A 144,179-nucleotide genomic window follows, 5' to 3' on the forward strand; every position below is an offset into this window, starting at 1 on the left:
GTTGGATCCTGGTGATAATATCCGTGTTTTGTTGAGAGGACTTCTGTACATTTCCGTAGCTGATACTTGGATTCATATCTCTTCCTAGAAATCCAAAGAGTGTTGTCTCAGTGCTTCTGCTTTGGTGTGTGCTAGTTGACATTTTTGGTGACGTCAAACTCCTTTCATTGTATTTGCCTTTTGTAGAGTTCTTTGTAAGTAGCGTACTCCAATCTCTTTGGCTTTGTTACATGTTCTTTTCCTGTTCTTGCAAGGAATACAGCCTACAGCTATTCTTCATGACACTGGAACTTTTTATGACCGGGTTTTGCACATTTCCCGCAGAAAGCTTCCCTATCCCTATCTAATGACAGTGATCTGACCCGCGGAGTCGCCTATAGACTATTATTTAACATTCTTTTTCCTTTCGGGCCTGTTTTGAATTGTATTTTGACTTCTTGTTAAAATTCCCTTTTGTTAATGTGGTCACTGAGATTTATTTCTGATAGTTCTTCTAGAAAGTCTTGATTTGATAGTGTTGTTGGAATCCTGCGTCCTGCCAGTAGTAACTTGCTTTTCTGGGTTCTTCGCATCGGATGTCCTTTAAGCTTGCTGTTTCTTCTATAATCTTCCTCTTCTCTGTCTGCTTGTGTCTCAGTTTGAAGAATTACTGTGTTTGCTGTGTTCCTTATTGCTTTAACTTTTATTATGTCAGCTCTAGGGTTTACTGCTTTAATTAGGGTTTCCCTTATGGCTTTATCACCCTCGTTGCTCCCTAATTTAATAAAGAGGAGAGTTGCATGTTATTTGTTTGTAATTCAACTTGTTCTTCAATCCTGGATTTTGACTTCGTGACAGGACCACCTGCCGTGACAGGAGTGGAAGTCAGTGGTGTTGGCATCGCTTCAATGGCTCCCTCATGCCGCAGGAGGGTTTCTCCCTTTCTCCCCCTGCCAGCTGCTCAGTCCCTCTGAGGACTGTCACTTCATTTGTGACCAGGAAGGCCATATATCGGTGAGAGTCCCAGGGGCTGGAAGTGAGGAACAATAAACTACGTTCCATCAAAACTTCAGTGCCACCATGAATCACCTCCTTCCGCCCACGACGGTGTAAAGAGGTAGCCTTTACTAAGCTTAATCTCGACGCAATTTCTACGCCGCATCATTGCATCCTTAGTAGAAGGTTATGAGAGTTACAGTAAATCAGCAGTAGTTCGTCGGTTACAGACTACGAGATCACAGAAGAGCTTTCGTTTGGCAACTGCACCGTGTTACTCTGTTGGAGTTAAGCCACCATGGTGCCTATAGCCTTTAACCTCGACGCAATTTCTGGATCGCATCCTTAGTAGAAGGGTACGAGGGTGACAATAAATGGGCATTAGTACGTCGGATACAAACTACAAGACTCCCAACAGAGCCTTAATGTGGTGACCGCAACCGTATAACTCTCTAGGAGTCACGCCGCCACGGAGCCTCTAGTACTTAATCTAGACGCAATTTCTGTGTCGCATCCTTAATAGAAGCGTGCGAGGGATACCGTAAATGGGCAGTAGTGCGTCGGCTACAAACTAAAAGATTCCCAGGAGAATTTTCGTGTGGCGACCGTAGCCCTGTTACTCCGTGGGAGTAAACCCGCCCTGGAGCCTATAGTATTTCATCTCGACGCAATTTCAGCGTCACATTCTAAGTAGAATGGTGCCAGGGTTACAGTAAATGGACAGTAGCGCTTCGGATACAAACTACAAGACTCCCAGTACAGCTTTCATGTGGCAACCGTTACCATGTTACTCTGTAGGAGTAAACCAGCCCTGCAGCCTACAGCATTTAATCTCGACGCAATTTTTGTGTCGCATCATTGGTAGAAGGGTGCGAGGTTTACGGTAAATAGGTAGTAATGCGTAGGATAGAAACTACAAGTCTCCCAGGAAAGCTTTCATGTAGAGGCCGCAGCGGTGTTACTCTGTAGGATAAAATCCGCCCTGGAGCCTATAGTATTTAATCTCAACGCAATTTCTGTGTCGCATCATTAGTAGAAGGGTGCGAGGTTTACAGTAAATAGGCAGTATTGCGTCGGATACAAACTACAAGACTCCCAGAAGAGCTTTCATGTGGAGGCCACAGCGGTGTTACTCTGTAGGAGTAATTCCGCTCTGGAGCCCATAGTATTTAATCTCGACGCAATTTCTGTGTCGCATCATTAGTAGAAGGGTGCGAGGTTTACAGTAAATAGGCAGTATTGCGTCGGACACAAAGTACAAGACTCCGAGGAGAGCTTTCATGTGAAGGCCGCAGAAGTGTTACTCTCTAGGACAGAACCCGCCCTGGAGCCTACAGCATTTAATCTCGACGCAATTTCAGTGTCGCATCCTTAGCCTCTTCAGTCCCGACATACACATATGTGCACATCAGGTCCTTGTAGTGTCATCCTGCCAAATGACGTTTTCCTGAATTGAGACCAGATATGCACGACTGTGCACATTATGCGGTTTCTGTTTCTGCCGCTAGGTCGTGCGCAAGTCAGTTTTGGCGGGTTTTCTTGCATCCTGAAACTTCCGATCTGAAGGATGGCGTCATATGCGACACGCCAGAAAGGTAAATTCAGTTTCAATAATCCTTTTTGAATTGTATTACTGTTTCTATCGTGTCTTACTCCAAACAAGACATCAAGAAAGTGATATGTGTATGCAATGAAACCGATAGTTTCGTAGTTTTACGAACATCGACTGTTGAATTTTAAGTACACATTTGTGTACATCCGGTCTTAGCTCACAGAATCTAGTGGTACTAACGCTAAGACTGATGTCATTGTGAAATCGTAATTTAAAACGTAATCTAAATTAAAGTCGAAAGTTTAGCTACTAATACTCTAGGAGTGCTCGTAAGTTATTGTGGTTGTTGTGGTTTAATGGAACCGGCACGGTAGCTCAGCGTGTTCGGTCAGAGGGTTAGTCGCCCTCTGTAACAAAAAACTGTGTTAATAGATCAACGATGAACCTGAATGGCTGTCATAGGACGTCCGCCCCGAACAAATGGAACGAACAATAAAGAACAAAATGAGATAAAAATAAGAAAAAAAATGGGTAGCGTGTTGGATTCGGAACACATAGATTCTGGGTTCCAATCCTGGTGAAAACTCAAAAGTTTTTAATTTTGTTGTTAGGTTCAGTTTCATTTCTTTTATTCCATTACATCAACAGCTACTTTATTTCATTTTCGCTTCTGAGCTCTAATAGACGATGAAATTATAAAACTGCTCGAGACGAGTGACTTGAGTTCCTTCAGACGAAGTTGATCCTGTTGATGAACCTCCAACTCCACCTGAACGAATTGGTGTGCTTGAAGTTGAAGGATGCAATGTGGATGTTACTCCTGAGGCACCTGCATCAGTTTCATCTCCTCACTGTCGTCCCCTAAGATGGAGGCAATCTAAGTAAGCAATACATTTGTGTAGTTTTGTGTGTCATCTGACACGATTTAGATCAGTATTTTTCAGTGGTACTATTTGTTTGCAGGATGTGTAATCGACAGCCTTCTGACGACAAATTTGAAGAACAGACTGATGGTGAACTGAGAAACACTTCACAGTTTTTCTTCGAGTACTTCGATAAAAATTTCTGGAAAAATGTTGCAGGACAAACTAATTTATATCATTGCCAAAAGAACTCAGAAAGTCTGGATACAAATACTGATGAAATTTTGTCCCTTGTCGGAATTGAGATATTGATGGGTACATTGAAATTGCCCCAGGCAAGACTTTACTGGAATATGCAACTGGATATTCCACTTGTATCATCAATCATGACAAGAGATAGATACTACAAATTACGAAATAATCTGCATTTTGTAAATAATTTGGAAGATCATGACGTAAATGACAAACTTTGGAAGGTTAGACCTTTAATTGATGCTTTTAGAAATAAATGTATTAGTTTACCCTGGTCTCAACACCTTTCTGTGGATGAACAGACGATTCCATTCACGGGGAGGTGAAAGATGCGAACATATGTACCCTCCAAACCTAATCCACTTGGCCTCAAAAATTTTATTTTAGCGTCATCAGATGAACTTGTCCTTGATTTTGATATATACACTGGCAAAGGAACAATTCCTGACAGCGATCAAAAGGCGCATGGCCTGGGAGCGGGTATACTCAAACTACTGACTAGAACTATACCCAATGATTACAATCATGTAATTTACAGTGACAGATTTTTCACCAGTTCAAAATCTGTTCAGCTTTTACTAGACAGGAATATATTTCAGACAGGACCTGTGGTGGCCAGTAGAATAAAAGAAGTAGCTAATAAGTTCAAGAGAGATCAGGAGCTGCAGCGGGGGCAATGGGATGAGTACGTAAGGGAGGACCAGGAAATTTGTGCCCTCAAATGGAACGACAATAAATCCGTCACTTTGTTAATCTCGCGCATAGGGAGCGAACCAGAGGGTACCTGCAAACGATGGTGCACTACAGAAAAAAGCAAAGGTTAGTGTCAAACAACCAGCCATCATCAAAAGCTATAATCGCAATATGGGTGGCATTGATCTTTGTGATAGATACATGGCATACTATAAGTCAAACATCAGAACAAAAAAGTGGACTGTCAGAATATTCAACCACTTCACTGATTCAGCCATAAATAATTCATGGCTTATGTGCGAAAGGTATTGTCAAAAAGAAGGGATACCGAAACAAAATTGGATGTATCTCATAAACTTCAGAATTCACTTGTCCCACGACTTGGTAAAGTCTTCAAAAATTGTAGACTCACTGGAACTGTCGAAAGAAATTTCTCCGAGTGTGACACAGGAGTATGTCAGCAGTTCTGATGAAGATGAGCAGCATCAGCCCACAAAACGAAGACGAATTGTACCAAAGCCAACTAGAGGAAGCAAATGTGACAGGGTTGACCACCTTTCTGAATATATTGAGAGTAGTTTTGCCTCAAGGTGTCGGTTACCAGGTTGCAAGTCAACTTCCTGCATAATGTGTAAAAAGTAAAAAGTTTTTTCGTGCGTATCAGAAAACAATTGTTTGGCTAAATTCCATAAACATGAGAAGTAATGTGTTCATAAAATGTAATGTGTGCATAATAATGAGAAGTAATGTGTGCATTTTTCATTGATAGTAAAATTATGAAAATACTATGAGATCGGCATTTTTTTCTCTGTTGAGGCCCAATGTACACACTTGTGTACATTCAATTACTCAAACATTATATAAAATAAAATTTCAAAATTAGTTTTTTTGTGTTACTTTGACATCATATGCACCAAAAAAAGCAATGGAACATTTTTCCATTCTTTGTTTATCTTCTGGACAGAAGAGGTTAGTAGAAGGGTGCCAGGTTTCACTAAACAGGCAATAGTGCGTCGTATACAAACTACAAGGCTCCCAGGAGGGCTTTCATGTGGAGGTCGCAGACGAGTTACTCTCTAGGATAAAACTCGACCTGGAGCCTTAAGTATTTAATCTCGACGCAATTTCCGTGTTGCATTATTAGTAGAAGGGTGCGAGGTTTACAGTAAATAGGAAGTAGTGCGTCGGAAACAAACTACAAGCCTCCCAGGAGAGCTTCCATGTGGAGGCCGGAGCCGAGTTACTCAGTGCGTCGTAAACTAACTACAAGCCTCCCAGGAGAGCTTCCATGTGGAGGCCAGAGCCGAGTTACTCTCTAGGATAAAAACCCGCCCTGCAGCCTATGGTATTTAGTCTCGACGCAATTTCTGTGTCCCATCGTAAGTAGAAGGGTGCGAGGTTTACAGTCAATAGACAGTAGTGCCTGGGATACAAACTACAAGAGTCCCAGGAGAACTATCATGTTGAGCCGCAGCAGAGTTATTCTATAGGATAAATGTCGTCCTGGATCTTTAAGTATTTAATCTTGACTAAATTTCTGTGTCGCATCAATAGTAGAAGTTTGCGAGGTTTACAGTAAATAGACAGTAGTTCGTCGGATACAGACTACAAGACTCCCAGGAAAGCTTTTATGTGGGGGCCGCAGCCCAGTTACTCTCTAGGACAAAAAAACACCCTGGAGCCGACAGTATTTAATCTCGACGCAAATATGGTGTCCCATCCTAAGAAGAAGCGTGTGAGGTTTACAGTAAAAAGGAAGTAGTGGGTCGGATACAAACTACAAGACACCCAGGGATCTTTCATGTGGATGCCGCAGACGTGTTACTCTGTAGGAGTAATTCCGCTCTGGAGCCTATAGTATTTAATCTCGACACAATTTCTGTGTCGCATCCTTAGTAGAAGGGCGCGAGGTTTACAGTAAATAGGCAGTAGTGCGTGGGATACAAACTACAAGAGTCCCAGGAGATCCTTCGTGTGGAGGACGCAGCCAAGTTACTCTCTAGGATAAAACTCGTCCTGGAGCCTGTTTAATCTCGACGCAATTTCTGAGTCCCATCGTAAGTAGAAGGGTGCGAGGTTTACAGTAAGTAGACAGTAGTGCGTCGGATACAAATTACAGGACTCCCAGGAGAGCTCTCATGTTGAGGCCGCAGCCGAGTTACTCTCTAGGATAAAAGTCGCCCTGTATCCTTAAGTATTTAATCGCGCCGCAGTTTCTGTGTCGCCTCAACAGTAGATGTGTGCGAGGTTTACAGTAAATAGACAGTATTGCGTCGGATACAAACTACAAGACTCGCAGGAGAGCTTTCATGTGGAGGCCACAGCCCAGTTCCTCTCTAGAAAAAACCCGCCCTGGAGCCTATAGTATTAAATCTCGATGCAGTTTCTGTGTCCTATCCTAAGTAGAATGGTGCGAGGTTTACAGTAAATAGGCAATAGTGCGTCGGATACGAACTACAAGAGTCCCTGGAGAGCTATCATGTTGAGCCGCAGCAGAGTTACTCTATAGGATAAATGTCGTCCTGGATCTTTAAGTACTTAATCTTGACTAAATTTCTGTGTCGCATCAATAGTAGAATTTTGCGAGGTTTACAGTAAATAGACAGTAGTGCGTCGGATACAAGCTACAACGCTCCCAGGAGAGCTTTCATGTGGAGGCCACAGCCCAGTTACTTCCTAGGAAAAACCCGCCCTGAAGCCGATTGTATTTAATCTCAACGCAATATCTGTGTCGCAACCTAAATTAAAGGGGTGCGAGGGTACAGTCAATGGGCAGTAGTGCATCGAATACAAACTACAAGTCTCACAGGTGAGCCTTCTTGTGGAGGCCGCAGCCGAGTTACCCTCTAGGATTAAACCTGCCCTGGAGCCTATAATATTTAGCCTCGACACAATTTCGGTGTCCCATACTAATTAGAAGGGTGAGACGTTTACAGTAAATAGGCAATAGTGCGTCGGATAGAAACCACAAGACTCGCAGGAGAGCCTTCTTGTGGAGGCCGCAGCCGAGTTACTCTCTAGGATAAAACCCGCCCTGGAGCCTATAATATTTAACCTCGACATAATTTCGGTGTCCCATCCTAAGTAGAAGGGTGAGAGGTTTACAGTAAATAGGCAATAGTGCGTCGGATACAAATTACAAGACTCACAAGACAGCTTTAATGTGGAAGCCGCAGGTGTGTTACTCTGTAGGATTAATTCCGCTCTGTCACCTATAGTATTTAATCTCGACGCAATATCTGTGCCGCATCCCTAGTAGAAGGCTGCAAGGTCTACAGTTAATAGTCAGTAATGCGTCGAATTCAAAGAACAAGACTCCCAGGAGAGCTTTCATGTGGAGGCCACTATAGGCTCCACAGCAGAATTCCTCCTAGAGAGTAACACGTCTGCGTCATCCCAATGAAAACTCCCTGGGAGTCTCGTAGTTTGTATCCGACGCACAACTCCCCATTTACTGTAACCCTCGCACCCTTGTACTTAGGTCTGCGTAACACGAATACGGCCTCCACATAAAAGCTTTCCTGGGAGTCTTGTAGTTTGTATGTGACGCACTACTGCCTATTTACTGTAAGCCTCGCAACCTTCTACTTAGGATGAGACACAGATATTGCGTCAAGTTTTAACACTATATACTTCAGGGCGGTTTTTCTCCTAGAGAGTAACTCGGCTGCGGCTCCTCATGATAGCTCCCCTGGGAGTCTTGTTCTTTGAATTCGACGCATTACTGCCTATTTTCTGTAGACCTCGCAGCCTTTTACTAGCGATGCGGCACAGAAATTGCGTCGATATTAATTCTCTAAAATAAAAGTCGCCCAGAATCCTTAAGCATATAATCGCGACGCAATTTCTGTGTCGCATCAATAGTAAAAGTGTGCGAGGTTTACAGTAAATAGCAGTATGTCAGATACAAACTACAAGACTCCCAGGAAACCTTTTATGTGGAGGCCGTATTCGTGTTATGCAGACCTAAGTAAAAGGGTGCGAGGGTTACAGTAAATGAGGAGTTGTACGTCGGATACAAACTACGAGACTCCCAGGGAGTTTTCATTGGGATGAAGCAGACGTGTTACTCTCTAGGAGGAATTCTGCTGTGGAGCCTATAGTGGCCACCACATGAGAGCTCTCCTGGGACTCTTGTAGTTTGTATCCCACGTGCTACTGCATATTTACTGTAAACCTCGCACTCTTTGACTTACGATGGGGCACAGAAATTGCGTCGAGATTAGGTACTATAGGGTCCAGGGCGGGTTTATCCTAGAGAGTAACTCGGCTGCAGACTCCGAGAACAGCTTTCATGTGGAGGCCACAGCCCTGTTCCTCTCTAGGAAAAACCCGCCCTGGAGCCGATAGTATTTCGTCTCGACGCAATTTCTGTGTCCAGCCCTAAGTAAGAGGGTGCGAGGGTTACAGTTAATGGGCAGTAGTGCGTCGGATACAAACTACAAGATATCCAGGGAGGTTTCAATTGGATGCTGCAGCCATGATACTCTGTAGGAGTAATTCCACTCTGCAGCGTATAGTATTTAATCTCAACGCAATTTCTGTGCCGAATCCTTAGGTTTGCAGTAAATAGGCAGTTGTAAGTTGGATACAAACCACAAAAATCGGAGGAGACCCTTCTTGTGGAGGCTGCAGAGGAGTTACTCTCTAGGATAAAACCCGCGCTGGACCCTTTGGTATCTAATCTCGGCGCAATATCTGTGTCCCATCGTATTTAGAAGGGTGGGAAGTTTACAGTAAATAGCCAGTAGTGTGTAGGATACAACCTACAACTCCTATGAGAGCTTTCATGTTTAGGCAACAGGCGAGTTACTCTCTAGGATAAAACCCACTCTGGAGCCTATAGTATTTAATCTCCACGCAATTTCTTTGTCCCATCCTAAGTAGAAACGTGCGAGGTTTGCGGTAAATGGGCAGTAGTGGGTCGGATACAAACTACAAAACCCCCAGGAGAGCTTTCAAGTGGAAGCTGCAGCCGTGTTACTCCTTAGGAGTAATTCCGCTATGGACCCTACAGTTGTTAATCACGACGCAATTTCTGTGCCGCATGCTTAGTAGAAGGGTGCGAGGTTTACAATAAAGAGGCAGTAGTGCGTCGGATACAAACTACTAGACTCCCAGAAGAACTTTCATGTGGAGGCCTCAGCCGAGTTAATCTATAGGATAAAAGTCGCCCTGGACCCTTAAGTATTTAATCTCGACGCAAATTCTGTGTCCCAACATAAGTAAAAGGGAGCAAGGGTTACAGTAAATAGGCAGTAGTTCGTCGAATACAAACTACAAGACTACCAGGGAACTTTAATGTGGATGCCGCAGACGTAATACTCGGTTAGATTAATTCAGCTCTGGAGCCTATACTATTTTATCTCGACGTAATTTCTGTGTACCACCGTTTGTAGAAGGGTTTGAGGTTTACTGTAAATAGGCAGTTGTGCGTCGGATTCAAACTACAAGACTTCCAGGAGAGCTTTCATGTGAGGCAGCAGACGAGTTACTCTCTAGCATAAAAGTCGCCCTGGATCCTTATGTATTTAATCTCAACGCAATTTCGGTGTCGCTTCAAAAGTAGAAGTGAGCGAGGTTTACAGTAAATGGGCAATAGTGCGTCGGATACAAACTACAAGAATCCCAGGAGAACTTTCATGTGGGGGCCGCAGTCGAGTTTCTCTCTAGGGTAAAACCCGAACTGGAGCCAGTAGTACATAATCCCGACGCAATTTCGTTGTCGCATCATTTGTAGAAGGGTGCGAGGTTTACAGTAAATAGGCAGTAATGCGTCGGATGTAATCTACAAGACTCCCAGGGTCCTTTCATGTGACTGCCGCAGACGTGCTGCTCTGTAGAAGTAATTCCGCTCTGGAGCCTATAGTATTTAATCTCGACGCAATTTCAGTGTCGCATCATTACTAGTAGCGTGTAAAGTATATAGTAAATAGGCAGTAGTGCGTCGGAAACAAACTACAAGCCTCCCAGGAGAGCTTCCATGTGGAGGCCAGAGCCGAGTTACTCTCTAGGATAAAAACCCGCCCTGCAGCCTATGGTATTTAGTCTCGACGCAATGTCTGTGTCCCATCGTAAGTAGAAGGGTGCGAGGTTTACAGTCAATAGACAGTAGTGCGTGGGATACAAACTACAAGAGTCCCAGGAGAGCTATCATGTTGAGCCGCAGCAGAGTTACTCTATAGGATAAATGTCGTCCTGGATCTTTAAGTATTTAATCTTGACTAAATTTCTGTGTCGCATCAATAGTAGAAGTTTGCGAGGTTTACAGTTAATAGACAGTATTGCGTCGGATACAAACTACAAGACTCGCAGGAGAGCTTTCATGTGGAGGCCACAGACCTGTTCCTCTCTAGAAAAAACCCGCCCTGGAGCCTATAGTATTAAATCTCGACGCAGTTTCTGTGTCCTATCCTAAGAAGAATGGTGCGAGGTTTACAGTAAATAGGCAGTATTACGTCGGATACAAACTACAAGAGTCCCAGGAGAGCTATCATGTTGAGCCGCAGCAGAGTTACTCTATAGGATAAATGTCGTCCTGGATCTTTAAGTATTTAATCTTGACTAAATTTCTGTGTCGCATCAATAGTAGAATTTTGCGAGGTTTACAGTAAATAGACAGTAGTGCGTCGGATACAAGCTACAAGGCTCCCAGGAGAGCTTTCATGTGGAGGCCACAGCCTAGTTACTTCCTAGGAAAAACCCGCCCTGAAGCCGATTGTATTTAATCTCAACGCAATAGGAATGTGTGAAATCAAATTATGTGATGTAGGAATTGTGCAAAAGAAATGTGTGAAAAACTAAATAAGTTAAGCACACCAGACAGTAATAAACTACAAAATAATAGTCATTGACTATGGACTAAAGTAAAAAATAGACTATCGATAAAAATAAGTCATTAGTTCTGAAATGGACAGTTTATAAAGAACAAAAGTAAAGCATAATAAACACTAAAACTATAAGCCACTTATTTTCTCCTCATAAAAATAAAAAAATAACTAGCTATATTTTACTTATTTTCTCCTTATGAAAACAAAGAATAAAAAATTATCTTGTTGGATGTTTTCCATTTTTTTAAACATTTGTACCATTTGTTAGGATAATATCTCAATACTTGTGCATGTATAGTTCTTTGTCAAAGCAATTCTTGGAGATAATTCTTATTTGTTACTGTAACAATGATGAAATGAGTGTCTAGAAACAAAAACATTTTACTTGTACATGATATTTAGAAAATGTGTTAGGAATTGATTTTACTTAATTACAACATTTATAAAAAAATATTTCTAAGAAAATCGATGTGAAAGACTCCTCACTTTCGATAACAAAATTCTCAAAAAACATACTTCAAACTTAAATAAAGAAAGAAAATAATTAAGAATTAATAATATATAATAATATAAAAATATTCTTCTCTTGTCAATATAAACATATTTTTGAGAATAATGTGGAAGAATATAAAAATATAAATTAGTAATACAAACCAGCATAGAACCAGAATAACGTGGCTGAACAGTAGGCAACAAAATTTAGATAAAGGAATAATTTTTGACTGGCTTGGACAACGATTCAATCATTGCCTAACTTCAGTGCAAAAATTAAGTTCAAGGGTGGTGATATGTAAGGTGTCACGCAAATCCAACACCTTCCATGAAAACCCTGACATGATAAGCAAATCCAGTAGTCTGTCACATAGCTTCGAATTAATCGTGACATTAAATTAACCAAAGTAATACGAGTAACGAGTGAGCAAATGAAGTACCACAGACTAACACAAGAATGCCTAAATGCATGTCATACCTTCCCACCGTGAGGCAGACGCATTTCCGAGGGGAGAAACGAAAACAGAAGCCAAGAGCAGAACCGTGTTAAGCTAGAAGGCCCTACGATAAGGGACGGACACCCACGTCGCCAGCTAACCGCTAGGACAACCTCCCAGCCCATGTTAAAAGCTAGAGCCCTCCAGAAGAACAGTGTAGATCTTACGATAAAACAAAAGGAGTCACACCAGCCGCAAGTTTTAGCGTGAGACTTTTCCGCGTCTCCGTTACGTTGCAAACGTTAAAAACATTGCCCCACCTAAAAAGTAACCGCCAGGACTACCCCCCAGCCCATGTTAAAAGATAGAGCCCTCCAGAAGAACAGTATAGATCTTATGATAACACTAAAACGGCCACACTAGCTACAAGTTTTAGCGTGAGACTTTTTCGCGTCTCTGTTACGTTGCAAACTTTAAAAACATTGCCCCACCACGAAAAGTATAACGTTTCTCATTGGATAGACAGAATTTTTGTAGGTGGAGCTTAAGGTTAACATTGAGACCCTGATTGGTCAGATGAAAACACAGCCTGATAGTTTTTCTTTTCTTTAAACCAGCTTCGGTAAATTGTAGTAAGGAGAAGTTAGAAAAGAGTTGCTTCCGAGACGGCGAGATGCATGGAGCTGCGCTGGCCGCCGCCCCCTGACGAACACCGGCAAGGTGAGCGCATAGGACTTCACTTAGAACTGCAGAAGTCTCATCTATTACATCCCCTTTTTACGTAATACTAGTGTCGATCGTCAATTGATGCTCATGGTATTCACATTTGCTACATAAGTTAAAATCTGAAACGCGATGATTTTTCTATTATACAATTATTGAGAAGCCACATCATCCACTGTAATTTACGACAAGTTAGATAAGTAATTAACGATAATTGAGGGTCACTGTAGACCATTTTGATAGTTTTCTCTTTTGTGAAACTTAATTTAAACCTAGATTATAGATGAGATATGGCATAGGTCATTCTTCGATCCATTGTAGAACTTGGAAACCCATTCAGGGAATATTCGTTCACTTTTTTGTTGAACGCAGTTGGTTTTTATCATCCTGTATTAAAACATTTCCTTTTATCAATAGTGCAATTTATAAACAATGTTTTGAGAGTAGAGTAAAATTTCCAGTGGTAAACTTAACTGCTTTTCGACGTTATTTTACCAGCTAACTAAAAATCGGAAAGCCTTGTACCGCTTCCACTAAATTTAGTTAGCATTAAGATTCTTTTACAGGTTGTGCAGTGGAGCTGACGCTGAAATCATTAAGTATTAGGTTATATCATCGCAAGTCTCACTGAACTCTTCTGAACTCTACATGTCATGTGTGGTCTGAAGTCTCCTTACCAGCAACAGGTCCCATGTTCAAACTAGTCAATTTCCTAAAAAACACGCTCAGAGCGTCGATGCGCGAAAGTCGTAGGGAGACACGACTTAGAACAAACAGAGTCTGGCGGATACAATCTACAAGACTGCCAGGAGAGCATACATGTAGAGGCCGCGCCGTGTTTCTTTGTAGGAGTTAACTCGCCCTCGAGCCTATAGTATTCAATATCGACGCAATTTCTATGTCGCACCCTTAGTGGAAAGGAGCGAGGTTTAAAGTAAATGGGCCGTACTCCGGCGGATACAAACTACAAGGCTCCCAGGAGAACTTTCTTGTGGAGGCCGCAGACCTGTTACTCTCTAGGATAAAACACGACCTGAAGCCTACAGTATATAATCTCGACGAAGATTCTGTGTCGCATCCTTAGTAGAAGGGTAAATGGGCGGTAGTGAGTCGGATAGAAACTGCAAGACTCCCAGTACAGCTTTCATGTAGCGACCGTAGCCGTGTTACTCTGTAGGAGTAAACCCTGCCTGAAGCCTACAGTATTTAATCTCGACGCAATTTCTGTGTCTCATCCTTAGTGTGCGAGGGTTACAGTAAATGGGCAGCAGTGCGTCAGATACAAACTACAAGGCTCCCAGGAGAGCTTTCATGTGGAAGCCGCAGCCGTGTTACTCTGTAGGTGTAATCCCGCACTGCAGCCTATAGTATTTAATCTTGATGCAATTTCTGTAACACATCATAAGTAGAAGACTGTGAGGGTTACAGTAAATGGGCAGTACTGCGTCGTATTGTTGAGTTTGAAACAGCTATGCCACTTACTAAAAATACGTAAATTACGCACTACTCCATTACACCCTCAGTGCAACGGACGCACAGAAAGAGTCCATCGGACAATTGGCAAGATGCTTAGTTATTATATTAACGAACAACATTCTAATTGGGATACGTATTTACCAATAATCGTGTCGGTATACAACGCCAAAACGCATGAAGCAACTGGCATGTCACCTTATGAAGTGGTCTATGGCAGAAAAATGACATCCCCTTTTGATGTAATCAGGCAGAAAAACGGAAAAGTCGGAGATACAGTAAGAGATTTCAGTCGAATGATGAAGGATGTATGGAAAAAGGTTCAAAAATCTAATACAAAGGCTTTGGAACGACAGGAAAGATTAGGTAATGCCCAAGCTAAAAATCCAAATTACAAAATCGGTCAGTGGGTGATGCTGTCTATCCCATATATTGCGAAAGGAAAAACGAAGAAATTTGTAACAAACTACAGAGGTCCTTATCAAATTATTGAGATCACGTCACCAGTCCACGTTAAACTGCAACTGCCCACCCGAAATATTATTGTCCATGCAAGTCGTTTAAAACCTTTTAAGGGCGCTCCAGATGTAAGTCCTTCAACAATAGTGTCTGCTTTTCCAAAGGGTGGAGGTAGTACCCAAAAAGGAAAAAGAGTGGTCACGCCAGCACAACATACAGACATGGCACCATACAATCTTCGACCAAGGGTGTGAATGTCCTAGTTGACTCATAGTTGACTGTGGATAGTATACAAATCTAAATAATTAATAAATGATAATGGTTTATTATTTAGGAAAACCAAAGTTGAACGTAGAAGCGTGTTGATCTTGTAGTTAACTCCTTCTTTTTCTTGTTTTTGTTTTTACTAGGATCGTAGGTCCATAACCACGTTGTTTGCTCTTTTCAGAAAACGCCATGCAAAGCATTTCCTTCACAAAACCTATACTAACTCAATGGCTCCCTTAACAGTTCCATTCTGAAGTCATTAGATATGTTCATAAACTCACAGCAAGGCAAAATTGATGCCAATGTTGTGATGCAACATGTCTTAAAATTAAAAAGTGAACACAAAACTGAAATTATAATGCTAGGAGCGGGTATATCTGGAACCTTTGTGTTGGTGTTTCTGCTTTGTACAGTTTTCTTTTATTTAAGACGAAAAAATTAGCCAAATAATAATATACCACTTCATCAAATCCCCATTAATTGGATACCACACTCTTAACTGGTGTACTTCAGTGGTTACTTGTGAGCATTAGTGTATTAATTTTGTTTATTGTACTTCACTCTTTACTAAACGGTCTTATGTTAAAGTAAACAATACTGTAGAATAGATATTCTTGCATTAATATAGGGTAGATTAAACAGGTGTTGCTATGTAACTTTCTAAGTGAATAATCTATTTTTGTTTATTCATTGTCATCAAGATTTGTTACACTTCTTATATGTGTGAACTATGTGATTCATGAGCATACGGTGCTTTTGTAAGGTGATAAAGTATTTTCAACATACTTAATGTGAAGCGTGTGTAATCTTCTAAGTGGAGAGTTTTCATTGCTTCTGTTAGTGCTTTTGCCATGTGAAGAGTGGAGGAATGTTGAGTGGTAAATTCGAGGGCGAATTTCTCTGAAGGGTGGAGGAATGGTGAGTGGTACTTAAGTAAATAAATTAGTCAAATCAAAGTGAAGTAGAAATTAGAATATAAATGAAACACTTGGTTTAGTTTAGAGAGTTACATACTGGCGAACGGCGGGCAGAACAGCAGAGCAGAAGAGACAATGACCGTGAAGTCAGCAAGTTCCACATAAGCAGGCACTGTCAATTCAGCCGTCAGGCCATCGCCCGACCGGCTCACATGTTTCTCAGTTGTCGCATGTAAGCAAAGGCCCTCGCCTACATTCCAAGAGCCAATGACCGACATTAAGAAGATTCTTCGAGAAGCTTCTCAACGTGACAGAAGAGGCAATGACCGTGAAGTCGTTCACCTCCAGTAAACTGAAGTGAATAAATACGCGAGACGCAGTGGGCCCGACAGACGGAGACGAGAGACGAAGAAGACGAAGGAAGAAGAGAAGAGTAGCAGTAGTTTCCAGTCGGTTTCGGTGCTGAAGACCGTCATGCAAGAAGAGACTACATCATGCACAGACGCACCAAGACCGCCGCTGTAATGGAATAGCAAGCAGCAGCCTCGGCGCCAGAAGACAGAAGTTAAAAGGTGTTTGAAGTCTGATTTTTATGTACCCGGGTGACCCGTGAGGATGGGAAGGAGACGGCCTCACATCAGCAGTCGCCTTTGAGCTGGGATGAAGATCTGTCAGTCGAAGACTGGCAAGCGGGAGACCATTGTTCGCGTCCGGGACACTGGCCTTCCCCCACTGTGCCGCTCCACTGGCCAACGCACAACACACGCGGCCACTTAGAGAACACAGCTGCTGCTCTCCGAGCCAGTACAATCCAGTAAGAAAACCGTAGTACGAAACTTGCAATAAAAGTTATCTTATGTAAATATGCTGTTTCATTCTACCTCATAGCCGAGCCAAGGAAGAACCCACCCTGCCCACAGGTTGTTAAGAGAGAAAAATTAATTAATTTAGAATTTTCACACTGACATAATGCTTTAGAAACAAATGCCCTTTGCAGAAATGCTCATCCTGACAATTGACTAGTATCAAAAGAGAAAACCCAGTTACATTTAGTATCAAAAGTGTTACAGGATACAAATTACAAGACTACAAGTACAACTTTCATGTGAAGACCATAGCCGTGCTACTGTGTAGAAGTAAGACCCGCCCTGGAGCCTATAGTATATAATCTAGACACAATTTCTGTGTCCATTCCAAATAGAAGGGTGCGATGACTACAGGAAATGGGCAGTAGTGCGTCGGATACAAACTGCAAGACTCCCAGGAGAGCTTTCGTGTGGAGGCCGCAGCCGTGTTACTCTGTAGGTGTAATCGCACCCTGAAGCCTATAGCATTCAATCTTGACGCAATTTCTGTGTCCATTCCAAATAGAAGGGTGCGCGGGTTACAGTAACTGGGCAGTAGTGCGTCGGATACAAACTACAAGACTCCCAGGAGAGCTTTCATGTGGAAGCCGCAGACAAGTTACTCTCTAGGATAAAACACGCCCAGGAGCCTATAGTATTTAATCACGACGCAACTTCAGTGTCGCATCCTAAGTAGAAACGCGCGAGGGTTATAGTAAATGGGCAGCAGTGCGTCGGATACAAACTACAAGACATCCAGGAGAACTTTCATTTGGAGGCCACGGACGTGTTACTCTCTAGGATAAAACCCGCTCTGGAGCCTGTAGTATTTAGTCTCGACGCAATTTCTGTGTCGCATCCTTAGTAGAATGGTGCAAGGTTTTCAGTAAATGGGCAGCAGTACGTCGGATACAAACTACAAGACTCCCAGTTCTAACAACCCTACCACTACAAAGATCAAATTTTAATATAGATTGTGGTGTTGCTCACTCTGCTAAACACTGAACTTTCGGGCACCAACAATGTTATTATTTGGCAGGTGTCATTAGGGCACAGTTAATAAAGGCATTTCATGTAATAATAATTAAACTAGGCACTCATCTTTTCGTGTTTCCCACGCTGGTCTCGTTGTAAAGTCATGGCTCAATCGTCGAAAGTCTAGGTTGTAATGATTCCAAGTTAGGATGCAAAGAGGCCTAGGTTTTATTCTGCTATATGCAAAAGTTTTATTGATCTGTTTCACAAACCATTCTTGAGGATTAAACCTTAGAAAGTTAGCACAATAGTGATTTAAAAAAATCAGCACTCCAAATTTAAGATATATTTCCTTTTTATAGCTTTTGTCACAATATCGCTTAACACACAAAACATCACATCACAATACCAAACATAATTGAAAACATTTATAAGCTGTCTACAATAAGCGTCTTTCCTACATCACGTCCAACACTTGACTTTTTCAAGGTCCGACTCTCACTAAAACACTAATAAGACCTTACACGCCCAAAAATCAGACTTATAACTACATCAAAGATCATAGTGACAAAAGAAAGAATATACATAGGAATAATACCATTACAGTATAAACATACCGATGTATCAAAGTACCCCTACATTAATGAAAAAGCACCGAATGTTGTCTCAGAAATATGTTAACTACTTTACAGAAACACAGTAGAATATTGCTGGTATCGAGAGGTTCAGGTGACCTGCAGTAAAGGTTACGTAATTCAAGTACGATTACACAGTACAGCTGTAATGTGGCGACCGTAGCGTTCTTACTCTGTAGGAGTTAACCCGCCCTAAAGCCTATAGTATTTAATCTCGACGCATATTTCAGAGTCCCATCCTAAGTAGAATGGTGCGTCAGATACAAACTACAAGACTCCCACGAGAGCTTTCATGTGGACACCGCAGCCGTGTTACTCTGTAGGAGTAATCCCACCCTGCAGCCTATACTACTTAACCCCGAAGCAATTTCTCTTTCGCATCATAAGTAGAAGGTTGCGAGGGTTACGGTAAATGGGCAGTAGTGCGTCGGATACAAACTACAAGACTCCCAGGACAGCTTTCATGTTGGGGCTGCAGACGTGTTACTCTCTAGGATAAAACCTGCTCTGGAGCCTGTAGTAATTAATCTCGACGCAATTTCAGTGTCGCATCCTAAGTAGAGTTGTGCGAAGATTACAGTAAATGGATAGTAGTGCGTCGGATAAAAACTACAAGACTTCCAGTACAGCTTTCATGTGGCGACCGTAGCAGTGTTACTCTGTAGCAGAAAACCCGTCCTGGAGATTACAGTATTTAATCTCGACCCAATTTCTGTGACGCAGCATTAGTAGAAGGGTGCATAGGTTATAGTAAATGGGTTTTAGTTGGTCGGATACAAATTTCAAGACCCCCAGTACAGCTTTGATGTTGCGACAGTAGCCGTGTTACTCTGTAGGAGTAAACGCGCAGTGGAGCCTATAGTATTTCATCTCGACGCAATTTCCGTGTCGCATCCTAAGTAGAAGGGTGCGAGGGTTACAGTAAATGGGCAGTAGTCCGGCGGATACAAACTACAAGACTCACAGGAGAGCTTTTATGTGGAGCCCGCAGACAAGTCACTCTCTAGGATAAAACCCACCCTGAAGCCTATGGTGTTTACACTCGATACAATTCCTGTGTCGCATCCAAAGTAGATATGTGCGAAGAATACAGTAAATCGATAGTACTGCGTCGGATACAAACTACAAAACTCCCAGTACAGCTTACATGTGGCGACCGTAGTCGTGTTACTCTGTAGGAGTTAACCCGCCCTGGAAATTATAGTATTCAATCTCGACGCAATTTCTGTGTGGTATCCTAAGTAGCAGGGGGCGAGGTGTACAGTAAATGGGCAGTACTGCGTCTGATATGTACTACAACACTCCCAGTACAGCTTTCATATGCCGACCGTAGCTGTGTTACTCTGTTGGAGTAAACCCGCCCTGGAGCCTATAGTGTTCAATCTCGACGCAATTTCTGTGTCGCATCATAAGTAAAAGGGTGCGAGGGTTACAGTAAATGGGCAGTAGTGCGTCGAATAGAAATTACAAGACTCCCAGTACAGCTTTCATGTTGCGAACGTTGCTGTGTTACTCTGTAAGCGTAAACCCGTCCTGGAGCCTATAGTATTTAGTCTTGACGTAATTTCTCTATCGCATTGAAAGTAGAAAGGTGCAAGGGTTAGATTAAATGGGCAGTAGTGCGTCAGATAGAAACTACAAGACTCCCTGTACAGCTTTAATGTGGCGACCTTAGCCTTTTTACTCAGTAGGAGAAAACCCAGACTGGAGCCTATAGTATTTAATGTCGACGCAATTTCTTTGTCGCATCCTTAGTAGAAGGGTGCGAGGAATACAGTAAATTGGCGTTAGTGCGTCGAATGCAATCTACAAGAATCCCAGTACAGCTTCCATGTGGCGAACGTAGCTGTGTTACTCTGTAAGAGTAAACCCGCCCTGGAGCCTATAGTATTTAATCTTGACTAAATTTCTGTGTTGCATCCTTAGTAGAGGGGTGCGAGGGTTTTAGTAAAAGGGCAGTGGTGCGTCGGATACCAACTACAAGACCCCCAGGAGAGGTTTCATGCGCTGACTAGATCTGTGTTATTCGCTTGGCGAAATGGCAAAATGGAGCCTTTAGTAATGAATCGCGAAACATTTTCTCAGTCGCATCCTTACTAGGATGGAGCAAGGGTTACAATAAATGGACAGTGGTTCCACGGATACAAACTAAAGGACTGCCAGGAGAGATTTCATGTTGTGACTACAGCCATGTTAGTCTCTTGGATGAAAGTCGGCAATGACCCAGTAGTATTCTATCGCGACGCAATTTGTGTGTACATCTGATAGAAACTACAAGATGACCATTAGAGTTTCCCCGTGGTGACCGCAGCCCGTTAGTATCTTGGAGAAAAGGTGGCATGGAGCCTGTAGTATTCAATCCCAACGCAATATCTGTGTCGCATACTTATTTTGGCGATGCAAAGGTAACAGTTAATGGTGAGTGGTGCGTCGGATACAAATTGTGGGTCTCCCAGGAGAGCTTTCTTGTGGCGACCACAGCCGTGTTACTCTCTAGGAGAACAGCTGCATGGAGACTGTAGTATTTAACCTCGACGCAATTTCTGTGCCTCATCGTGAATAGGATGGTGCAACGTTTACAGTAAATGGTCTGTGGTGCGTCAGATACAATCTACAAAACTCCCATAGACCTTTTATGTGGAGACCTCAGCCGTGTTAGTCTCTAGGTGAAAAGCCACCATGGAGTCTGTAGTATTTAAGCTCGACGCAGTTTCTGTGTCACATCCATACTAAGACGGTGCAAGGATTACAGTAGATGGTCAGTCGTGTGTCGGATATGAACTACAAGACTCCCAGGAGAGCTTTCATATGGCTACCGCAGAAGTGCTAGTCTGTTGGATGAAAGCCGCCATGGAAGCTGTAGTATTTAATCTCGACGCAATTTCTGTGACGTCACCCTACTAGGGTGCGAGGGTTACAGTGAGAGGTCATTGGTACGATGGATACAAACTACAATTCTTCCAGGAGAGGTTTCATGTGGCAACACAGCCGTGTTAGTCTCTTGGAGAAATGTCGGCATGAAGACAGTACTCCCAGAAGAAATTTCATGTGGCGACCAAAGCAGGATTAGGCTCTTGGATAAAAACCGCCATGGAGGCTGTACTAATTAATCTCGACGCTATTTCTGTGTCTCATCCTTACTAGGATGGTGCGAGGGTTACAGTAAATACTCAGTGGTACGTCAGATATAAACTACAATTCTTCCAGGAGAGGTTTCATGTTGCAACACAGCCGTGTTAGTCTCTTGGAGAAATGTCGGCATGAAGACTGTAGTATTCAATCACACTCAATTTCTGTGTCTCATATTTACTAGGTCAGTAAATTCTCAGTGGAGCATCGGTCATTAACTACAAGAAGCCCAGGAGTGGTTTCATGTGGTGACCGCAGCCCAGTTCGTCTCTCATATAAAAGTCGGCATGGAGCCTGTAGTATTCATTCGCGACGAAATTTCTGTGTCGCATTCTTACTAGGATTCTGCTGCAGTAAATGGGCAGTGCTGCGTCGGATTCAAAGTAAAGGACTGTCAGGAGAAGTATCATGTGGCGACCGCAGATGTGTTAGTCTCTTGGAGAAAAGTCCCCATGGTGCCTTTAGTATTGATTCGCGACACAAGTTCTGTGTTTCATCCTTAGTAGGACAGTATGCATGTTACAGTAAATGGGCAGTGGTGCGACAGATACAAACTACAGGACTGCCAGGAGAGGTTTCATGTGGAGGCCGCAGCCACGTTAGTCTCTCGGAGTAAAGTCGGCATGGAGCCTATAGTATTCAATCGCGACGCAATTTCAGTGTCGCAGTCTTACTTGGACAGTGCGACAGTTACAGTAAAAGGTCATTGCTGCGTCGGATACATGCTACAGGCCTCTCAGGTGAGATTTCAAGTGGCGACCGCATCCGTGTTAGTCTATTGGCGAAAAGTCAGCATCGAGTTTGTAGTATTCAAACTGGACGCAATTTCTGTGCCGCATGCTTACTAGGCTAGTGAGACGGTTACAGTAAGTGGGCAATGATGCTTCGGATGCGCATTACAGCACTCCCAGGACTGGTTTCATTTAGCGACTGTATCCGTGTTAGTCTATTGAAGAAAAATCGTCATGGAGGCTGTAGTATTCATTCGCGACGGAGATTCTGTGTTGCATCCTTACTAGGACGGTATTAGTGTTACAGTGAATTGACAGTGGAACTTCGGGTACCAACTACAAAACGCCCAGGAGAGGTTTCATGTTGTTAACACAGATATGTTAGTCTCTTGGAGACAAGACGGCATGCAGCCGGTAGTATTCAATGGCGATAAAATTTCTGTGTCGCGTTCATACAAGGACGGTGTGACGGTTACAGTAAATGATCCCTAGTGCGTCGGATACATGCTACAAGATTCCCATGGAGGTTTAATGCGGCGACCACAGCCGTGTTAGCTTCTTGGAGAAAAGTCGACATGCAGCCTGTAGTATAAAACCATGGCGTGTTTTCTATGTCGCTACAAAAGACGAGACTTACAGCATTGCTTTTATGTGGCAACCGCAGCCGTGTCACTCTCAATGAGAAAAGCCACCATGCAGCCTGTACTATTTAATCTCGACGCAATTACTGTGTCGCATCTTTACAAGGACGGTGCAAGGGTTACAGTGAATGGGAAGTTGTGCGTCGGATATAGACTACAAGACTCCCAGGAAAGGTTTCATGTGGCGACCGCAGCTATGTTAGTTTCTATGAGAAAAGTCAGCACAGAGCCTGTTGTACTCAAACATGTTGCACTCTGTGTTCCATTCTTACTATGATAGTGTGAGCGTTACAGTAAACGGTCAGTGGTGTGTCGGATAAGAACTACGGGACGCCCTGGATAAGTTTTATGTGGCAACCACAGCTGTGTTATTATCTTGGTGGAATGTCGGCATACAGCCTGTAGTATTCAATCGCGACGCAGTTTATGTGTGCATCTGATAGAAACTACTAGACGCCCATTAGAAGTTTCATGTGGTGACCGCAGCCCTGTTAGTATCTTGGAGAAATTGCAGCGTGGAGCCTGTAGTATTCAATCGTGAAGCAAATTCTGCGCTGCATCCTTACTATGACGCAGCGAGGTTTACAATAAATGGACAGTGATGTGTCGGATACAAATTACAGTCGTCCCACGGTAGGTTTCATGTTGCGATCGCAGCCCTGTTAGTCTCTTGCAGAAATGTCGGCATTGAACCTGTAGTATTCAGTCACGCCGCAATTTCCGTATCACATTCTTACTACGACGGTGCGAGGTTTACAGTATATGGGCAGTGGTGCATCGGATACAAACTAGAGGACTCGCTGGAGAGGTTTCATTTGGCGACCGATGCTGTGTTATACTCTTGGAGAAAAGTCGGCAACGAGTCTGAAGAATTCAATCTCAAGTAATTTTTTGTGTCGCATCCCTACTAGGACGGTCAAAGGGTTACAGTAAATGGGCAGTGGTGCGTCGAATACAAACTACGGGACGCCCTGGAGAGGTTTCATTTGGCGACCACAGTCTTGTTAGTCTCTTGGAGAAAATTAGGCATGGAGCCTTTAGTATTCAATCGCGAGGCAATTTCTGTATCTCATCCTTACTAGACATGTGCGAGGTTTACTGTATATGGGCAGTGGTACATCACATACAATCAGTCAGCCTGCAAGGCGAGCTTCCATGTGGCCATCGCAGCTGTGTTAGTCTCTTGGAGATAAGTCGCAATGGATACTGTAGTAATCAATCACGGCGCAGTTTCAGTGCCTCATCCTTAATAGGACGGTGGGAGTGTTACAATAAATGAGCAGTGGTGCATCAGATACATAGTACATGACTCCGAGGCGTGGCTTTATGTGCCGACCGCAGTCATGTTAGTCTCTTAGAGAAAAGTTGGCATCGAGCCTCTAGTATAGTAGCGCAACGCAGTTTCTGTGTAGTATCCTTACTAGGACGGAGCGACGGTTACACTAAATGGGCAGTGGTGTATCGGATACAAACTGAAGGATTCCCATTAGATGTTTGATGTGGTGACCGCACCCGTATTAGTCTCTTGGAGAAAAGTTGGCAAGCAGCCTGTAATATACTATTGAAATGGAATTTCTGTGTTTCATTATTATTAGGATGGTGCTACTGTTACTAAATGATCAGTGGTGCGTCGGATACGAACTACAGGTCTCCCAGGAGTGCTTTCAAGTGACGACGCCACCATGTTAGTCTCCTGGAGAAAAGTACGCATGAAGCCTGTAGTATTCAATCGCGTTGCAGTTTGTGTGCCACATTGTTACTAGGACGGTGCGAGTGTAAATGGGCAGTGGTGCATCTGATACATAGTACAAGACTCCCAGGAGAGGCTTCATGTGGCGATCACAGCCATGTTAGTCTCTTGGAGAAAAGTTGGCATACAGTCTGTAGTAAACAATCGCGACGCAATTTCTGTATCAGATCCTTATTAGGACGGTGCGACGGTTACAGTATATGGGCAATGGTGCTTCAGATACAAGCCAATAGAATCCCTGGAGGGGTTAATTTGGTGACAGCTGTTGTGGGTTGGCAGGAGAGCCAACACGGGTTTACTAGAGGAAGCCGAAAGGCACGCGTTTTAGCTCACACAGGCTGGCGTGGGGTCTGGAACAGGACAAGGAAATTAGGATTTAGAAAAACGGACGTAGCTGGTCGAATACTTATCTTTAATCCATAACTGGTGAACGTCGCTCTTGACGGTACATTATTCATAATATCAATAGTAACTGGTAATGGCGCCTTGCTACGTCGTAGCAAATGACGTAGCTGAAGGCTATGCTAACTATCGTCTCGGCAAATGAGAGCGTATTTTGTCAGTGAACCATCGCTAGCAAAGTCGGTTGTACAACTGCGGCGAGTGCTAGGAAGTCTCTCTAGACCTTCCGTGTGGCGGCGCTCGGTCTGCAATCACTGATAGTGGCGACACGCGGGTCCGACGTATACTAACGGACCGCGGCCGATTTGAAGGCTACCACCCAGCAAGTGTGGTGTCTGGTGGTGACACCACAACAGCATCCGTGTTAGTCACTTGGACAGATGTCGGCATGGAGTCTGTAGTATTCAGTCGCAACGCTATTTCTGTACTTCATCCTTACTAGGATAGTGCGAGGGTTACAGTATACGGGCAGTGGTGCATCAGATGCTAACTACAAGACGCCCATCAAAGGTTTCATGTGGTGACCGCAGCCCTGTTAGTCTCTTGGAGAAAAGTCGGCATGGAGCCTTTAGTATTGTAGAGGACAAGGGTTACTTTCAGAAAATATGGTGCGGAATTGTGATTTAGTGTGCTTCAGTGCGCGATGCGCCAGCCTCACGGCAGATGGCGGACGAAGACTGGCCGGCGCGTTATGCAGGTGACACAGTTTTGCAACGAGTGCCGGTATGTGTGTACGCGCGCGGCAGCCGTCAGAACGCAGCATTAGCAGAATTACGCAGGCGCGGGTCGCGTGTGGCTCGGTTGTGGTTCCCAACTCGTCGAGAACCTTCTAATAAACACGCCGCCGTGTAACCGGCGGATTCAGCAGCAGTCTGCACTATTTAAGGGCATCAGAGGTGAGCGTCGGCATTCGGTTCGACCGATTGGGCGTCCGGTCGCTGTCATGTCGTCGTCATCAGTGACGCTGTCCCTGAGGACTGGCCGAAGGAGGACACTGCCCGCTGCTGCACCGGCTACTCCCGGCGTCGTCTCGCGCCGCTGCGTCTGCAGGGGGTGAGCTGCGCCGGGCCTCGTGCTGCCAACGTCCTGCCGCCTGCAACAGCCGCTGACCGAGCATGGCGTCGCGTTCCCCAGGCTGCGTACACCTGCACGTCTCCACCACGACACGAGCGGAGGGGCTGAGATACCGGAAAATGTATTGGAAGAACCAACAAAAAAGAGAAACATTGCTAAAAACAACCACCTTCTTCTACCCAGCCACGCCCTACAACGCCGACCACGTCACCCGCTCCTGTCATCCTATTACAGTATTCAATCGAGATGCTGTTTCTGTGCTGCATCCTTACTAGCACGGTGCGAGGGTTACAGTAAATTGGCAGTGGTGCATGGGATACGTAGTACACGACACCCAGGAGACTTTTCATGTGGCGACCGTAGCCGTGTTCATCTCTTGGAGAAAAGTTGGCATGAAGCCTGTAGTATACTATCGCAACGCTATTTCTGTGTTGTATCCATACTAGGATGGTGTGACAGTTACATTAATGGGCAATGGTTCATTGGATACAAACTACAGGGCTCCCTGGAGATTATTCATGTGGCAACCGGAGCCGTGTTAGGCTCTTGGAGAAAAGTTGTCATGGAGCTTGTAGTGTCCAATCGCGACGCAATTTCTGTATCTCATCTTATTAGGACGGTGTGAGGCTTACAGTATATGTGAAATGGTGCATCAGATACAAACCACAAGACCCCCAGGAGTCTTTTGGGGACGGCACCTGTGTTAGTTACTTGGAGAAATGTCAGCATGGAGCCTGTAGTATTCAATCGCAAAGCATTTTCTGTGTGGTATCCTTACTAGGACGGTTCGAGGGCTACAGTAAATGTGCGGTGGTGCATTGGATACAAACAACAGCACTCGCAGGTGAGGTTTCATTTGGCGACGGCACCCGTGTTAGTCTTTTGGAGAAATGTCGTCACGGAGCATGTAGTATTCAAGCGCGACGCAATTTCTGTGCCGCATCCTTACTAGGCCGGTGCGAAGATTACAGTAAATGGTCAGTGTAGCATCGGATACAAATAACAGGACTCCCAGGAGATGTTGCATGTGCCTACCGCAACCGTGTTAGTCGCTTGTTGTTGTCAGCATGTTGTTGTTGTGGTCTTCAGTCCTGAGACTGGATTGATGCAGCTATCCATGCTACCCTATCCTGTGCAAGTTTCTTCATTTCCCAGTACCTACTGCAACTTACATCCTTCTGAATCTGCTTAGTGTATTCATCTTTTGGTCTCCCTCTATGGCTTTCACCCTCCACGCTGCCCTCCAATGCTAAATTTGTGATCCCTTGATGCCTCAGAACATGTCCTACCAACCAGCTTCTTCTCGACAAGTTGCGCCACATACTCCTCTTCTATATTCTATTGAATACCTCCTCTTTAGTTATGTGATCTACTCATCTAATCTTCAGCATTCTTCTGTAGCAACACATTTCGAATGCTTCTATTCTCTTCCTGTCCAAACTAGTTATCGTAAATGTTTCACTTCGATACATGGCTACACTCCATACAAATACTTTCAGAAACGACTTCCTGACACTTAAATCTATACTCGATGTTAACAAATTTCTCTTCTTCAGAAACGCTTTCCTTGCCATTGCCAGTCTACATTTTATATCCGCTCTGCACCGACCGTCATCAGTTATTTTACTCCCCAAATAGCAAAACTCCTTTACTACTTTAAGTGTCTCATTTCCTAATCTAATTCCCTCAGCATCACCTGACTTAGTTCGACTACATTCCATTATCCTCGTTTTGCTTTTGTTGATGTTCATCTTATATCCTCCTTTCAAGATACTGTCCATTCCGTTCAACTGCTCTTCCAAGTCCTTTGCTGCCTCTCACAGAATTACAATTTCATCGGTGAACCTCAAAGTTTTTATTTCTTCTCCATGGATTTTAATACCTACTCCGAATTTTTTCTTTTGTTTCCTTTACTTCTTACTCAATATACAGATTGAATAACATCGGGGAGAGGCTAGAACCCTGTCTCACTTCCTTCCCAACCACTGCTTCCCTTTCATGCCCCTCGACTCTTATAACTGCCATCTGGTTTCTGTACAAATTGTAAATAGCCTTTCGCTCCCTGTATTTTACCCCTCCTACCCTTAAAATTTGAAAGGGAGTATTTTAATCAACATAGTCAAAAGCTTTCTCTAAGTCTACAAATGCTAGAAACGTACGTTTGCCTTTCCTCAATCTTTCTTATAAGATAAGTCGTAAGGTCAGTACTACCTCACAGGTTCGAATACTTCTACGGAATCCAAACTGATCTTCGCCGAGGTCGGCTTCTACCAGTTTTTCCATTCGTCTGTAAAGAATTTGTGTTAGTATTTTGCAGCTGTGACTTATTAAATTGATAGTTCGGCAATTTTCACACCTGTCAACACCTGCTTTCTTTGGGATTGGAATTATTATATTCTTCTTGAAGTCTGAGGGTATTTCGCCTGTCTCATACATCTTGCTCACAAGATGGTAGAGTTTTGTCAGGACTGGCTCTCCCAAGGCCGTCAGTAGTTCTAATGGAATGTTGTCTGCTCACGGGGCATTGTTTTGACTCAGGTCTTTCAGTGCTCTGTCAAACTCTTCATGCAGTATCGTATCTCCCATTTCATCAGCATGGAGCTTGTAGTATTCAATCGCAACGCAATTTCTGTATCGCATCCTTACTAGGTTGGTGCAAGCGTTACAGTAAATGGTCAGTGGAGTGTCGGATACAAAGTATAGGACTTTGAGGAGCGGTTTCATGTGGCGACTGCAGCCATGTTAGTCTCTAGGATATAAGTCGACATGGGGCCTGTAGTATTCAATCACGACGCAATTTCTGTTTCGCATCCTTACTAGGACGGTGCAAGTGTTACATTAAATGGTCAGTGAAGCGTAGAATACAAACTACAGGACTCACAGGAGAAGTTTCATGTGGCGACCGCAGCCGTGTTAGTCTCTTGAAGAAATGTCTGTATGGAGCCTGTAGCATTCAATCGCGACGCAGTTTCTGTGCCGCATCCTTACTAGGACGGAGCGGGGGTTACAATAAACTGGCAGTGGTGCGTCGGATACATAGTACAAGACTCCCATGGAAGGCTTCATGTGGCGATCCCAGCCGTGTTAGTCTCTTGGAGAAAAGTTTGCATGGAGCCTGTAGTATACTATCACAACGCAACTTCTGTGCCACACCTTACTACGATGGTGCGAGAGTTACAGTAAATGTGCAGTGGTGCATCGAATACATAGTACAAGACTCGCAGGAGAGGCCTTATGTGGTGACCTCAGCCGTGTTTTTCTCTTGGGGAATAGTTGGCGTGGAGCCTGTTGTATATTATTGCAATGCAATATCTGTGTTGCATCCTTACTGTACACGTGTTCAGCATTTTACAAGAACTGATCACATTAATAAATGAAATAAAGTACACACACACTGTATAAATCTTTAGCATTTTTACAAGCATTAGGAAAGGAATGGGATTGATAGCATCATTGTTGTTCACTTTGGGTTCACGTAGCTGCACTAAAAGTCCATATCTTGCTACAGAAGCACAACACTAAGTAAGACAATCTGAAGTTCCCTTCCATGAAGTATTTATCAGTGTAGCCAAGACAATGAAATGCTTATTAATATTGGATGTTATCATATGGGCAGTACATTAGGTACACCAAACAGTAGAATGATAATGACATTCCTTCAGTCAGAGTGGTGGACAGCTTGATGTCAACACCACATTATTGTAGAATCCATACTCTTACATCAACGTAGAATTAGTGCAAAAACCAAATAGAATGCTCCATTATCATGAGGATGGACAGGACATACGGATATCGCAGCTATTGGTGTTAATTAGGGCAGAAGGTGAAGGATACATTAAGTCTTATGCTGGTCATAATTCGGAACTACACTAGTGTATCATCTGATTTGAATAATTAATTATTGGCACTCATTTGCCAGTTACATAGCATGTATGTAGTATGTATGGAGTATTACAAAACATCTCATTACAATAATTATTGGCATAGCAGTTATGGAGTATTACAAAACATTATTCATAAGTTATCTCATTTCAATAATTATTAACACTCATTGGCCAGTTACAAAGCATTTATTATTCATAAGTCATCTCATTTCAGTAATTATTGGCACTCATTGACCAGTTACAAACCATTTATGTAGTAATACAAAACATTATTCACTATTATTCAGAAGTCATTATTCAAGACAGGAGTTATTGCGTGTAGCAACAAGCTGCTAGAGACTATATTTGATATCATGCAAGTGACATAAGACATATTTATAATGTAAGACAATGGAACTAGTACTCAAGGTGTTTAGTCCAATAATACATAGACATAATGGAGTTAAAACATCAGAAAAAATTGCATTATATTTAGGACTAGAAATATATCTTAAACTGCTAGCACTATTTAATTGTATACTGGTAATAGTTGTGACTAGTATTAATTATTTTATGCTAGCAATGCATTGCGTTCGGATCAATAGTCAATTGCTGGGGCATGAAAATATTTGCTTTTGACTTATTGCTGGAAATAAGGATTATGAACGTCATTTGTCATCAGTCAGCTGTAGCAAGGTTATGAAACAAGTAGAGTATATGTGATCACATTCATGAATGACAGAGACAACTGGGTAAAAAATAAATAAATGCAAGTACTAGAACAGGTTTAATAACTAAGTGCTTGTAGCAATATAACATAACGACATATTTCAGAAATCATGTTAGTATCATGAAAAGCGTCTCCTGGAAAAAATACAAAGTAGATTATTGAGCTGAAAGAAGAAATGTATTCATATTATGCTGAAAAGCAGTAAACTTCGAATTAACAGGTAATGAAACGTGTACTTAATATGTATGTACTCTAGCTGTCTTTCCGAAAACATTCAGTCATTATACTATGCGACATATGGCATACTGTCAAAAAGAACTGCAACAAATACTTAAATAATTGCATAGCATCTCTTAACTAATAGAAAATATATAAACTTCATCATTATCATCATCTGCAAAGAAAAACTTCAGTAGTTATATTACCATATTCTTCATATAACCATTCATCATCATTTATTATCATCTGTAAAAAATAGACAATTCATTATTCACATTACCATTTTCTTTATACAACTATTCATTATCATTCATTATTTCATATATTATAGAGTTTTTTACTTCTAGCATGTTTCGTCACTAAAATTAACATGTGTAGTTTTGTTTGACTTCCTGTCACAATCGCCTCGTATTCTGAAAGAAAAATAATTAGTCAAGACTGCTATCATACGGTGTGTATAGTATATCCTTGATAATGCTTGTTAATTCCGATCCATTTACTTTCCATGACAAAGTATTGCATCTCCTTTCTTTCATTCTGATGGTAAAATTTCCATTTCATAGTAAACCATTGTGGTTGTTTAATTTCTTTCTTTTACACGGTATTGATTTCAAAAAATGATGAATATGGATTAATATCTTGCATTTAAATCAGATACCTATTAAATGAAAACTTCTTTCTAGTGACATGAGTAAGCACACTGCATAGCATGACAGAAAACGTATTAGGTCAAAACCACAGACGATTTTCAAGTGCAAAAATGTACACACAATATCATAATGTAGTAGCAAAAAGCTGTAAAAGAGTCAAGACATTGGGATATCATAAGGCAAAATGTCAAAGTCATCTGGTGTTTGTTATATCTTAAAGGTTTCATAGTACATACAGAGAAAGTTCTACTTTCGATAGGAAAACCATAATACATACATTAGAAAAAATGGAAAATGTGCACAGTCTGATATATAACGGCAAGAAAAGCCACCTGCTAACCTTACCTTGCCGGGCACTTGCCAAGAAAAAATATAATCCTCATCAATAAGTGGTCATAAAATGTTTATTCAATAAAGGTTTTAATTTTGGAAATATGGCGATTGCCCTTGGTTCTTCTCGTTCTCAAAGTTTCGACATGTACTATATTGGGGTGAGGAATGCTGCGAATTATATATGGACCAGCGTATAGAAGCTCAAATTTACTGTATCTACTCTTTCCTCTGTTGGATAAATCCTATGTGAAATTCACGGCGTGTACAAACCTGTTTTTGCTGTCTTCTGCGACGCCTGCAGCACGTCTGATGTTGTTGAGCGCAATGTCAATTATTTCATGATGTCGACTAGATGTAGGAAAGGATACTAATTCTTTAATTTTGTTGGGTGGTTCATCATTTTTCAATATAACAGTCAGACATAGCATAGTAGATTCATTTGGTATGGAGTTAATTACATCCAGGAATGAGAGTATGTGTGTGTCCCAATCAATATGTCTTTTATGGCAGTATATTCCACATAGTTTACCGGTTTCTTTCATCAATCGTTCAAAAGGGTTAGAAGAAGCGTGATACCTGGATATATAGATCGGAGAAATGTTTCTAGCTCGTAACATACGTGTCCATATCGCAGAACGAAATTGTGGTCCATTGTCGGAAACTACTTTCGATCCTTGTCCTACATGAAATAGAAAATGTTTTACAAATGCATTCGAAGTAGATTTAACAGTAGCTTTGCGTAACAGACTGAAGGTAACAAATTTCTAAGTGAGTTCAACAGCGACTATGATGTAACAAAAACCTCTGTTAGATCTGGGAATCGATCCAAAAATGAGTACAGCGGCCATATGTCTCAATTTAAAGGGTACAATGGGATGTAACGGAGGAATATGTGAAGTCGTGTCTGATTTAGCTCTCTGGCAGATTGTACATGACGCTGAAAGTCGTCGAATACGTTTCTCCATGTTGGCAAAGTAACAGTTCTGTCTCAGTATAAGAACTCATTTTCTGTATCCATAATGTGCGTAACATAAATGAGTATGCCAAATTAATTTGTTACCAAGCTAGTCAGGAAATCACCAAAAGAGAGAAATACTTCGTACTTTCTGCAGTTCGGATGGAGCTGAATTTGCAAAAATCCCGATTTTAAATCTAAAATGGTATTAATAGCAGTACCATCAAATTTCTGTAGAGGTTCTTCTAGTGTTTGTAGGCGATCTGTTTCATTAATAATAATGTCGTTGACATGACGCGAATCAAGTACGAGGCGAAGTGAGCCATCCTTTTTCTTAACAATATGGAGCGGATTTATGTAAGGACTAACTGCCGGTTCAATAATGCCTTGGTCAAGCATAGCTAGGAATTCTTTCTTCGTTTGTTCTCTGTGAATATATGGAATGGAATATGGTTTGGCCTTAAATGTGTCATGCTGTTTAATTTGAAATTCATACATAAAACCGGACATAGTACCAGCGATAATGTCAAAAACTGGAGCTTGCTGTAAAAGAATATTGCGTAGTTGAGTACGTTCGTCATCTGCATCTCCACTGCTCTGCTTTACTTCCTCAGAAGTCATTTGCATAACGTCATAGTCGGCTTCGCCTGGTGCAGCTGTGTACACACGTATCTCTGAAGAATGTGGAACGACAGTCTTTGTTACACTGCTGATAAATCGTGCTGAAATTCGAATGCCAGTTGTACCTTTTCATCCTTTAACATTAAATAGGAATTTTGAAAGTGAATAATTGCGTCGTGTTGCACCAAAACAATTCGTATCTAAAATAACGTCTGTTGTCAATAAGGGAACAATCCAAAAATTTGAGTGGAATGTATGACCTGCAATACAAAACGATAAGTGTGTCTTTAATTTTACATCTACTACTTTATCAGATACTGCTCCTTTTACTTTAGTTTTGCCTAATGGTAGCGTAGGATAGGTATTTTCTTTCTTACATTCGTTGAAAGTTTCTTCATTTATAACTGACATAGGTGATCCACAATCGATTACTGCTGAAAATGTGGATGATCCAATCTTTACTTCAATAACAGGGTGGGAATTTTTTTTTTTTTTGTATAACTGGTTTTTCATGTAAAAGTGTGTCTCGGATGTCGTCAAAAGTAATAACATTTTGGTGAACAAGATTCTGTGTATCAAAAGTATTGCTTACGTTGCTGGAAGATGCAACCTGTGCTGTATCTAGTCCTATTCTTTCTGACGTGCTGTTGTTTGCAGGAGGGTGCTGTGGCACTTCGACTGTTTGTACTGTTCTGTTATTTCGTCCTGACGCATTAGGTTGTGGAAGATATCGACTGTCTGTTTCATCCATGATAATCTGTTGTTGTGGATGATTCTGCTGCTGATAAGACCTACTGTTATTAAACGTGCGATGAAAACTGTGCTCAATACTTTTACGTATGTCATGATATTCATTACTATACGACGCCATAGGAGTTGAAATAATGTGTCTTCAGTACGTAGTATTTCCTTGTTGCTGTGGTTAGGTACGCTAATCGGCTGGTTTTGTTGTTGTGGGGGAAACCCTCTATTGATGCCAAAATATGTTTGCTGTTGCTGATAATTATGACGATACTGATGACTAAAATTTTGTCACTTATTAAAATTATGCTGGTAGTTCTTGTTATTTCAGGAGTGTCTAATGAAAATTGTCACTTTCAGGTAAAACTTGTCATATCAGGTTTTCTTTACTCATTTCTAATCCTAGATAAATCGACAGTTGAAGAGTTGTTCTGATAGATATAAAGGACAGTAATAGAGTAGGCAGCAGTGCAGGAAACTAAAGAAGAAATAGCACCCATACGGCTCAGGGCCCTGTGCACGCTGTGGCACATATTCATCGAAGTGTAATGAATCCCCTGAGGTCAAAATCTGCAAATAAATTTTAGTTTCTGCGTTACAGGCCAAGCCGGTGGAAATGCAAAAGTAAATTGTTGTATCCAGCCCAAAGGGTGAATCTGTGTTCTGTCATTCTTAAATACCTTAAATTTCCTAACGGATAGAAAGCGCTTGTAATCAAAATTATCGCCTCTGAATGTCTGAGCAGGTTCAGAATTGTATGAGAATCTATTTGTCCGTGTCTGTTCGGAATCTACGTCACGCACTCTCTGTAAGTTACCTAAGTTATATTGGCTGTGTGAGTGTGACAAATGTTCAGAATGTGGCGTATGCTGTGACGCAGTAGAGGCTGAAACATTTTTCATTTCTGTCACTTCTTGCTGTAAAGATGACAATTTTCTTCGTACTGTATTATTGGATGTACCTATCTCACTGATTGCCTGTTGTATGTTTTGGAATTCGGGTCATTTTTAGTGTCACAGGCATCGATTTGTTTCTGCATTTTACGTGTGGTTATATTTCATTTCTTAACGTCTGATTTAATGGTTTCGGGATCCTGTATTAATTCCAACTGTTCACGCCTGTTGGTCACTGTCTGAAAGTCTACTGTGTATTTATTTTCCAAAGTCTGAATATTAGTGTCTGTTTTTGTTTTTAGATCGGAGATTTCACCATGCAGTTCCGTGTTCAACTGTTTGATAGTATTAATTTCGTCTGATACTGTAGCAATGTTGGTGTCTACGTATGTTTTTGATTTTGTAAACAACTTACGCTTGTCTTCCTGTCTCTGTGTAGTAATTGTTTCCGTGACTTGTTTCTTTACTTTGTTCTGTTCCTGTATGAATTTACGGTAACGCGTTTCACGGTTTTGTAGGTGGTGATTAAAACGTTCATCAATTTGGCTGTTCTGTTGTTCAAATTTCTTGTCGACTTTCGCATCCAGAGTGCGTTAAAGTTCTGCTGACATTAATTTAAACTCGTCGTGTAACTGTGTAGCGTTTTCTGAACATTGTTTAGCAACTGCACTAATTTCATCTCTAAGTAATTTTGTTGTGGCTGAGTGTGTATTACGTAATTCTTGGGCAACGGATCTAATTTCTTCAGCACTATTCCTAGCACAAGCCTTAATTTCCTTCCGTAATTGTTCTTTAGTAACATGAGATTGCACGGCGACGGTTGTAATCTGTTCATTAATCTGTTTAAAGTTCTCATTAATTTGCTTGGTCGACCTGTCGTGTTTTTCACTAAGTTGTTGCTCGATTCATTAAGGTTGTTGTGTTTTTCATTCAACTGTTTAAGATTTCCATTAAGTTGTTTGTTCGATTCATTAAGTTGTTTATAATTGAATACCTGCCAGCAAAAACGTTGCAACTCTCAAAATGCAAATTGTACAGGAGGCGCGAAAAACCATTACCTATGCAACAGGTTTACGAACGGCAGAAATAGCATTCACAATCACTTGAAATGAGTCCATTGTTGATTAATGTCTACACGTTGTGGCAGTACGTGACCTGAAAAGCAAGATATTACAGATTTTCGTTCGGCATCCATACAAAAACGTTGTAACTCTAACTAGAGTAGCACACTTTTGTGAGTTATAACGTTTATTCCACTGATATTATTTAACCTCTAACAGTGTTTATTGGTTTTGTTCTGATTAGGCGTAAATACAATTTGCACTATACAATGTCGGAACTTGCGGGTGTTTGACTGAAGGTGGAAATATTGTTACAAAAGAATGGTTTGTAGTGATAAACGTTCACATTTTCATTTCACAAGAATATAACGAAACAGAATCGATACTGCACACGCAGTTTAAACGAAACAGTATTAATAGTTCCCACTGTGTAACACGATTATTCATGGCACACAAGACGTATTGTTGCAATCGTACGTTTTGCGTGACCGACCATTACACTGTCACTTTACTTTATCCTTAGGTTCTCATAAACTCTCGGTATTTCTCATGACTGCATCTACACATGTCTAGCAGATTAACTTTCTTTTCCACAGAAACAGGCAATGGCTCACCATAAAGTCTAGGTAGGCCATTCAAGCTAAACACCACCGGCGGAACTGTAATACTATTTTTACCCCTGGAGCGTTTTACTAAGTTTGCTGAATAACAAGGCTGAAAGTAGTTATGGCTCTTGCGGCTCTGAAGTACTGTTGGGGAGTATGATGATATCTTCATCCAAACATAATCCGTTATTTTGCACTTTGGATCTTTGCGGACGTGCTTTTCTATACCGCATAAATCAATAAAATCGTCCTGCTCCATGTAACGAACCAAAAACGAGTTGTTTGGTTGTGCAGTAGCTATGACCAGAACCCACCAAATGGTTCATACACAGAGTAGTTCTTCTTATGTTAATGTGAAATCCCTGTCACAAGGCAAAAAGCTGTGTCCTGTGATAAGAACATTTTGCTTCACAGAGGTGAAATACTTCATTTTCAGGAGATATTGATACAAAGCAATATTTTTCCAGTTACTGTTCTTTCCTGTACATCGATCTGAACACACCCCTAAAGTTCTTTCTTCACACGGGTTTAGTACTGAAAATGTAGATGTTACGTACTTCAGAAGGCACGAAGTAATTTCGGCTGATCCCCGCTTAGCAACAGTTTGAGGCCATACACACATCCACATCTTATTGTCACCAACGTTATGTATTGCCTGACTGTAGGTTGATAGCTGACGTTGATAGAAAACCGCACAATGGTTTAGGGTAGGACAATACAGCACCTGTTGAAGGACTGAGTATATTACAACATTGATTTCGTTTGCTATAGCTTCTGCTGTATTCTTCTCCAGCATTGAATAGGCTGCTTCCGCATGTCAATGGTGCAGTTCGCTTTCTTCGTCGATTTTCTTTCTCTCTGTTTCATTTTTACTGTTAACTAACTGCAGGAACAGTCTGTCACAATACCCACATGAATCCGAACTTGGTACTCCAAAGCGAAAATTATATTGTCCCCTGAAAATATTTCTGTGAGGTCTTTCACTGCACTGTACTGTCGGATTATCTTCTTTAAAGAATCGGCAAAGCTTAGAAATATTCAAATCGGATCTCAGGGAGAGCTTTTCATTCTTTTGTCTTGAGTAGTGGCTTTCAAGCTGTCCTGCAGCGTATTTGGACGATTCAAATGCCTACCCCTTCTGTCTTCTAACGGCACGCCACATTTCATCTTCCCTTGGAGCATTTGTACACGTCTAGCTGTAATCCTATGTACCATGTAAGACGTATGCATTGCCGGCGATGGGCGAGGCATGGCAGAGTCTCTGACCAGAGAGTAGTATGTAGTTAGTTGTTGCTTGTCGCTAGTGGGCATTAGTCTTCAGTCCGTGCTAGTAAGCAGTTGTCTGCAGTAGTCTTGAGTAGTCTGCAGTAGTCGACAGCAGTCGGCGCGTGCTTGCGCGTGTCCGCAGTCTGCTCTGGTCGGGACTTTGGAGGATGAGTGTTATTGTAGAAGGTAAAGAAGCAGACTTGCGCATATCTAGTAATGTATATTAACTGTCATTCATTTCTTTTTTTAAAAAAAATGCCTCAATAATAGTTTTTATAATATAAAGTAATTTTTTAAAGAAAAGCATTCATTTCAATTTAAAGAATATTTCCAATGCATGATCATTCCTTCCAAAATCAGAATAAAATTATACGCCAGCATTGCACGAAGCTGTGCCGAAAAATTTCTACATAAGAGCAGATATATTCGCAGTTTTTATTGAGGTAACAATTTTTCCTTTTTTTTATTCAGAATACAGGTCCGGGGCGCAGCGCTGCTGTCGTCATAAAATTTACCAGGTTACTGAATTTTTTTATTATTTCCGGATTTAGGAATTGAATTTTGTGGTTACATTAAGTGTGAATGCATATCTGCACGGAGACTATAAATAGGAGCCAACTTTGTTCAGAGGTTACATTAAAAATCAATTTTGTTCAGAGGTTACAATAATTTTAAAAAAATCATTTAATTATTATTTTTGTGCGGAGGTTACACTTGGTTCACGGTTTCTTATTCATTTAAAATTTCTGTGGTGAGGTTACACTTGGCGACATCCGGCCAGGATCGTATTTCTTTGTGAATCTTCTGATAAGTAGTCATATATCTGCTCTTATTTACTTAAATGTAGTTTGCATCTGGCGCAACGCATTTACTAATTTGTCACTCTTTCTTTCACAGATCATCGGCAATTTGTTGGTCTTTGTTGTAATTGTGTTTGTTGCATTTTGCATTGTCCTTGTTTCATATGTGCTTATTTCTGATTTGTGAAAAAATGCAGCGAAAAACTGTTAACAGTACATCGCGATGTGCAATGAATGAAGTAGCCGATTCGAATAATTTGACCGATCATACTAGCGACAGTTTGTGTAGTAATTATAATGCTCCATTTACAGACAATCAGTGCGTACTGATCACCAGTAATCATTTTGATGCAAATGATGAGCAAACAAATTCAATTGTGTCCTCTGTTAATTTAAAGACAATTGATGACGCGGGACGTTCTGTTACAATGAACGCTGCCCAGTTCGACACGCCAGATTTGCAAAATTTACGTAGCGAACAGATAATTGTTTCTAACGAAAACGAACAGTATACTCAAAGTAGGACAGATTTATTTGATTCTGAGGTAGTGACTAACAGTGCACATCCGATTGGGAAACCTTTTCGAGAATCACAGGATGACCAAATGGTTACACAAAACGTGACAATTGCAGGTACGCCATCAAACAGCACAGAAAATAGAGTAGGTAATATTGGCTTGGATCAAATTATGGTAGTATTCCTACAGTTTAAAAAGGAACACAACGACAATTTCAAACGACTTAATGAATCGTACAAACAACTTAATGAAAGTTTCGACAACCATTTCAAACAACTCAATGAAAAATATGACAGGTCGATCAAACAATTTAATGAAAGTTTCAAACAGTCGAATAAAAAACACGACAACCTTAACGAACAGAACAAACAACTTAGTGAACAGATTACAGCTGTTACCGTGCAACGTCATGATACTAAAGAACAATTACGTGACGAAATTAAGGCTTGTGCTAGTAACAGTAGTGAAGAAATTAGATCTGTTGCACAATAATTACGTAATTGACATGCAGGCACAACAGAATCACTTAGAGATGAAATTAGTGCAGTCGCTGAACAATGTTCTGAAAATGCGACACAGATACGCGACGAGTTTAATTTAAAGTCACCAGAACTTTCACGCACTCTGGATACGGAGGTCGATAAGAAATTTGAACAACAGATCAGCCAAATTGACGAACGTATTAACGTGACAGAAATGAAAAATGTTTCAGTCACTAACACGTCACAGCATACGCCACATTCCGAAATTTTACACACTCACACAACCAGTATAACTTAAGTAATTTACAGAGACCACGTCACTTAGAATACGAAGTGACACAGAAAAACAGATTTTTATGCAATCCTGAACCTGTTCACACATTCAGAGACGATAACGTTGATTACGAGCAACTTTTATCCGTAAACAAATCTAAGGTATTTAATAATGACAGAACACAGAGTCACGCTTTGGACTGGATACGACAATTTGCTTTTGTATTTTCATCAGCATTGCCTATAATGCAGAAACTAGAATTGGATTTGATACAACAACTTGCTTTTGATTTTTCATCGGCATTGCCTGTAACGCAGAAGTTAAAATTTATTTGTAGCGCGTAATTGACCTCAGGCTTTAATGAATATGTACCATAGCGTGCACAGGGCCCCGAGCCGTAGTAGTGCTATTTCATCTTTAGTTTTCTGCACTGCTGCTTTCTCTTCTACTATCCTTTATATCTATTAAAACAGCAACTTTCGATCTATCTAGGATTAAGAAACATGTAAAGAAAACCTGATACGACAAGTTTTTACCGAAAGTGACAATTTTATCATTATACGTTCCCGAAATGACAAGAACTACCAGCGTAATTTTAATATCAGAGAAAATTTTAATCATCAGTATGTGTAAAATTATCAGCAACAGCGAACGCATTTTGGTAACAATAGAGGTTTTTTACCGCAACAGCATGAAAGCCAACCGGTTAGGATACCTAACCAACAATGTAATGTACAAGGTCAACCAAGCTTTAATGTTTCGCCGCCTACACATATAGCGTCAGCTCCAACAAATAGTAACGCACAGCAACAAGGAAATAACTACGTACAGAAAACACACTATTTCAATTCCTATCGCAATGCACCGTATAGAAATGACTATTATGACAGACGTAAATGTAATGAGCACAATTTTCAGCGTACGTTTAATAACAGTCGGTTTTACCAGCAGCAGAATGAACCACAATAACAGATTATCATGAATGAACCAGACAGTAGATATCATCCCGAACGTAATACGTCAGGAAGAAATAACAGAACTGTACAAATAGTTGAAATGCCACAGCATCCTCCCGAAAATAATAGCGCGTCAGATTGAATTTGACTAAATACAGTACAGGTTGCATCTTCCAGTAACGGAAGCAATACTTTTGACACGCAGAATCTTGTTCGCGAGAATGTTATTTGAAACATGCTCTGTTGAATGCACCACTTTTATCACATCCAGATATTACTAGAAATTTTTCCATTGCCACCGACAGTTCTAACACCGCTTTAGGAGTATATATTTTTCAGGAAATTGAAGAATATGGCACTACAGTAATTAAAAACATTGCCTTTGCGAGTCGCATTCTGTCACCTTCTGAACGCAATTATTCTGTTACAGAACTTGAAACATTATGTGTTGTATGGGCATTTACGAGATTTTGGCATTTCCTTTATGGAAGACATACCACCGTTTACACAGACCATAGAGCTATACAGTTTTTACTTTCGGCTAAATTTACACACGACAGATTAAGTAGATGGAAACTTTATTTACAAGAACTTAATTTTACAATTGTTCACATTCCCGGTACACAAAATATTGTAGCAGACACACTATCCCGTTCTCTTAGCAACAATCAGCAAGACATCGCAAACAACTTCTGCAAAGCCAATTTCAGCGTCATGTACAGTCAACAAGTTTCATTTGAAAATTTCATTTCGTCGTCATTACAAGAGATAGCACAAGAGCAGAGTAAAGACAACGTGTGGAAAGAAATTAAACACCTTTGGCAAGATAGGAATAATGTTACCATTAGAAACCATTACACTGTACGCAATGACATTCTGTTTCGCCGCTCTCACCCTGACAGCAACAATTGGTTATTATGCATTCCTGATGAACTTGTTAACAAATTAATCTGGTATACTCATTAAAGTTACGCACATTACGGAGCCAGAAAATGTTTTCTTATACTGAGACAGAACTGTTATTTTACCAACATGGAGAAACGTGTTCGACGAGTTTTAGCGTCATGTAAAATCTGCCAGCAAGCTAAATCTCACACGACTTCACATGTTCCTCCATTACATCCCATTGTACCTGTTAAATTGAGACACATGGCCGCTGTAGACATTTTTGGTCCGATTCCCAGAACTAATAGAGGTTTTTGCTACATCTTTGTCGCTGTTGAACTCACTTCAAAATTTGTTACCTTCACTCCGTTACGCAAAGCTACTGCTAAAACTGTTTCGTAAGCATTTGTAAAACATTTTCTATTTCATGTAGGGCATGTACTGAAAGTAATTTCCGACAATGGATCACAGTTTCGATCTGCTATATGGACACGTATTTTACGAGCTAGAAACATTTCTCCGATCTATATATCCAGGTATCATGCTTCTTCGAACCCTTGTGAACGATTAATGAAAGAAATTGGTAAACTGTGTAGAATATACTGCCATCAAAAACATATTGATTGGGACACACACATACTCTCATTCCAGGGTGTAATTAATTCCATACCAAATGAATCTACTATGCTATCTCCGTCTGTTATACTGAAAAATGTTGCACCACCTAACAAAATTAAAGAATTAGTATTCTTTCCTACATCGCGTCGACTACGCCACCATTAAATAATTGACATTGCGCTGAACAACATCAAACGTGCCGCAGAGCGCCGGAGAAGACAGCAAAACCAGGTTTGTACACGCCGTGACTTTCACATTGGACAGAAGATATTAATACGTACTCACTATTTATCCAACAGAGGAAAGAGTAGATGCAGTAAATTTGAGCTTCCATACGCAGGTCCATATCGAATTCGCAGCATTCCTCACCCCAATGTAGTACACGTCGAAACTTTGAGAACCAGAAAAAGCAAGGGCAATCACCATGTCTCCAACATCAAACCCTTTATTGAATGAACATACTTTATGATTTATCAGACTGTAATGCCATTTCCTAATTTTTTTTATGACCACTTATGCAATTATATTTATGTGACTACTTACTGATGATTATTGTATTTTTTCTTGGCAAGTCCCTGGCGAGGTAAGGTTAGCAGGTCGCTCTTCTTGTCGTTACACATCAGACTGTGCACATTTTCCATTTTTCATGTATGTATGATTGTTTCCTGTTTTGTTTGTATGCACTATGAAATATTTAAGATATAACAAACACCAGTTGACTTTAACATTTTGCCTTATGATATCTCAACATCGTGACTACTTTACTTTTTTTTTTTTTTTGCTGCTACATTGTGATACACTGTGTACATTTTTGCCTCTGAACACTGTCTATGTTTTTGACATATTACGTTTTCTGTCATGCTATGCTGTATGCTCAAATATATCACTAGAAACTAGCTTTTATTTAATGGGTATATGATTTAAATGCAAGACATTAATCATTGTTCATCATTTTCAGAAAGCAATAACGTGTCAAAGAAATAAATTAAACAAACCACAGTGGATTACTATGAAATGGTAATTTCCCCTTCGGAATGAACGGAAGAAGATGCAATACCTCGTCACGAATAGTAAATGGATCAGAATTAACAAACATTAACATGAATATAGTATACACATCGTACATATATCTTTAATACACATTTCATTACCTGTTAATTCGACGTTCACTACTTTTCAGCATAATACGCGTTTCTTCTTTCAGTTTAATAATCCATTTTGTATTTTGCAGGAGAAATTATTCATGAAATTAATGTGCTATAAGCAGTTGGTCATTACCGTTGAATTTTTTTCACATTAGTGTGTCATTTATGAATGTGATCACATATACTTTACTTGTTTCATAACCTTGCTACAGCTGACTCATGACGAATGACGTTACACATCTTCATTTACAGCAATAACTCAAATACAAATATTTTTATGCCCCAGTAATTAATTATCGATCCCAACGCAATGCAATGCTAGCACAAAAAAACATGTATTACCAGTCCCAAATAATGCTACCAGTTTAAGAGAGTTCTGAGTAATACTGAATAATGTTTTCTAGTCACAGACCTTGAATAATAGTTACAGTATGTTACATTTTCGATATGTCCTATGTCACTTGAATGATGAGTTCTGCGTAATGCTTTCTAACCACAGACCTGGAGTAATATTTACAGTGTGTTACATTTTAAATATGTCCTATGTCACTATCATTCATGATCAGTTGTGAGTAATACTGAATGATGCTTTGTAATAATGCATAAATGCTATGCCAATAATTTCTGTAAATAATATTTTTGTTATACTCTATAAATCCTATGCCAATAATTGACTCTCAGTTTGAATGATAACTTCTGAATAATACTGAATAAGGTTTTATAAAAATATAAGAATACCTTGTAACTGGCCAATGAGTGCCAATAATTATTTTAAATATGTCGTATGTCACTTGAATGATGAAAAATGTTTTGTATTATTCAATACTTGCTACATGTTTAGTAACTGGCCAAAGAGTGCCAATAATTGTTTTAAATATGTCGTATGCCACTTGAATGATGAAAAATGTTTTGTATTATTCAATGCTTGCTATATGTTTTGTAACTGGCCAATGAGTGCCAATGATTACTATAACTAAGTGAATTATGTTAATACTATGCCATTCATTAGCTCCTGTTTTGAATTATGACTTCTGATGGTTTGTAACTGGCCAATGAGTGCTAATGATTACTATAACTAAGTGAATTATGTTAGTACTATGCCATTCATTAGCTACTGTTTTGAATGATGACTTCTGATGGTTTGTAACTGGTCAGTGAGTGCCAATGTTCTCTGTAAACAGATTACTTATGAACATTATTCTGTAAAACTTTATACATGGTACAGAAATGTTCAGTAACTGGGCAATGAGTGCCACCAATTACTCAAATCAGTTGTTAGACCAGTGTAATTCTCAATGAAGACTAGTATGTGACTTAATGTCCTTCACCTTCTGACCTAATTACCAGAAATTACTGCAATATCCGTTTGTCTTGTCTATCCTCATGATCATGGAGCACTATATTTGGTTTTTGCACTAATTCTGTGTTGGTGTACCTTACAAGAACGTGGTGTTGACACGACATGCTGTCCACCACCTTGAGCGATGGAGATGTTATTATGGTCCCACTGTTTGGTGTACCTAATGTTCTACCAAAATGATAACATGGAATATTACTACGACATTTCAGTGTCTTGGCTACACTGATTAATACTTCAAGGAAAAGAACTTCAGATTGTCTCACTTGGTGTTGTGCTTCTGTAGAGATATGGACTCTCAGTGCAGCTGCGTGCAACCTAAAGTGCTACAACCATGATGCAATCCTTCCCTTTCCTATCCTAGTTCTTGTAAAATAGTAAAAAAAGTATATCAGTGTGTGTGCACCTTTGTCATTTTGTTAGCATGATTTGTATTCATTGCCTATACATTTGTGATTTCCTGATATGTTCAATACTACAGTGCGTGTGCACTTTATGTCATTTGTTAATATGATTTGTACTCATTCCGTGTACATTTTGTGATTTGCTGATATGGCTCTGAGCACTATGGAACTTAACTTCTAAGGTCATCAGTCCCCTAGAACTTAGAACTACTCAAACCTAACTAACCTAAGGACTTCACACATATCCATGCCCGAGGCAGGATTCGAACCTGCGACCGTAGTGGCCACGCGGTTCCAGACTGTAGCGCCTTTAACCGCTTGGCCACACCGGCCGGCTTGCTGTTATGTTCTGAACTACAGTGCGTGTGCACTTTTGTCATTTGTTAATATGGTTTGTACTCGTTGTGAATACATTTTGTCATTGCTTGATATGTTCTGTACTCAGTGCATGTGCACTATATTTTATTTCATGTTCTGCACTTATATATATGTATATATTCTGTCATTGTAAATTTAGTTAATTAAGAAAAATTTGTTGCTCATGGCAAGTCCAATTGACTCACCATCGCTAGGAAATTTTTGATCCCGCCCCCCCCCCAGTGGAGGGTTATGTAAGACGTATGCGTTGCCGGCGATGGGCGATGCATGGCAGAGTCTCTGACCAGAGAGTAGTATGTAGTTAGTTGTTGCTTGTCGCTAGTGGGCATTAGTCTTCAGTCTGTGCTAGTAAGCAGTTGTCTGCAGTAGTCTTGAGTAGTCTGCAGTAGTCGACAGCAGTCGGCGCGTGCTTGCGCGTGTCCGCAGTCTGCTCTGGTCGGGACTTTGGAGGATGAGTGTTATTGTAGAAGGTAAAGAAGCAGACTTGCGCATATCTAGTAATGTATATTAACTGTCATTCATTTCTTTTTTTAAAAAAAATGCCTCAATAATAATTTTTATAATATAAAGTAATTTTTTAAAGAAAAGCATTCATTTCAATTTAAAGAATATTTCCAATGCATGATCATTCCTTCCAAGAATCAGAAAAAAAATATACGCCAGCATTACACGAAGCTGTGCCGAAAAATTTCTACATAAGAGCAGATATATTCGCAGTTTTTATTGAGGTAAGAATTTTTCCTGTTTTTTTATTCAGAATACAGGGCCGAGGCGCAGGGCTGCTGTCGTCATAATATTTACCAGGTTACTGAATTTTTTTATTATTTCCGGATTTAGGAATTGAATTTTATGGTTACATTAAATGTGAATGCATTTCTGCACGGAGACTATAAATAGGAGCCAATTTTGTTCAGAGGTTACATTAAAAATCAATTTTGTTCAGAGGTTACAATATTTAAAATTCATTTAATTATTATTTTTGTGGGGAGTTAACACTTGGTTCTTATTATAAATAAAATTTCTGTGGGGAGGTTACAACCATGCACCACGTTTTTTGACATACCTGAATTTTTTCTGCTCCTCATCTTCAAAAATACTTGAATGTGCAGTGTCTGCGCGAAATGGTCTCCTCAGTCTCCCTATCTGTGATGTCTACTATTTCAATGCCCGACGAAGCCAAAAGTCTGGTTTGTACATTATAGTCTAAAGCGTAGAATTCTTGAAACAGCTCTGTGTTGTCCTCTATTTTTAGTGTTTTACACCGGTATCGACATTTGCAGGTAGCAATCTATAAAGGGAGCACGACGTAATGATAAGTATAGTTGACCACTTTAACGCCAAAGGTAAAGTCTATGACTTTGCATTACAATATAATGTTTGCGAATAAGGTATGGAATCTTCCATTTCACAGTTATATTGTGTTGGATTGACATACAACGTTTATGCATCCAGCTGTTCAGCAGGTACTGGTTTGCTATTGTGGGCCAAATATGGTTGCCCCGAATTCCGTTTGTGTTTCTTCACAATCCTCTTTCATTCACTATACTTAATTTTCCGTTTCCGGCCCCTTTTTATATCTTCGCACATGCTCTGACTTAACGTCACACAACGTTCCTGCTCCATGTTTACAACGTTTCTGCATCCGAGCGCCTCGCGACGAATGGGAAACAAACGAAAAATGGCGCTTAATGTACATGTTTGCCAACATTACTTCATACACGCCTTACTCTTGGCACATACAACGTTTATACGTGACAAACCTTAGAAAAGTGAGGGTTACAACGTTTTTGCCGGAAGGTATTCAATCGTTGTCTTGTTTTTCATTCATTCTACAGTTTGAGATTTTCATTAAGTTGTAGCAATACTGCCATAACTTAATCATTCCAAAATTGGCGACTCTATTCTCTGTGCTGTGTGATGGTGTATCTGCATTTGTCACGTTTTGCATAACCATTTGGTCATTGTCTGATTCTTGAAAAGGTTTGCTAATTGGATGTGCACTGTTGGTCATTACATCGGAATCAAATAAATCTGACGTATTTTGAGTACATTGTTCATCTTCGTCAGAAGCATTTATATGTTCACTGTGTAAATTTTGCAAATCAGGTGTACCAAACTGGGTAGCGTTCATTGTAGCGGAACGAGCCCCGTCATCAATTATCGTTAAATTTACTGTGGACATAATTGCATTTGTTTGCTCATCATTTAGATTAGAATCATTACTGGTGGTCGACACGCACTGATTACCTGTGATTGGAGGATTAGCAGTATGACTCTGAGTGTCGCTAGTGTTATCAGTCAAATTATTCAAGTCGGCTTTTCGCTCATTACGCATCGCGATGTACTGTTAGCAGTTTTTCGCGGCATTTTCACAGCTCAAAGGTAGGCACAAAATCAGACAAAGCACAGCAGAAATGGAACAAATACAACAACAACAAAGAGCAATAAATTGCCTATGATCTGTGAAAGAAGGAGTGAAAAATTAGTAAATGCGTTGCGCCAGATGCAAACTACATTTAACATTAGGTAAATAAGAGCAGATATATAGCTAACTACTTCACAGAAATTCACAAAAAATTACTATCCTGGCCGGCTGTCGGCAAGTGTAACCTCTCAACAGTTTAATTCCGTAACCTCGGAATAAAACTGGGTGACTAACCTCTCAATAGAATTGTGACTCATACACAACCTTTCAATAATTAACTGACGGTGAATCTAAACTGGTAAATCTCGACGTCATCAATGCTGCGCCATGGCCCTGAAAAGTCATTCTGAATAAACTGAAAATTCTTACCTCAATTATGTCGCCGGATAACGCGTATATATCTGCTCCTATACGAAATTTTTCTGTCACAGCCCAGTGCAATGCTGGCCGCTAGATTTGTCATGTATTAAAAGGAACAACTGATTTTTCTTTACGATAATCCGGATGACCATGGATAGGAGAAATTAGTAAATTTTTAAATTCTGATGAATGATTGTCAAAAGTTAATTTTATAAGAAAGATTATTATTAAAAGATTCTTTTTAAAAACATTTACATGGGGCTTGATATAGCAATAGTACAAAATCAGTTGTTACAAAGCACCTATGCGCGCAGCTATAAATAGTAATTTACTACATCGCTCAGGCACCGCCATCGCTCTCCGTGACCGGAACTGCAACTCCATACGAGATAGAACTGCTCTCTGTGAGCTGTACAACTGGACAACTGCTCTCTAAGAGCGACCTGACCCAACCGCCCGACTGCGAGCTGCTACTACTGCTGCTGCTGCCGACACTGCTCTCTGGTGTGAGATTCTATTGTAGCCTACATATCGCAGGCAGCGCGTGAGCATTCCACCCAAGTTACATCTGCTCGAGTGCGCCAGCAATAAATTCCTTAGTCATGGACCTCTTACATGCGTAAGGTAATTTTACACGCTAAGAAGGATATCCGATGAAGTTGAAACTGTGACGAAAGCTTTCTAAAAATGTAAAATTCGCATTGTGCCAACTCATACTCGTATTAGTCGCCATGTAACAACGTATCACGCTTGCATGTTACCCTTCTTATACTATATTATTTTATAACGTTAATTGAATTCCCTTTCAGTATTTGACGGGACGTAATAGAAATTACAAGAGGAAACACTGTCTTTACGTTCTGCAATTGTTTCAGTGTGTCACGTGTCAGGTTCCTTGCTGAACCTCAGGAGACATGCGACGGCGGCATCGCCAAATGAAAGATCTATGCGACGGGCAGTAAACATTACATGATTCAAAGCTATGGCGTTTAAAATACCGAAGGTTGCCTTCAGTGCAGATTTTGGGCAAATATTAAATAGTATGTCTAAATTACTGGATATTTCTGTCGGAATTTTCTCGTTGTCTCATTTACGGGTGATGTTAAGTTACTTTGTAAAAGAAGTAGTACTCGCTTTGATGTTCATTACTAAACTCTTTTCATTAACTCGGAGCTTGCAGTCTCTTTCACACAAGGTGGAAGAAGTTTAATATTAACTTCCACGTTCCGTGTCTGCCTTTTACTCGTAGACTAGAGTGCAGATTCCTTCATTTGTTTCCCCTGAGACCTCAGGTAAAATAGGGACCAGCAGTCAAACAGAATACTGATGACAGAACTAAAGAGAACTTCTGCAGCAATTCCCGTAGGAACTGTAACTTTTAACTCGCCACCTGTGACAATTCAACTGTTGTAGAACTCCCACAGAGCACAGAGAATAAACAGTGCTACCAAAATGAACTGGTCGCTAATGCTTGGAATATTAAATCACACCTTATAAAGCACCAATCGCTCATTGTTGTAAATACAGCCCAGTTCGTTCTCGTCGCATCGGTTTTTCAGGTGTCGGACTTCGTTGTAGCTATAGTGCGAGTCAGATTAAACACTATAGCATCCGCTTGCTTAAAGCAAATTCGTACGAAGGCTGGGATTCGAGTCCGGGTCTGCTGCTCACTAGCCAGATGCGCCAACCACTACGCCACCCTGGCACTGTGGCTGTCCACGCCTCCTTCCTCAAACCAAATTCCCATTCACGCCTCACCCCACAAAAACTCGAACAGCGCTTCAGATGCCCCTGCGAGATTTTCCATTCTTCTGGAATTCGTGCCAGTATTTTGTACCATGACTTATTAAACTGATGTTTCGGTAATACGCACACACACACACACACACACACACATACACACACACACACACACACACACACACACACACACACACACACACACACACACACAAATACGCACACACACATACGCTTGTCAGCACGTGTGTTATTTAGAATACAAATTATTCTTCAAGTCTGGGGATTTTTTGCCAGATACATATTTGCATAGCAGGTAAATAATTTTTAAAGGTTTACATCTTGATTTCAGCGCTCAGAATTTTGTTCTGCGATTACAATTTCGGCATGAAACCATTTTAATCGTCTCTGTTTATACACTCCTGGAAATTGAAATAAGAACACCGTGAATTCACTGTCCCAGGAAGGGGAAACTTTATTGACACATTCCTTGGGTCAGATACATCACATGATCACACTGACAGACCCACAGGCGCATAGACACAGGCAACAGAGCATGCACAATGTCGGCACTAGTACAGTGTATATCCACCTTTCGCAGCAATGCAGGCTGCTATTCTCCCATGGAGACGATCGTAGAGATGCTGGATGTAGTCCTGTGGAACGGCTTGCCATGCCATTTCCACCTGGCGCCTCAGTTGGACCAGCGTTCGTGCTGGACGTGCAGACCGCGTGCGACGACGCTTCATCCAGTCCCAAACATGCTCAATGGGGGACAGATCTGGAGATCTTGCTGGCCAGGATAGTTGACTTACACCTTCTAGAGCACGTTGGGTGGCACGGGATACATGCGGACGTGCATTGTCCTGTTGGAACAGCAAGTTCCCTTGCCGGTCTAGGAATGGTAGAACGATGGGTTCGATGACGGTTTGGATGTACCGTGCACTATTCAGTGTCCCCTCGACGATCACCAGTGGTGTACGGCCAGTGTAGGAGATCGCTCCCCACACCATGACGCCGGGTGTTGGCCCTGTGTGCCTCGGTCGTATGCAGTCCTGATTGTGGCGCTCACCTGCACGGCGCCAAACACGCATACGACCATCATTGGCACCAAGGCAGAAGCGACTCTCATCGCTGAAGACGACACGTCTCCATTCGTCCCTCCATTCACGCCTGCCGCGACACCACTGGAGGCGGGCTGCACGATGTTGGGGCGTGAGCGGAAGACGGCCTAAAGGTGTGCGGGACCGTAGCCCAGCTTCATGGAGACGGTTGCGAATGGTCCTCGCCGCTACCCCAGGAGCAACAGTGTCCCTAATTTGCTGGGAAGTGGCAGTGCGGTTCCCTACGGCACTGCGTAGGATCCTACGGCCTTGGCACGCATCCGTGCGTCGCTGCGGTCCGGTCCCAGGTCGACGGGCACGTGCACCTTCCGCCGACCACTGGCGACAACATCGATGTACTGTGGAGACCTCACGCCCCACGTGTTGAGCAATTCGGCGGTACGTCCACCCGGCCTCCCGCATGCCCACTATACGCCCTCGCTCAAAGTCCGTCAACTGCACATACGGCTCACGTCCACGCTGTCGCGGCATGCTACCAGTGTTAAAGACTGCGATGGAGCTCCGTATGCCACGGCAAACTGGCTGACACTGACGGCGGCGGTGCACAAATGCTGCGCAGCTAGCGCCATTCGACGGCCAACACCGCGGTTCCTGGTGTGTCCGCTGTGCCGTGCGTGTGATCATTGCTTGTACAGCCCTCTCGCAGTGTCCGGAGCAAGTATGGTGGGTCTGACACACCGGTGTCAATGTGTTCTTTTTTCCATTTCCAGGAGTGTACATCAAAATCTTGTAAGTACGGCATATGAATGCCAAAAACTATAAAATTGGTTGCACCTACAGTTAATCCCATTGTAAATTGTCCTCATTACGTTGCATGATGTTTAGTAGATGCCTAAAGATGGCTTGATCCGAAAGCTGCAATCGAAAAATAAAATTTTAACAGCTGAAAGTAAGATGAGAGCCATCAAAATATTTATATAAGCTGTGGACCCCTACTACAAGAAAACAGGTAGAATAGTATTGTCATGGTTGACTCTTGTAACAATGTCAATCATTTTGAGGGAATGTCGCCCACTCCACAGGGCAGAAGGGTTTGTATCGATTTAGGTCTTTCAGAACTTTGTGAAATTCTTCTCGCAGTGTCATGTCTCCCACCATATGATCTTCATTTACTTCCTCTCGTCCCAGGAATAAATTCAAATAGCTCCATTCCCCCAGTCCGACCAAAGTTTTCCCTAGCTTTTCCCTGGTCATCAGGAGAATGCTGAAAGTGGAAATCCCTTTCCAAACATTACTAACTGAGTTTCCCCCTGCCCAATGCTTACTTTGATACTTGGCTGAAAAAGACAAAATTCTAGGCTGAATAAGAAAAAATTCTACAGCAGCCCGCACTGCTCTCACGAGTTGGGAGAAAAGAAAAAGTTGTATGATATAACGTCCAAGTTTGTTTACCTTGTAAATACTGCATTTACTAAAATGGCAGACTCGAAGAAACAGGAGTTCATATATATCAGATATTATTTTCACTGATATTCTTTTGTTATTTCTACAGTATCGAAGACAAATGGTATTCAGACGAATCGTTAAATATATTCCGCAAAAGAACTTAACAACAAACAGGAGTCAAAAGGCCAGTGGAACTGTATCAAGCAATGAAACTGTATGAGAGTGTTGTGTACATAGTTCCGCGTAGTCAGCGCGTATACAACTTTCCCACTAGAGCGCGCCCCGCTAAGCACAACAGCGCAGGCGCAGCGCTCGTCCGTCTCCGCACTACGAGATGGCACTGTCTTAGACACGGACCAAATTCTGCTTCCGCGGATCCGCGTATTAATATGTAACGCAGCTAATGAGATTGCTGCTAACGTAGAACCTTTTCTCCTCGCGGATCACACTCGCGCAGTGATACCTGAACGCGCAAGGTATTATAACGAGTGTACAGACCTCCGATTAGTCAGTCTGCATTTGTCTGCGTTAGTCTGCATTTGTCTGTACCAGCCTATAGTCAAGTTTCAGTCTGCGCCTAATAAGATCATTATATTCCTGTACATAGCCATGAAGATAAATGTATAGACACTTTGTGAAGTATCGGAGATATGTGAGAATAAGATTAACGTACCAAGACCAAAGGAACTTCAGATTGCCAATTGTAAATAGCATCCAGAATCAAGTTAAGTAATTTCTATGCTTTTTATTATTTTAATAAATGTGTGTGAAAATTAATCAAGTTCTGTTTAAAGTTGGTTACCGTCAATCTGCTACTCTAAGCGTGCAAGTGGCATTTCTATCGTCTGACCTAACGGCATAAGATAAACACACCACTATAAGACCACAAGACATGTTGCTGACACTCGCCTACTTCGCTAGAGCGACAAGTCAAATAATCTGATGGTGTGTGTACCGAAGGTCTTACAGTACGCACACCACAGAGAGAATGATAGGCATTTCTAATAAAAGTTTTGTATATGGAAGATATCGAAGGGAGCAAGGAAAGGGAAGCAGGCTGAAAGTGTGCCATGCAGAGAAAAAAAGAAGCTTAGCGAAAGTACTGCGTAGGGAGAGAAAATCCTGTCATAATCATCTCATTAACAGTTATAACGTTACTGTAAATGTTTGGCACAATACACTGAGGTCACAAAAGTAACGGGACAGCGATACGCACATACACAGATGGCGGTAGCATAGCTGGCTGGACACTGCATTTGCGGAGCTGCCATTTGTACTCGGGTGATTCAGGTGAAAAGGTGTCCGACGTGATTATGACCGCACGACGGTAATTAACAGACTCTGAGCGCGAAATGACGGTGGGTCTTAGACGCATAGGACGTTCCATTCAGGAAAGAGAGATTTCAATATTCCGAGATCCATAGTATCAAGACTATGCTGAGAATACCAAATTTCAAGCATTACGTCTCACCACGGACATCGCAGCGGCTGACGGCCTTCGCTAAACGACAGAGAGCAGCTGCGTTTGGGTAGAGTTGTCAGTGCTAACAGTCAAGCAACACTACCTCAAGTAACCATAGAAACCAAGACGACCGACGCGAGTGCCTTTGCTGACAGCACGGCATCGCCTGCAGCGCCTCTCCTCGCCTCGTGAGGACACTGAGAGACTGGAAAACCGTGGCCTCGTCGGATAAGTCGCCAAATCAGTTTGTAAGAGCTGAAGGAAACCTTCGAGAGTGGTGCATTGTTGATTCTAATTGTTTTTTTCATAAAATACACCTCCTAACCGTGCAAGAAAATTACCACATACAGAAAACCAAAGTAGAGGGGAAAATCCTGTTGAATGACCAAGTACACATGCCAAGAAATTCATTATTTACATTAACAGATAAAATAATAGAATATTAATATAAATTCCCGCGCCCCGGGTTCCCGGGTTCGATTCCAGGCGGGGTCAGGGATTTTCTCTGCCTCGTGATGACTGGGTGTTGTGTGATGTCCTTAGGTTAGTTAGGTTTAGGTAGTTCAAAGTTCTAGGGGACTGATGACCATGGATGTTAAGTCCCATAGTGCTCAGAGCCATTAATACACTCCTGGAAATTGAAATAAGAACACCGTGAATTCATCGTCCCAGGAAGGGGAAACTTTATTGACACATTCCTGGGGTCAGATACATCACATGATCACACTGACAGAATCACAGGCACATAGACACAGGCAACAGAGCATGCACAATGTCGGCACTAGTACAGTGTATATCCACCTTTCGCAGCAATGCAGGCTGCTATTCTCCCATGGAGACGATCGTAGAGATGCTGGATGTAGTCCTGTGGAACGGCTTGCCATGCCATTTCCACCTGGCGCCTCAGTTGGACCAGCGTTCGTGCTGGACGTGCAGACCGCGTGAGACGACGCTTCATCCAGTCCCAAACATGCTCAATGGGGGACAGTTCCGGAGATCTTGCTGGCCAGGATAGTTGACTTACACCTTCTAGAGCACGTTAGGTGGCACGGGATACATGCGGACGTGCATTGTCCTGTTGGAACAGCAAGTTCCCTTGCCGGTCTAGGAATGGTAGAACGATGGGTTCGATGACGGTTTGGATGTACCGTGCACTATTCAGTGTCCCCTCGACCATCACCAGTGGTGTATGGCCAGTGTAGGAGATCGCTCCCCACACCATGACGCCGGGTGTTGGCCCTGTGTGCCTCGGTCGTATGCAGTCCTGATTGTGGCGCTCACCTGCACGGCGCCAAACACGCATACGACCATCATTAGCACCAAGGCAGAAGCGACTCTCATCGCTGAAGACGACACGTCTCCATTCGTCCCTCCATTCACGCCTGTCGCGACACCACTGGAGGCGGGCTGCACGATGTTGGGGCGTGAGCGGAAGACGGCCTAACGGTGTGCGGGACCGTAGCCCAGCTTCATGGAGACGGTTGCGAATGGTCCTCGCCGATACCCCAGGAGCAACAGTGTCCCTAATTTGCTGGGAAGTGGCGGTGCGGTTCCCTACGGCACTGCGTAGGACCCTACGGTCTTGGCGTGCATCCGTGCGTCGCTGCGGCCTCCCGCATGCCCACTATACGCCCTCGCTCAAAGTGCGTCAACTGCACGTACGGTTCACGTCCACGCTGTCGCGGCATGCTACCAGTGTTAAAGACTGCGATGGAGCTCCGTATGCCACGGCAAACACTGACGGCGGCGGTGCACAAATGCTGCGCAGCTAGCGCCATTCGACGGCCAACACCGCGGTTCCTGGTGTGTCCGCTGTGCCGTGCGTGTGATCATTGCTTGTACAGCCCTCTCGCAGTGTCCGGAGCAAGTATGGTGGGTCTGACACACCGGTGTCAATGTGTTCTTTCTTCCATTTCCGGGAGTGTATAATAATACTGTCCAATGTAATAATACTAGAACCCAATATCTTTACACGCACTCATCCATGAACCCCATCCACAGAATATTGAAACGAAAAGTCAAATCATCTGTCATAAAAATTTTCAACCACTCGCTAACAGCTAGTACACCCACCCCCCTCCCGCCACCCCATCCCCCCCTCCCAAAAAAAAAAACTCGTCGTCTCTATCCGCCTCTCTTTCTCACTCATACACACGCGGTATAAACATCATAAATAGAAGTTAGTCTCGAACATATACTTCGTTTGGTTGGCAACAAATAGGTAAACATGCCAAAGAAGATGAAATACGTAACGGAGTCGCAATATTTACTTTGTGTAAAACAGTGTATGACGAAATAGTTGTATGGAGTGACAAAAGAACAATAGTCCACAACAAAAAAGGGTGAGAAACATGGCGAACAGTGTGTGGAAGGCGAGAACGCAAAGATGTGATTATATGGCAGTGATAAAAATGGTAGTGTGACCTCCAGACCAGATGTGAGAAAACGCAGATCAGCAAGTCGTAATTAATTAATTTTTTACAAAAAAAATCGCGAAGTGAAGTGTTTAATAACCTAAAACTAACAAAACTGTATCGTTATATATCTTACTGATGATGCCTTAGAACAGGAGAAGGTGGAAAGCGTATGGGATAAATAAAGTAATTAGCAGCAGGAAAAGGCAGTTTTATTTACAAAACAAGTATTTACACGGAGATGTGTTGACAGTCTGTATGGTTACATCGTAAATTAAACATAGTATAGGGAAATAGCGGTTTGTTGCTTTAATTTTGTACATCAGTATATATACTCATAGGAGATACTTGATGACATTGGTTTCTTGTAGTGTTTGTATAAGGTTGGAGAGATATGCGTTGAGAAATTTTCCCATTGTCTTTCTCTGTGAGTGACTGTGTTTTGACTAAGAGCCATATCGGAATTCCGGTCTTCCTGTTTACTGCTTAGTATCGTGCTTCTTGGGGCTTTCTTAAGGCTCCTCTGAGCATTTTTGCGCGAATGATCCACTGCCAATTAAAACTTCGTCCTTTGGAACTCGTGCACTGTGGGTCCTTTGCCAACGTATGTGCCAGTTTATCGAAGTCGTGTGAGATACAACTGCTTCTGCACCATTTTTCCGTGGTTCCTCTAAAGGCTACCAAACGATCGGTAACACTAGACTGCGTTTCTTAAAATTTTCGTCACATTATCTCTCGTAGCTCTGTGTTGCAGAATCGATTTTGTTTTCCTGATTCTGAAAATTACTTTCACTCTTTTGTATAACATCACAATTTTTCCTTAAATAACAGCCGGCCGGTGTGGCCGTGCGGTTAAAGGAGCTTCAGTTTGGAACCGCATGACCGCTACGGTCGCAGGTTCGAATCCTGCCTCGGGCATGGATGTGTGTGATGTCCTTAGGTTAGTTAGGTTTAAGTAGTTCTGAGTTCTAGGGGACTGATGACCACTGATGTTAAGTCCCATAGTGCTCAGAGCCATTTGAACCTTAAATAACACCTCATATTTCAAAGATTTAAGTAGTCGGAGCACAAATATTGAAAATTACTCACTCTATTTTTGTATAATTATAGTTTTATTTTTTGGTAATAGACGCATACTACATGAATCACAAACAGTTGTCTCAGAACATCATGACTAGTGTTGCATTTAATATTCAAAATTTCTCATTTTTTATTTCCTTGCAGAATTTTCTGCTTTGCTAACCCTCATCAGCAGCCATCACATTTTCATCCCGTCTTCACCGCTACCTCCGATCCGTCTCCTTAATGTCCCGTATTTTCAGGGAAGTAGTCAACACGTGAGAATACGAAATGGCCTTTTACACTCATGCTGCCAGCCCAATTCTCGCAACTTGCCAACACGATTTTGACAAAGTTCTTGTAATTTTGGATGCTTTTTGTTCCATAAAAAGTTTTCGCACGGAGGCCTGATGATACTTCATGTACCGTACTCTTTTCTCTAACATTCAAAGTCTTTGTGGATTTGAGAGCCAAGAAACAACACAGATTTCAGCTTCTTGACTAATGGAGGGAAATTACATTGAGAAGTACTGAAAATGGGCTTTGTAATGTGGAAGAAATCTTGCAAAGTACTTCATCAATCGCAATGCCGGACCCGGTGGTGAAGCACTTGCCTGGAGATGGAGAGGACGGGCTCGATTCGGTCGGACCACAGAAGTATTCAGTCTTCGGCTCTCAAGGAAGTAACGAGTCGCAGGAACGTGACGCGATTCGTATTCCACTTTTAACTGTAGATCCTCTGTCACAAGTTGGATAACGCAGGTAGTTTACGTACACGCAAGTCGCCGAAGTCGAATAGAAAGATTTGTATCCGCCCACTAAACTATACAAAATTAAGGCCGTTGTACCCCATGTATGAATACCAGCTTGATGTGCAGCGCTGGAAGCATTATTTCTGGTAGTCCAAAAGAGATTCATGCAAGTTATTTTTAGTGCCAGGCACAGATGTCTCTCATTTGGCAAAACATAGTATTCCAATTCTTCCTCTTTGACCGACTACCCCATTCTCCTAAAATTCAGGACACTTTTGTGTATCCAGACAGCTTTCCTAAAATTTGTACGGCTGAAAGTAAAACAAACTTTATTACGTTATGAAAATACTGCACTAGCAACAATTTTGAAATCAAAATATTTTTTGATCGAACAATCCACGGGTGTACTGCCGGTTGATAGCGTCCAACGGGCACAATACTACTGTGATCAGGCACGTCGACATCGTCAGGCGATAACATGCAGAATGATGAAATTATTGTTACTACGGAATGATTTTTTTTGTATTACTTCATGTACATCACTTGCAAATTAGATATTTCCTGTTGACAGTAACAATTTTATTTTGAAAGACGAAGACAACAAAAGAAATTATCTTCTCCATACAAGGTACCACAGGCATAAATGTCTTGAATGAAAGCGACGTTTTTTCACTTAAACTGTTGTATTTATTAGGAAGTCACCTTAGTTGTTGTGGTCGAGCGGTTCTAGGCGCTTCAGTCCGGAATCTCACGGCTGCTGCGTCGCAGGTTCGAATCCTGCCTCGGACATGGATGTGTTTGAAGTCCTTAGGTTAGTTAGGTTTAAGTATTCCTAAGTCTAGGGCACGGAAGACCTCAGATGTTAAGTCCCATAGTGCTCAGAGCCATTTGAACGAAGTCATCTTAGTTCCAAAAAATAGTTTCGGATTAAGAAGCCGTTTCCAAAAAATGGTGAAATGGCTCTAAGCACTATGGGATTAACATCTGAGGTCATCAGTCCCCTAGACTTGGAACTACTTAAACCTAAATAACCTAAGGACATCAGACACATCCATGCCCGAGGCAGGATTCGACCCTGCGGCCGTAGCAGCAGCGCGGTTCCGGACTGAAGCGCCTAGAACCGCTCAGTAACAGCGCCATTTTTAAGAGACTGTCTTAGAAGAAGGTGTCAGTCATTTGAAAATAACAGCCCATTCGCTCCCTGTATACATTTTCTGATGGTTTTACAAATTACAGTGTTTGTTATCGATTGAAAAGTAGCCGGCGCGCTTAAGACACATCTTTTCCGTCTGAAGCGCCCTGACTACGTGTCAATCTATTACGAACAGTGCGACTTGTAAAAACATCACGCGTGGTAGAACATTCTGTAGCTAAGAAGTGATATTAATGCATACGTAGTCCAAGAGGACAAATGTCAACTCCTTGGGTGAAACAACGGATATCTCCGTCATTGGGAATGGAAGGGGGATCAGTCATTATAGCAAGTTGAATGCTGAGCATTAAAATTGGCGTCCTTTGATGGGCGTATGCAACGAACGCCACATTGGTGCACTACGGGCTTCGACGTGGGAATGATTAGAACTTCACTAGACCGCATAAAGTGCAACGGGCGATCAAAAAGTTTCTGTTCGAAGATCGTACAGTCCGGAAACGGAACGCTAATGAAACAAAATTGCCGTGAGCACTGAGGCAGATATCTCATCGACGCACCAGGTTGCAGATCCCAATTTGATGAAACGCCGTGTCCCGCTGCGTGAAGAAGTCTGCAGCTCCCTGCTGCACATCCTCGTACTGCAGGAACCGTCGTCCCTTCAGATCGTTTTCTGAGGCACCGGCGACGTGATAATCGCACGGGCAGAAATTATGACTGTAGGGCGACCGCTCGAGTGTCTCCCGTTTCGAGTTGGCGTAACTTCTGCGTTACGACATTTGCGATAGGGGGACGTGCGTTATCACGAAGCACCAGCACGCGTCTAGGGTTTTGACAGACGTGCTGCCGCATACACATTCTTCAATCTCCGATGGATGTCTACTGGTGTTTGTCCTTCAGCAGCACATTAGTCCTGTCTCGACGCATTTGGCAATAATGGCGCCACAATTCACGTTTCCGCATTTGCGTCGGGAAGGCACGAATGCCACACTAGTCCCTCGCCTACAGGCCGGTGCCTATACACCCGCATCGCAGCCGCGCAGCAGCAACGCCCTGAAACTGAGACGTTTGGTTGCCCATTGAGCATAGGAGTGACACCATCTACATTCTATACATCAGAACTGATTTCACAACGAGTTGCTCATTCATTAATCGCATGTGTATGCTGGGCGTTTGTAAGACGATCATGTTATGTCTGGTATAAGAAAGAGAAACATCTACGAGCCTGTGACGTAATTCTACTGCGGCAGCATCATTGACCATCGAGACTGCAGTTTATCATTCCGTGATACTGATGATAGCGTTGGTCACGATCCATTGGCTGCCATGCAGGTATGCAGTCACGATTCTTGAGGGCCACACAGGAAACCGTGTAAGATCTAAATGGTCCCCGTAACAGCTGCCCCAGACGACAGTGATATTGCATTTTTCGACTGTGCAGGCTCGTACAATTAGTGAAATTTCATTACTTTCTGTCCCTCATGGCACTGGATATTTCATGACCAGCAGTGTGCAGCAAAGAGGTTGTAGGTTTGGGCTCTGCATATGAAAGATCTGGTTTTGCATGAGCAGGGTGGCGCTGCCTTTGCACGTAGAAGGCACTGGTTTCGCATGAGGAGGGTTTTGGCTTTACATGAGGGAGGCTCTGGCTTTTCATGAGGAGGGCTCGAGTTTGGCATCAGGAAAGGACTGGTTTTGCATGAGGAGAATTTTAGATTTGCACGAGAAGAGTGCTGGATTCACATAGGGAGGGGACACTGGCTTTGCGCGAGTAGAGCACTGGCTTTGTACGAGGAGGGTTCTGGATTCACTCGAGGAGAGCACTCACTTTGCATCACGATGAGTAGGACTCTGGCTTTGCACAAGGAGGATTTTGGCTTTGCCTGAGGAGAATTGTGGCTTTACATGAAGAGGTCTCGGGCTTTGGCATGAAGAGAGCCCTGGCTTTGCACGAGGATGGTCTCTAGCTCTGCTTGAGGAGAGCGCTGCCTTTGCTTAAGGAGGGCGCTGTCTTTTCATGAGGGGGCCAATAGTTTAGCATTGGAGACACTGCCAGTGTTTTCACAGACTCCGATTAAACAGCCGTTTATTGGCAAAGCAAGCACTGGAGCTAATTACCTTCACATTTCGTTCGTTTGTAAATAAGAGAAGAGTAGCTGAGTAAAAGAAAACGAGCTGAGGGTATATGAGACTACAGTAGTCTTACATTTCTGGCACAGTTCTTTATTTTTTATAAATTTATCGAATATACTCATAACTGAGGTCTGTGACTGTAAATTAACTTACTCCATGAAACACGACCATCCGCCATTTTTAGTGCTTTATTCCGAAATATGCATTTTGGGTTTTCACTTATCTTCAGTATTGCTGGAATACAGTCGTGTATTAACATTAGGTTTGTTTCTCTGCAGCTGCTGTGTGTAGATTACCAATTCATTTAGTTACGATATTTTCAGGGGTGTTGCAGTTTAGTAGCTGTACTCTTACGTAATTTATAAGATTTCGCTTTCTGCTACATTTTTTTCCTCTGTATTATAGGATTAAATGTATGTATAGTATATAATATTGTTTCTTGACTATACTACTGCCATTTCTGTGCTATGCAACAATTATTGATCCATTAGTCCAATTAAATATCGAAACTGTACTTTTTAGGTAATATAGCCTTATATCAAAGGTATATTATATTCCTTTTGTGTCATTTTTGTTAATTTACTTCTCATAATGTCAATGCTTCACTGGTTAAATAATGATTGGAAATCTCTTCAAATAGGCTAACTGCCAATTTCTTAGTTCTCACGTCATTAGTCAAGAATGTTAGTGTTTATCTTTGTACCAATGAGTATTCAATTACATGCCTGACTTCAGAAGTAGTTTCTGGATAAAGACGAGAATGGTTACTTGACATCGAGTGTTTTTATTCAGAAATAAAAGAAGAAAAAAGACGCCTACGTCTGCTCCCATGACCAAGGCTGCATTGTGTTAGTACATCAATGACTCTAAAAGATGTGTTATGAATAAAATAGTGAAACGAGAAGCTACAAGTTATAGAACAGAAGTAAGTGCATCTAACTACATCAGTTATAAATGTCCAATACAGGAAACATAGTAGCTGCAGCAATAGTTATTTGCTATGTCTTTATCTATGTATATCCTTTCAAGGCACTATACAGTGTATGGCACAGCCTGTTCGGTAAAAAAAAAAAAAAAAAAAATTGCACAAGATGGTTGCAGCGCTCACAATGTAGTAGCATTAATGATATGGATATGTATTAAATCCACTGAAGATAGGTGAAAACGGCGAATGTCGTAGCACAAATAAAGCTACACTATGTGATCAAAAGTATCCGGAAACCTAGCTCAAAATGAGTTACAAATTCGTGGCACCCTCCATCGGTAATGCTGGAATTCAATATTGTGTTGACCCATCCTTAGCCTTTATGACAGCTTCCACTCTCGCAGGCATACGTTCAATCAGGTGCTCGAAGGTTCTTCACGGAGTTCTGCACTAAGGAGTGGTATCGATGCCAGTCGGTGAGTCCTGGTACGAAGTCGGCGTTCCGAAACATCCCAAAGCTGTTCTTAAGGATTCAGGTCAGGACTCTGTGCAGGTCAGTCCTTTACAGGGATGTTATTTTCGTGTAACCACTCCTACACGGACCGTGCATTATGAACTGGTGCTCGATCGGGTTGAAAGATGTAATCACCATCCCCGAATTGCTCTTTAACAGTGGGGAGCAAGAAGGTGCTTTAAACATCAGTGTAGGCCTGTGCTGTGATAGTACCACGGAAAACAACAAGAGGTGCAAGCTCCCTCCATGAAAAACACGACCACACCATCGACTCCGAATTTTACTGTTGGCACTACATATGCTGGCAGACGACGTTCATTGGGCATTCGCCATACCCACAATCTGCCAACAGATCGGCATATTGTGTACCGTGATTCGTCACTCCACACAACGTTTTTCCACTGTTCAGTCGTCCAATGTTTACGCTCCTTACACTGAGCGAGGCGTCGTTTGGAATTTACCAGTATGATGGGGGACTTACGAGCAGCCGCTCGACCGTGAAATCCAAGTTTTCTCACTTCCCGCCTAACTCTCATAGTACTTGCAGTGGATCCTGATGCAAATTGGAATTCCCGTGTGATGGTCTGGATAGATGTCTGCCTATTACACATTACGACCCTCTTCAACCATCGCCGGTTTCTGTCAGTCAACAGACGAAGTCGGCCTGTACGCTTTTGGGTTGCATATGTCGCTTCACGTTTCCACTTAGCTATCATCGGAAACAGTGGACCTAGGGATGTTTAGGAGTGCGGAAATCTCGCGTTCAGACGTATAGCACAAGCGACACCCGATCATCTGACCACGTTCGACGTTCGTGAATTCCGCGAAGCGCCCCATTCTCCTCTCTCACCATGTCTAATGACTACTGAGGTCGCCAATATGGAGTACCTGGCAGTAGGTGGCAGCACAATGCACCTTATATGAAAAACGTATGTTTTTGGGGGTGTCCAGATACTTTTGATCACATGGTGTATATGCAAAGTGGCTGCCTGCTGTACTTTTTCAAGTAGCTTCCTATGTATGTATCTCTTGTGCAAACAATTGGCAGTAGCTCATATTTTCTCGTGGTACAGATCAAAACCACCAGACAATGGTAATAAGATGCATTCACATACATTTATTTGACTGTTACCCTCCCAAGATTCGTACAGATAACAGTGAGTATCTACACTCAGATGGCTATGTGTCCCACCTGCCTCATGCATCTCCCCCTCCTCCCCGCTCTAACCATTTCCTCTTCCTCTTGCTCTGTCCATCTTCTCCTCTATTCATCTAATCTGTTTGCAACCATACTCATCGGCACAAGTGGATGATGCAATACTGCTTAGTAAACCAGGCTTATACTTATCCCACAACATGTGTGTCATACAGGGCACGCTACACATCAGGGGCTTGAAAATCGTTTATTTGCCCCTGACATACTGGGAGTCGTGGAAAGAAGGTCACTGAAGCAAGCTGGTAATGATCGAATACAGCACACCTGTCAAGCAGAGCAGTCTGTATTTTGGAGCCTGGGAAATGTGTCTTGCTGTTATCATATAGGCTGTGTTGCAAAGCAGGTAGGTTTGGCTGCGCAGTACTGTTCCCACACAACATGCTTGTCGTGCAGGGTAGCCTCTACGCCAGGGTCTGCGGAAGAGAGGTGCCTATCGGAACAAGGAGGTTATCAATCCTGCAGTGGTGATGCTTGTGCTGCCTGCTGTTTCTGTGGCAAATTTGCTTGAAATAAATCCAGAGGTTTGGGAGGAGATCTCACACATAAATGCACTCTGTTAAATATATGTAACAGACAGACAGATATTGCTTTGTGAAAAATGCAGTGCACAAGAAAGCAAGGACTGAACAGCTCAAAACTTAGAGTAGTTATATGACATTTTACTATCAACAAACAACTGGGTTTTCAGAAGGATGTTGTAAATGCAAAGCCAGTAGCATGCCCTCTTGGGAGTCACAAATAGACGATGTTGCACCAAGGTTAGTGAGTTAAGAGTCGTCCAAATACGTGCAAAACGGTTTGTCAACAAGAGAGGGTCCAAACGAGACAGCCGGCCGCAGTGGCCGAGCGGTTCTAGGCGCTTCAGTCTGGAACCGCGCGACCGCTACGGTCGCATGTTCGAATCCTGCCTCGGGCATGGATGTGTGTGATTTCCTTAGGTTAGTTAGGTTTAAGTAGTTCTAAGTTCTAGGGGACTGATAACCTCAGATGGTAAGTCCCATAGTGCTCAGAGCCAAGCCAAACGAGACATATGTATGGGTTCAAATGGTTCAGATGGCTCTGAGCACTATGGGACTTAACATCTGAGGTCATCAGTCCCCTAGAATTAGGACTACTTAAGCCTAACTAACCTACAGACATCACACACATCCATGCCTGAGGCAGGATTTGAACCTGCGACTGTAGCAGCAGCACAGTTCCAGACTGAAACGTCTAGAACTGCTCGGCTACAGTGGCCGGCTGGGAGATGGGTTTGCAATATCGTGATATAAGGACTTCACATGAAATTGATGAGTGTGTGCGACCAGTACATAGAAGAGAGTTGCACGTGCCAAGCACCGTGTATCCAGTGGTAGGGGTGACCATCATACAGTCCCTATGGGCATCACGGACTATACAAAGATGGCCACGGCACGACTTGCAAGTCACACGAGGCTCTTGTCCCAGTGTGGCTCCTGTTGTCGACTTGACAGATATGACCTCCTCGTCGCCTTGATGACGCTGTGCATTCAGCCACTCTCTTAGCGACCAATGTGGTTGTCATTCTCTGTACAGTAGCCAGTAGCCAAACTGAGATTATTCCTGGTGCTTTGTTACGATGTTTCGTAAGAGATGTATACGTGAAGAGGAGAATAGTGTTTTAGAAAGAGTAGGAAGAGAAAAAGTACGTGTGGTACTGCTGAGTGAGATGGGAGTCTATACACTCATCACCAGAGTGAGTGATCATAAACTGTTTTCTACAACGCCGGGTGGGATAGGAAATGATGCTGTCAAAGAATTTTCTGCAAAGAAAAAGGAAAATTAGTGGGTTTTAGATATGATTTTTATTTCGATGTTGTTCAGTGTTTGCATATCAAGTCCAGTGTATGATAAGCATACGATTTCATTAGAGTGAAAATCTTATTTATGGCTTATAATGAAACTAAGCCTCTTTCGGAAAGAACTTTAGGGTAAAACGTTTGCCCATTTGAAGCGTATAAAGAAAATTACTGTAAATCTTCCTGGACTCGTATAGACAAAGAAAAATCATTTATGTAAAATATTTGACCTTGTCAAAGAAATAAATGGTTTACTTTGTGATTTGAGAGCAGTTCACTAACGAAATGAAAATATGTCTTCATTATTGTTAACTATAGTCTCCAAACAATGCGGCTCTCTCCGAACCGTATCAGTGAGTTCGCAGCTTCCGGAGGTAAAGTTATTGGCCACAGCTGGACTCTAAGGTCCTATGGTGGTCGTCAACACACACCCGATGAACGCTAAATTACTGATCCATTGGCTAATAATAAAATTTCGTTGCTGTACCTTAAGAAGCTCATAAATTAAGATATATATATCTCTCCTTCCTTCTATGTGCTACTATTCAGCACGTTGATACAGTTTCTGCTCTATGTATTATCACGTTAAGTGGTAGGCAAAAGCGTCCATCGCGACGTCACTACATTTCTCGTGTTCACAGGTATGGTGTTTATGCAACCATTTGTTTTCAAGTCCTTTTCGTGCAACGGGGGTTTCGTGAGCCGAGACCATTAAGGCCAACGGTTTCGCGTGAAGTGGTCGTCGAAGCGGAAGGCCGTCGGGACTATGGTCCCCTTGCCAGGGTGAAGTCTTCATAGCTTTGCATTGGTCAAGCAGCAAATATCTGTACAGAAGCGATCTTGGAACAGGAGTATTGCCATAGTATGAGGTTTGGATACCAAACCTCTCCTTCGTAACAAGTAATGCAGGAAATGAAACGTGCAACACCCTCACCGATTCAAAAGGTGAACATTTCGTTAGCAGTCCGAAGTAACAGATGATAATGTTCTATGTGTTCGTTAATGTCATCCACTAAAACACAAGAATGAGTCGCCATTAATTTAATGCAGATGGTTCGGACAGACAGTCCTGCGAAGTACTTCTGAACACGTTTTTCCAAAAACTGCCCTGAACAACCCACACGCAATGAAAATATTTTAGACCTTGTAGTTCCAAACAGGCCCGACCTTATCGACAGTGTCAGTGCAGAAACAGGGATTAGTACTCATGATGTCATAATGGCGGCGATGGTTACCGAAGAAGACCAGAAGAATGTTGATGATAGAAAAAGCAGATAAGCATTTGTTAGCATCCAACTTGAGACAGTGACTGGACATCATTTAGCTCCAGTGTGACGGACATCGGCAAAGTTTAAAGCAATTGTAAAACGCCCTCTGGGGTATACAGGGTGGTCCATTGATCGTGACCGGGCCAAATATCTCACGAAATAAGCGTCAAACGAAAAAACTACAAAGAACGAAAACTTGTCTAGCGTGAAGGAGGGAACAAGATGGCGCTATAGTTGGCCAGCTGGGTGCCGCTGCCATACTTCAAACGGATACCAACTGCATTTTTTAAAATTGGAACCCCCTTTTTTATTACATATTCGTGTAGTACGTAAAGAAATATGAATGTTTTAGTTGGACCACTTTTTTCGCTTTGTGACAGATGGCGCAGTAATAGTCACAAACATATGGCTCACAATTTTAGACGAACAGTTGGTGACAGGTAGGTTTTTTAAATTAAAATGCAGAACGTAGGTACGTTTTAACATTTTATTTAGGTTGTATCAATGTGATATATGTACCTTTGCGAATTTATCATTTCTGAGAACGCATGCTGTTACAGCGTGATTACCTGTAAATACCACATTACTGCAATAAATGCTCAAAATAATGTCCGTCAACCTCAATGCATTTGACAATACGTGTAACGACATTCCTCTCAACAGCGAGTAGTTCACCTTCCGTAATGTTCGCACATGCATTGACAATGCGCTGACGCATGTTGTCAGGCGTTGTCGGTGGGTCACGATAGCAAATATCCTTCAACTTTCCCCACAGAAACAACTCCGGGGACGTCAGATCCGGTGAACGTGCGGGTCATGGTATGGTGCTTCGACGACAAATCCACCTGTCATGAAATATGCTATTCAATACCGCTCCAACCGCACGCGAGCTATGTACCGGACATCCATCATGTTGGAAGTACATCGCCGTTCTGTCATGGAGTGAAACATCTTGTAGTAACATCGGTAGAACGTTGCGTAGGAAATCAGCATACATTGCACCATTTAGATTGCCATACATAAAATGGGGGCCATTTATACTTCCTTCCATAATGCCGCACCATACATTAACCCGTCAAGGTCGCTGATGTTCCACTTCTCGCAGAAATCGTGGATTTTCCGTTGCCCAATAGTGCATATTATGCTGTTTTACGTTACCACTGTTGGTGAATGACGCTTCGTCGCTAAGTAGAACGCGTGCAAAAAATCTGTCAGCGTCCCGTAATTTCTATTGTGCCCAGTGGCAGAACTGTACACGACGTTCAAAGTCGTCGCCATGCAATCCCTGGTGCACAGAAATATGATACGGGTGCAATTGATGTTGACGTAGCATTCTCAACACCAACGTTTTTGAGATTCCCGATTCTCGCGAAATTTGTCTGCTACTGATGCGCGGATTAGCCGCGACAGCAGCCTAAACACCTACTTGGGCATCATCATTTGTTGCAGGTCGTGGTTGACGTTTCACATGTGACTGAACACTTCCTGTTTCCTTAAATAACTTAAGTATCCGGCGAACAGTCCGGAAACTTGGATGATGTCGTCCAGGACACCTAGCAGAACACATAGCACACGCCCGTTGGGCATTTTGATCACAATAACCATACATCAACATGATACCGACCTTTTCCGCAATTGGTAAACGGTCCATTTTAACACAGGTAATGTATCACGAAGCAAATATCGTCCACACTGGCGGAATCTTACGTGATACCACGTACTTACACGTTTGTGACTATTACAGCCCCATCTATCACAAAGCGAAAAAAGTGGTCCAACTAAAGCATTCATATTTCTTTACGTACTACACGAATATGTAATAAAAAATGGGGGTTCCTATTTAAACAAACGCAGTTGATATCCGTTTGACCTATGGCCGCGCCATCTAGCGGGCCAACCATAGCGCCATCTCGTTTGCCCCTTCAAGCTAGACGAGTTTCGTTCTTTGTAGTTTTTTCGTTTGATGCTTATTTCGTGAGATATTTGGGTCGGTTACTATCAATGGACCACCCTGTATATGGCAAATAAGTGGATTAAGAATGAAAAGGACAGCCGGCGAGTTTGCATAGCGCGTCTAAGCTTTAGTAAAGCTTCACATTGCCTCTTAGCATTTATTGTGATTCGTCTTGCGAAAAAAATTTAACAGAAAAATGTCTTTCGGGTCACAAAAAATCGCGGCTATGATGTTCAGTGTTGGAGGTCCTCGTTTGAAATTTTGTGGTTTCGTCGTGGAGTTTGAATGATGCCACTCACTGGTTTGACGTTTATTCTCTGGAATGTAGTGCGCAATCCACGTTTCATCACCGGTCACAGTTTGACTCGAAAACTGGTCACCGTCATAGTGATAGCGCTCCAAAACGGTTAAAGAATGTGCCTTTCTCTTTGTTTTGCGTTCTTCTGTCAGCATTCGCGGCACCCATCTCGCACACATTTTTTTTTTAGTGAAATTTGTCAGTAACAATGTGAAAAAGTACTGATCTTGAAACTGGTGGACATTTCTGATACAGCTCGTCAGTAGTAAATTCATCATGAACATTGTTCGATCCTTCATTAAACAGCCTACACCATTTAAGCATATTTCCGTCGTTCAGTACAGCTGCATCATAAATTTCAAAAGCTGCAGGTGAATTTCAGCAGGACGGAATAGTTTTTCATTTAAGATGTGAACGCTGGAGCGCACCACACAATCGACGGGATTAGTGATTGACATGGCGACAAACGGAGCGGCATAACCATACAACCAACTCCGGCAGAAACGCGAAACGTAACGGCAGCGCAGTGAGACACTGGGCAAGATTGGCCGACCGTTACGTGACATGATGCGTGACGCGGTGTGCTATCGCTTCTTACTTTGTGTGCGTGTGTAGTGTATGTTTGTATTGGATGATGACGATGATGATGATGATAATGACGATGACGATAGTAGCTCCTAGGGAGCAGCCGAGCTAATCGTCGCCATTCGACGGACGTGTCACTGGCAGTGAAATTTTTTCCACCACCAGTATTCGAACCGGCATACTCCTGGATCGAGCGCCACCGCAAAAGCCTTAGCCACTACGGCGACAGCGGCAGCTTGTACGCTCGCTACTATAAAAACTGTGTGACAGATGACGCTACTCGTTAAACATAGCATTCAGAAGTGTATTTTACTGTTCGCTTGGCGTGCTGCTGTCAGATGGTTCAAATGGCTCTGAGCACTATGTGACTTAACATCTGAGGTCATCAGTCCCCTAGAACTTACAAGTACTTAAACCTAACTAACCTAAGGACATCCATGCCCGAGGCAGGATTCGAACTTGCGACCGCAGCAACCGCGCAGTTCCGGAGTGAAGCGCCCAGAACCGCTCGGCCACAGCGGCCGGCCAGTGCTGCTGTCGCCGTGGTTAACAAAACTGAGCAGCAGCGTCGCGTCTGTGTGTCAAGACAGCGTTAATAGAGACATAAATATTTTAGAAATGAAGTCGTAGAATCTATAGAATAAACTACTCAGTCAATATCTTTGGATTTGAAGCAGTTTGAGATCGTCCAGAGCGTAGTATCCACAATTCACATGTTGATAAATACTGCCATATTATCAATTACATTGCTGTTATTGGCAAACGTCTTCGCCATGTCCTAAGAGACCAGGAGGCCTATATAGCTCAAGTTAAATTATATAAAAAAACCAGCTTTTACATGAAACGCCATACACTAAAAATAAATGTATTTTGATAGAGATTTTGTGTTCTATTCTCGAGAAGTCGATGATGATGTGAATTCCGGCAATAAATGAATAAAAGTATTACGTATTGGGCAAATTACGTTAATATATACAGGGTGTCTCTTCTAGGAGTCATCAGGAGCATTTTGTCTGGTGTTTCGAAATATTTTTACAAATTTCGTTTTTGCGCTGTGTAGCTGGTATCAGCCGAGACGATTGACGTTCGACATGTCTTTCATGCGTTGCCCAGCGTGGACGGGAAGCGTCGGTTTGTTTCCTATTACAAACAAAATTATTTTTAAAGCTGAATTTTATGTGCCAGTTGGCAGAGCGGTCCCAGATTAGTCTAGTGCGATATTTCTTTTATCGATATGTGTTACGAGAGACAGTAAAAGATGAGGAATAATCAGTACTGCAGATGCTACAGCAAAGCCCTGCCACTGTCAAGCGTGCAGCGCTACTCACTCGCAGCTGGAATACTGATTATTCCTCGTCTTTTACTGTCTCTCGTAACACATACCGATGAAAGAAATATCGCACTACACTAATCTCGGACCGCTCTGACGAGTGGCACATAAAATTCAGATTTAAAAATTAATTTTGCTTGTAATGGGAAACAAACCGATGTTTCCGTCGAATCTGGGCGTCACACGAAACACGTGAGGACCACTGATTGTTGGGCTGACTACAACTACACAACGCAAAAGCGAAATTGCAAATATCTGCTGAAACACCAGGGAAACGGCGCCGCCGGCCGGTGTGGCCGTGAGGTTCTAGGCGCTTCAGTCTGGAACCGCGTGTCCGCTACGGTCGCAGGATCGCATGGATGTGTGTGATGTCCTTAGGTTAGATAGGTTTAAGTAGTTCTAAGTTCTAGGGAACTGATGACCACAGATGTTAGGTCCCATAGTGCTCAGAGCCATTAGATTTTTTTTGAAACTGCGCCTGAAGTCTCTTAGGAGAGACACCCTGTATATAATAGAGTATTTCAGTTGTCCCTACCAATATCGTTTTATGCAACCTGCAATGTAGTGTCTGGACTTCAAAACCCACGCGCGAGATTTTCATATTCTGTTGCTCGCTACGGGCAAATTATTAGCCCTACAGAAAAGAATGAACAAGTCCTTTTTGTAGGAAACGTAATGCAGCTAAATTTTGTTCAAAGTTCTCGCGGGAGGCCACGACTTCCAAGTTATTCAAGAAAAACGCACAAAAGTGACTTTCAAATGTACCTCCGCCACCACACTCATCTCTCACCGACGAGGATTTATGGGTGTGTTGTCCGTGACTCTCCCTCCCACCACTGTACAAACATTCCCGACTACACGAACTATTCCCAATGTTCGACTTTTTTTGGTCTCCATTGATCTCGGCTCGATTATGGGTGCACGGTGTACAGGTCTGCGAGGCCTTCTTGCTTAAAGATGTTGGACGTTGTGCACCATGAAGGGCTTCGGTTGGCCACTGGGGCATTCAGAACTAGTCCCATACCACGCCTCTGTGCAGAGGCTGGTGAACCGCCACTTCATATGCGGCGGCGGCTACGTACGGTGCGCCAGGCGTATAAAACTTTGTCCACACCATACACACCTGCATACCATACCGTTGCTCAGCTTCCTCTGGCACGGCTATTTCATAACCGGCAACGAGCGACGCGGCCCTATGGGATTCGCGCACAGGATTGCCTTTCTGCGATGAATATGGCTGGTCTTCATGTTTTCCGTCTAAGTTGGAGCAGATTTCCACCTTGGCTCCTCCGGAGACCGAGACTTATTTTAGATTTGACTAATTTTAAGAAAGATAGTACACCAGATTTTACATTCCAATCTCAGTTTTTTAACATTTTAGATGCGCATCACGGTTTTACCGTCGTTTACACTGATGGCTCCAAACAGGAGAATTTCCTTGGCTGTTCTGCAGTGTTCCCTGATCGTGTTACCCGGATTCACCTCCCTGGTGAATATACCGTCTTCGCAGCGGAGCTCCACGTGATCCTGAAAGCACTGGAGTGGATGAATCGCGTTCGGAGCAATCGATTTCTCCTCTGCTCCGATTCTCTTAATGCCTTACAATCATTTCAGAATCTGCACCCAACTGAGGAGATGGTTCAGCTGATATATGACTAACTGTTCTTGCTCCTACGGCGGGGTAAGCAGGTGTCCTACTGCTGGGTGCCTGGTCATGTAGGAATATGGGGCAATGAACAGGCCGATCGGGCTGCCAAGAAAGCCTGCAGAGAGCAGGATGTGGTCCAGTGTCCTATTCCCTTGCAGTCTGTGCTTTCTGCACTCCACAAGAAGTGCATGGAGTTGTGGGAGGAATAATGGCTGGCGGTGGTGAAGTCAACAACTCGGCCACGGCGTTTCTCCTGCCGGTTGCTCAGGCGGGAAGAAGTGACCCTCACGCGTCTTCGGATTGGGCACTGTCCTCTCACACATAGCTTTCTATTACAGAGGGAGAATCCCCCATTTTGTGATGGTTATGGTGTGCACATCTCTGTCCGCCACATTTTAACAGACTGCATTTTATACCGTGATGCAAGGGCAGAAGCACAAGTTGATGGGGGTCTGCCCTGTGTTTTAGCTAATGATGAGACGTGTGTGTCTAGGGTTTTAATGTTTTGTGATGTGTCTGGACTCTGGCCGAAACTTTTAGGCTGGAGGTCTTAGTGTATTGCACAGTGGCTGGCTCCTCCCTTTATCCTTGCGGTCTTCCAGCCACTTCCGTCTGCTATATTGTTTTAGCTCCCTCTGCCACTTTATTCCTGTGTTGTTTTACTGCTGCCGGCATGCTTCGTCCCACGCTTTGGTGTGGGTAGGCCCATGTTTTTCCAAGCTTGTTACCTGTGTTTTACGTTCTCTTTTATCTTACTGTTCTGAGTCTTTTCTTGACACCCGTCTCAATCTGTTACTGAGCGGGCGCTGAAGACCTTGCCGTCGTGCGCCCATACAACCCTTTCCATCCATCATCTGTTTACTGGGCTGTTATGCCGCCAGTATAGTTGGCTATTTCGTTAACAGTATCAATGTGAACGCGCCCGTGAGGGTACGGAAAGAAAAACGAGTTTTGTAAACGTCACGCTAAAACTAATTACGTTGACAATTTAATCCAAACTTAAACCTTACAAACGCACTAGTTTCGTAGTCAGAAGACCTGACGAATATAACAATATAACTACGAGGGTTGGAACTTTAACAGTTAACTATTTACAGCTCGTACAAAATACATACGTGTTTCAAAGTTTTACTGACCTTCAAAGGAGTCACCAGCATTGTGTATAATCCGTTGCCAGCAATGCGGAAGTCGTAGGATACTCTTAGCAGTGCCACTGGTGTTGACAGTACGAGCGGCGCGGTCTATTGCCCGATGAACTTGTAGCAGTTCGGTAGCAAATGCCGTGAAGTGTTTCCTTCAGTTTAGAAATCGAGTTGAGCTCACGAGGGCTTAAGTCAGGGGAGTGCAGTAGGTGGTATAGCACTTAGCAGCACCATCAGTCAAACAAATTAGTAACAGCTTGCACTGTACGTGCTTGAGCATTGTGCTGCAAAATGATGGTCAGGTCTTGCAGAAAGTGTCATCACTTCTGCCTCTAAGCTGGTCGTAGGATGTGTTCCAAAACCACAACTGGCACTGCTAAGAGTATCCTACGACTTCCACATCGCTGGCAACGGATTATACACAATGATGATGACTACTTTGAAGGTCAGTGAAACTTTGAAACACGTATCTATTTTGTACGAGCCGTAAATAGGTAGTTGCCACTGCTAAAATTCCAGCACTCGTATTTATTTTATGCTGTTAAAATTCACAGAATTGCTAGGTAAAATTTACACAAACATCAATTGCAGAATATGTGATTGCTCTGCTAAGTCGGTGCCTAATAAGGCCAGTCAAGACAGCTCTAAAAAGGCCGAATGTGAGAAATAATTCGTCAATCTCAAATTTTTGTGCAGTGGTAGGACGGATTTCCATGAACAACATACTAGAAATCCTGACCTATTGGGGCTGAGTGAGGGGGTTTTTTGAAGGTCACTTTTGAGTGTTTTTGTTGAATAACTCAAAAACTACGGTCTCTATCGAAAACGTATCCCAGCGTAAAATTTAACTACATTACATTTCCTACAAAAAGGTTCTGTTCATTGTCCCTGTAGGATTAATGGTTTGCCAGTGACAGACTATGAAAATCTCGCCCGTGGTATATTGCGGGTTGCATAAAATTAAATTCGTAGGGGCAGCTGAATCTCATATATTGTGCAGAAAATGGAAGCGCCAGCTCGGCTAGCAGGTTCACCATTCAGTTAGTACTTGTGCGGTCCGCTGTTGTGTCCCATCGTCGCTTGCCCCGGAATACACACACCATTTGCACTGACGCATCTGCCGCCCGCGACTGGTGGCGGGCATTACTGCAGATGAACGGCACCTGGATCCGCGCTGCCGCCCACAGCCGGATAGAGTCGTTCGCTCCCCGAGCACGCGAGCCCCGGCAGCTGCCGGCGTCCGCCGTGGCGTCTGTCCGGTCAGGGGCCGTCACTCTTCCTAAAGATGGCGCTCTTCCTCCGTCAAACGAGTTCCATGTCTTTGACGAAACTGCTCTAAAAGCGGTATCCTTCAATATAAGGAGCCCAATACTGAAAGCGATCTATATTGCCTACTAATGGGAATCCAACTGTTTCAGTGATATTTCCGCCATCTAACAGTACAAACTTCTTTATTCTGTTCTAGCTTAGCCCTTACTACTTCGCTCGCGTAGATTCTATGCCCTGCAGAGATATTTTTTTTTCCTTTATTGGAACTTTTATGTTGTTCACAAATTGGAACATCTTCTAAGCTTTTCAAGCTAATGAAGGCCGTATCAGCAAGGTCTTTCCGGAATGTACTTCTGACCAAAAAGCGATTCTGCTAGCTGGAGTCCAAAGTTTTTGTTAAACACGCATTTTGCGTTCTTTTGGATGTATTTCTATAGCAACTTTCATCCACTAACAAGTTTCCTTAATATCCAAGCGAGAAGTGAAATACAAGTTTCATTAATTTAGCTTTAAAATTTGTTTAATGCAACGAAATAATATTTTCTTGAAAGTTTTTATCTCTTATTGCACTCCCTTCGGGGGTTGAATTTCCAAAACCACTGAAACATTTAGTTTTTGGTTTCTGACTGAGAAACCAAATACCATTTTGCTCTCTATGGTGTCACCGCCAGACACCACACTTGCTAGGTGGTAGCCTTTAAATCGGCCGCGGTCCGTTAGTATACGTCGGACCCGCGTGTCGCCACTGTCAGTGATTGCAGACCGAGCACCGCCACACGGCAGGTCTAGAGAGACTTCCTACCACTCGCCCCAGTTGTACAACCGACTTTGCTAGCGATGGTTCACTGACAAAATACGCTCTCATTTGCCGAGACGATAGTTAGCATAGCCTTCAGCTACGTCATTTGCTACGACCTAGCAAGGCGCCATTACCAGTTACTATTGATACTGAATCATGTACCGTCAAGAGCGACGTTCACCATTGGTGGATTAAAGTTAAGTATTCCACCAGCTACGTCCGTTTTTTCTAAATTCTAATTTCCAGGGCCTGTTCCACACCTCACGCCAGCCTGCGTGAGCTAACACGCGTGCCTTTCGGCTTCCTCTAGTAGCACGGTGTTGCGTCTCCTGCCAGCCACAACACTCTCAACGCCGATATACTTTCAAAAGGCCCTTCATCCCCTATTGTACCCCGTTAGCAGTGGAATTTCCGACCATCCCTTCTTAAACGATACCGGCAGTATCGGGTGTACACCCTCTCCAAACTTCAAGTTTCTATCCTTAGCGCTTTGGGCTGGGCCGTCGTGAGTTAGTGAATCAGTGTGAGCGTATTTCATCTCCTTATGGGTTTAATTTCCAAAAAACTGTGACAAGCATATATTTTATTCTAACACAGAAGCCAAATACAAATTTTTATGCTTGCATAGTGAAATATTTGCATAGAAAGATTCATCCCCCTTTCCACCCCCATATGGATTGAATTTCCAAGAACAATAACTTACGTGTTTTTTTTCTTATTTTTGACGAAGTAAAAAGCGATTTTTCGTAGCTACAAAAATGCTTGCATAATGAAATGATTCTACAGAGAATTTCATTCCTTATTTCACCCCCTTACGGGTTGAATTTCCAAAGATACTGAAACACTTATCTTTTTAATTTGTAACCGAGAAGTCAAATACCAATGTTCATAGATGTAGCTTTAGAAATACTTCAGCACTTGTTTAATAAGGATATATTTTCAAAAAAAGCTTTCGCCCTCTATTTCATCTCCATAGCATTAAATTTCCAAAAATGCTGAAACTCGTACTTGTTTATTTCTAGCCGAGGAACCAAGTACCAATTTGCGTGGGTCTAACTTCAGAATTGCCTTAATAGCGACTTTTTTCAAAGAAAACCCATCATCCCTGTTTCGCCCCCTTAGGATTGGAATTTCGGAAAATCCCTCCTTAAACGACGCCTACAGTATAAAATCCACACCATCTCCAAATTTGAAGTTTCTATACTTAGCGGTTCGGGCTGGACGATGATGAGTCAGTCAGTCAGTCAGGACGCTGCCTTTTAGGAGAGCCAATCAATTATTATCCACGATTTAGTTAATACTTTTGTTCATTTTGGTAGTACTGTTGTTTTACGTTGATGACGCATGCTTTGTTTATTTGTTGTCATATCTTTGTAACTTTGAAGCTGCTGGGTTAGTTTCGTTATCGCTGCCGTGCTGTTAATCATGGCTGCTCCGCTGTCTATTTTTTATTTTGACAAAGAAGTCAAAACGAATTTTCGTTGCTTGCTTAATGAAATATTTCCACAGAGAATTTCATCCCTTTTTTCACCCCCTTACAGGTCGAATTTCTAAAGACGCTGAACGCATCCTCTATATAGTTCCGATCTCGCCCCTATTTGCACCAAAGAAGAGCAACGTTCAGTGATCCGTTTTTTGTGGTCAGAGGGAGTATCAGGGGCCGAAATTAATCGAAGACTTCCGGTACAGTACGGCAGCAGTGTTTTGTCACAACGGAGTGTCTACGAATGGCCTGAAAAATTCCGAAATGTTCGCACAAGGGTTACGCCAGAAATGAAGAAACCATTGTGCGTTCACGTCAAATAATTCTCTGAAACAGACGATTCACTATTTACGAAATGGCACATCGTCTGCAAATTAGTCATGGTTCTGCCTGCTTCGGTTTCATAAAGTTTGTGCAAGATTACTCTCAAAACAACTTACAGCGGTTGGACATCTGCAAAAAACATTTGGATCGCTATGGGGACAACTTCTTAGACGGGATCATTATTGGTGACGAGACATGTGTCCATCATTACGAGCCGGAAAGTAAACGGCAGAGTATGGAATGGAAACATCCAAATTCGCTGTGCAAGAAAGAGTTCAAGACCCAACCGTCCGCAGGAAAACTGATGCTTATTGCTTTCTGGAACGCACAAGGTCCACTACTGGAACATTACGGGGAAAAGGACACAACAGTAAACAGTGTACGTTACAGTGAGATGCTTACTGCCAGCCTAAAGCCTGCAATTCGAAGCTGTCAAAAGGTGTTCTGCTGTTGCACGACAATACCCGTCCGCATACTCGTCCCCACACTGCTGAAACGCTCCAGAAACTCAAATCTGAAGTACTGGATCATCCTTTATATAGTCCCGATGTTGCCCCTTCTGACTACCGCTTGTTTGGTCCACTGAAACAGGCATTAAGGAGCCGCCGATTTGCCTCGGACGAAGTTGTGAAAGTAGCGGTGCATTAGTGGCTCGCAGCTCAAGCTAGAACCTTCTTTTATGAGGACATCGGGAAGCTTGTACAATGATGGACCAAGTGCGTTGAAACGCAAGGAGACTATTTCGAGAAATGGTGTTCGTGTGAGTTTCCTATTTGATTACAATAAAATTTTATAACTACTTTGCTGATAATAATGGACTTACCCTCGTATATTCAGATATTACTGTCATGATTTCGGCCTTAGTCCATTATCAAGAAGAGAAGTGTTGGGTATAATTAGACTTTGATAAATGAAACTATCGTCAAGCTGCATTGAACTGGGTGTCCCAGCTTGCAGGTAAGTACAAAATGATACATTTCCATAGTTTTGTGCTTATCTACACTCTGGGACATCCAGCTCAGTGCAGCTTGACGATAACTTCACTTAACAAAGTCTAATTATAAAAATGTTCAAATGTGAGTGAAATTTTATGGGACTTAACTGCTAAGTCATCAGTCTCTAAGCTTACACACTACATAACCTAAATTATCCTAAGGACAAACACACACACCCATGCCTGAGGGAGGACTCGAACCCCCGCTGGAACCAGCCGCACAGTCCATGACTGCGGCGCCCTAGACCGCTCGGCTAATACCGCGCGGCGTCTAATTATACCCAGCATTTCTGTTCTTGATAATGGACTAAGGCCGAAATCATGATAGTAATACGAAATAAAGAAGTTTTTACAGTCATATGGCGGAAATATCGTTCAAACATTATTACCTGACTGTGGCCCAAAAATATGAGATGATTATCGGAATCTGATGGCTTGCAGGGACGAAAAATTGATTTTATTTACCTAAATTAAATACGCAAAACGCTGTCAAAAATCTGCTCATTAAGAAAGAATATTCTTATTCAAAAATTGATACACAGGTAAGACAAGGATTAAAGTTAGAAACTATATATACGTCTAGACGTAGCGTAACTGATGGCGTGCAAGTCACCCAGGCTCTATTCATCTAGAATTTGAGGAAGAGAGCACTTAGCGACTACGAAAAACTGTACACGTAATGTCTGACCTTCTGGAAATTTTTCTCGCTGACACCGCCCACAAAACAATGAATGCAGAAATGTTTGGCTGTACATTTTCTCTGTTCGTGCAGTGTAACTCTAGTATCAGGTATTACGTTTTCATTTATTAGTTCTTTACTACTGACTATTCGCAATATATTTTGATGCCAGTACCCACATATACCAATCTATGTAACAGCAAAATTATATCATTGTACGACACATATTTCACGAGATATGACATTTTCACGTGGAAGTTCGAATGTTTGAAGAATAGTGTTTTGGGGAGGGTATGAGTTACTGGTTATGTACAGTCGTACATATTTGTATTTGCTTCATATAAAAATAAGAAGCAAATACCAATATTATTATATTTCATGCATCTTTTCTTACGATCAACTTAACATCACTTTTCAAACGTATCGCTTATAAACGGGACATTAAGCACAGGTAAAATACATACAGTACACTGGAGAGTTTTTTTGGGACAATACGCTACACGTAAATGAGAAAACACTTTCTGGCAATTACGCGTAGTATTACATAAATATGTTCCCTCCCTTCAGATTTTCTGTCTAATAATTTTAATTAATTCGGTATATGGTAAAATACAACTCAAAAGGACCTCACCAAAAAACTTTATGGAAAGCGTCAGGCCTTCCATAGCGTGACGTAGTTGAACCGCCTATGTGCGAACTGGGTGGCGTCTCATTAATTTGGCAAATACACTTAATTTTTATTTCTAGGTTGACTATACTCTCGTCTAAAGGTGATGTCACACACCAGAGATAAAATTTTGGTCGTTGGAAAACGTGCAAATATTTTTTGAGAGTAGAAAACTCGAGGACTTCAGAACAGCTAACTTTAGTTTACTGCAAACATTTTTAAATCAGATAAATGCACGTGATAAGTTACGCAAGGACTTCGAATATTGTGTCGCCTACTCGTGGGTTTCACCGTTCTTCGAACGCTTTTCATAAATGGTCAGAACCGTTTGTTTCAGTGGATTTTCTCATTTGCAGACAATACCGCCTCTAAAATGGTTTCCCGTTCGTCTGTGCTTCGCTTATGCACTTCCTTTAAGGGTGTAGGACGCCAAACGAGCCGACTTGGAGCAGGAGAGGCACCACAGCAGATTTTAATTTCCACTGTCTATACTTTTACAAACAAATTCATAAAAAATTTGTCAGCATGACCAGGAAGGATTCAGGATTCACACTCAAGGCAGTGGAAGTTCAAAAACATAACAAAATAATTTTTTACATGTGAAATTCCATCATTTTTTTCACTTACTATTGCCTGCATTTGTTGCTATAGGTACACTTTTCTTCAATACGTAAGAGAGATTCTTCGATGAATTTTGCACAGAATACAATCCATACTTACAGGTGTATGAAACTCTAGAATTTTCCAAATATATTAAGCGCCTATCCCCGCAATGTTAAAATGTGCCTACTGTAGGGAACATTTTCGCACAAACTACTGGAGACAGAGAGATAAAATTTTTACTGTATGTGCATTGATATGTTGTAACAGTACTGAAAACACAGTTCATTGTCGAAGTATTTTTACAGACATATTTTACATTTATTTTTTAGTAAATTTTTTCCAATCATTTTTACTAGGTTATCACCCCTAAGTGTTTTGTAAAGAAAATAATTAAAAAACCGTTGTTTCAGTGTGTAAAGGAAACCCATGTGATTGTCATAATAATTTCAGACTTCTAGGTGCACCAGTAGCTGAGATAATGTCCCTAGAAGAAGTAAAAAAGCAAACTTACGGGAAACGGAGAAAGGTGATAAAAACATTCTTCATCCATAGTCAATACCCCCTTCACAGTCTTTATAATCATCTTCAAGTCTTCTTTTGGCACCCCTCTGCACCTGTCTTGCTTTTCTCACTAATGTCTTGGTTATATTGCCAGCAAGCCTAAGTCTGTGCACGTACTATACGGGAACCAACACGCAACTCCAACTTTTGAAGGACCTGTCATTTTGTTATATTCCCAAGATTGAAGGTTTCCACAGCATCATACACACCAAAATGTAGTGCGTTAATTCCGACGAACACTGTTTTTAGGAGACGATGCCATACCACACTACTCAAGCACTCGTTGGGGTTCTGCGTTTTTCCGTGAAGATATTTCTTCAGAAGACTTCTATCAGCCAGATTTCTGAAAATGGGCTTTATTTCTTCCATAATGGCTAATGGTAGACTGTGGTGGTGAATGTATTTCTCTCCAGTAGTTAGTCCCCTATTGTATTTACACCAGCTCTTTTCACCTTTGGGGCACAAACCACGTTCTGGGTGCTCATCTGTGGATGCGGTGTGGAAATACAAAGCCCATATAGCTTTCCTCATTTCTTCAAGATTGCCTGTATTTTGCCTGATTTCAAGGCCATACAAATTCTGAATTTTATCAGTTATGTAATTAGTCAATCTTCCTTTGCCATGTAAGTTTTTCCCTTTCATACCTGATTTCAACCTTCTCAGCCTGGCACCCATTCTCTTCTGCACACGTCCGACACATTCAAGTTTGCTTATATTTACTCTGTTCCCATATGGTTTGCTTTCCAAAACTTATTTGAATGCTTTAGAGTCACCATCTCCCAGATACTTGACATAGCGAACATTATACCACTCTGAACAGCGATGAAAATTTTATTTCTCCCCAGAAACCTCCATTCCGCCACTACTACCATAATAATTAGCAACACAGTCATCACTATGTTCATTTTTCAGCCTGTCATCCATCTACAATATTTAGATGGTGGTGGTTAGTGTTTAACGTCCCGTAGACAATATTTAGACATTATTGCAACATCAATAACCTTGCCAGTGTCAACGCTAGTTGCTGTTACAAAACCATTGTTGCAGATGTGACCCCTTTTCTGCCACGTGCCATCAAAAGCTACTGTGAGGTCACGACATGACATTTTTTGCAGCACACACTACATTCAAGAGCTTCGCACAATATACTCGTATCAATGCGTTCAAAAACTTCTTTCCCTTTATCAAGTAAATTATATTTCTCTTCCAAAACTCTTAGTTTTTTATGAGAAGCACTGTTTTCATTTGTAGTAAGTTGGTTCGGCAAATCAGTAGTAAGTGGACTCACATTTTCCAACAGTGATGATGAAGAATTGCTTTGCTTTGCTAATGAATCATCATTTCTTTTCGTTTGCCAGTTCACACGCTTTTTAAACACTTTTGCTCTACCTCTAGGCATTTTCACTGCGAAAAAGGAAGAACTAAATACGAAATAACTCGACAACAAAAACTTTCATAAAGCACACTGTTTACAAACAATTCTGTCACAAAGTCAAAGAGTAACTTGAGGAAACCAGCAGGAAACATTTTCGAACAAATAGTGTATAAAGAGTCGTTGGAAAGCGGGATATTTGAATTCATGTCACATAAATGTACTGCCAAAAACTAAAGCGCAATACTCAATCTCACAAATCCATAAAAATAAAATAGTTATAAATCTAGTAGAGCTATATACCATACGTCATTTTAAAGAGGAAACTTGGTGGAATACAATGCATCAATAAAACGAAAATCGATTTTTAAACCCAAATTCCGATTCCGTGTACCCTTAATAACTGTGGAAAAATTGAGATAATTAACAATAACATTTGGGCTTTTTGTAAACACGAAGTTCAAAATGTAATAGGTCATTCTTTTTTTTATCATAAATTAAATAAAATTTAGTGTTTCATACATCTGTAAGTATGGTTTGTATGCTGTGCAAAAGTTTATTTTGTTATGTTTTTGAACTTCCATTGCTATGAGTGTGAATCCTGATCCCTCCTGGACATGCTGACAAATTTTTATGAATTTGTTTGTAAAAGTATAGACAGTGAAAATTGTTGTACATATTGTATATGACCCATCTCTCCCTATAGCTTACCCCTACTTTTTTCAGAATCTCGAACAGCTTGCACCATTTTGTATTAAATGTGATTTGAGACTTTCTCGGCGTATTCCATTCGTGAAATCTTCTCGGGTGATCAGCCGAGTAAAGGCTTCGTCTTCTCGCAACGTTTCGAAGGGTTTCGTACCCATCATCTTCAAGCGAAGTGTCGAGATGCTGCTGCTGCTCACATCTTTTACTTTCCCCTCTTTTGGGAAGTGTGTGTGGGGGAGTTTGTAGCCTTTCGGCTTTTACTCCCCTGTGAACGTGTGTGTGTGATTTTTCTATAGTTTTTTTTTTGGTGTCTGTGACTTGTGATGTTTGTTGTGAGTGAGTCTAGTACTTGCCTGAGGTAGGCGAGATGATTGGTGTTATATTTGAAGGAACTGGATTAGGGATTGGGTTTTGGGATTTTCTCTTCGACTTAGTCGTCGAAGATCGTCATAGGGCGCTTATGCTTATCGCGGGACATGTCATACCGACCTAGGGAGTGGATGAGCGCGTTTTCGGATCTGGAAGAACCCTCATAGAAGGCCCTTGCCAGATCCTGGAAACGCTCTCTCAGGAGTGGGATTTCGGCTGCGGCGTGCAAGTCGTCTGTGGGGAATCCAAGAGGTAGGTGCAGTGCCCTTCTGAGGGCGCGGTTCTGCAGCCTCTGGAGTTTGTCCAGGTGCTGCTTTGCCGCGTATCCCCAGACAGGGCACGCATACTCCATTACTGGCCGGATCAGGGCCTGATAAACATTTACTGCTACTGGGAAGGGAAGGGAGCTGTTTGTGTTCAGGATAGGGTATAGAATGGACATTCTGGCGCAGACCTTCCTGTGGACCTCGTCTATGTGGGGTTTCCACGTAAGACGAGAGTCCAAGGTTACGCCAAGGTACTTGGCGTTTCTGCGCCAGGGGAGTTGGATTCCATTTAGGTGAAGGTGGAGGGGGGGACGTTGAGGAGGTTCGCGCCTTCCGAGCCTGCGGGTAATCAGCATTGCCTGCGTCTTCTCGGAGTTGATCGTGATGCGCCAGCGACGGGCCCAAGTTTCTGTGTCATCTAAAACCTTTTGTAGCCTACGGATGACCAGGTCCTTGTTCGCATTTCTCGTGTAGACGGCTGTGTCGTCAGCGTACTGCGCAGTGTGCACCAGGGGGGCCGTCGGAGTATCCGCAGTGTACAAACTGTACAATAAGGGGCCCCAGGACCGATCCCTGTGGCACCCCGGCACGAATACGCCTTCTGGTGGAGGTGGCAGTTTCTACTTTGACGGAGAAAGTCCAATTCGTGAGATAGCTCTTAATGAGCTGAACTATGCTCCCGGGAAACCCTTGTGTGTACAACTTGTAGAGTAGCCCTCTATGCCATACTGAATCAAAGGCTTTGGCTACGTCTAGTAGCACTATCCCGCAGTAGCCTCTGTGGTTGAAGCCCTCTGTGGCTGCTTCAACCATTCTCATGACCTGCTGTGGGGCAGAGTGGTTCTGCCGGAACCCAAATTGGAAATCCGGCAGAATTTGCTCTCTGGTAATGTGTTCTTGTATGGGTCTTAGCAGGAGGCGCTCATAGATCTTGCTGAGTGTTGGCAAGAGGCTAATCGGCCTGTAGTGCTACGGGAATAGAGGGTCTTTCCCTGGTTTGTGTATCGCGACCACTTCCGCATGTTTCCAGCAAGCTGGGAAACCACGGGAACGAGTAATCTCGTTGAGGACGTTCGCGAGGTGTGTGATCGCTGTGGGTGGGAGTTTTTTGACTAACTGGTTTGTGACACTGTCGTGCCCTGGCGCCTTTTTTGTAGGGAGGGACCTGATTACTCTTGCCACGTCCTCAGGGGCAAAAAGTATGGGTTCGTCCTCTGGGTCCTCCTCAGCATTGAGGAAGACGGCCAGTTGACGACTGACTACCTCTTCATGTTCTTCGTCCTGGGGTTCTGCCGCTTGGAACTGCTTCTCAAAGGAGTCGGCGAGGGCGTTGGCCTTTCCAGCATGGCTGTAGACCAGTCCCCGCTCGCCATGCAGTGGCGGCATCCTAGCGCGTCGTTTTGTAAACTGTTTGGTCGCTTGCCATAGTGTGTGATCGTCTACTTTGAGAGATGTGAGGCGGTTTTGCCATTGCTGGTTTCTGTGCTCATTGAGAGCTACCTTCAGCTCTCTCTGTAGACGATTGAGCAGCCTCCTGGTGGCCTGATTTCTGGTGATCTTCCACTCTTTTGCCACTCTGTTCTTGTGTCCAATTTGAGCTAGCAAGTGTTCTGGGAGCTGTATTTGCGGCGGTGGGCCCTCCCTTTGTGGAGGGGTGGCTTCTTCCGCTGCCTGCAAGATGGTGCCTGTTAGGTCTTGTAGCGCTTGTTCTACTGTTTCAGCAGTGGGTGGCGGAGCGCGAGCGATATCAGAGGCGACAGTTTCTTGGTATCGCTCCCAGTATGTTCGTTTGTACGACGTCTGGTACCGTGGGAGTGCTACCCATTCTCCCACATCGACCTCCAGAATCACTGGATTGTGGTCGGAGGACATTCTGTTGATTGTCCTTGCGGCCACAAACCCTGCGATCCTCCTGGTGAGAGCTATGTCTAACACATTGGGCCTGCTTCCGTTTTTCGGAAAATGTGTTGGCTCGACTGGACCCCATGTTTCGAAGTGGTGGGCGCGCGCTAGTTGTTGCAGTTTGGCGCCTGCTCTGGAGGTTACTCTAGAATTCCAATCAGGATGTTTGGCATTGAAGTCTCCCCCTATTATGAGTTTGCCTTCAATTTGCCCTAGAGCAGCTATGTCTCCCTCATCTATCTGGTCGTGTGGGGGTCGGTAGACTGCAACAATTGTTAGGGGTCCAGTGGCTGTGGTTACTTCCACCGCCACTGCTTCGATTTTGTTGGTAGCTGGTAAGAATACCTGGTGGTGGGGGATCCCTCTTTTTACATATATGGCCACTCCTCCGCCTTGGGTTGGCCTGTCTTTACGGTAGCTAATGTAGTTGGGAACTGTCGCTTTTACTCCCGGTTTCAGGTGGGTTTCCCCCATCATGCATATGTCGATGGAGAACTCCTTCATGAGTTCTCGGAATTCGACCTCTTGATTAACAATGCCGTCTGCGTTAAAGACGCACATTGTCAGGCCTTGAATATTTGGTCGTCTATTCATGATGGGGTGTAGATACTACTGAGGAAGTCGCAGAGGGGAGCGACTGCTGGACTGTTGCCTGAAGGGCGACGAGGATCTGTGTGTTCTGCTTCTGGGCCTCCCTGAATTCCTTCATCATTTCCATGACGAGGTTCATGGTCTGCACCATTACGCCTAACAACTGATCCATGGGGGGAGAGTGTGTGTGGGGTTCCCTGGCCCTTCCTCTGTCATGGTGGACCTGGTCGTTGTTGCTGTGTGTTTCCCGGTGTTGTTCTCGTGATAGTGTCTGGTGTTGTGGTGGTTGGGCTACGCTTTCATGGTTCCTCGGTGGAGAAACCACTTCCGCATAAGTCGCCCTCGGTGTGTCCGGCCTTGGTTTTACCCAGGCCTTGTCCGTGTGTGTTGCCATGGTTTGTTTTCTTGTGTGTCTCGGTGGGTTTATGGTGTTTTGTTTGTGTGTGTGGGGGGCGGCCTTTGCGCCCTTTGCCTGTTGTGTGTGTCGTTTGTGGACCTCACAACCTTGGTATCCCGCCGTGTGGTTTTTGCCACACAGCGCGCACCTTATTTGTGGGTCCGTGTGGTGAAGTGTGTATGTTCTCGTGTCGTGGGCCTCGGCGCACTTCCTGCACCTTACTGGCATGGTGCAGTAGGCGGCGATGTGGTTAAGGCCCTGACACCTGAAGCACTGCACCGTCTTGTTCTTACGGCGCAGCGGTTCGGTGGTGACAGGCACTGCCAGAACCATCTTTATCTCCCTTTTGTTCTGGGGGATGTCCGGGAGTGTGGCCTGGTAAAGTGACCACTTACTGTTTATGTTGCCCATCTGTTGGACCCCCTTGACGACGTACCCCTGGGCAGTCAAATCTGTTTTGATTGCCTGGGGGGACACTCGTCTTGGGAGGTCTCGTATCACGATGTTTCTGTTCCTTGTTTTTGTTGTGGGGAACGTGTAGTGTGGTATGTTTTTATTTGTGAAGAGTGTTTTGACTGTTGTGTAGTTTTCGAGTGTGTGCAGTGTGATTTTTATTTTGTCTCCACCAGCAGGTTTTGCCTGGAAACTGCCTCCCCCGATTTCTGCCTTCAACAGCTCGAAAAGCTCTTCGTAGCTTTGTGCGAACTCTGCTACAATCGGGGGGAGGTGGTGGGCGACTTGGTTCTGCGTTTGTGTGGTGTTTTCTGATGCCTCTGGCTCATCAGCAACCGCCTGGAATCTGTTCGGGGTGGGTTCCACTCCCCGGGCCGGCGGAAGCTTCGGCTGGCGAAACGTTTTCTTCGACAGCACGAAACCATCCGCATCCTGCCCGGTTACGTGGTTCCCTTCCAGTACCGGTGTTTCCTGGTCCCCTCCCAGTGCGACGACAGGTGCTGTCGGGGGCGCTGGCTCCTCAGAGGGTGTGGAAGCGGTTGGGGTGGGGGTGGTGGATATTTTCTTCCCCTAGGAGTGCTTCTCCTTCTTGTCCTTCCTTGCACGCCGCTGGTTGGATGTGGTGGACTTGAGTGGGGGGGATTTAAGGTATTTGGAGCGGGTGGAAGACTGAGACGAGGGGGTGGGTTTGGGGAGGATTTTTGTCGGCAGACGGGGCATCTGCTTGCCATTCTTCATGGACGTGAGAAATTCGGGAAGTGTGCCGGTGGCGTGGGCAAGCAGGAGCGGAGATAGGACGAGGTTAGGAGGGGCAGGATTGCAAGTACTGACAATATATTTTGTTGTCGGCGTACTGTGTATGACTGCGTTTTTTCTGTGTTTCTTGCCATGTCCGGGGCGGAAGGTGGGGCTGCTGCCAGGGGGGTGCCAGTTACAGCCTTCGTTGACACCGTTAGGTATCCCGGCTGCATTGCTGGCCCTACTGTATTTGTGGACGCGGAGGTCTGATCGGCGGCGGCGGAAACCTTCTCTGCGGTTCCGCGGCCGGCTCCCAGGTCCTGGCCCACATTTTCCCTAACCTTGGGGGGGGGGGGGGGGGCAGAGCCTAGCTCTGCGGCAGCCGAAGTACTCGAGACGGCCGACGACGCGGCCCGCGGCAACAACAAGACGCGCTTTTTGTCGACAGCGGTTGACCGCTTCGACCCCAAAGCACCACTGGAGCTCGACATCCCGCAGTTGAAAGAGGAAACACGACAATTCTGCTGTCGGGCGTCTCCAAAAATATCCTGCCCGCCGCAAGACCTTACTGCAGACCTTGACTGGGTCCCGCCGATGCTTTAATAAAAGCAAAGCCGTGGATTCCCCTGGTGTGTCACCCGTACAAGCGGGGGCCTATGACTGACAGTGCGCGAGTCAGAGGAGCAAGCTCAACCCTTGACTGCCACTCAGCTGTGTTGCGCCTGGAATCAGTCACTGGTCCAGGAGCCTTTATAGGACCGCGCAACACAGCATCTCGACACTCGCTGAGTAGCAGTCGAGGGTTGAGCATCGCTCCTCTCACTCGCGTACTGTCAGCCATAGGCCCCCGCTAGTACGGGAGTACAAACAGAAGTGTTCTCCGGCTCTGTTTTTATTAAAACATTGACGGGCACTTGCGCCTACGTCTTAGCACGGACGGCACTTGGAGAAAATTTTGCATGGCGTCGCCTGGCAGAATTGTCGTGTCTTCTCGCCTTTGTGGAATGTCGAGCTTGGGTGGTGCCTTGGGGTCGCGGCGGTCTCTTTCCGCCGACGATACGAGGCGCGCTTTCTTGTTGCCGCGGGCTGCGCGGCCGGCCATCTCCAGCACCTCGGCTGCCGCAGAGTCAGTCTCTGCCCCCCCCCCCCCCCAAGAACAGGGAAAATGTAGGCCAGGACCTGGAAGCGGGCCGCGGAACCACAGAAATATTTTCCGCCGCCCCCGTTCAGAATTCCGCGTCTGCCATCGTGATAGTAGGGTCAGCAATGCCACCGGAAAACCTAACGGTGAAAACAAAAGTGGTAACTGACAATAACCTGGCAGCAAGCCCCCTTCCCGCTACGGACATGGCAAACCTACACAAAACACAGACAGACAAATACATCGTCAGGACTTGCGATCCCGCCCCTCCCTCCCCTCTCCTCAGCCCTCACCTGCTTGCCAACGGCTGTGGCCTCCTTGCTGAACACATCCGCAGCCTAAATGGCAAGCAGAAGCCCAGCCAACCGACCAAAATCCTCCCCAAACCCGCGTCTGCCACCCAACCCCCTACCCGATCCCAATTCCTCAAATCCCCCCCCACTCAAGTCCACCACATCCAAACAAAGGCGTGTTAGGAAGAACAAGCAGGAGAAGCATTCCAAGGGGAAATAGCAATCTACCACCCCCATCCCAACCACTTCCATGCCCTCTGAGGAGCCCGCGCCCCCGACAGCACCTGTCGTCGTCCTAGGAGGGGACCAGGAAACACCGGAACTGGAAGGGAACCGCATAAACGGGCAGGATTCGGATGGTTTCGTGCTGGCAAGGAAAACCTTTCGCCAGCCGAGGCTCCCGCCGCCCCGGGGAGTGGAACCCACCCCGAACAGGTTCCAGGCGGTGGCCGATGAGCCAGAGGCACCACAAGACACAACAACACAAACACAAAATCATGTCACCCGCCACCTCCCTCCGATCGTCGCAGAGTTCACTCAGAACTACGAGGAACTCTACGAAATGTTAAAAACAGCAATCGGGGGAGGCAATTTCAAGGCGAAACCTGCTGGTGGTGACAAAATAAAAATAACATTACTTACACTCGAGCACTACACCACAACAAAAACACTTCTAAACAGCAAAAACATACCCCACTACACTTTCCCCACAACAAAAACACGTAATAAAAACATAGTCATCAGGGATCTACCAAGACGAGTGGCCCCCCAGGCGATCAAAACAGACCTGACTGCCCAGGGGTACATCGTCAAGGCGGTCCATCAAATGGGAAACATAGGGAGCAAATGTCCCCTGTACCAGGTCACACTGCCGGACGTCCCACAGAACAAAAGGGACATTAAGACGATCCTGGCGGTCCCTGTGACCACTGAACCACTGCGCCGCAAAAACAAGACGGTGCAGTGCTTCAGATGTCAGGGCCTCAACCACATTCCAGCACACTGCTCCATGGCAGTGAGGTGCAGAAAATGCGCCGAGGCCCATGACACAAGAACCTGCAACGTAAAACACACGGACCCGCAAATAAGGTGCGCGCTGTGTGGCAAAAACCACACAGCGGGCTACCAAGGTTGCGAGGTCCATAAACGACACACACAGCAGGCAAAGGGCGCAAAGGCCGCCCCCCACACACGAAAAGGAAACACCACGAACCCATCCAGACACACAAGACACCAAAACATGACAACACACACAGACAAGGCCTGGGTAAAACCAAGGCCGGACACACCGAGGGCGACTTACGCGGAAGTGGTTTCTCCTCCGAAAAACCATGAAAGCGTCGCCCAATCATCGCAACACCAGACACTATCACGACAACAACACCGGGAAACACACAGCAACAACGACCAGGTCCTCCATGACGGAGGAAGCTCTAGGGAACCCCACACACACTCCCCCCCCATGGATCAGTTGTTAGGCGTGATGGTGCAGACCATGAACCTCGTCATGGAAATGATGAAGGAATTCAGGGAAGCCCAAAAGCAAAACACACAGATCCTCGTCGCCCTTCAGGCAACAGTCCAGCAGTCGCTCCCCTCTGCGACTTCCTCAGTAGTATCAACACCCCATCATGAATAGACGACCGAATATTCAAGGCCTGACAATGTGCGTCTTTAACGCAGACGGCATTGTTAATCAAGAGGTCGAGTTCAGAGAACTCATGAAGGAGTTCTCCATCGACATATGCATGATGGGGGAAACCCACCTGAAACCGGGAGTAAAAGCGACAGTTCCCAACTACATTAGCTACCGTAAAGACAGGCCAACCCAAGGCGGAGGAGTGGCCATATATGTAAAAAGAGGGATCCCCCACCACCAGGTACTCTTACCAGCTACCAATAAAATCGAAGCAGTGGCGGTGGAAGTAACCACTGCCACCGGACCCCTAACAATTGTTGCAGTCTACCGACCCCCACATGACCAGATAGATGAGGGAGACATAGCAGCTCTAGGGCAAATTGAAGGCAAACTCGTAATAGGAGGAGACTTCAATGCCAAACACCCTGACTCTAATTCTAGAGTAACCTCCAGAGCAGGCGCCAAATTGCAACAACTAGCGCGTACCCACCACTTCGAAACATGGGGTCCAGTCGAGCCCACACATTTTCCGAAAAACGGAAGCAGGCCCGATGTGTTAGACATAGCTCTCACTAGGAGGATCGCAGGATTTGTGACCGCAAGGACAATCAACAGAATGTCCTCCGACCACAACCCAGTGATTCTAGAAGTCGATGTGGGAGAATGGGTAGCACTCCCACGGTACCAGACGTCTCACAAACGCACAGACTGGGAGCGATATCAAGAAACTGTCGCCTCTGATATCGCTCGCGCTCCGCCACCTACTGCCGAAACAGTTGAACAAGCGCTACTAGACTTGACAGGTACCATCTTGCAGGCAGCGGAAGAGGCCACCCCACCACAAAGGGATGGCCCTCCACCGCAAATACAGCTCCCGGAACACTTGCTAGCTCAAATCCGTCACAAGAACAGAGTGGCAAAAGAGTGGAAGATCACCAGAAATCAGGCCACCAGGAGACTGCTCAATCGTCTACAGAGAGAACTGAAGGTGGCGCTCAATGAGCACAGAAACCAGCAATGGCAAAACCGCCTCACAGCTCTCAAAGTAGACGATCATACACTTTGGCAGGCAACCAAACAATTCACGAAAAGACGCGCTAGGATGCCGCCACTGCACGGCGAGCGCGGACTGGTCTACAGCCACGCTGAGAAGGCCAACGCCCTCGCCGACTCCTTCGAGAAGCAGTTTCAAACGGCAGAACCCCAGGATGAAGAGCATGAAGAGGTAGTCAGTCGTCAACTGGCCGTCTTCCTCAATGCTGAGGAGGACCCAGAGGACGAACCCATACTTTTTGCCCCCGAGGACGTGGCAAGAGTAATCAGGTCCCTCCCTACAAAAAAGGCGCCAGGGCACGACAGTGTCACAAACCAGCTAGTCAAAAAACTCCCGCCCACCGCGATCACACACCCCGCGAACGTCCTCAACGAGATTACTCGTTCCCGCGAGTTCCCAGCTTGCTGGAAACATGCGGAAGTGGTCGCGATACACAAACCAGGGAAAGACCCTCTATTCCCGCAGCACTACAGGCCGATTAGCCTCTTGCCAACACTCAGCAAGATCTATGAGCGCCTCCTGCTAAAACCCATACAAGAACATATTACCAGAGAGCAAATTCTGCCGGCTTTCCAATTTGGATTCCGGCAGAACCACTCTGCCCCACAACAGGTCATGAGAATGGTGGAAGCAGCCACAGAGGGCTTCAACTACAGAGGCTACTGCGGGATAGTGCTACTAGACGTAGCCAAAGCCTTTGATTCAGTATGGCATAGAGGGCTACTCTACAAGTTGTACTCACAAGGGTTTCCAGGGAGCATAGTTCAGCTAATCAAGAGCTACCTCACGAATAGGACTTTCTCCGTCAAAGTAGAAACTGCCACCTCCACCAGAAGGCGTATTCGTGCCGGGGTGCCACAGGGATCGGTCCTGGGGCCCGTATTGTACAGCTTGTACACTGCGGACACTCCAACGGCCCCCCTGGTGCACACCGCGCAGTACACAGACGACACAGCCTTCTACACGAGAAATGCGAACAAGGACCTGGTCATTCGTAGGCTACAAAGGGTTTTAGACGACACAGAAACCTGGGCCCGTCGCTGGCGCATCACCATCAATTCGGAGAAGACGCAGGCAATGCTGATTACCCGCAGGCTCGGAAGGCGCGAACCTCCTCAACGTCCCCCCCTCCACCTCCACCTAAATGGAACCCAACTCCCCTGGCGCAGAACCGCCAAGTACCTTGGCGTAACCTTGGACTCTCGTCTTACGTGGAAACCCCACATAGACGAGGTCCACAGGAAGGTCTGCGCCAGAATGTCCATCCTATACCCTATCCTGAACACAACCAGCTCCCTTCCTTGCCCAGTAGCAGTAAATGTATACCAGGCCCTGATCCGGCTGGTAATGGAGTATGCGTGCCCTGTCTGGGGATACGCGGCAAAGCAGCACCTGGACAAACTCCAGAGGCTGCAAAACCGCGCCCTCAGAAGGGCACTGCATCTACCACTCGGATTCCCCATAGACGACCTGCACGCCGCAGCCGAAATCCCACTCCTGAGAGAGCGTTTCCAGGATCTGGCAAGGGCCTTCTATGAAGGTACTTCCAGATCCGGAAATGAACTCATCCACTCCCTAGGTCGGTATGACATGTCCCGCGATAAACACAAGCGCCCTATGACGATCTTCGACGATTAAGTCGAAGAGAAAATCCCAATACCCAATCCCAAATCCAGTTCCTTCCCATATATCACAAAACATCTCGCCTACCTCAGGCAAGTCCCAGACACACTCACAACAATTCATCACAAATCACAGACACCTAAAACAAAAAAAAATATATATAGAAAAATCGCACACACATGTACACAGGGGAGTAAAAGCCAAACGGCTACAAACTCCCCCCCCCCCCACACTTCCCCAAAGAGGGGAAAGTATTAGATGAAAGCAGCAGCAGCATCTCGACACTTCGCTTGAAGAAGATGGGTACGAAACCCTTGGAAACGTTGCGAGAAGACGACGCCTTTACTCGGCTGATCACCCGAGAAGATTTCACCATTTTATATTGTCGAACGCTTTTTCCAGGTCGACAAATCCTATGAAAGTGTCTTGATTTTCCTTTAGTCTTGCTTCCATTATTAGCCGTAACGTCAGAATTGCCTCTCTCGTCCCTTTACTTTTCCTAAAGCCAAACTGATCGTCACCTAGCGCATTCTCAATTTTCTTTTCCATTCTTCTGTATATTATTATTGTAAGCAGCTTCGATGCATGAGCTGTTAAGCTGCTTGTGCGATAATTCTCCCACTTGTCAGCTCTTGCCATCTTCGGAATTGTGTGGCTGATGCTTTTCCGAAAGTCAGATGGTATATCGTCAGACTCATATATTCTACACACCAACGTGAATAGTCGTTTTGTTGCCACTTCCCCCAATGATTTTAGAAATTCTGATGGAATGTTATCCATCCCTTCTGCCTTATTTGACCGTAAGTCCTCCAAAGCTCTTTTAAATTCCGATTCTAATACTGGATCCCCTATCTCTTCTAAATCGACTCCTGTTTCTTCTTCTATCACATCAGACAAATCTTCACCCTCATAGAGGCTTTCAACGTATTCTTTCCACCTATCTGCTCTCTCCTCTGCATTTAACAGTGGAATTCCCGTTGCACTCTTAATGTTACCACCGTTGCTTTTAATGTCACCAAAGGTTTTTTTGACTTTCCTGTATGCTGAGTCTGTCCTTCCGACAATCATATCTTTTTCGATGTCTTCACATTTTTCCTGCAGCCATTTCGTCTTAGCTTCCCTGCACTTCCTATTTATTTCATTCCTCAGCGACTTGTATTTCTGTATTCCTGATTTTCCCGGAACATGTTTGTACTTCCTCCTTTCATCAATCAACTGAAGTATTCCTTCTGTTATCCATGGTTTCTTCGCAGCTACCTTCTTTGTACCTATGTTTTCCTTCCCAACTTCTGTGATGGCCCTTTTTAGAGATGTCCATTCCTCTTCAACTGTACTGCCTACTGCGCTATTCCTTATTGCTGTATCTATAGCTTTAGAGAACTTCAAACGTATCTCGTCATTCCTTAGTACTTCCGTATCCCACTTCTTTGCGTATTGATTCTTCCTGACTAATGTCTTGAACTTCAGCCTACTCTTCACCACTACTATATTGTGATCTGAGTCTATATCTGCTCCTGGGTACGCCTTACAATCCAGTATCTGATTTCGGAATCTCTGTCTGACCATGATGTAATCTAATTGATATCTTCCCGTATCTCCCGACATTTTCCAAGTATACCTCCTCCTCTTGTGATTCGTGAACAGGGTATTCACTATTGCTGGATGAAACTTGTTACAGAACTCAATTAGTCTTTCTCCTCTTTCATTCCTTGTCCCAAGCCCATATTCTCCTGTAACCTTTTCTTCTACTCCTTCCCCTACAACTGCATTCCAGTCGCCCATGACTATTAGACTTTCGTCCCCCTTTACAAACTGCATTACCCTTTCAATATCCTCATACACTTTCTCTATCTGTTCATGTTCAGCTTGCGGCGTCGGCATGTATACCTGAACTATCGTTGTCGGTGTTGGTCTGCTGTCGATTCTGATTAGAACAACCCTGTCACTGAACTCTTCACAGTAACACACCCTCTGCCCTACCTTCCTATTCATAACGAATCCTACACCTGTTATACCAATTTCTGCTGCTGTTGATATTACCCGATACTCATCTGACCAGAAATCCTTGTCTTCCTTCCACTTCACTTCACTGACCCCTACTATATCGAGATTGAGCCTTTGCATTTCCCTTTTCAGATTTTCTAGTTTCCCTACCACGTTCAAGCTTCTGACATTCCACGCCCCGACTCGTAGAACGTTATCCTTTCGTTGATTATTCAATCTTTTTCTCATGGTAACCTCCCCCTTGGCCGTCCCCTCCAGGAGATCCGAATGGGGGACTATTTCGGAATCTTTTGCCAATGGAGAGATCATCATGACACTTCTTCAAATACAGGCCACATGTCCTGTGGATACACGTTACGTGTCTTTAATGCAGTGGTTTCCATTGCCTTCTGCATCCTCATGTCGTTGATCATTGCTGATTCTTCCGCCTTTAGGGGCAATTTCCCACCCCTAGGACAAGAGAGTGCCCTGAACCTCTATCCGCTCCTCCGCCCTCTTTTGACAAGGCCGTTGGCAGAATGAGGCTGACTTCTAATGCCGGAAGTCTTCGGCCGCCAATGCTGATTATTTATCAAAATTTAGGCAGTGGCGGGGATCGAACCCGGGACCGAAGACGTTTTGATTATGAATCAAAGACGCTACCCCCCTTTTTTTTCCTCTCTCGTTCGTTGTATCTGCTCGGGGCGGACGTCGTGACATCCGTTTTAAGTTCGTTGTTGATCGATTGACTCCGTTTTTTTATTACAGAGGGCAACTAACCCTCTGACCGAACACGCTGAGCTACCGTGCCGGCACCCCTAGACCACGGATACAAGATACAGCCGCGTATTATTCGTGGTTAATGCAACGTAATGAATAGATGCGAGACATTGTAAATTAATAGCTGATGTCTTGATGGTTTGCATCGCACTGAAATACAGTACCTTTTCTTCTACATCTACATCTACATTTATACTCCGCAAACCACCCAATGGTGGCGGAGGGCTTACAAACCTTCCCGTTGCCTAGTAGGTTCTGATACATTCTTAGTAGTTTAATTGAAGTACGTTCTATGAATTTCGATGTTAAGATACCAGTATGTAAATATAAGTGTGCCCTTTCTGATGAGTGCATTAGTTCGATCGACTTTATCTACAAGTCAGCTCGCACTACTTGCATTGGGACACTTTTGCAGCCGGCCGGAGTGGCCGAGCGGTTCTAGGCGCTACAGTCTGGAACCGGGCGACCGCTACGGTCGCATGTTAGAATCCTGCCTCGGGCATTGATGTGTGTGACGTCCTTAGGTTAGTTAGGCTTAAGTAGTTCAGCGTTCTAGGGGACTGATGACCTCAGAAGGTAAGTCTCATAGTGCTCAAGGATATTTTTGAACACTTTTGCACTTTCCTGTTTCGAGTTTTGAATTTCACACGTTTTTAAGAATGTGCTGCTGAATAGGAGCAATATCAAGTAAGAACGACCTGAGCGATTTGCGAATTAATGAGAATGATAATTTTTATCTTAACTGCTGAACTAACGCAAATTTCTATTGTGCCCTTTGTAATACAACTTTTATGAGCCTATGTAACGGTCTACGGGTTGCACGCAGTTGTACGGTACGTAACACGTGCTCTCCAGCCGGCCTATCTGGAACGCTGACCATTTGCTCGGTCAGTAGATGTGCGTCCGGCCGCAGTGCGATGCTGGGAGTGAGCAACCGGCCGCCGTCCGCAGCGCGCCGTTTTAACTGGCGTGGCCTCCGGAACTAATACGTCTCTTTTCTTAGCTCTCCACGGAGCCTTTCTATACGACCGTAATTAGGATGTCAGACACAGTGATGATGGGAATGTGTAGCGTCCGTGTTTTATAATCAGCCTTTGTTAATAAAACTGTTTAAACTTACTTTTCGGTGTTCGCGTATTGCCGTACCTCGAGGACCCACCGCTTACAAATCCTGACAAAATATTCGTGTAATCATCATCCGGGGCAACAACACCAACTACCCCAATATACCTATGTCCTTCAAATAGTTCAAATTGCTCTAAGCACTATGGGACTTAACGTCTGAGGTCATCAGTCCCGTAGCCTTAGAACTACTTAAACATAACTAACCTAAGGACATCACATACATCCATGCCCGAGGCAGGATTCGAAACTGCGACCGTAGCAGCAGCGCGGTTCCGGACTGAAGCGCCTACAACCGCTCGGCCACAACGGCCGGCACCTATGTCGTTATTGACTGAACACGGTACTTTCCTTCTTGCCTCGACATGTTCACGGTTATTGAAGTTTTTGTTTGTAAACTGAAGCGACAAAAGTAATGAGATAGCGATACGTACATTTACGGATGACGACAGTATCACGTACACAAGTTATAAAAGGGGAGTGCGTTGGCGGAGTTGTCCTTTGTACTCAGGTGATTCATCTGAAAAGGTTCCCGACGTGATTACGGCCGCACGACCGGAATAAACAGACGCTGAACGCGGAATAGTAGTTCGAGCTAGAAGGATGGGACATTCCATTTCGCAAATTTATAGGGTATTCAATATGCAAGAGCCCGTGGTATAAACACTGTGCCGAGAATACCGCATTTCGAGCATTACGTCTCAGAGTGGACAGCGAAGTGGCCGACGGACTTCACTTAACGACCGAGAGTAGCGGCGTTCACATAGAGTTGTCTGTACTAACAGACAAGCAGCACTGCATGATACAACCGCACCAATCAATGTAGAACGTACGACGAACGTATCCGTTAGGAAAACGCGTCAGAATTTGACGTTAATGGGCTATGACAACAGAAGACCGACGGGGGTGCCTTTGCTAACAGCACGACATCACCTGCAGCGCCTCTGCTGGGCTCGCGACAATTGCGGTACGATATGAAGACAGCATCTCTTCTTTCGGACATGTCCGAAAGAACAGATCGTTAACGCTAACTTTCTTAAGTGCGGATGCACACGAATTGCCTGAACTCTTACGGGACTCCGTGGATTGTCTGCCGCGAGTAATGGGTATAATGGCAGGGGCACTATGTTCAGCTACTTGTAGACCATTTGCAGCCATTCGTGGCCTTCATGTTTCCAAACGACAGAATTTTTATGGATGACAATGCGCCATGTATACCAGGCCACAGTTGTTGATGATCAGTCTGAAGAACATTCTTGACAGTTGAGAGCATGATTTGGCCACCCCGATCGCCTGCCATGAATCCCATCGAGCGCTTATGGGACATAACCGAGAGTTCCTGCTCCGGCAACACTTTCGCAATTATACAGGGTAACCCATTTATCTTGACCACCCTAAATAACTGTTTGTCCAGATGCAAATTACAAAATGTTTCAAGCAAATGTTCTTTAGTCGTCAGGGGGACATCAAACAGCACAATTTCCTTCGTTTCAGCTTTGTTTTTTACAAAGATGTGAACAGCGATATGGCTTTTTTAAATGGCACCCTGTATTTTTCATTCGGTAATTTATTTCCTCTCCTAAAGACCTATTCAAACATGTATCACAGTGTGCCATTCACTGAAACACAACGTTATTAATTACATAACACAACATTGACTTTGACTCTGCTGTACCACTGCCCAGGAGTAGATCATTTAAAGGTGCTCAAAGTGGTGACCCTGGACACCGATACACTGGTGCACTCGCTGAATGAAACAATTATTTACTCCACTCTACATCTACATACAAACCACCACATGGTGTGTGGTGGAGGGTTGAGAGGCACCCACATGCCTTGCTCATACTGTGGCATCAAGCAATCAGGCCTGCAAGATGAGTGGTCTGCCAAACGAGTGGATTCATTCTTATTTATCGAGTAACATGAACTCTCGTACTCACAATTAAGTTGAAAATTATCCTCCTGTGTGAATAATACGCAACGGAAACGCACATCTGACTATCAGTGATTTACAGAACTCAGACTGTTCACTACGCACTGGCAATACCACATTTTCTTTATGTCTTTTATTTAACGGCTTTTATCAACACGTGGCCACCGCACTGAACATGAATGGCGCACACATTATAAATTCGGGACATCATGACAACATACAATTCGAAGGAAAAGTCCACCAATCTTTTTCTTTTCACTATCTTATTTATTCCGATAAATTCTGGAACCTAAACACACAAATTCTATAACCTACAACAATAACACATGAGAAATTCCGCCCAGTGGGCATGGCTTTACATTGGTGAATCTCTATATTATGGTCTCGTAATTATTTAACGCTACAGTGCACTTTCTGGATTGGATGGTGGATATTTTATTATTTCTCACACTTCGACTCTCACAATCATCATCACGAAACTTTCCTCCAGACCGAGCGGTACAGAAGGAACAAGCATAACCCACCAATCTTTTGAAACTACCTCGCCACTCTCCCATGCAAACCACACATACCCAAATTACATGACATACACCACACTACAATATGAAATACTACACAAGTAATAGTCACAACATTATCACTTTCAGCTTTCCCACTTCAATTAATATTTATTCCAGTTTCACACGACACTGCCCCACTTCGTAATTCTACTTTCCTACTATGAACTCTGGAGATATATGCACGTCTTCCTGTGCAATGCAAGCCAAGTGGCGTTGCTGGATAGACGGCCGACTCACCTTGTTTCTCTCTCAGAGTTTGAATCTAGCGTCACACGGAATCATATCACGCAAAGTAATATTAAGAACGTATTCATCACACACGCGAGTCCTCAACTGATACCATGGACGAGTACTTCTCTTTATCCTTTGTCTCATACACAGTTTGAGACTCACACAGTACTCACCACGTGGCAGTACTCGTCTCTAATTTCAAGTCCTGCACACGACATTTCTTAAATATTTCAACTTATGGTACACGCGCTATTTCTTAAATATTTCAACTTATTGTACACACGCTAGTAATTCAGCTTAACTTAAGCACACGGAAGTATTTCAACTTATTGCTACACGTGGTTTCATTGTGACCATTGGTCACTTCCGAAGACAATCCCATTAATATTACCTGCCTGACATTTAATTCTCCCCACAAAAGTTCCTGAAATAGAGAAACTATTATTTCAAACTACTCTTAAATATTCCACATGCATACCATGTCTCTACTCTTTCGTCATTACGGAGCACAACTAAAACAGGTCATAACAGCACAAGATCCAGCGGCAGAGTGCTGAAACATGGCCGTCCTCGAGGTCCTCTCGCACCTCTGCTGAAGTGGGGGAGCACCTTGCTACCGTATTGGTCAGCCACATTTCAGGCGCTCAAAGCTCAGGTAAATTTCATCTCTTTGGTCCCACCAAAGGTGGCCAAAGGATCGACTCAAAGATGGTCATATATTCACATTCACTATCTGCGGTTAGCAGACGACCATACATTCATTCATTTCACAGATCTCAACTGGATGTAGGGATTTACTTTGTGGGAGTGCATATGTGATCAATTAAATAAATAGATTGTCATTCTTTCCCACACTGGTATCCGGCTTCGCTGTATTAATTGAAATTGAGTTATTTTACAAAAAAAATGTGTTGTTCTGACAAAAATAATGAAGTATGTTGTACCTATTTTCAATGTCGGACGGTACTGTACCCTTTCAGGGTATCCTGTACCGCTACTAGTCATTTCCTTTTCTGTTCCAATTTCAAATACAGCGAGGGAAAAACGACCGTCTATATGCCTCACAACGCTCTCTAATTTCTCGTATCTTATCTTCGTGGTCCTTAACGCGAAACGTAGGTTGGTGGTCAGCCTACATCATCGGTTCTCTAAATTTTCACAGCAGTGCCACTCCCCATTATCCTTCTGCCGATCTCCAGCATGTTAGTAAGGCCAAGTTTTGAACTGGGAACAGGGAGGGTTATGTATAAAAGAAAGGTAAGCCTAAACACTGATTGCGGATTAGGCCTTAGCGCTATTCTGACTGGTTACCTGGTGCCTACAAGGTAGTACGAGAAGCGATGTATGATCGTCGGACATGTGATCAGCACGTTACCAACCCCTTACAATGCGACTGCCTTTTTATTCAAGCAGTTCCTCATTAGACCTCTTAAGGCCGAATATACACCGTTCAGAAAAATCCGAGGAGGCTTCGGGAATCCAACCTAGGGCCTTGCACACCAAAGGCAGCAACGCTAATCATTGATTTACAGAGGCTGTCATTATGTACTGTGTAATGCGCAGGTTGATGTCGTGATGATATTACGAACTTCCGTGGATGATGGAGAACAGTAAATGTATCACTTTAAGGTAAGGGGTCCTGGTCCAGAATCGACCGACTCGGAAGTTATAAGCGAGAATCGTTTTGATGCACTAATGTACACACTGTTCATCAGAGACACACTATCCAGATTCCTGGAACATATCCCACTTGCTATTCGTCGACGGATGTCGTTCCAGTATGACGGAGTTCGGTCTCACTTTGCACTGTGGCTTCGTGAACATCTGGATAAGACATTTCGTGAAACGTGGATAGGCGAAGGAGGTCCTGTTTCGTGGCCAGTACGTTCACTTCACCTCACCACAATTTATTCTTGTGCAGCCATGTGAAACGTCCTGTATACAATACGCCTGTCCAGATTGAAGGCAAACATTCTCGCTGCCTGCGACAGTCTTCAAATGACACCAAGTGTCTTACGACGGGTACAACACAATTTTCTGTGATGGTACCATGCCTGCATTGACTTTGGGAGACGCCATTTTCAACAACTGTTGAAAATGTAGCAGCTAGTGAAACATGTGCACGTAAATGGAGGTCATAATTACTGTATCACAGAATTAGTATTTCCAACGACCTTGCCACTATGGTAACACAGTTTCCATTCAGATCGCCGAAGTTACGAGCTGTCGGGCTTGTCTAGCACTTCGCTGGTTGACTGTCCAGGTCTGGCAAGCGCTGTTGGCCAGTGGGGTGCACTCAGCCCTCGTGTGGCCAGCTGAGGAGCTAACTGACTGAGAAGTAGCGGCTCCGGTCAGGCAAACTGACAACGGCGGAGAGAGCGGTGTGCCTCTCCACGTCCGCATTCAGTGACGCCTATCGGTTGAGGATGACGCAGCGGTCGGTCGATACCGTTGGGTCTTCCGAGGCCTGTTTGGATGGAGTAGTAGTAGAAGTAGAAGACTTAGGATTTTCATTCTCTCTGACATAAAATCAGATGCGCAGTTTCTAGTTCATCAACAGTGGAGATTATCAAAGGGAGTTCTGTAGGATTCAGAGCGAATTCTGTACTTCACAATGAGGGTTTGGAAGTTTGGGCCCTTAGTTTTAGCGCTGCGCCAGCCTCAAACGGAACTTAGACCTTTCGATACGGTCGTTTATGCACTAGGGTACTTATTTCAGATTGATGCATTTAGCATTATCCATCATCCCTGAAATTTGTGACAGCATCATGGAATCACCCTATAGAGAAATGATAGTGATGTGTAAGAAAATCTTAATGTCGAAGCAATATACTCAATTCCACGCTTGTGCAGGCGAAGCGTAGGAATGAAACAATACACTGAGGTGAGGAACGTTATGGGATAATGATAGACACATATATAGATTGCGGTAGCATCGCATAAAGGACTATAAAAGGGCAGAACATTGTCGGAGCCGTCGTTTTTACTAAGGTAATCCACTTGGAAAGTTTTCTGACCTGACGTGATTGTGGCCGCACGAAGCGAATTAACAGACTTTGAACGCGGAATGGTAGTTGGAGCTAGACGCACAGGATATTCCATTTCGAAAATCGTTAGGGAATTTAATATTTGGTGGCTCACAGTGTCAAGAGTGCGCCGAGGATACCAGAGTCCAGGCATCACCTCTCACCACGGACAACGCGGTGGCCGACGGCCTTCACTTAACGACCGAGAGCAACGGCGTTTGTGCAGAGTTGTCTGTGCTGACAGTCAATCAACGCTGCATGAAATAACCGCATAGAGCCCATCGTCAGCGGAGAATATAGGATGACTGTGTGATGATGGATAAAGGAAAATGTAGGAATTTGAGGTAAAGGACACTGGTCTGCAAATGACCAAATAAAAAGATACAAGAGAAAATCGTTCTGCTACCTCTGACAGTGATACACTTATTGGTGCTGTTGTTGCTGGGCAATTTTCAAAGGTGATACTATGGACCACAACAAGAAAAATATGTCCATTAAAGATGGGCTTTAAAATGCACATCTTAATAGCTATGAGCACTTGTACAGTAAGCGGATGTCGTTTCGCAGTAGCAAAGATGAACAAGCGTTCCTAGCTCCTAAGGTATGAACTTTAGAGCCCATGTTTAATGCAAGGTTTTTTTCTTGTTTTGGTCCACATTACCATTTCTCAGAATATGGATAGCAAACAGTTTTCAGTAGAAGTAGTCCACTTTCAGACATATCAGGACGATTCTCGCATTTCTCGCTTCGAACTTCCGGCTCAGTCGTTTCCCCAATAGGGTCGCTTATCTCAAACTGATACATTTACCATTCTCCGTCATCCCCCAGAGGTAATAACATCATCACGGAACCACCCTGGATAAATGTGACCTACTGTCAATTGGACATATTTACTGTATCCGTATACTGCCTACATAAGAACCAGTAGATATGCGAAAAACAGTATAAGACTGAAAATAGGTGGCAAATCACGACTACATATTTGTAAACAGGTGATATAAATGTGCTTCCGGGTGAGGTGTCACCGCCGGACACCACACGTGCTAGGTGGTAGCCTTTAAATCGGCCGTGGTCCGTCAGTATACGTCGGACCCGCGTGTCGGCACTATCAGTCATTGCAGACCGAGCGCCGCCACACGGCAAGTCTAGTCTAGAGAGACTCACTAGCACTCGCCCCAGTTGTACAGTGTACAACCGACTTTGCTAGCGATGGTTCACTGTCTGCATACGCTCTCATTTGCAGAGACGACAGTTTAGCATAGCCTTCAGTTACGTCATTTGCTACGACCTAACAAGGCGCCGTATTCAGTTACTATTGTGAACAGATAATATTGTGAATCATGTACCGTCAAGAGCGACGTTCATCATTAATGGATTAAAGTTAAGTATCAAAGTAATTACGTCCGCTTTCTGAATTGTAATTCCTTGTCATGTTCCAGACCTCACGTCAGTAGAATCCTTCCCTCCTCACGCCAGCCTGCGTGAGGTAAAACGCGTGCATTTCGGCCCCCACTAGTAACATGGTGTTGGCTCTTCTGCCAACACAACACCGGGAAACGCTGCACACCTCCTAACAGAATACACACATCAAACAAAGTTTTACATCGCCCCATTTCTCAGAACTGCTGAAGATAGGCGTTGACTGTGGATATTGTATCACAGACACAGTCCCTCTGACTCTTCAGATATGTCACTAAACCCGCCCAAAGATCTAAACAACCATGCATGAGCAGCGCCTACTAGACGGAGGGGGTCCGACAACCTATCAGTTCCAGTCATTCCACCAGGAAGGAGGTAAAAGGCTCGTGTTGTCTGTAGTTCAACCATGCTTAGACAGTCAATACCGCTGTTCGATCGCGTCCGCATTGTTACTTTGTGCCAGGAAGGGCTCTCAACAAGGAAAGTGTCCAGGCGTCTCGGAGTGAACCAAAGCGACATGGAGGGGATACAGGGAGACAGGAACTGTCGATGACATGCCTCATTCAGGCCGCCGGAGGGCTACTACTGCAGTGGATGACCGATACCTTAGGATTATGGCTCGGAGGAACCCTGACAGCAACGCCACAGTGTTGAATAATGCTTTTCGTGCAGCCACAGGACGTCGTGTTATGACTCAAACTGTGCGTAATAAGCTACATGATGAGCAACTTCACTACCGACGTCCATGGCGATGTCCATATTTGAAACCACGACACTATGCAGCGCGGTACAGATCGGCCCAACAACATGACGAATAGACAGCTCAGGACGGGCATCACGTTCTCTTCACCGATCAGTGTCGCATATGCCTTTAACCAGACAATCGTCGGAGACATGTTTGGAGGCAACTCGGTCAGGCTGAATGCCTTAGACACACTGTCCAGCGAGTTCAGCAAGGTGGAGGTTCCCTACTGTTCTGGGGTGGCATTATATGTGGCCGACGTACGTCGCTGGTGGTCACGGAAGGCGCCGTAACGGCTGTACGATACGTAAATGCCATCTTCCGACCGATAGTGCAACCATATCGGCAGCATATTGGGGAGGCATTCGTCTTCATGGACGACAATCCGCGTCCCCATCGTGCACATCTTGTAAATGACTTCCTTCGGGAGAACAACATCGCTCGCCTAGAGGGGCCAGCATGTTCTCCAGACATGAACCCTATCGTACATGCCTAGGATAGATTTAAAGGGCTGTTTATGGACGACGTGACCCCCAAATCACTTTGAGGGATCTACGTCGAATTGCCGTTGAGGAGTGGGACGATCTGGACCAACAGTGCCATGATAAACTTGTGCTGCGGCGAATACAGTCATGCATCAATGCAAGAAGATGTGCTACTGGATATTAGACGTACCGGCGTGTACAGCAATGTGGACCACCACCTAGTCTCCCAGAGTGACTGCGCGATTTGAGGCGCCATGTCACGGATTGCACAGTGCTTCCCGCCCAGGGTTCGACTCCTCCCTGGGGCATGGGTGTGTGTGTTGTCGTTAGCGTAAGCTAGTTTAAGTTAGATTAAGTAGTGTGTAAGTCTAGGGACCGATGACCTCAACAGTTAGGTCCCCTAGGAATTCACACACACATTTGAACATTTTTGAACCGCCACCTCTGAAGATCTCTCTGTATGGTGGTGCAACATGCAATGTGTGGTTTTCATGAGCAATAAAAAGGCCGGAAATGACGTTTACGTTGATCTCTATTCCAATTTTCTGTATGGGTTCCGGAACTCTCCTTACCGAGGTGATGCAAAAGTTTTTTATGAGTGTACGTACAGTTATATAATTTCGGTCATTTTATATACCATTGATGATAGAAACAAACCAGCCATTCAGTTGTGCAGGATGGAATTTTTGTTGCCCACGTGGAAGACGTAATACGGGTATTCTGCAGGAGAAAGGAATTCGCCTGTAGCTGTCCTTCCGCCTTAGCGACTCTGATAACAAATGGTGCCGTCGGCTCGGAGAGCAAAACACTTTATCAGGGGCGCCGCCTTCTCCAGACCGCAGAATTACGTTCCGCAGTTCGCGCCACTGCTGCTCTTTAATGCAATTTCCAGCGACGCGATCCGACTGGATTATCGTACCACTGGCCAACACTTTACTGCAGCTGGGGTGAGCGAAGCGTATGCAAATATCTCCGATCCCACTTAGTAGATACAGGAAAGCTGTACACAAAACTTCCGCTTTTGTGACGCAGTCTTTGCATTGTCAGTGGATTGTAATTCCATTAGGCGATCCTTATCTTCAAAACACGTAGCCAAGGCATTTTATCCTCTCAAGAGGCCAGGCAAAGTAATTCAACGTTCAGCGAGCCACAGGAGAGTTGAGTGGTGTACCAAAGATGCAGAAAACGAACTGCCCCCTTACCTAGCCGTCGCATTCCGCGAGGAAAAGAGAGTCAAGGTCACCCGCCTAGCGAGCAACGAAGAGGCACGGTCATAACATGTACTTGTATTTTCATTAATTATTGATAAGAAAATTGATAAGAGCCATAAGAATAACACATACGGGAAGTTAATTTTCCAGCAACACGGGTTAAGTAAATATACTGTACGGGTTCAACAATGACCAAAGATAATAAAACAATGTAAGAACAATATATATTTAGAGACTGAGGCAGAGAGTATCCCAGAGTGACCCAGAGAGCATGTACTTGTATTTTCATTAATTATTGATAAGAAAATTGATAAGAGCCATAAGAATACGACGTACGGGAAGTTAATTTTCCAGCAACATGGGTTAATTAAATATACTGGACGGGTTCAACAGTGATCAAAGATAATAAAACAATGTAAGAACAATATAATACGGGTTAAGTAAATATACTGGACGGCTCCAACAATGACCAAAGATAATAAAACAATGTAAGAACAATATATAATTAGAGACGGGTTCAAGAATGACCAAAGATAATAAAACAATGTAAGAACAATATATAATTAGAGACTGAGACAGAGAGCATCCCAGAGTGACCCAGAGAGCATCCCAGAGAGCATCCCAGAGTGCCCCAGAGAGCAACAACAAGAAGAAAAATCGCTTCTCGGCTTTTGGCAAGATGAATGTGTAGTTTTTTAAAAATATAATAAAACGATTAATCAGATTCCACTGAGGTTCTACTTCATTAATGACAAGATTAAAGGACAATTAGTGTCTTTTACTTAAAAAAAAAATTTCTCGAGCGGTCCGGAGCGACCAATAACCACCACAATCAATATTTTGTTCACACTGCATACGCAGGAACGCTGTGCCGCAAGCGACGTCGCCAAGCACGTCGCTGAGGCATTGCTGTGGCACGTTAACACAAGTGAACGTAGCAAGCCAACGTGCCACAGCAATGCCTCAGTGACGTGCTTCGCGACGTCGCCTGCGGCACAGCGTTCCTGTGTATCATGCTTTGAAGGCCATAGACATTGATCTGGCTGGACAGTTCAATAAGCAACAATTAATTGGAGGCCCGAATGTTTTTCGAGGCCTCCATTTGCAATTCACTTGTGATGTACAGGCTCTGTTTGGAGGTAGTACGTGGCTCACACTTGCTGTAGTGTGGGGGAATCACTGTGACTACGGTGGCCTTGAAGCCTTCCCAGATACAAATATTTTGGTCTGGAAAACATGGAGTATAGCAGAGACTACAGGACTCTTGGCTAAAGTTCCTTATGGTACGCTTGTTCTATCTATGCCTTTTGTTTTGAATACTAGAAGAAAGAAGAAATTGAATGCAGACGAGTACCTGTTCATATGGGCTAAAGTTGGCAACGGAAACCGTAAAATTAGAATTACTGGTGACCGTATGTTGTATTATAGACAATAAAGATTGATCCACTTACCCGAGAACCATCCTTATTTATCCGGTGAGATTTTTTTTTTTAAAAAGACTAAAAATACTTTTCATTTGGAAGCAGTAGGCTGGGCCCCTCTTGATTGCTCGCTAGTCGGGTGACCTTGAAGCGGACTTCGTTGCTGCACTGAGAGCTTGGTGCGCTCTGATTGGCTGGGCAGCCTGTGGCGCGCAGTACGAATCGGGGCGGGAATTCAAATCCCGCCGGAATTATATATTGTTCTTACATTGTTTTATTATCTTTGGTCATTGTTGACCCCGTCCAGTATATTTACTTAACCCGTGTTGCTGTGTGAGACAGAGTATAAAAATAAACCAAGACTTCTCCCTTTGAGTATTGCCGCTACGTTCCCAGGTGTTCTGCTCACGGGAAACAGCCAAAATTCCTCGGGTCATTTGAGATTCTGGGACACCCCAGTTGTGCTGTTGCTATTCTACTCGCCGCTGTGTCCGCGTTACCTAGAATCGTGACAAAACTGTTCTTCGCTCTAACTTTTTAGTTTCCGCTGCCTCGGGCACACGTGCGAATGTCCACGGCTTCCCTTGGCAGCATGTTGATGTGTGCAGCGTCTTCGCCTGTCGCTCATCCTCTGGGGGCCTGCCCTCTGTGAAGCATGCCGACATGGGCGCACGGCCGCCGCTCCACCTGGTCGCCGGGCTTCCCAGCTAGGAAAGCATCAGACGAATTCCTTTCATGCACATAGTGCACCAAGTTTGCAAAGAGAAGAATCATAGCCCTTTACCGATGCTCAATGACACAATAATTCACCTCCATCACACTTCATATATTGCCATAAACTAATGACTGATTTTAAAAGCAGTTATCTCCTTTAGTTAAAAACATGAAAAGCTTTGACACTTTTCAATACACTCCTGTTGCAAAGAATTTTTATAGGGAGTATGGCTTACTTCATTCGCAGTAAGTCATATGTACAAATAAAAATTTTAAACCCTCTATCTCTGGATGTGTAAGACAAATTTCTATCATTGAACAGCTGTATTTGCGGATTTGGCAAGGATTTACACCTGGCCAACACCAGCATAAATAAATACATTATCAGTTTCCCACTCAAACACAGTATTCATACCTTTACAATGACATCCTATCAAAACCTTATTTCGTGTCTAACTGCCACTATTGAAAGTCTAACAGAAAAACATGTGAAATTTCCCGAAAACTGGCAGAAATGCCTTCAAAAATGTGAGCATATAAAGCTTATATCCTTACGTCACTTAGACATAAGAAATTTCTACTCCGAATTTTTCTTTTGTTTCCTTTACTGCTTGCTCAATATACAGATTTGCAAGATACCACGTGTGTGAGGGAAAAAGAGGTGTGAATTTTTTACGTTAGTATTAAAAACTGAGTTTCTTGGCCAATGCCTTCTGGAAAAAATAAGAAAAGCATGTCTATTATTAACTGATAAGAAAACGTTACCTTCTGCAAAAACATTAAAACATTAAATTTCAAATTGCGCTCTTCAGAGCTAATAAAACAAAAGTGAAACTGAAGCAAACATATTAAAAATGTCCTACATCTTTCGGCAGAGTACCTAATATTATATTTAACAGATTACAGACATCCTTATTAGTATTTACATACGCTCACATGAGTAACATTTGTTTTATGTCGTACGCTTACAGCATCCATACCAACTCTGTATTCTGTTTGCAGGCATTCATTCATTTTTATTTTTTTTCAGTATAGACATTTCATCACATACACTCCTGGAAATTGAAATAAGAACACCGTGAATTCATTGTCCCAGGAAGGGGAAACTTTATTGACACATTCCTGGGGTCAGATACATCACATGATCACACTGACAGAACCACAGGCACATAGACACAGGCAACAGAGCATGCACAATGTCGGCACTAGTACAGTGTATATCCACCTTTCGCAGCAATGCAGGCTGCTATTCTCCCATGGAGACGATCGTAGAGATGCTGGATGTAGTCCTGTGGAACGGCTTGCCGTGCCATTTCCACCTGGCGCCTCAGTTGGACCAGCGTTCGTGCTGGACGTGCAGACCGCGTGAGACGACGCTTCATCCAGTCCCAAACATGCTCAATGGGGGACAGAATCGGAGATCTTGCTGGCCATGGTAGTTGACTTACACCTTCTAGAGCACGTTGGGTGGCACGGGATACATGTGGACGTGCATTGTCCTGTTGGAACATCAAGTTCCCTTGCCGGTCTAGGAATGGTAGAACGATGGGTTCGATGACGGTTTGGACGTACCGTGCACTATTCAGTGTCCCCTCGACGATCACCAGTGGTGTACGGCCAGTGTAGGAGATCGCTCCCCACACCATGATGCCGGGTGTTGGCCCTGTGTGCCTCGGTCGTATGCAGTCCTGATTGTGGCGCTCACCTGCACGGCGCCAAACACGCATATGACCATCATTGGCACCAAGGCAGAAACGACTCTCATCGCTGAAGACGACACGTCTCCATTCGTACCTCCATTCACGCCTGTCGCGACACCACTGGAGGCGGGCTGCACGATGTTGGGGCGGGAGCGGAAGACGGCCTAACGGTGTGCGGGACCGTAGCCCAGCTTCATGGAGACGGTTGCGAATGGTCCTCGCCGATACCCCAGGAGCGACAGTGTCCCTAATTTGCTGGGAAGTGGCGGTGCGGTCCCCTACGGCACTGCGTAGGATCCTACGGTCTTGGCGTGCATCCGTGCGTCGCTGCGGTCCGGTCCCAGGTCGACGGGCACGTGCACCTTCCGCCGACCACTGGCGACAACATCGATGTACTGTGGAGACCTCACGCCCCACGTGTTGAGCAATTCGGCGGTACGTCCACCCGGCCTCCCGCATGCCCACTATACGCCCTCGCTCAAAGTCCGTCAACTGCACATACGGTTCACGTCCACGCTGTCGCGGCATGCTACCAGTGTTAAAGACTGCGATGGAGCTCCGTATGCCACGGCAAACTGGCTGACACTGACGGCGGCGGTGCACAAATGCTGCGCAGCTAGCGCCATTCGACGGCCAACACCGCGGTTCCTAGTGTGTCCGCTGTGCCGTGCGTGTGACCATTGCTTGTACAGCCCTCTCGCAGTGTCCGGAGCAAGTATGGTGGGTCTGACACACCGGTGTCAATGTGTTCTTTTTTCCATTTCCAGGAGTGTATATTAAACCAAAACAAAAAAGCTCTTTACCTCACAACTAACGCTAGAAGATATAAGAACATCATAGTTATGAAATAAAGTCTTAACTAAACACATAAAACATATGAAAAACATAGTAGGCATCAATTCCCTATAAACTCGTAATCGTCATAAGAGGAACATCTTAACTAACACAAGAACACATAGAACGAGAACACACAAACAAACGAATGCAAAACTTAATGTTGCCTGAAGTGAAGTTCTTTGGGTTGTTTGATTTCTGTGTGTGTAACTGTAGTGCACGTATGAAAAAAAGTGTTCTCATATTTGTTTTACTTTTAACGGTCACCTGCTGCTGCTGTTGCACTAATTAGGGATCACTGTCTATAGGGAGAGAGCCATGAAGGAATTGCAGACTGCTGGGTAAGGTTACAGTTCGTTTTCTGCATCTATGGTACGCCACTCAACTCTCATGTTGCTCGCTGAACGTTGAATTACTTTGCCTGGCCTCTTGATAGACAAGCCACAAACATGGTGACGTTGTGCTGCTGTGATTGGCCTCTTGATAGACAAGCCAAGTCATTGTAACGAGCCAAGGGCGGTAAGCACACTAGCCTGTGCTGTCCGCTGCCGTACTTCATCTAAGTGTCACCATCATGCGTGTTTTCCACGCTCTTCTTTTCTTCTTGTTGACGCTCATAGTATGGCGTGATTTGGGCGTTTTCTTGATGCACGAGAGGACAATTTGGTAGGCGCCGTTTGTTGCCACTTGCGCAGTATGGCGCCGGGAAGGTACATGGGATTTCCCCGATGGTTCAATATTTCCGATGGCAGACAGGAATACAGATCGACAGATGGAATATTAGGTGAGGTTTTCGCCTTCCAATTCTTCTGTGGTGTTGTTCTGTGCCTTCGCCAAGAATCCCTTGAAGAGTGACGTGTGTCAGCTGTGTTTATGTCTGGAGCGTTGAACTGGCTGCACTTCGGCGTCGCCAATTGTGCTACGCTGTCGCTGTCGGCGGTAACCAGATTACAAGGTGTTTCCTTGCAGCCGCTCGACCGTTCTGCCCAGGTTACAAGGTGTTTCCTTGCAGCCGCTCGACCGTTCTGCCCAGGGGCTGCGAAGCCTGGTCCCTTGTGACCGGTAAGCTCCCCTTTCTCTCTCTATGTTCAGCCTCCCAAAGTTCCTTGTCGTTTCTGTGTACAGAACTTTAAAGTACATTTTAGAAACAAATACAAATCTCCCCTACTTGCATTCATTTAGATGTTATTATAGTAAGGCCCTTGTTGCTGGCCACCTCCCGTGACCTTTCCATACATCACAATTTACTGCAGAACTTCTCAATCGTTCGATCGTTATTTTCATTTAAAAGGACTGAGTTATTTTACTCAATTCAGTTATAAAAGTTACATCCACTTTTATTAAATGGTTCAAATGGCTCTGAGCACTATGGAACTTAACATCTATGGTCATCAGTCCCCTAGAACTTAGAACTACTTAAACCTAACTAACCTAAGGACATCACACAACACCCAGTCATCACGCACTTTTATTACAATAATAAACAAAACAATATAACTTATACCCGCAGTGGTCTACCGATTCTAGGCGCTCAGTCCGGAACCTCGCGACTGCTACGGTCGCAGGTTCGAATTCTGCCTCGGGCATGGATGTGTATGATGTCCTTAGGTTAGTTAGGTTTAAGTAGTTCTAAGTTCTAGGAGACTGATGACCACAGCTGTTAGTGCTCACAGCAATTTGAACCAATATAACCTATACCAATCTAATTATCTAGGCCTTTGGATTACAAAAAGAAATATCATTTCTATGAAAATATACATTTACACTCTTCTTTCCATCTGTTTACTAATAGTTTTTAACAATAATATTCCAGCTGGAATCTCGTTTTACGTTCTTTTCTATCGTACTTTTATGTTTGGGACATGTGGATGTGCTGAGGAATTTAAGGATGGCCATCTGGAACAGTTATTAAAAGACAATTACAACAATTGACACTGTTGTTTGGCTGCAGTACTCGTGTGAGTCTGTTACGTGGTCTTCTTCTTTGTCTCCCGTCTGTAACATTAGAATACATTCAATGGTTAGTGTCTCTATGCGCCTTTTTACTTACATCCTTGTGTTTACGCTCTGCAGTTTATGTTACCCTTTTCACTGGATTTAGGCTTTCTTTGTCAGTCCTTCCTTGCGTACCTTTTGGTCCGATTCTGTCTTCCTTTGATCTTCCTTGACGTTCAGTTTTCCTTCTTTCGTTCCCTATCCTACACATAAAAAAACAGAATGTTTAATTATTACAGCTAACTACTTTAATCTCGCATCGTTTGATTTTCCGTTGCGTAACTCGGATGTTGTTACATTTCCTAGAATTTTTTGTTCGCCATGTTGAAGACTTGCCCTACAATCCATTTCTCCCCACACCGAAGACAAGAGACAAAAATAAGACACTTCACAAAACATGATGTACCTGATCCACTCTAAATCCTACTCATTTCAAGAACTTATTACTAACTGTTGTGTACATAGTTCCGCGTAGTCAGCGCGCACACAACTTTCCCAATAGAGCGCGCCCCGCTAAGCACAACAGCGCAGGCGCAGCGCTCGTCCGTCTCCGCACTACGAGATGTCGCTGCCATAAAGACGGACCAAATTCTGCTTCCGCCGATCCGCGTATTAATATGTAATGCAGCCAATGGGATTGCTGCTAACGTAGAACCTTTTCTCATCGCGGATCACACTCGCGCAGTGATACATGAACGCGCGAGGTATTATAACGAGTGTACAGACCTCCAATCAATCAGTCTGCATTAGTCTGCATTAGTCTATAGTCAAGTTTCAGTCTGCGCCTAATAAGATTATCATATTCCTGTACATAGCCATGAAGAGAAATGTATAGACACTTTGTCAAGTGTCAGAGATATGTGAGAATAAGATTTGACGTACCAAGACCAAAGGAACTTCAGATTGTCAATTGTAAATAGCATCCAGAATCAAGTTAAGTAAGGTTTATGATTGTTATTATTTTAATAAATGTGTGTGAAAATTAATGAAGTTCTGTTTAAAGTTGGTCACGGTCAATCTGTTACTCTAAGCGTGCAAGTGGCGTTTCTATCGTCTGACCTAACGGCAGAAGATAAACACGCCACGATAAGACCACGAGACATATTGCTGATACTTGCCTACTTCGTTAGAGCGACAAGTCAAATAATCTGATGGTGTGTGTACCGAAGGTCTTACAGTACGCACACCACACTAACGCAACACAAGAAACACAAAGGCAAACAAATTACCATTTCTAACCGATAAAAGGTTTCATATGCGTTATACGATGTAACCCTAATGATAGTTGACTCTTAATGTACTCTAACTCGTACGAGTTCGGGTGGGCCGCCCTTCTTACTATGAATGGTGCATCATAAACAGAAAAAAATTTCTGGCAGAGCCCCGTTTGCTTGCATGACAGTCGGTGCGGTTTCAATAGGACTTTCTGTCCGACCTCAAAGTTTCTGACCTTCGCCCCTCTGTCTGTGAACCTTTTGCGTTTTTCTGCCGCCGCCTGTATATTTTCCAGTGCCATGTTTACTACAGCTCTGTGCTGCGTCTGCTCTCGAGAAGGGAAGTCAACCAGCTCCCTGATTCGGTGTGTCGGGTGTCTGTTTCTTAATACCGTAATCGGCCGAAACTTCGTTGTCCCTTGAGGCTCATTCATAACCTGTTGAAAATCAGATAAGAAAACCTCGCAGTTAGCGTGCTGCTTAGCGCAGTACACTCGGCCAAAGTTTCTTAAATCCTTAATCACGCGCTCGGATGGATTCGAAGACGGTGGAATGCTGAAATGAAAATGGCCTTTATACCGCGTCGTCCCAGTGTTTCAACACATTTCCTCGCCCTGAATTGCGGCCCACTGTCGGTAATGATGCTCTCAACTTTACCTACTTGCGATAAGAAGTCCCTGCAGATTGCCTTTGATACCGTCGCTGCTGTTGCCTTACGTAACGGGGTGAACGTTGCTGTGGGTTGGCAGGAGAGCCAACACCGGTATGAGAGGAAGCCGAAAGGCACGCGTTTTAGCTCACGCAGGCTGGCGTGAGGTCTGGAACAGGCCAAAAAAATTAGAATTTAGAAAAAACGGACGTAGCTGGTGGAATACTTAAATTTAATCCATTAATGGTGAACGTCGCTCTTGACGGTACATGATTCAGTATCAATAGTAACTGGTAATGGCGCCTTGCTAGGTCGTAGCAAATGACGTAGCTGAAGGCAATGCTAACTATCGTCTCAGCAAATGAGAGCGTATTTTGTCAGTGAACCATCGCTAGCAAAGTCGGTTTTACAACTGGGGCGAGTGCTAGGAAATCTCTATAGACCTGCCGTGCGGCGGCGCTCGGTCTGCAATCACTGATAGTGGCGACACGCGGGTCCGACGTATACTAACGGACCGCGGCCGATTTAAAGGCTACCACCAAGCAAGTGTGGTGTCTGGCGGTGACACCACAAACGTTACGTATTTTGACATTATCTCGACCGCAACGAGCACATAGCAATAACCACGACTGGTCCCTGGTAATGGACCGAGAAGATCCGCGGCCCCTAACTGTTTCAGTCTTTGTGGGATCATCGGATACAAGGGAGCTCGGGAATTCTGGTTGTTGTGCTTGGACTTTTGGCACAACTAGCAGACGGAGAGTACCTTTCTGATGCGCCTCTCCATATTCCTAAAATGGCACAGCGTTTTTAATTTTAGATAGCACTTCCTGGGGCCGAAATGTGCATAGCACAGGTGCGTGTACCATATTATTTTATTGATCGTCTCTTCGGGGATGCACAAAACCCAAGGCGCATCCTCGATTTCCCTACGGTAGAAAAGGATGTTTTTTCTTACGATATAAAATTGCAGAATTCTGACCTGTTCTTTATCCCTCCATTGTTCCTTAATCTTTCGCAAGACTTGGTCCTTATCCTGTTTCTTGCAATATCTTGCATGGAGGCCGTTACGAAATTCTCGAACGCGACCTTCCTCATGTAGAAGATGCTAAAATTACTTTCCTCGAGATGATCTTGTACTGCGGCGGTTAATCCGATAGGGGATCTGGACAGTGCGTCGGCGATAATATTAGTCGAACCTGGAATGTGTACGATCGAGAATTCGTATTGTTGCACATAAAGTACCCATCTTCCTAATCTCCCGTGGTGTGATTTGGCTGTTAGCAGGAATTGTAGCGCTTTATGGTCAGTGTAGACGCGAGATTTTCTCCCAAACAGGAAATACCTGAACTTCTCAACCGCCCACACAACAGCCAATGCCCCTAGTTCTGTTACCCAGTAGTTCCTTTCGCACTTCGACAGGGTTCTGCTGGCGAAACCGATTTTCCGTCTTTCGATGCCCCTCTCGGACTCGAACTCCTGGAAGATTACTACACCCAATCCTGTTTTCGCCGAGTCTGTAGCTATACAGAAGTCTCTGCTGAGGTCCGGATGCGATAGTATGGGAGCTTGTACTAAGGCAGCCTTTAGCTTTTGGAACTCAGTCTCAGCTGTCTCTTCCCACACCCAAGGTGTTTTCTTTCCCGTAAGGGCACAGAGACGAGGGGTAGCCAGACAGTCTAGGTTTATGAATTTTTTGTTAAAATTGCATAAACCTAGAAAGCCTCTAAATTGCTTTCTGGTGGTGGGGGTGGCGAACTGTTCAAATGCCTCTAATTTCTCCGGGTCGGGATAGATCCTTTCGGCCGAGATTATGTGGCCTAAAAACTTTACCTGAGACCTTCCAAAGCATGATTTTGCTAAATTTACCGTGACACCGTATGCTTGGAAAGTACTCAATAGGTTCCCCAGTTCTTCATTAAGTTTCTCCCACGAGGCTTCGGCGATAATGATGTCATCCACGTATGTCGTGATCCGATCCTTTAGGGTGTAATGCAGGATCGTATCTAGGCTTCTGATGAATGCAGCCGAGGATACATTCAACCCGCAGTCTTCTGTATTGCTAGCTACGTCCGAAGGCCAGGAACGCTGTGTATTGCCGACAGGAAGGTTTTAGTTCGTGCTTCCAAAAACTACTACGCAGCTCGATCGAAGAGAATACGGTGACGCCATAAAATTTCTCTAATAATTCTTCTGATTTTTCTGGCCTATCGGTTTCGGGTTCTATGATCGTGTTGATCTGGCGTGTATCCAGAACCAACTGAATCCAACCGTCCCTCTTAGTCACTATATGTATGGGGCTAGAGTATGACGATGTAGCGCTACAGTCTGGAGCCGCACGACCGCTACGGTCGCGTGCTCGATTACATCGTTGTCTAACATAGTTTGCAGCTCACGAGTGACCTTTTGTTTCATCGCCAATGGAATGGGGTTTGGAGTAACTCTAAACTTTCGATGTTCCTTTGAGAGGCACCCACATGCCTTCTCATACTGTGGCACCAAGCAATCAGGCCTGCAAGAGGAGTGGTCTGCAAAGCGAGTGGATTCATTCTTATTTATCGAGTAACATGAACTCTAGTACTCACACTTAAGCTACAACTTATCCTCCTATATGATTAATACGCAACGGAAAAACGCATCTGACTATCAGTAATTTACAGAACTCTGACTGTACACTACGCACCACATTTTCTTTTTGTCTTTTATTCAAGGGCTTTTGTCAACACGTGGCCACCGCACTGAATATGAATGGCTCACACATTATAAATTCGGGACATTATGACAACATACAATTCGAAGGAAAAGTCCACCAATCTTTTTCTTTTGACTATCTTATTTATTCCGATAAAATCTCTAACCTAAACACACAAATTCTATAACCTACAACAATAACACATGAGAAATTCCGCCCAGTGGGCATGGCTTTACATTGGTGAATCTCTATATTATGGTCTCGTAATTATTTAATGCTACAGTGCACTTTCTGGATAGGATGGTGGATCTTTTATTATATCTCACACTTCGACTCTCACAATCATCATCACGAAACTTTCCTCCAGATCGAGCGATACAGAAGGAACAAGCATAACCCACTAATCTTTTGAAACTACCTTGCTACTCTCCCATGCAAACCACACATACCCAAATTACATGACATACATCACACTGCAATAAGAAATACAAAACACTAAATAGTCACAACACTATCACTTTCAGCTTTCACACTTCAATTAATATTTATCCCAGTTTCACATGACACTGCCCCACTTCGTAATTCTACTTTCCTACTATGAACTCTGGAGATATATGCACGTCTTCCTGTGCAATGCAAGCCAAGTGGCGTTGCTAGATAGACGGCCGACTCACCTTGCTTCTCTCTCAGAGTTTGAATCTAGCGTCACACGGAATCATATCACGCAAAGTAATATTAAGAACATATTCATCACACACGCGAGTCCTCAACTGATACCATGGACGAGTACTTCTCTTTATCCTTTGTCTCATAAACAGATTGAGACTCACACAGTACTCAGCACGTGGAAGTACTCGTCTCTAATTTCAAGTCCTGCACACGCACTTTCTTAAATATTTCATCTTATGGTACACACGCTATTTCTTAAATATATCAACTTATTGTACACACGCTAATAATTCAGCTTAACTTAAGCACACGGAAGTATTTCAACTTATTGGTACACGTGGTTTTGTTGTGACCGTTGGTCACTTCCGAAGATTACTACGATCCCATTAATATTACCTGCCTGACATTTAATTCTCCCCACAAAAGTTCCTGTAATAGAGAAATTATTATTTCAAACTACTCTTAAATATTCCACATGCATACCATGTCTCCACTCTTTCGTCATTACGGAGCACAACTAAAACAGGTCTTAACAGCACAAGATCCAGCGGCAGAGTGCTGAAACATGGCCGTTCCCTAGGTCCTCTCACACCTTTGTCGAAGTGGGGGGAGCACCTTGCTACCACATTGGTCAGCCACATTTCAGCCGCTCAAAGCTCAGGTAAATTTCATCTCTTTGTTCCCACCAAAGGTGGCCAAAGGATCGTCTCAAAGATGATCATATATTCACATTCACTATCTGTGGTTAGCAGACGACCTTACATTCATTCATTTCACAGATCTCACCAAACTGGATGTAGGGATTTACTTTGTGGGAGTGCACATGTGATCAATTAAATAAATAAATTGTCATTCTTTCCCACACTGGTATCCGGCTTCGCTGTATTAATTGAGATTATTTTACAAAAAAAATGTGTTGTTCTGACAAAAATAATGAAGTATGTTGTACCTATTTTCAATGTCGGGCGGTACTGTACCCTTTCACCTTCACTCGGAACTCGTACTGGAGGTTTCGTATAGCCCCTGGTTTCGGCCAAAAAACTTCTAAGTTGTCCTTTAGAATGTTCCTCAGATCTTCTCGTTCAGCCGGCCGGAGTGGCCGAACGGTTCTAGTCGCTACAGTCTGGAACCGCAAAACCGCTACGGTCGCAGGTTCGAATCCTGCCTCGGGCATGGATGTGTGTGATGACCTTAGGTTAGTTAGGTTTAAGTAGTTCCAAGTTCCAGGGGACTCATGACCTCAGATGTTAAGTCCCATAGTGCTCAGATCCATTTGAACCATTTTTGAATCTTCTCGTTCCTTTATCGCTATATTCCCGCATGCGTCGACGTTGCCGTCTATCACCTGTGCTAGTTCATCCTTTACATGAACTGCCTCTTCTAGCCACCTCAGAACGCGTTGTTCGTGTTCTTCTTCCTCATTATTTCTGCCTCCTTGCTCTACAATATGTAGTCGCAGACAGTTAGTAGGGAGCTGCGCCGGAATAGCCTGTTCTTCAAATCTGACTTGCCTTATCTTGCCCTTCTGGAAGGTTACCGTGCCGCTACCTATATCAATTACGGCCTGGTTCTCGTACAAGAAGTCCATGCCTATTACAATTTGATCGCCAGCTTTGGGACCACAATGAAATTGCCTTCGAACTGGTAGCTCTGACAGGTAAATTCCAGTCGTACCTGTTGCCCTACTTCCATGCATTTTCCCGCGATTGCCCCCCGTATTTTAATCTTTTTTATTTTTAAAGGTTCAAATGGTCTGAGCACTATGGAAGTTAACTGCTGAGGTCATCAGTCCCCTACAACTTAGAACTAATTAAACCTAACTAACCTAAGGACATGACACACATCCATGCCCGAGGCAGGATTCGAACCTGCGTCCGTAGCGGTCGCGCGGCTCCAGACTGAAGCGCCTAGAGCCGCTCGGCCACACTAGCCGGCTCATTTTAAGGGTAGGCCATGTTTGATCACCCTTGCACCCTTCGAAGGCTGCCTTGAAATAGCCGAAAGCTGGCTTCCGCTATCTATGATTCCTTGCAAGGTTACTTTTCCAATCGCTATCCTTACTACCGGGTGTAGGTCATTCGTGGTGTTTTGTTCGTTTTCTTCAAGAATTCCTTTCATGCACAAAGTACACCAAGTTTGCAAAGAGAAGAATCATAGCTCTTTACCGATGCTTAATGACACAATAATTCACCTCCATCACACTTCATATATTGCCATAAACTAATGATTGATTTTAAAAGCAATTATCTCCTTTAATTAAAAACATGAAAAGCTTTGACATTTTTCAGGTTGAATAACATCGGGGAATGTCTACAACCCTGTCGCACTCTCTTCCCAACCATTGCTTCTCGACTGTTATAACTGCCATCTGGTTTCTGTACAAATTGTAAATAGCCTTTCTCTCCCTGTATTTTACCCCAGCCACCTTCAGAATTTGAAAGAGAGTGATCCAGTCAACGTTGTCAAAAGCTTTCTCTAAGTCTACAAATGCTAGAAACGTAGGTTTACCATTCCTTAATCTATTCTCTGAAATAAGTCGTAGGGTCAGTATTGCCTCACGTGTTCCAACATTTCTACGGAATCCAAACAGATCTTCCCCGAGGTCGGCTTTTACCAGTCTTTCCATTCGTCTGTAAAGAATTCATGTTAGTATTTCGCAGCCGTGGCTTATTAAAATGATAGTTTGGTTAATTTTCACATCTGTCAACACCTGCTTTCTTTGGGATTGGAATTATTATATTCTTCTTGAAGTCTTAGGATATTTCGCCTGTCTCATACATCTTGCTCACCAGATGGTAGAGTTTTGTTAGGCCTGGCTCTCCCAAGGTTGTCAGTTGCTCTAATGGAATGTTGTCTACTCCCGGGGCCTTGTTTCGACTTAGGTCTTTCAGTGCTCTGTCAAACTCTCCTGGCAGTATAATATCTCCTATTTCATCTTCATCTACATTCTCTTCCATTTCCATAATATTGTCCTCAAGTACATCGCCCTTGTATAAACCCTCTATATACTCCTTCCACCTTTCTGCCTTCCCTTCTTTGCTTAGAACTGAGCGCCTCTACATCCTAACATTTGTCCTCTAGCCATCCCTGCTTAGCCATTTTGCTCTTCCTGTCGATCTCATTTTTGACAGGTTTGTATTCCTTTTTGCCTGCTTCATTTACTGCATTTTTGTATTTTCTCCTTTCGTCAATTAAATTCAATATCTCTTCTGTTACCCAAGGATTTCTATTAGCCCTCATCTTTTTACCTACGTGATCCTCTGCTGTCTTCACTATTTCATCTCTCAAAACTACGCATTCTTCTTCTACTGTATTTCTTTCCCCCATTCTTGTCAATCGTTCCCTAATGCTCTCCCTGAAGCTCTCTGCAACCTCTGGTTCTTTCAGTTTATCCAGATCCCATCTCCTCAAATTCCCACCTTTTTGCAGTTTCTTTAATTTTAATCTACAGAGCCGGGCGCGGTAGTTGAGCGGTTCTCGGCGCTACAGTCTGGAACCACGCGATTGCTACGGTTGCAGGTTCGAATCCTGCCTCGGGCATGGATGTGTTCAGATGTTAAGTCCCATAGTGCTCAGAGCCATTTGAAGCATTTTTTTATTCTACAGATCATAATCAATAGATGCTGCAGATAGAAGGCTAAAATACGGAGAGCGAAAAGCTATTTACAACTGGTGCAGAAACCAGACGCAAGTTATAATGGGCATGAAAGGGAAGCAATGGTTGAGAAGGGAGTGAGACAGGGTTGTAGCCTGTCCTCGATGTTATTCAACCTATGGATAGAGCCAGTAGTAAAAGAAACCAGAGAAACATTTGGAGTAGTAATTAAAGTTCAGGAGGAAGAAATAAAAACCTTGAGATTTGCAAATGAGATCTTCATTCTGCCAGAGACAGCTAAGGACTTGGAAGAACAGCTGAACGGAATTGACAGTGTCCTGATAGAAACATATAAGATGCATATCAACAAAAGCAAAACAAGTGTAATGGAAAGACAAATTAAGTGAGGTGATACTGAGGGAATTAGATTAAGAAACGAGACACTACATGAGTTTTGTTACTTGGGTGGCAAAATAACAGATGATCGCTGAAGTAGAAAGTATATAAAACGTAGACTGGCAATGGGAAGGAAATCTTTTCTGAAGAAGAGAAATTTATTAACAAAGAATGTATCTTTACTGTTAGGAAGTCTTTTCTGAAAGTATTTGTATTTAGTGCAGCCATGCATGGAAGTGAAACATGGACGATAGTTTACACAAGAAGAGAATAGAAGCTTTTTAAATGTACTGCTACTGAATAATGCTGAAGAATGGATGGACAGATCATGTAACTAATGAGAAAGTGCTGAAGAGAACTTGGGAAAGAAAGAAATTTGTGGCAAACCTAGCTAGAAGAAGGGATCGGGTGAGAGGACACATTCTGAAATATGAGGGGAGCATCAATTTTGTGTTGGAGGGAAGCGTGCAGGGTAAAAATCGTAGAGGGTTACCAAGAGATGAACACAGTAGTCAGATTCAGAGGTATGTAGGTTACACCAGAGATGAAGAGGTTTGCAAGGGATCGAGTAGCATGGGGAGCCGCGTCAAACCAATTTTCGGTCTGAAGATTGCAACATCATCCTAGAAAGGGGTGCACATGAGACTGCATGGCTGTAGCAGATGGCGTTTGCAGACCGATAACAGCCCAGTCATCCAACCTCTGTGTTGTGGATCGTCGCGATGTCCAGAGAGGATCCGCAGCAGCGCAGACCATTACTCGATGAAACCCAGATGTTGCTCGTATGCGACTCCAAGAAGAGCACATGCCACGGGCTGTCGAACAAGAGCGAACTACCAGCGCAAGACAAGTCTCCCAGGCATGTTGTGACATCTCCAAGTTTAGCATGGTGGATACTTGAACACGAACTCATGTATCTGTATCATCTTCAGTGTGTACAGAGCCTTACACCTTCTGGTCATCCGCCACAGAACTTGTGCCGATGGTTTGTTGGACAAAGTGCCAATGCGTCGTATTTCTCTTCAGTTTTGATTAAAGACGAGGCAGCACTTGGAAGAGAAGCAATAAAAACTTCACACAACCAACACATATGGCCCTTCACAATACCGAGGATACAGTACAGATTAGGCATCACTATCAGTTTAGTTTCATATGTGAGCTGGAATTGTAGGTGACCATCCGATAGATCATACATTCTCCGAGCAAGTCTTACAGGTGTTATGGGGACTTCATTCAGAACAGCCTCTAAGACTTAGTGGAAGATGTAAAAATATATGCCCCTCCGAGAACTGAATTGGAACCTGCGTTGTTCTTAGCCCGAGTTACATGCGCTACCCGCTGGGCCACAGAGACCATGCTTGTTGTCATACCTCTGCTGAGTATCTTGCAAAGCGGAAATGAGCACTAAGATTTGCCAATAATTATTTTACTGTGCTTTGAGTCGTATTCCATGACAGATAGTCGCAGCCTATTTGTAATATACGGATCCATTTGCAAAATTTCGGCAGTTCCTTAGCTTTGAACATTTTTAATGACGTTGCAGGGAGCAGGCAAAAGAATGTCCGTCTTGCACATATCGCCGCTCTAAACGAGTAGAGCATAAACACGTCAATTTTCATAAGCTTTGCACTATCAGCGTTCACGAAATTTCGTTCTATTGTTACTTAAAATTTGTAAATGCATTTTACTTCACTTGATAGCTAAATTATTTGCAGAAAAAGTACGCAAAAAGCGGGCAACTACGGCTAACATTCCTGTAACACACCCATAGCTTCGTCTTAGTTCTGGTCCGTGACGTCACTAGGGCGTCAGCCAATAACAGTGTGTTTTCGATCACGTGACGGAATCTTGATATTTAGTTATTTTTAAGCTTTGATTACATAAAAAAGAGATGTTTTGTGGGAATATTGACTGTAAATGCGACTTGAATATTATAACAACTCCGAATAACAACAACGCGAACCATATTTTTAACATAGGAATACAGCCTGTTGTAAGGTTTTATTAATAACTCGAAAACGAAGGCTTTTCAGAAACACGTTTATATAATCTTTTTTGCTTGCTTTACTGTGAGGAACCTGTCCCCTAATTTTGTGAAATCATTTTTGAAACACGCTATATTGTGATACTTCGTAGTAGATTAAAAAGTTTCATAGGTAGGATATGAGGTACTGCTGTAAGTACAGCTGTGAGGACCAGTCGAGAGTCGTGCTTGGGCAGCTCACTCGGTTTGCCTGCACGGGAGCTCAGCGTGTTGCGCCAGAGGGCTGGCTACACGCGGTAATGAAAAATGAAGTGTTCAACAATCAACTTGGACAGCTGTAATGTGACATACGCCCTGACCAACTGTTGTGGGGAAAAAAAGCGAGAGAAAAACAGAACAAAAAAAATGGGAGACGCACTTCCCGGAAACGGCAAAGGTCCGCAGTTCGAGTGTCGATCCTGCACACAGTGTTAATCTGCCAGGAAGTTTCATATCAGCTCACATTCCTCTGCAGAGTGAAAATTTCATTCGGGGCTATGTATTGTGTTTCATCACACATTTGCATCTATACATACGACGTGCTACAATTGCAGTTTTGCTATAATGATAGATATTGTTTCAAATACTACTTTACGGAGAAAAGTAACAGCATCTACAGCTATAAGAGCTGCATATTTCTCTCCTGTATTCTGCCAGTTGGTCGATGATGTGACCTGAGCGAAGGTAGAATGGAGCCATAAGGTTTCTATGAATCGACAGAGTTCACAGGAGATAGCATCGACAAGTACAGAGTCAGCTCGATGGAGAGAAGCTTGTACAACGCAGCGCCTTCTGTACCAAGTGAAGGCTCTAACGTTGCACCGACATCGGATACGCCATTTTTAATACTTTTCGTTTGAAGTATTGGAGAAGTCGAGAGACGCCTTCCTTTGGATACGGTGGAAACAAATTTGTCGTGGGCTTATAAAAATTTATCTGATACGAGGCAACATAACCTCAGCACAAAAAGGCTGCACTGGGAGTAATGTGGAGGTTCTGTTAACTCCTAGCATTATTGTCGATAAGATGTACGGTTCGTTTGAGTAATTCTCTCGGGCTGTCAAGTAGGATGACGCAGGACTCATGGAACGGAAAACTCTCCCGCTATCCTGGGTTCTCCTTGTTCCCTCAATCAATTACCAAGAGACAGAACAGACGGTAGGAGTCCACACTGTCTATACAATCAGTTAATGAAGTTATCAAGAGGCTCTAATTTTACATCCAGTAGAGAGCATGAAATCTGCGACCAACGAAATACGTGGAAAACATAGCAAGAAGAAGGAACAGGATGGCGGGACACGTGTTAAGACATAAGGGATTATCGTCCATTGCACTCGATATAAAGGGTAAAGTTAAAGGGGAAGATGCAGACTGGAATACATCAAGTGACTGGCGACGTAGCTAGCAAGTGCTACTCTGATATGACGAGTTTGGCGCCGAAGAGGAATTTATGGTGGGCCGCATCAAACCAGCCAGAAGACAGATAACTGAGGAATAAAGTAACTAACAATGGTAGAGGAAGGGCGGCCATAACGGCCATTTGAATCTGAGAGTCCGTAGCAGCTTGTGTCGTACGGAAACTGCATAAATTTGTGACGCGAAACTCCACTGTTAGTTCCACACAGTCATTTGAAGGCGAAGACGCTAAACGTTCAACATGCATTCGCTCCAGACGTAAACGACTCGACGTGGCAGACGCCATATTTCTTTGGCACACTTATCTGTTTTATACTGCAACTTACAGTAACGGCACATTGAAGATTTGTCACAAACACGTCACCCCTGTCATCAGCAATATAAGCCTTCAAGAGGCACTGTGATACCCAAGACTTCTTTCTGTCTTTCTTTCGCTTGTGTCTCATCCCGCAGTTTCCTCAGGGTCGGCATGGTTACAATCTGATGTGGCCTGGCTAATTTGAAGGGGTTGCTAACCTCACCCTGTACCACAGGCGAAAGAATCAGTGTACCCCAGCTGTCTGCATCTAGTGTAAATCATGAAATAGTGCGAATGTGTTTCAAATGTCTGTGGGTCGTGTAACTGAGGCGGGACCAGCTCGGTATTCAACTAGTGGGATGTGGAAAACGGCCTAAAAACCACATCCAGGCTGACCAGCACACCGTGTAATGCTAATGTAAATATAATACTGCCATTAATCTGTATATTTTAAAATTTTTTTGTTCCATAATAATTTTACAAAATGAATAAAATACTGTAACGAGAGTAAGCTCTTGTTAAGTGTAGTTTATCTGTTTAAAATAACGTCTTTGACGTAGGTGGAATAAATGTATTAAAACATATTTTGTAAATAATTATGTAATATTTCAAGTACAACTGTAATTAATTATGTTAATTTTGTATGTATATGCTGTCATGCAATTGTAGATGGTTCGTACGTAGGTTTTTCGTAAGCAGAAGTGTAGGGATCATAGGTAGAACGGAACTCCGTTCTGTGGTGGAATGGAAAAGCTGGTGGGGCGCGCGAGTGAGAATTGGCGCGCGAGTAGCATAGAGTCGGTAGCTGCAATGCAAGTGGTGAACACGCATTTCGTTGGTCAAGCACTAGAGGCCCCTAATTTACCTGCAAGACTGGGTTTTGGCCTCTGACATGTTCTACATGATTGGCGCAGCACGACAATAAATTAATAGCTCAAAAATTTGCAATTTCATCGTCGCCACCAAGAGGAAGACAGAGATAAGTAAATCAAGAGCCGTACCTGCGCAATGTTACTACGCAGCACCGCCTCACGCCACCTTCGACATCAGTAACAGGCAAAGTACTTTATTTAGAAGTGTATCACAGTATGAACCATCCTTCTTCAATCAGTGGAATATAAGTGTTCAATGTACCTTTGTGTTTAACCGTAATTTTCCTATTTCATTTACCTCAGTAGGGTCCTTACCTAAACGAATTTATTCCGAATATCCTGATGCTTATTGAAACTTGAATAATAGTAAATTACTGGCAATACTACTGTTTTGGTAGCAAATTCTGAATCTCATTATTAAATACTAAAGTTTGCACGTATCAGTTTAAGAGCCACCGCTTTGCGTGACCATGAGGATAAGTTTTCAATAGTATTTCTCAAAGTAAAGTAACAGAAATGTTTAACTGCAACAGTCTTAACAGTAATTGTTCGTGTTGCTTCTCCATGTCAAAGAAAGCCAGATAAATATTGGTGTTAGTAAAACGTTAATAGTCCTCAAGAAATGAAATTTAGTCGTACAGAAAGTGGGATTAATAGTACTTACTGCCAAGTGACCGTAGTAAGTGAAAGTAGTTATTTATTCAGTGTCGAAAATTGACTTCATCTTTTTGTGTGGACACTGTGCCCGATTTGGGCTGGTGGCCGTTTTATTAAGCGAAACAGTTTAATGTTATAACAGGCTTTGACTGATAAAAGGTTTCCAAAAGTAATTATTCTCACTGCTTTTCCCCCAAACTGTATGATTCGGAGAAAAATAGTTCGATACGTTACCACTGGGTTGAACACGGTTAAAATCTCTATCCGAGAGTGGATGGTTTGGAGTGTTAGTGCTGGGTAATTTTGTGGTGGTGCTCCGGCCGCTACTTACTACACAGTTCTGACATTCCGAATCGCGGATCTTCCGTCTCTACGGTGGTAGAACTTAAACGTTCTGGTTCCGTACTGACGAGAACGCGAAAGTAGCAACCGGCCCCCGTCGTTAATCCGCCGGGCGGATTCGATCCTGGGACTATGCGCCTACCCGAGTCCAGGAAGCAGCGCATTAGTGCTCTCGGCTAACCTGCCGGGTCCCTGTGATACCCAAGACAAAAGGCCGAAATTACATAACTATAGTGTAGCGTAAGGGCTGAAGGAAGTAGGCCCTCCTGTGCGCTAAATTTTTCCTCTTTTGTTTGTTTTTTCTTTCATGTTAGCACTGATAATACATTCTGGGATTTTCCTATGAATGTAACACATCTACATCAACATTGATACTCTGCAAATTACCTTCAGTGCCTGGCAGAGGTATCACGTTATCTCACGGCAGTTGCGACACATCACCTTTCATTACGTTCTGCTTCGCAGGAAGCATGGTTCCAAAAATACAATTTCCATCTCATTCTTTTCGGTATCACGTTATCTCAATAAAAACCATGACTATTTTACAACTTTATTATATCCCATTGATACATTTCACGAAAATAAAATTAAATGAATGAATCAGTCCTAACACTTTAGCAACCCAAATGAGCCAGCTTCATCACTTTTTTATTTCTTATCTTGCTCCTACAGACTAATTCTTGATTCATGAATTTAATAATGTAAAAGAGCCTCACTTTCACAAACAGTCTTATTAACAGCAGCTTGGTTCAGCACAGCACCCAGGTGGGTGATCACAAAGGAAGCACCACAATTACTTACGTGAGCATATTCATCAAAAGTAGAAGTCATCTTAGTCTCACAATGAGTTGCAAATTCTTTGACATCTTCTGCACAAATCAATAGGCTTCCAAAGTTGCTTTCATAGCTTTTAAAATGACAATAAACTTTGTCATTTGCGTCTAAGTCTTGGCTGCCATCTACAAGTACTGTCCTACGTTTATAACAGTCATGAATTGTAAGAAGTTTCTTTAATACATAACCAAACACGTATCTCATGCTGTTTACCTCTCCGAGGTCTGTTTGAACTTCCACATTTGGTAGTCTGATCACTGAACTCGTGTCACTGATGTCCAACAGTGGTGAAACAAGTAATTTGGGCGCTGCTTTCATATCCACTATTGTCTGAACCCAGTTGATCCCCTCACAATTGGAGGTAGCTACACTGTGTGTGTTCATTAATTTGCTTAAAGCACAATTACTGAATGCAGCACAAAACTGTCGTGGTGATGGGTTGCTACAAAAACCGCCTTTATGCCTTATCACTGAGAAAAAGTTTTCCAGTGGATCTTGATTAATTTTGCGTGTTAATAAATATAACTTGGTTCCATCCACAACATCATCAAAAAACATGTTCAAAGCGCTTATGTTACCCAGAAGTCCTTTAACACACTTAATCCTAGGTGAAAAGATTTCCCCATCAGCATCTACAAATTTCCGTGACTGTATCTATGGCTTCCCCCCCCCCCCCCCCATGAACCATGGACCTTGCCGTTGGTGGGGAGGCTTGCGTGCCTCAGCGATACAGATAGCTGTACCGTAGGTACAACCACAACGGAGGGGTATCTGTTGAGAGGCCAGACAAACGTGTGGTTCCTGAAGAGGGGCAGCAGCCTTTTCAGTAGTGCAAGGGCAACAGTCTGGATGATTGACTGATCTGGCCTTGTAATAATAACCAAAACGGCCTTGCTGTGCTGGTACTGCGAACGGCTGAAAGCAAGGGGAAACTACGGCCGTAATTTTTCCCGAGGGCATGCAGCTTTACTGTATAATTAAATGATGATGGCGTCCTCTAGGGTAAAATATTCCGGAGTTAAAATAGTCCCCCATTCGGATCTCCGGGCGGGGACTACTCAAGAGGATGTCGTTATCAGGAGAAAGAAAACTGGCGTTCTCCGGATCGGAGCGTGGAATGTCAGATCCCTTAATCGGGCAGGTAGGTTAGAAAATTTGAAAAGGGAAATGGATAGGTTAAAGTTAGATATAGTGGGAATTAGTGAAGTTCGGTGGCAGGAGGAACAAGACTTCTGGTCAGGTGACTACAGGGTTATAAACACAAAGTCAAATAGGGGTAATGCAGGAGTAGGTTTATTAATGAATAGGAAAATAGGAATGCGGGTAAGCTACTACAAACAGCATAGTGAACGCATTATTGTGGCCAAGATAGATACGAAGCCCACACCTACTACAGTAGTACATGTTTATATGCCAACTAGATCTGCAGATGATGAAGAAATTGAAGAAATATATGATGAAATAAAAGAAATTATTCAGATAGTGAAGGGAGACGAAAATTTAATAGTCATGGGTGACTGGAATTCAAGTGTAGGAAAAGGGAGAGACGGAAACGTAGTAGGTGAATATGGATTGGGGCTAAGAAATGAAAGAGGAAGCCGCCAGGTAGAATTTTGCACAGAGCACAACTTAATCATAGCTAACACTTGGCTTAAGAATCGTGATAGAAGGTTGTATACATGGAAGAACCCTGGAGATACTAAAAGGTATCACATAGATTATATAATGGTAAGACAGAGATTTAGGAACCAGGTTTTAAATTGTAAGACATTTCCAGGGGCAGATGTGGACTCTGACCACAATCTATTGGTTATGACCTGTAGATTAAAACTGAAGAAACTGCAAAAAGGTGGGAATTTAAGGAGATGGGACCTGGATAAACTGAAAGAACCAGAGGTTGTACAGAGTTTCAGGGAGAGCACAGGGGAACAATTGACAGGAATGGGGGAAAGATATACAGTGGCAGAAGAATGGGTAGCTTTGAGGGATGAAGTAGTGAAGGCAGCAGAGGATCAAGTAGGTAAAAAGACGAGGGCTAGTAGAAATCCTTTGGTATCAGAAGAAATATTGAATTTAATTGATGAAAGGAGAAAATATAAAAATTCAGTAAATGAAGCAGGCAAAAAGGAATACAAACGTCTCAAAAATGAGATCAACAGGAAGTGCAAAATGGCTAAGCAGGGATGGCTAGAGGACAAATGTAAGGATGTAGAGGCTTATCTCACTAGGGGTAAGATAGATACTGCCTACAGGAAAATTAAAGAGACCTTTAGAGATAAGAGAACCACTTGTATGAATATCAAGAGCTCAGATGTAAACCCAGTTCTAAACAACGAAGGGAAAGCAGAAAGGTGGAAGGAGTATATAGAGAGTCTATACAAGGGCGATGTACTTGAGGACAATATTATGGAAATGGAAGTGGATGTAGATGAAGATGAAATGGGAGATACGATACTGCGTGAAGAGTTTGACAGAGCACTGAAAGACCTGAGTCGAACAAGCCCCTGGAGTAGACAACATTCCATTGGAACTACTGACGGCCTTGGGAGAGCCAGTCCTGACAATCTGGTGAGCAAGATGTATGAAACAGGCGAAATACCCTCAGACTTCAAGAAGAATATAATAATTCCAATCCCAAAGAAAACAGGCGTTGACACATATGAAAATTACCGAACAATCAGTTTAATAAGCCACAGCTGCAAAATACTAACACGAATTCTTTACAGACGAATAGAAAGACTAGTAGAAGCCGACCTCGGGGAAGATCAGTTTGGATTCCGTAGAAATACTGGAACACGTGAGGCTATACTGACCTTACGACTTATCTTAGAAGAAAGATTAAGGAAAGGCAAACCTACGTTTCTAGCATTTGTAGACTTAGAGAAAGCTTTTGCCAATGTTGACTGGAATACTCTCTTTCAAATTCTGAAGGTGGCAGGGGTAAAATACAGGGAGCGAAAGGCTATTTACAATTTGTACAGAAAGCAGATGGCAGTTATAAGTGTCAAGGGACATGAAAGGGAAGCAGTGGTTGGGAAGGGAGTAAGACAGGGTTGTAGCCTCTCCCTGATGTTATTCGATCTGTATATTGAGCAAGCAGTAAAGGAAACAAAAGAAAAATTCGGAGCAGGTATTAAAATCCATGGAGAAGAAATAAAAACTTTGAGGTTCGCCGATGACATTGTAATTCTGTCAGAGACAGCAAAGGACTTGGAAGAGCAGTTGAACGGAATGGATGGTGTCTTGAAGGGAGGATATAAGATGAACATCAACAAAAGCAAAACGAGGATAATGGAATGTAGAAGAATTAAGTCGGGTGATGTTGAGGGTATTAGATTAGGAAATGAGACGCTTAAAGTAGTAAAGGAGTTTTGCTATTTGGGGAGCAAAATAACTAATGATGGTCGAAGTAGAGAGGATATAAAATGTAGACTGGCAATGGCAAGGAAAGCGTTTCTGAAGAAGAGAAATTTGTTAACATCGAGTATAGATTTAAGTGTCAGGAAGTCATTTCTGAAAGTATTTGTATGGAGTGTAGCCATGTATGGAAGTGAAACATACACGATAAATAGTTTGGACAAGGAGAGAATAGAAGCTTTCGAAATGTGGTGCTACAGAAGAATGCTGAAGATTAGATGGGTAGATTGCATAACTAATGAGGAGGTACTGAATAGGATTGGGGAGAAGAGGAGTTTGTGGCACAACTTGACCAGAAGAAGGGATCGTTTGGTAGGACATGTTCTGAGGCATCAAGGGATCACCAATTTAGTATTGGAGGGCAGCGTGGAGGGTAAAAATCGTAGGGAGAGACCAAGAGATGAATAAACTAAGCAGATTCAGAAGGATGTAGGTTGCAGTAGGTACTGGGAGATGAAGAAGCTTGCACAGGATAGAGTAGCATGGAGAGCTGCATCAAACCAGTCTCGGGACTGAAGACCACAACAACAAACAACAACAACATCTATGGCTTCAGTGTATTTAAAATTTCCAAATGTCTTGAGGCACTTGTAATGCAGTTCCTTAAGGATACAAGCCCTTTAACACTATATGCATTAAATATGTCAAAAATATCGTTTACTTTTTGGCAAAAATCTGCAGTAGCAATAGCAGATGATGATATGGTGCCACAAGTAACAAGTGTCTCAATGCATGCTGCTACTGTATGACTCAACACACGAACTGCAGTGTTTACCTTCATTTTTGAAAATGCTAGCAGTTGGACAGCTCTTTTAGTGAGCTTGGGGGCCAACTTGTACTTCCTTTCATAATCACTTGAGTATAAATGACAAATGTCCTTCCTTGAAGCAGTGCCAATCCCTCCTTCATCTGTTGTGTGGATAATGTTATACCTGAATAAATTATTACATATGCTTTTTATCAAGTGTGAGGTGTCATAAAAAAGATCTTACTCCCTTCGTGTACTAAGCATGGATTAACTGGTGTGATACCCAGTCTGTGCCTCCACTCCACAAAATTCGAGCCTTGGTCTGTCACACATGTTTTTACAACCAAACCAATCTCTGTGAGTTTTCTGACAAATTCAAAAAATATGCGCGTCAAATGGGTGGCTCCTACTGGTCCTTTGGAGAAATAATATACTAATGGCTGTTTAAAATTTGAGAAGATGCCGTTAATCATTATAACTAATGCAGTATTGGCCACCACAGATGTACGTATGAAACCCATGTCTTCAAATCCAATAACACGATCCCTAGAGCTGTCATATATCGAATTTTCCATTAGTGACATCTCATCCATAGACAAATTAACAATTATATCAGTTTATGGTAACTGCTGCACTTTCTGCTTTAAAAGATGAAATATGTTATTATTTATCCCACAATTTAACTGTATATCTTCCACATACCTTGAAACGTCCCCTTAGAAAAATCTATACAAGACTGTGCTTAAACTGACACACAATATTTTTAGCGCAACGCAATCTGACTTTCAAAAATCCCTACAAAAGAATGGCCCTGACTAACATTAACCTATACCTTTCACAAATCACTTACCTCACAAAAATCTTCATTACTCGAACTACTGCAATATAGCGAGCGCCACTACTGCCAGCTAAATAAAAGATTCAAACTACGGAAGGCACTAACTACTGATAGGCATAGTTAGCAAATGTAAGATTTTTGTAGAGAACAAACAATGTATTTACCTTAATAGTCATAATATATATAGCAGTTCATGACATCCAGTCTAACAAATTTCAAACCTCCGCCGTCTCTCTCCCCACATCCACCACTGCTGGCGGCTCACCTCCAACTCCGCAACGCTACGCGCTGTTCACATCCAGCTGCCGATTTTCATACAGAGCGCTACGTAACGTTGCCAATAAGAAAACATAAACAGCCTACTTACAACCTTTGTAAGGTACGTACTGATGGAAGGCTAAAACAGCGTGATAAAAAACTGTATGCCTGAGTACTACAATACAACAAATTAAGTGCAAATTACTTAGTTTCATCTTCCCATCTCGCACCACGTTTTCCATTCAGTGGTATACTGATTTGGCTTATCAATAAATCGAGAGCATCTTTTTTCAAGTACTTGGAACCAACACTTTTCAAAATGAGCTTATCCTTTTGTACTCGTGTCCTGTGACGTGGTTGCAGTTTATTCTTACAATGGGCACTTTCCTTGTCACGTAGTAATTTTGTACTAAGTCTAATGATTTGCACGTTTTTACATTTCACACGATTTTCCAACACGCGAATAATTTCGCGTAATCTAAGCATCTCATCTTCAAAAGATGTCTGTGTTGCAGATTCCGTTGTTAGTGATTTTATATGTCTCTCGTGCAGTAACACTTGTGGTAGTTGTTTCTTCTGTGTCAGGAGACAGTTTTATTGTTTTTCCAGTAACACTTTCACGTTTGTATGGCAATTTTCTCTTCATCGTCACTAGTTGTGGCTTATTCGGCACGACAAATAACGTAGGAACAGCATTGCATATCGATGTCTTCTTTTCCGTGCTCATGAACTGGTTTGACTCGAAATGTAACGCACAAAACTTCACGTTATTGTGCAAATAAAGGGCATCTTTTTGCAACAGGTCCTGTCTTCTACTATTTATTAACCATTTCTTGCTCCTAAAAAAGAAAAACAAATTCAGTAATTCAATAAAGTTTAGAAAAAAATCGTAAATAAAGAGCGCTCTAATATGATGTTTCATACCTCTCAGGGTCCTTAGAAAACCTGAAGAATGACAAATTTGGTGTCTTCTTCCTATTATTACTGCAATTTCTTGCACTACATACGCTGCCTTTCATAAAAAACATCTTAAAAATGAATATAAACGATACTGTTTACATTTAATGAATACCGTATTCAGCAGCGTAGCTTCTCCACCGCTTGAGGCGCTGTTGTCGCTGTGTATAACAATGTAAGCCCAGGATAGCTACTCCAGTCAGTCAGATTGCAGGCCGAAGACGCGTCTGGAAACGAGGAAATGTCTCGCATTCTCGTCTTTCGATAAAGCTTTCACGATCTGATTCGATGAGCTCAACATAATGTGTAGAGATCTCAATACAATTTTTTCGTATACAAGATACAGCACGAGAAGCTTTAGGTACGAAAACAGCAAGTGTAATGGGAGGCGGTGCTACACACGAAACACCGTAGTTTAACCGAGATGTTCAAGAATTACTTGTTAAGTCAGTGACAGGCGGGAAGACTGCATGGGGTGTAAAATTAACAGTAATAGGTCTAAATCGAATACACGAAAAATAAAACAGCATTATTTCAAGTGATAGACAAAACGCATGAAACGAGACCTTTATGGAACACAATGTGTGGTGAATGCCCCTGGAGAAAATGAACGATGCTATTGAACACATTCAGATATAGAATATGCAAAAAATTCAGTGGGAAAATTATTTTCGACCTTTCTTTGCCTGCGTTGATTGGGGTATCACGCCACCAGCATAGTCGGTTATACCCTTAACATTACTACCCTGTCCGCGAGGGTAATGAAAGAAAGACGACTTTTGTAGATGTTACGCTTAAACTTAACCCTCGCAAGCAGAGTACATTCGTAGTCTGAAAGCCACACGAATTCAACGATGTAACAGTTTTGTTTATTTTGTACTGTTAGAATTCACTAAATTGTTAGGTAAAATTTACACAGTTCTTAAGTGCTCAACTAATACAGTGGTGGAATATAGGAATAAACTTTATTAGGCTTGTAAGCCCATTTTCGAGTACAGAACTGTTTCCCAAGATGGAAACCACGTGAAGGAAAGTGGGAAATAATTCGTGCAGTCACAAATCTTTGTCGAATAGTAGGAGCGAGTGCCGTGAACAACGTACTAGAAATCCCGACTGGTAGGGGCTGAGTGTGGGAGTAAGGATGCATTTGAAGGTCACTTTTGTACGTTTTTCTTGAGTAACTCGAAAACTACGGCCTCTAGCGAAAACGGACCCCAGTGTAAAATTATTCCTACAAAAATGTCCTGTTAATTGTTTCTCAAGGATTTGTAGTTTGCGCGTGGCGAACGAGAGAATGAAAATCTCTCGCATGGTCTTTGAAGGCCAGTTATAACACGGCGGGCTGAATAAAACAAGATCCGTAGGGGCAGCTGAGTCACCTTGTATATTATACACCAATTGAAATGTGTACAATGCGAAATATTTAAGAATGCTTCACGAAACACAACCTTCTATCAGTGCTAAAAACTAAAGAAAATGGCGTAAACTGATTATGGCGGTCTCCAACGAGAATTTCTTCATGTGAGTCTAAGATTTGTCATGTGACTGAAGTAACGACCAAAAGTAAACACGTGTTCCTAGCTACACTATCCGCTAGGTACAACACTCTCCCTACCTAAAACTAGCGTAATGGCATTTCAGGGAATATTCCCATTCTGTTCAAAGACTATTATCAACTCAAAAGCTACAGAACAAATCCCTTATTTCTCCTATCTGGCTGCTGAAATAAGTGACAATAAAGGCTGATATACTGAAACTACGTTTCAACGTTTTTGAACACATTTGTGGTGACGGTGAGTAACAAGACAGGAAAGGGCATGAGAATAAAAGTAAATAAAGGCATCACCAGGTTTAATGAATGGGAGTGAGACAGACGGACGTCAGTAACACCGAAAGGTCGGAAATGAGGACTTCAAGAAATGTTAGAGGGTGTACAAAATATTAGACCCAATACATAATGAACACGGAAGATCAGAACTTAACGTTTAGAATATTAGAGAGTGGACAGTAACAGAAGAAGATCGAAAGAAGGTATTAACCGGATAAATGAAGACAGATTACCAAAACGCATTGGGCTAACAAGCCACAACCAAGAAGAGATTCGGGAAGGCCCAGGAAAAGAGGGGAACAACTCTGAGTGTGAAGTCAGAAGACGTATTTTTCCTTCCTAAATCGTGGAGTGCAGAAGATCAAACAGACTTTTACTCATGTCGTTATTTTATAGCAGGTATCTTATCCAGTGATTCCAGTAATGATTTATTACATTTTTATTGTGTGTCTAAAGCTTTTCCGCATGTCTCAGTTGCAACATACTCAACAAGGAATGCAGGAGTATCAACTGGCCAACAATTGTACGGGCCGTGCATGTGGGAGGCAGGGAGGGTGTACGAGGTCAGTTGCGGCGCTTCGCCAATCTTCACAACGTATCGTTCGCGGTCATTCAGTTGGAATTCACTTTTTCCCAGCATTCGACTTACTTCAGTTATTCACTGATTTTAGAAAATGTTGCAACTAGAAGGGGAACCTTTGTGCTATCGTTCATAAATAAGTAATCACAGAAATACTCATTCCTCTGCACGCAGATCTACACCAGTCCGCTTATTCGTAGCTGGAGTAAACACTGTCCTATTAAATGTCATAAAGTTGTTCGATGCAAATATAAACGTCAAAATAGGCAACATTTATAGTTTAAGGCGAGATTTCATAGATTAAGAAGTTGACATGCATTTACCTGCACGTGGTTTCCATCTTCGGAAATAGTTCTGTATTCGAAAATGGGCTTCAAGTCCTAATAAAGTTTCACGAAGCAAGGCAAAAAGAATCCCGTTTAATCAACACAATACGAAATGTTTCTCCAAGATCCTACAGTTAAATCAGTCTCTTGCATCCAGAAGTGTGGAGTATAATATGGTGTACTGAAACCCAAAATAAAACCAACCTCCTTTCAGAGAAAAATGTTTTTGCATTTCTTTCTGAACGCCCCTCGTAATTCTTGATCAGCTTCGAATGTGAAAAGCTTCTCCCACTGGAAGCGACAGTCACTGGCATGGTTAGCAGTAATTGTTGGGTCATGGATTTCCAATTTCATTTAAGTATTTCAATATTAGCACTGAAGTTCTCATATTCTTGTTCACTTTTTCTCTGAACACTTTGATTTCTGTCAAAAGTTCTGACGCAACAATGTCTTTTCATTATTCACCATTTACCTTTTATACTTAGCTCTCTGACACGTTTATTTCATAGCGTTTTCAGTTCTTTATCCTGTAAGTGTCTCAAGTTTTTTGATGAAAAAAACTGAATATTTCGGAATACTTAGTCAGCTGCCCAAACTTTTGTTGCAAACTTATTAATACTGTGTCAACGACAGGGTAGAAAAAATCAGTTTCGTCTTCTCCTCTGGAAGCTGTGCTCTGCATAGTACATCGTCACTTTTACAACCAAATTGGTTTCTTTTGGTGCCAGTTCTCTTTTGTTCAAATTCTGCCCAATCTGTAAAGTTTCAGCTATCACTTTCGTAGTGAAAAAAATCTTCCTCACGGAAATTCTCACTTAAATTTTATTTAACTTTCGAGCGATTTGGTTGTTAATTTCAAATTCATGTTTTCTGCCTGGAGGGCCTTACTTGCTGCTATAAGGGCAAAGAGAAGCTCATACCGTATGACAACACCGTTAATAAACTAGAAGTTATCTAATTCGTTCACAGCAAGTAAGTGTTCTTCGCTTTTTGTTTTCAATTCATCAATGCTATTGCTCACCCCAAGAAGGGCATCTGTGACTTCTCTTGATTGGTACGTCATAGTTTCGACACTCTCCACCCAGCTTTCCCATCGAGGTTCTGAAAGCTTCTTCACTGTTAATTTTGGTACTCTGTTCAATATGATTTCCGCTCTCTGGGAGGATGCACCGAAAACAAAGTATAGTCTTTGAATTACACGAAAAAATGTGACTGCTTTTGCTGTAGGTTTTGCCGCATCTGATAGCACAAGATTAATTTTCCAGCTAGCACATGTCAAATAAAATGCTCTTGGATTACATCGGGATTCTGGTTTGAACACCACTTCAATTACCCTCTATATTTGTACCATTTTCGTAACTTTGGCCTCCGCAGCCACGAATATTGAGACCTAGTTGGTCTACTTTCGATGCACGGGTTGTTAGGCAAACTTTCTCCTGTTGTTGAAGAGACATCCATAAAGTCTACAGTCATTGTGTGTTCTTATAGGTTTACAAACTTAACAAGCAATGTCATTTGTTCATTGTTGGTTGTATCAGGAGTACAATGAGGGATGACTGAAAAATATGTACTTTCTTCCAGAAAATTAACGTTTTGTACTTTGAGTGCAAGCAAATTTATGAGTTAATGTTGAATGTTTTTGTACACAAGAATGGTCAAGAATTTGTTAAGTTTTTAACCGCGATTAAAATTTTCTGCAAAACAGGGTCAAATTCTGCAATTATTTCGATTAAACCAAGAAAATTGCCATAATTATATTGACAGAGCTTTTAGCTGGCTCCTTTGAAGGCCATATTATGCTCAGCCTGATACCTGGTGGCGCGTATAATTCTGTTTAGAACCGAAAACAAGTGTTCCTTTTCTCTTTCTAGTAGTTCACTTCCATAGCTACCACTTTTTTGTTTCAACTGTCTCACACTGTATGCATCTTTTTGCAGAGTGTATGTGGGCAACTAATTGTTCATGGCCTGTAAGCCGATCTCCTAAATGAACCCAGTCACAGAGTCTGTCACTTGACAGCTTGTTTGTAGGAGATCGAAAAATTTTACAACAGTAACAAAGAACGTTTTTGGTGCATTTCGAATACACAATCCATTTTCGATCCCTTTTTTCTCCATTGGGTAAAGTTGGTACGTAAAAATTAATTGAAAATTTTCCTCCCCTCTCGTATTAAAGATAATAAAAATATACAATTTTAATAGAGCCTTTCTGTACAATTTCATTTATCATGGAGGATGTTAACGTATTAGGTCAAGTGCCTGGGTCTGGATTTGTGATTATTTCACGGTCGCTATCAGTAGACCTAGCTGAATGTGGGATACCAGTTGGTTCACATAACAATACATTTTCAGTTTTTTATAAAGCACCACATTATGAGAGGGTAGTGTTAATGACATCACCATTTGAGCATAAATTGGTTTTAATGTGTGAAGATAAGATGCTTGTCGTAGAACCTTTTCGAAAGCGTCTTTCTTTTTGCAGTTGAAAATTGTTCGTGATGAAGCTTTTTATTGTATAACCTTATTCTTTTTTTATTTTATTTTATTATTTATTTTTTAGCACACGGGAGGAACACTATATCGTAACTCAGAACGCACATACAGCACAAGAAACGGTTTGAACTGGTACATTTAAACTCATGACAACTAACAAATTATTTTGTGAGATACCGATGAAAATAATGCTTAATTGTTAGCCACAGAAGTGAGCTGCAAGAGTGCAGAGAAAGAGAAGAGCTAAGAGACAATGAATAACGTTTCTCTTAAATTACGGATGAGCAGATGTTAACAGAAGACACTGCTGCCGTATGGTGGTTATCGTTGAAACAACTGGTTTTCCGTTATATCGGTTTATTACAACGTCAGTGCCACGGACACCTGACCGCTCAAATTTTGAAATAACCGATTTAAGTTTTTATTTCTGTTATTTCGTGTAATAAATGTAGAAAAAAGTTGACTTCCTCAGTTTCAAGATAAATAGAATCAAAATTATGAATAGGCAATAAAAGAAAACTTAGTCCGACCATTGTTCACTCATTTTCTCGACAAGTGTTAAGTGGTTGAATACTACGAAAAATTACTAGTATTGTCCTATTGATTCTAATTTTATGAAACTCAGCTCAAAAATCATGTTGTAATCGAGGATCACACCATTATTTGGGCATTATAAATAGCCAGCGCTAAAGGATGAAAACTGAGGTTGAAGAGCTCGTATTTTGCGTGGTGGTTTGTCCTTTTTCAAGGGCTACAAGCGGATAAACGCATATTATGTAGACACAGATAGCAGGTGAGCTACTTTCTATTCTTATTGTATACGATGAACAAATTATTGTTAAGCTTAAGATTTATTACGGTTACCATAATGTTGTTGTTGTGGTCTTCAGTCTGCAGACTGGTTTGATGCAGCTCTCCATGCTACCCTGTCCTGTGCAAGTTTCTTCATTTCCCAGTACGTACTCCAACCTACAGCCTTCTGAATCTGTTTAGTGTATCCATCTCTTGGTCTCCCTCTTCGATTTTTACCATCCGCGCTGCTCTCCAATACTAAACTGGTGATCCCTTGACGCCTCAGAATATGTCCTATCAACCGATCTCTTCTTCCAGTCAAGTTGTGCCTCAAATTTCACTTCTCCTCAGCTCTATTCAATACCTCCTCATCAGTTATGTGGTCTACTCGTCTAATATCCAGCATTTTTCTGTAGCACCACATTTCGAAAGCTTCCGTTCTCTTTTTGTCTAAACTATTTATTGTCCACGTTTCACTTCCATACATGGCTATACTCCAGAAAAGACTTCCTGACACTTAAATCTTTACTCGATGTTAACAAATTTCTCTTCTTCAGAAACGCTTTCCTTGCCATTGACAGTCTACATTTTATATCCTCTCTACATCGACCATCATCAGTTATTTTGCTCCCCAAATGGCAAAACACATTTACTACTTTAAGCGTTTCATTTCCTAATCTACTTCCCACAGCATCACCCGATTTAATACGACTGCATTACATTATCCTCGTTTTGCTTTTGTTGATGTTCATCTTACATCCTCCTTTCAAGACAGTGTCCATTCCGTTCAGCTGCTCTTCCAGGTCCTTTGCTGTCTCTGACAGAATTACAATATCATCGGCGAACATCAAAGTTTTAATTTCTTCTCTATGGATTTTAATTCCTACTCCGATCATTTCTTTTGCTTCCTTTACTGCTTGCTCAACATACAGATTGAATAACATCGGGGAGATGCTACAACCCTGTCTCACTTCCTTCCCAGCCACTGGTTCCCTTTCATGCCCCTCGACTCTTGTAACTGCCTTCTGGTTTCTGTACAAACTGCAAATAGCCTTTCGCTTCAGGGTATTTTATCCCTGCCACCTTCAGAATTTGAAAGAGTAATCCTGTCAACGTTGTCAAAATCTTTCTCTAAGTCTACAAATGCTAGAAACGTAGGTTTGCCTTTCCTTAATCTATTCTCTAAGATAAGTCGTAGGGTCAGTATTGCCTCACGTGTTCCAACATTTCTACGGAATCCAAACTGGTCTTCCCTGAGGTTGGCTTCTACCAGTTTTTCCATTCGTCTGTAAATAATTCGTGTTAGTATTTTGCACCGTGGCTTATAGTTCGGTAATTTTCACATCTGTCCACCCCTGCTTTCTTTGGGTTTGGAATTACTGTAATTCTTCTTGAAGTCTGAGGGTATTTCACCTGTCTCATACATCTTGCGCACCAGATGGTAGAGGTTTGCCAGCGCTGGCTCTCCCAAGGCTATCAGTACTTCTAATGGAATGTGTTTCCAGACTATAGATGTAATCACGAACAATGGCTTTCGAATTTAGGCTCGTTCTGTGCACCTACGTCGCGCGTTCTTCGGTAGCCAATGAGTCTTCAGCAGTGTTCTGAGAGCTGTGCTGTGACTGTTAGCGCAA

This window comes from Schistocerca piceifrons, unplaced genomic scaffold (assembly GCF_021461385.2).
Source record: "Schistocerca piceifrons isolate TAMUIC-IGC-003096 unplaced genomic scaffold, iqSchPice1.1 HiC_scaffold_2340, whole genome shotgun sequence".
Taxonomy (NCBI): Eukaryota; Metazoa; Arthropoda; class Insecta; order Orthoptera; family Acrididae; genus Schistocerca; species Schistocerca piceifrons.